Source organism: Ceratotherium simum, chromosome 18 (assembly GCF_057802395.1).
Source record: "Ceratotherium simum simum isolate JZ-2026a chromosome 18, ASM5780239v1, whole genome shotgun sequence".
NCBI lineage: Eukaryota > Metazoa > Chordata > Mammalia > Perissodactyla > Rhinocerotidae > Ceratotherium > Ceratotherium simum.
This window is the reverse complement of record NC_141917.1, coordinates 29,427,350-29,535,248: the sequence shown is the minus strand read 5'-3', so window position 1 is coordinate 29,535,248 and position 107,899 is coordinate 29,427,350. Positions and strand designations below refer to the sequence as shown.

The 107,899-nt window shown below is 39.7% G+C and overlaps 2 protein-coding genes and 1 pseudogene across 7 annotated transcripts; all 3 read left to right on the top strand.

Moving 5' to 3' along the window:
- Positions 1-9,649: 9,649 nt before the first annotated feature.
- Positions 9,650-28,119, top strand: LOC101403289 (UDP-glycosyltransferase 3A1-like). 5 transcript variants are annotated; one of them, XM_087443027.1, is made up of 8 exons: positions 9,650-9,743; positions 12,112-12,213; positions 18,981-19,081; positions 20,881-20,900; positions 21,279-21,798; positions 24,184-24,415; positions 25,882-26,101; positions 27,846-28,119. In XM_087443027.1, exons 1-8 carry the CDS (start codon positions 9,650-9,652, stop codon positions 28,117-28,119), a joined length of 1,563 nt encoding a protein of 520 aa, XP_087299153.1. The 5 variants fall into 5 exon arrangements, with proteins under 5 accessions (XP_087299153.1, XP_087299154.1, XP_087299155.1 ...); XM_087443028.1 differs by having other exon boundaries at positions 20,881-20,909; positions 21,288-21,798; XM_087443029.1 differs by lacking the exon at positions 12,112-12,213.
- Positions 28,120-40,256: 12,137 nt separating this feature from the next.
- LOC101403030 (UDP-glycosyltransferase 3A1) lies at positions 40,257-93,234 on the top strand. 2 transcript variants are annotated; one of them, XM_087443184.1, is made up of 9 exons: positions 40,257-40,412; positions 45,920-46,021; positions 58,483-58,588; positions 61,066-61,597; positions 63,991-64,222; positions 65,707-65,926; positions 70,873-71,016; positions 82,880-82,981; positions 93,175-93,234. In XM_087443184.1, exons 1-8 carry the CDS (start codon positions 40,355-40,357, stop codon positions 82,938-82,940), a joined length of 1,455 nt encoding a protein of 484 aa, XP_087299310.1. In that variant the 5' UTR covers positions 40,257-40,354; the 3' UTR covers positions 82,941-82,981; positions 93,175-93,234. The 2 variants fall into 2 exon arrangements, with proteins under 2 accessions (XP_087299310.1, XP_087299309.1); XM_087443183.1 differs by lacking the exons at positions 82,880-82,981; positions 93,175-93,234 and having other exon boundaries at positions 70,873-74,331.
- Positions 93,235-93,989: 755 nt separating this feature from the next.
- On the top strand, positions 93,990-107,677 carry LOC101408012 (UDP-glycosyltransferase 3A1-like; annotated as a pseudogene).
- Positions 107,678-107,899: the final 222 nt, after the last annotated feature.

Below are 107,899 nucleotides of genomic sequence, written 5' to 3'. Positions count from 1 at the left end.
TTACAAAGGAGCAAGTCTACAAAATATAACAGAAAAAGTGCGAGACGGAAAGACTAAACAGTAGTTTATTTCATTTCGCTCCTTCCCCTTGTTATAATTTCTCTCCCAGAATTTTTTGAGCTGGGCTTTTTGTTTCATATTCCTTTAGTGACCATTTATGAACTTCATATTGTCGCAGATGAAAAATATTGTCATTGGGAAATCAGTTAGCCACCAGTAACAGAAAGCCTCAGTAAAGGGACTTAAGTCAGTGGCCTTCAACCTGGACTCTCTGTACCTTAGTGTGTGCATGAAGACTTGTCCAGGGCTGCATGGTACAGACTGTGTGGAGGTTGTAAGTCTCTACCTGTGTGTACTCTGCTTTCCTAACACTGGTCTGCCTAATAATGTACGCTGTTTTGTTGGGGGAGTCTCTTTCCTGCCACACTTTTCAGTTTCCTGACTCTTATTTTACAAAGAAATGCACACCTTTCACCCATGGCTATTCTCACTGTGGTACATTGTCCCAGGGTGGAAAAATAGGGGTACCAAATGGACAGTTTGAAATATAATGACTGGGCAAGAAAACATTTGTCATTAAAATGATTTGCAATTCCTTGTTTTTAAAAAATTCAAGAATAAACCGTGATGTTTTAGCTTTAGACCATTCAAAGTAACTTTGATGATGGATTGCTGTGAGGTTTTTTCCCATAGTATTCTGAAGGTGTTCAAAGAAGTGAGACACATCATTTTCAAGATGGTCATAACACAACTCCCACTTCTCGTGCTACTCATTGATGTGAATAAGTTTTTCAATGTTTACATAACTAAGGGATATTAATATAAACCTGTTCCATTCCACAAGTAGGTAATTTTTATCTACAAACACATGATTTTAAAAGAATTGAAAACAGGCCCCTTATCTCACTGTGAGATGTGTATTTTGTGTTTGGTAATTAATCAAATTGGAAATATTTTTATGTTTCTTTGGCTAATTAAATGCAATTATTAAAACTTAGAATGATAACTTGGTAAAAATATTAAGCTCTTAGAGCCTTATTTTATAAGAAATATAAAGATTAATTTTAATTTGAATACCTATTTTTGATGCTTAAGGTGAGAATATTCAATACAATTCTTTCAAGCATAAATATACATAGAATAAAATTAAATTCTCTGGGGAAAGTGGAATAGAAATAATAATTCAAGAAGAAAATGGAATGATGTAAAATTTCCAACTGATAATGAGGAAATTATTTATCTATGTCAGAAATGGATGATGGTGAGTATCAAACTGCTGAGACATTTACAAGCTACTTATCAATAGAACAGAGTGATGTAACTGTTCACTTTATTTTTTTATTTTTATTTTTTTTTTAAGATTTTTTATTTATTTATTTTTTTCCCCCCAAAGCCCCAGTAGATTGTTGTATGTCATAGCTGCACATCCTTCCAGTTGCTGTGTGTGGGATGCGGCCTCAGCGTGGCCGGAGAAGTGGTGCGTCCGTGCGTGCCCAGGATCCGAACCCCGGGCCACCAGCAGTGGAGTGCGCGCACTTAATCGCTAAGCCACGGGCCGGCCCAACTGTTCACTTTAAAACACAACACTTACAATGAAGTGGAAATGACAGCATACTCAATTATTTAACTTATAACAAGAAATTTTGATGTCAATTTAAAAATGTATTCTTCCAAAATATTGTTAGATATAGTCGAGAAAAAAAACTGAAAATCACAGTTTTTTTGGTCATTGGCTTACACAAAAAGAGGGTTATTTTTCCTATATAAAATTAGATGGGAAGTAGGCAACATCTGGCATTGTTTCCATAGCTCTACAATGTCAAGAAGAATGTGTTTACAATTCTTGCCCATTAATTCATGGTTGCAAGATGGTTGCCGAGCTCCAGATATCTAGTTCCAAGGAGGACAAAAAATGAGATGGGGCAGTATGAGCTACATACATCCCTTTGATCAAGAGAGTACAAGTTTTCACAGAATTACATTCCCACGGCCTCCCAGCCAAGCGATTTCTGTCCTCTTTGTCCACAATTCTGTCACCTGGCTACTCAAGTCTGTAAGGGAAGCTGGGAAAATCTCCGCACTGGCAGTTGGGGAGGACAAACAAGAGCTGGAAGTGGGTTTTGAGTTAACCAAGCTGTAGTGTCTGAGGCAGATGGCAGATGGCCAAAAACACCCTCCACAATGCTTGACCCATCAAAGCAGAATTTTCTGGGTGCTGTTACTTTGTCCTGGTCTATATTTATACACGAAGGCAGCCAGCAATCTTGGATATGATGGAAAATAAAATCTTTTTTCTGTTGGTTACAGTCTCTGGCTGGGCCTGAGGAAACACCTGGCCCAGTTTGGTCTCAATGACATTCTCAGTAGTTGGGGACCACAGGCAGAGAGACGGAGGGTATGGTCTGTATCATGGAACCCCAAACCTTGATTCCCATGCAGATGAGAAGGAGTTGTGGCTGTTGATTCCAAGGACAGCATAGAGAGGGGCTGGGTGCTGTCCCTCAAGGATTACTGCCACAAACCAGTGGGCACTAAGCCTTAAGTGGTCTAAGAAGGTGAAAGGCACCCAGTTGGGTGTTCTACAGAAAATGTGATTTGCAAATGGATTCTCTTTCCAATGAGTATGGCTCTGAAATCTTCTCTGCAGAAGACTTTGTACTACTGACCAGGGGTAAGTATTAACATAGAAATGTCCCCACGTGTGTGAGAGAATGGGGACTTTAGACTTATTAATAGGTGCCAGAATCAACCTGAGCACTCATGCATATGGTCCCCTTATTAAGCCTACCCCACTCTTTGCCAACCTCCTCCTCTTTGTCTGGCATTAAGGTTTATAAAATGCTGAAGTAGGTGTCAGGATGGAGGAAATGGAGCATGCCGCAGGGACTTTTCTCCTTGCCTAGCCCTCAAAAATACATGTAAATCGATGCCATACACACCATAAAGATCAACAAAAAGAGCAAACAGAGCCCACATTTTCCCATTAGTAGAAAACTCAACATCAGATTTTACTAGAGCTATCTCCTGAACTCCTGCTGCGAAGCTTTGTGGAGAGCTAGTGAGTCCAGAAAAATAGTCCAGAAAAGAGAAAAGGGCCACAGAGGACCCAAAAATGAGCTAAGACATTGCCCAGAAAGAGAAAAATCTACGTTACTTAAGAAAATTCTGAAAAAGAGTCCTGGTAGGTTGAAGCTTTGGCAACTGGAAAGGCTCCTGAAAGCACGAGTGACCGAAGGTAACAGACTTGGAAAGGCTTCGTTTCTGAGGGAGAGCAGGGTAAAAGGGAAGGAGGGAGTCACTCTTTGGATATTGGTGATGGAAAAAAAAAAGCAACCAGGGAAAGTAGGGTTTTTTAGGAAAACAGCAAACTAGAAAGTTGGACAATGCAAACCTCTAAGCCCATTGCCAAACACAAAAGACAGAGATTATGGAGACTGTCGTTGCAGATTATTTTTATGGAATTCTACCTAGCTGTAGATATCTACATCTGTCTATCACTGGATAGTTATATCATTCATTATGTTATAAACGGGACCATGAATGAAATAGTGACTCTTTTTCCACAATTAAAAATATATGTACAGTGTATGTACTGACTCATGTGTCTGACATATTTCATACCTATCAAAACAACAAATTTAGAACATTTTGCCTGACCCACAATTTATTTTTGATCAAATATGAAATGATATATTGAAGTTGTGGGAAATGACTTCCCAATTAGTCTCAAATTGTATTGGTATTATGGAAACTAAGATATTATAGAAATTATGGAAATTGAGCCTTAAGGAAAAGAATGGACCAAATATCTCTTTTTTTCTTAATAACCTTATCTATTTATTGGTTGAATGGATAGTTGATCCTTATCTAGTTCAATAGATTTTATTTATTTATTCATTTTTAAATTTTTTTGTGAAGAATATTGTCCCTGAGCTAACATCTGTGCCCATGTTCCTTTGTTTTGTATATGGGATGCTGCCACAGTGTGGCTTGATGAGCAGTGTTTAGGTCCATGCCCGGTATCCAAACTCGCAAACTCGGGGCCAAAGACGCAGAGTGTGTGAACTTAACCACTATGCCCCCAGGCCTTTAAATAAAATATATTTATTTTTTTACTGAGAAAACATGGGTTTATATCATTATATAAAATCAGGTGTACACCATTATATTTCAATTTCTGTGTAGATTATATCATGTTCACCACCCAAAGACATATTACCATCAATAGACTTGAGTAAAAACATCAAGTTGTTGGCTGTTTCAAGAGACACATCTAAAACATGAGGATACAGGAAGGTGGACTATACAAGGATGGGAAAAGACTGCTCATGCAATACTAATGGAAAATAATACCTGAGTAATTAGGAATAATATCAGACAAAATAGACTTTAGGTGAATAGCATTACTAGAGAAAAAATTGGAACTTTCATAGCGAAGATTAATTGTTTCATTGGGAAGGGATGGTACCTGAAACTGTAATTGTACATGTGTGTGCATCTACTGATGTGGCCTCAAAGTGTATAGAGCAAAAATTGAAATAACAACAGGAAAAATAACAATTATAGTGGGAGAGTTTAAAAAACTTTTGAATGAAATATTTCTAACATTCATAAAGGTAGAACTTCCATGCTCATCACTTAGTTTTGATGATTAACAACTCCTGACAGATTTTCTTTCTTTTATATTCCCACCCACTTTCAACCTTGCCTCCGTCCTCGCCCCCAATATTTTGAAACCAATCCCAGACATCATAACACTTCATCTATAAATGTTTCAGGATGTATCTTAAGAGACAAGGAATCTCTTCTTAAATAACCAAAATAACATTGTAACACTCTCCAAATTGACAGTAGCTACTAAATATCATCACATACTGTGTTCCTATTTCTCTGATATTCATAAATTTTTAGAGTTCGTTTGAATCATGCCATCTAAGATTTTAATATTTCTAATACCTGACCCTTCACATCTCCTTCCCTGTTGGATTTTTCTTAGTAGCATTTGCCACGAACAAAATATATTTTATATTTGTTATTGTGTTTAGCATCTGTCTGCCCAGCAGAACAGTACCTAGAATATAATTAGCTATCAATATAATTATTGAATAAATGCATAAGTTTGGAGTTAGATTAAAAAAAAATCCCTTATTTTGCTAGTACATTAGGAGAGGTACGAGAATAATATATGAGCTGGAGCCTTGTGATGCCTGGTAAAGCCCGTCTTCTCTCTCTCTCACCACAATGGGCATGACTATGTGAAGGATGCACACGTGGATAATAATGTAATGCTTTAAAATCAGATGGAAAAATAAGACCTGTAGACAGAAGACGGTAATAGTACAAACAGAATTCAATGACCCACTTCATTCTGTAGCCAAGGAATCCATTGAAGGCCTTTCTCAGCCTTTTCTTTTTATTTTTAACTTAAAATTTTCATTATTGAGGTGTAATTGAAATATAGCATTGTTTTACTTTCAGCTATACAACATAATGATTTGATATTTGTGTGTATTGTGAAATGACCCTCACATTACATCTAGTTAACATCAGTTACTATAAATAGTTACAATTTTTTTCTTGGGATGAGACCTTTTAAGATCTACTCTTTTAGTATTTTTCAAATATGCAATACAGTATTATTAATGATAGTCATCATGCTGTTCATTACATCCCCATGACTTATGTATTTTATACCTGTAAGATTTTACCATTTGACTCCCTTCGCTCATTTTACCCACCCACCATCTCTGATCCTTTGCACCACCAGTCTGTTCACCATATGTATGAGCTCGGTTTGTTTGTTTTTGTTTTAACATTCCACATATAAGTGAGATCATGCCATAGTTTTCTTTTTCTCTCTGAATTATCACACTTAGCATGCTGCCCTCAAGATCCATCTGTATGTTTGCAAATGGCAAGATTTTATTCTTTTTATGGCTGAATAATATTCCACGGTATATATATACCACAATTTCTCTATCCATTCATCCACCAATGGACACTTAGATTGTTTCCATATCTTGGAGATTGTAAATAATGCTGTACAAACATAGGGGTGCATATATCTTTTCTAGTTAGTGTTTTCATTTTCTTCAGATAAACACCCAGAAGTGAAATTGCTGGATCATATGGTAGTTATTTTTATTTTTTTGAGGAAATTCCACACAGTTTTCCATAGTGGCTGCATCATTTTACTCCCACCAACAGTGCACAAGTGTTCCCTTTTCCCCACATCCTCACCAACACTTGTTATCTGTGGTCTTTTTGATGATAGCTATTCTAGCAGGTGGGAGGTGATATCTCATTGCGGTTTTGATTTACATTTCCCTGATGATTAGTGATGTTGAGCACATTTTCATGTTTCTGTTGGACATCTGCATGTCTTCTTTGGAAAAATATCTATTCATATCCTCTGCCCATTTTTTAAATTGGATTGTTTGTTTTTTGCTATTGAGTTGTATGAGTTCTTTTAATATTTTGGATATTACCCCCTTAACAGATATATGATTTGCAACTATTTTCTCCCATTTGGTAGAAATACTTTTATTTTGTTGATGGTTTCTTTTACTGTGCAGAAGCCTTTTAGTTGATGCAGTCCCACTTGTTTATTTTTGTTTTGTTGCCTTTGCTTTTCTTGTCAAGTCCAAAAAATCATCGCCAAGACTGATTTCAAGGAGCTTACCACTTAGATTTTCTTCTAGGAGTTTTAGGGTTTCACTTCTTTTTTTGTTTTTTTTTAGGTTTTATTTATTTGTTTTTTCCCCCCAAAGCTCCAGTAGATAGTTGCATGTCACAGCTGCTCATCCTTCTAGTTGCTGTATGTGGGACGCGGCATCAGCATGGCCAGAGAAGCGGTGCGTTGGTGCGCGCCCGGGATCCGAACCTGGGCCGCCAGCAGTGGAGTGTGCGCACTTAACCGCCAAGCCACGGGGCTGGCCTGGGTTTCACATCTTAAGTCCAAGTATTTTCTCTACCTTTTTTAGAGTTGCACTGAAAATGTTTACTAAAGCCAGTCTTGTGTTGAGGACAGAAAATGCGAAGATGATTTCTTTGCATGCCATGTCCTTCCCAGTGCTGACGTTACAAGGGGGGAGAATTATAAGGTGTTCTCACCTTGTGCCTAAGAAGACTGTGGAAGATCCCAATCCCATTTTATGAGGATCTTTCAGGGTTATAGTCTCAGCTTCAGAAGTTCAGTCCTCTAGGTAAAGATCTGGACTTCCAGAGTTGGGATTCTAGCACACCTTCATGAATAAATTATCTCCTTAGGTGGCCCTCAGCTTTTGTATCCTGCAACTTTACTGTATTTGTTAACTATTTCGAATAGTTTTTTGGTGAACTCTTAAAGATTTTCTATATAGAGAACTATGCCATCTGCAAATAGTGACAGTTTTACTTCTTCCTTTCCTATTTGGATCCTTTTATTTCTTTTTCTTGCCTAATTGCTCTGGCTAGGACTTCCAATGTTGAATAAGAGTGGTGAGAGTAGGCATCCTTGCCTTGTTCCTGTTTTTAGAGGAATAGCTTTCAGCTTTCCACTGTTGAGTATGATATTGGAGGCGGGTTTGTCATATATGGCCTTTACTACATTGAGGTACTTTGCTTCTATACCCATTTTATTGAGAGTTTTGATCACAAGTGGATGTCAAATGCTTTCAAGTTCTTTCTCTGCATCTGTTGAGATGATCATGTGATTTTTATTCTTCATTTTGTTAATGTGGTATATCACATTGATTTATTTGCAGATGTTGAACCATCCTTGCATCCCTGGAATAAATCCCACTTGATCATGGAGTATTATCATTTTAATGCATTGTTATATTTGATTTGCTCATAATTTGTTGAGGATTTTTGTATCTATGTTCATCAATAATATAGGCCTATATTTTCCTTTTGTGGGTTGCCCTTGTCTGGTTTTGGTATCAGGGTAATGTTTGTCTTGTAAAATGAGTTAGGAAGAATCTCATCTTCTTCAATTGTGTGAAATAAAGGAAAAAATAAACAAATGGGACTCCATCAAACTAAAATGCTTCTGCATGGCAAAGGAAACCATTAACAAAACAAAAGACAACCTGCCAACTGGGAGAAAATACTTGCAAATCATATATCCAACAGAGAGTTAATTTCCAAAATATATAAAGAACTCATATAATACAAAAACAAAAAAATGAACAACCAATCAAAAAATGGCAGAAGATATAAACAGACAGTTTTCCAAAGAAGATATACACATGGCAAACAAACACATGAAAAGATGTTTAAAAATCACTAATTATTAGGGAATTGCAAATCAAAACTACAATGAGATGTCACTTCATACCAGTTAGTATGGCTGTAATTAACAAGACAAGAAATACCAACTGTTGGAGAGGATGTGGAGCAAAGGGAATCCTCATTATGCTGGTGGGAATGCAAACGAATGTAGCAACTATAGAAAACAGCATGGAGATTTCTCAAAAAATTAAACTAGAAATACCATATGTTCCAGCTATTTCACTTCTGGGTATTTATGCAAAGAACAGAAAACACTAATTGGAAAAGATATGTGCACCCCTATGTTCATTGCAGCATTGATTCACAATAGCCAAGACTTGGAAGCAACCCAAGTGCCCATCAATGGATGAATGGATAAAGAAGATGTGGTATATTTATATAATGGAATACAACTCAGCCATAAAAAATACAAAATTGTGCCATTTGGGACAACATGGATGGACCCTAAGGGTATTATGCTAAGCAAAATATTCAGACAGTGAAATTTTGACAAATACTGTATGATTTCACTAGTATGTGAAAGATAAACAAATAAACAAACATACAGATAAGGATAACAGATTGGTGGTTTCCAGGGGTGGGATGAGGGCAGAAGGGGTAAAGGGACACATATGTATGGTGACAGATGGAAACTAGACTTTTGGTGGTGAACACGATGCAGTCAATACAGGAGTCAAAATACAATGAAATTTATGTAATGTTATAAACCAATGTGACCTCAATAAAATAATAAAAACTAAAAAAAAAAAAAATGGAGCCCTCAGAGATATAATCCAGGAATGGTAGGTCGATTTCCCTTGGGGATTTGCTTCCTGAGAGTAGAAACAAACTAGTAGTATCTACTCCCAGGGAGTAGTATCCCTTGAGCTTGGGACACTAGAAGAGATTTTAAGCAGGTCCCTGGGCAAAAGGGGTGTGAGGATGGCAGAGATAAGTAGATCAGTTAGACTGGAGATGGAGTACTGTAAATTCTAAAAGACTCCGTACAATGGAGATAGGTTCTATCAGTTTGAGGTGAAGCTGTCATCAACATGATTTCCTAAGGTCTCTACCTTTCTTGGTTCAGAGTATTTTCTATGCGGAGTGTGTGGTGATTACCTGGAGAGAGAGGGGTTAAGGGTCAGCTCACTAACCCCTCCGTCCCACTGCCTGTGGGTAGGAGGGTGAGGGAAAAATGTCCAATGGAGCAGGAACCTAGGCAGGAGGGGCGGAGGGCAAGTGGGGACAAAGAGAGGAAAGACAGGCAGGATCCATCTCCTACCACCTCCCAAGCTCCCAGCAAGCGCCAATCCTTCATTGCCCGGCACCACATGTTTGGGGCACACAGTTCCCTTTGTGTGGAGTAGGGCACTGGGCTCCCAGCACAGGAGCCAGCATGTCGAGATCACGGGCACTGCTTCTCATCTGCTTCATTCTGCCCGGGCTTCTGCTCTCAGAGGCCACCAAAATCCTAACTCTGTCCTTGGTGGGTGAGTGCTTGGCCAAAGAATCCAGAGACAGGAGCTTCCCAGGCACCAGAGGCCTGGATCAGGCAAACAGTCCTAGGTCAGAGGGTCATTCCATGTGGTTCTTCAGGCTGAGCAGGTTTGTTTGCCTGGCTGGGGGATGAAGGGGTGGGTGCTGTTTTTGGAGGCAGAGAGAGGCCTCTACTGCAGCTGAGGTGGAGAAGATAGTTCTGGAGAAAACAGAAATACTGTTTCCTCTCCCTTCTTGCTCAGGATCTCCTCCCTATAACATGAGGCCAAGGCCAGACGGCTAACAGCCAGCCCAGTACAAGAGACCTACGACAACTCCTCCAGGGCACAGGCAGGACATTCAGAGGCTCCTCTTAAACTTCTAGGAGATGTGCAGAAGTTGCCAGTACAGACTGTGGCTAGTGTCTGCAGGCTCTCGGAGGCTGTGGGGGAAAGGTGCTCCTCGGGCAGCAGCACTAATTTTCTGAGGCTGCATGGGAGCCAGGGTGGAGCAGGGAGGACATGTCAATGAGAGTTAGGAGGGTGGAGTGTTTTCATCCAGGGGAAACTGGGAGAACTGACTAGGGCTGAAGAGTGTACCTTGCACACTGATGTCTCTCTGTGTCACTCTTTCTTAAGCCTGTGCTGGTGGAAGTGTTTGAAGGACTCAGGGAACTGTTAATTCTGCATTGTGTGGCCTCAGTTTTATTTCCTTTACTTTTGCATCAAAGGGGATAGAAGCTGAGACAAAAAATACGTCACGATGAAGGGGTCATAAGGGGAAGGAGGTTCCCAATACTTTCTTTCAACCCAGAGTGAGTTCTCTTAGATCACTTTTAGGTCACTGAGAATCAGGGATCCTAGAGCTGGAAGGAACCATAAATCCTCTAATTCAGCCCCCACTATGTTTTCCTCAGCAGGAACCTAAGGGTCAGGGAAGGGAGGTGCCTTTTGCAAGATCACACCAGAGCTCCCTCATGGCCAACACCATGAATTTACTCAGCGTCTCTTACCCCAAGACCATCCTCTCCACAGCTCCCATTCTTCACCAATTTTCAGTGGGAAGTTTTTATAATCACTCATATCACTCACTAAAACCCTGTAACACCATTTGAAAGCTTTTTTTTTTTCTTTTTATTTGTTAGCAATGATAAAGCAAAAGAGCTTCCTCACCTCTTAAAAGTACCCTGTTCTCCTGTCTTAGACTGAGAGGGAGTTGGTGTGGTTTGTGAGGTGCTGGAAGCTCTTTCTCTGCCCCAGGATGCACTGGGGCTCACCAAGACCCTCCATGATTGGATGCCTGTGTGGTCACCCCTTCTTCCTGGCTCCCAGGTCTGATATGGATTAAAATGTGGCTATGAGATGCAGGACATTTGTACTTTATATCCTCCCTGTTACTTCAGACTGTGCAAGTCTGGGTACAAAAAACCTGAGAAATAGTTACACACCATTTCTCTAGCACTACACACCTCTCACCCCCATGTCCAAACTCTTGGTACTTCCCATGAACTTCTCTCCTGATCTGACTTTGTCTGCTGCTGAGACCCTTAGATTCAGGCAAAGTTCCCATGTTGGAGCAGGGTCTAAGAGAAGACATTAGTGTGTGGGAACTCGTACCTCCCCTGACTATCAGTCTTCTCATTCCTTAGGATCCCAGGATTGTCGTAGCATGGGTGATGTCTCAGTCCTCACGCATATAGGATCCTGCAGGCCCACGCCATGGCCCCCATAATGAACCTGAATGTCTTAATTTCATGTTCTGCACAATTCAGGCCCAGCTGAGAAAAGTCCTGCCAGATACACTTGAATCTCAAGGATTTGGGCTCTAAGTGGTGACTCCATGTCCTTCTGTTCCAATGACTGTTTCTTGGACTCACATTTAAGCTCCCACATTTCTGGCTCCTATGCTAGCAGAAATTTCCAAAGAAGAGGATTCCAAAAATAGCACTGATTGATTGTGCATTAGGACCCTTCACATTCACATGCACAGCACTGTGCCAAAATTTCCTCCAGTGCAGTTATTTCTCTAGCACACTGTGTCTCCATAGGGCCCCAGCTAAAACACAGCATGCACATTAGGATCAGGAACTCCTTAAGGCCTAAGCACCAAGAAGCTCCTCACATTGACATGGAGACCAGAGTCACAAGAGGGGATCTATGATGGAGGTTTGATGCAAGTCACGGGTTTGGGCCAGCAGGCTCTGGGTAAGTGGGCTAGGGCATACCCAGGTGGATAGGGAGAGAGTGACTGATGAAGTTCATCTTTCTCTACTCGCCATTAACTTTCTGTTTCCCTACCTCTCCTTTTATGGATTTATCATGCTTTTGACCTCTGAACCTCTGTTCTCATCATCACAAAAGTAAAGTTGTACATTGTTCCTAGGTGGAAGCCATCATCTACTAATGGACCAAGTGACTCAGATTCTTCAAGATCATGCTCATAATGTCACCATGCTTCTCCAGATAGCAAATTTATTGATAACAGGCATCTGTTCTCACTATTTTTTGATTTGTTCTACTCCAGGCACAGAGCAACAATGCCTTTTGCACAGAAAGGTTTTTCAAATAGTAGCAAATGTCTGTTTGGATTGAAAGAATGAAAAAGATGTGTCCCTGAGTGTGTATGTGTTTATCTAAAGTGCTGGAACACTTCTGGGTTCTGTCAAACAAGAACTCCACACTCTATCGTCCCATATTTTCCTCCTTTACCTAGACTTCTACTCTGTCCCAAGTAATCCTCCACACTTTATTACAGATTATTTTGTAAATGTTTCTTTGTAACTTGGCTTGAAAATATGTTCAGCAGAAGTGTTCAGCCATGATAAAGTTTCTAACAGATAAGGATCACTTTTCTATTTCTGTAACATAGATTAAGTTCTCCTCTTATGATATCTGAAATTTAAGGAAGCTTTCTCAGGGAGTTCTTTATTTATGCAGCTAAGATGAGAATTTATCATTGAGATGATCTTGTTTTCTTGAAAAATGAATGACTGTCCATGAGTTTGCGCACAGTGATTTGGAAGTTCCTGACCGAGTCATTGAATCCTAAATTTATGAGCTAAAATGGGCTCTTACATTTTATCAACTCTTCTCTGCTAACAGACGAGGGAAAGGCAGGTCAGAGACCTGAAATGATTTGCTCAAGGTCACATGGCAGGCTGGTAACAGTGTTGGGTGGATTTAGGACTTTAAGCTCTGGATTGCCCAATCTGAATTGTCTCTCAGGTTTTGACTTAAAAAAAAAACATCCAACATTAAGCTGCATTATTGGGAAACCAAATTTTGAGAAATTATAAAACTTGACGTTGGCTTCAGGCTTTGTTATTGTTCAGTTTGTTTTAAAACAATTTTTTTCCGTTAAAAAGTCTTTTAAGTTTTTTATTGTGGTAAAACATACATGACATAAAATTGACGATTTTGATCATTTTTGTGTTCCACTTAGTGACTTTAAGTACACTCACATTGTTGTGCAACCATCACCAATGTCCATCTCCAGAACTTTGTCGTCATCACTAACTGGAACTCTGTACCCTATAAACAATACCTGCCCATTACCTCTTGCCCCCAGCACCTGATAACCACTATTCTACTTTATTTCTCTAATTATTTGACTGGTCTCAAAACCTCATGTAAGTGGAATCAACCAATATTTTCCTTTTATGTCTGACTTATTTCACTTAGCATAATGTCTTCAGGCTCATCCAGGTTGTAGATGTGTCAGAATTTGTTTCCTTTTTAAGACTGAATAACATTCTATTTTATGTATATACCACATTATTTAGCCCATTCATCTATCACTGAAAATTTGGGTGTTTCCACCTTTTGCTTACTGTGAATAATGCTGCTATGAACACTGGTGTACAAAATTCTGTCTGAGTCCCTACTTAAAACAACTATAACCACCTTCTAGATTAGGTTCTCTATTCTTCACTGAACATCATTTCTATACATATCCTTTAGAATCTCCCTTGACCTCAGAACTGATTAAATAGCTGTAGTGTATTAATTTTTTTTTGTGTGTGAGGAAGATCAGCCCTGTGCTAACATCTGTCAATCCTCCTCTTTTTTTCCTGAGGAAGACTGGCCCTGGGCTAACATCTGTGCCCATCTTCCTCCACTTTATATGGGACGCCGCCACAGCATGGCTTGCCAGGCGGTACGTCGGTACGCGCCTGGGATCTGAACTGGCGAACCCCGGACCGCCACAGCGGAGCGTGTGCACTTAACCGCTTGTGCCACCAGGCCAGCCCCTGTAGTATATTAATTTTAATGTAATTATTTTTAATTAAAAAAATAGTAATTCAATTTAATTAAAATATTAAATTAAATCAAGTTAAATTAAAATTTTATATTAAAACATAACTTTGGCAGTTCCCATGTACTTTGAGAAGCTACTGAAAGTTATAGACTTTCTACCCCTTTAACAAATATATGTACAGCAAAATCTATAAACAATTCAGGGAGTTCATGGACCCCTTCAGTTTTATCCTTAGGTTCCAGGCTAAGTGTCTAGAGTTTCTTTCATATTCCCCTTTCTTGGCCATTTTTGAGGCTTTGAAACAGCAAATTCATCTTTCACTTCAATGGTACAGCCTGGCTAAATGTCTGCAAATAAGGAAAACACAGATTCGGTTATGATTTCTGACCTGATGCTCCTTTCAGTGTGTTGAAATATTTGAACCATTCACTAACTCCTTATTTGGACACACTTCCCCACCTTGTTTATTCGTTTACAACTTTAATAAATAAATGACGTCAGTGGCACTGAAGTAGCAAAGATCTCAATGCTCACGTGTACTACTGCTCCAACAATATCTGGCGTCGCAATTGGGTTATAGGTAGAGGCTGATAGGACATTGAGGAGCAGGATAGAAAAACCTAGATTGCCTTGTACAGACTGTTAGTAGAAATGCAAATGGTAAAACTCTGCTAATGAGGACTCAGAAGCAGTGAGGAGCATAGTAGAGAAAATCTATATCATCTTAGACAACAGGTAAATCATCCTAACCAGAGTTTTGGTAGAAATATAGATGTTAAAATCTTCTTACTGCTTATTTTAGAATGTGATAGGAAAGAGATAAATTGAAGTAGCAACTATTAAACGTAACAAAAACAGGACTTCATGATTTTGGAAATTTTCAGCCTATTCAGATTGCAACAGATTCTAAAATTAGGAAATTCACTATGAAGAAAGCAATGAATTCTTTTCTCTTATAGAGGAAACCAGTGGTGTGGCTTGACAACATTTGCTATTGCCTCTGAACGATTAAAAGGTCAGAATATTCAGTCTCACAGAGAGCTCTTTGAAGATTAGGCTTGTGACTCATGGATCCCTTCAATCATATTGGCGGGTGACAAAAATAGAGATGAAATTATTTTGTAAAAATCTGTGGAGCAGCCTGTTGTCCAGTGGATGGAATTTCCATGATATACCCAGGAGACCCACAAGGTACTTGAGAATTTTATACCAGAAGAAACACTGCCAGTTTGGACTGAAGGAGGCAGAAGATGACATAAAGAAGGCTGTTAGACTCCCAAAAGTAAGAAACAGGCTCTAAACTATTCATCTGCAAACACATGATACTTTTAATAAAGAACAAAAAGAAGTTGAGGGTGAAGCAGTGAACCCAGAGGGTAGATCTTCAAGCTTACAGGGCTAAGTTTCAAATCACAGAGGATTATTTCCTGTCCTGAAAACCTAATATTGTTTGCCCAGTGGGATATCAAAATTTCATAGGACAGGCAACTCATTTTTTTGCTTTCATTTTATTCCATTTGGAGTGATAATGTCAGTTACCGGTATTTTATACCTGTCCCATTATTGTTTCTTGGGAGCAGATAACCTGTTTCCTAATTTCATAGGTTTACAAATGGAGAAAAATTTTGCCTCCTGGATGGATCATCCCTATACTCTCACCCATATTTGAAAAATTCTTTGGATAACATAATTTGGGACTTTTGAGCTGATGATATTAGATGAGATTTTGAATTATGAGTTGATAATGTAATGGTTTGGGACTTTTGGGGACGTTGGGATGGAGTGAATGACTTTTCCATGTGCAATGTACATGAGTGTTTCAGGTACAGAGAGTAGAACGTAGTAGTAAAATAATGTCTCCTCAAAGTTATCCACGTCTTAATCCTTGGAACCAGTGAATATGCTACTGTAAATTGCAAAGGGATTTTGCTGATGTGATTAAAATAAGGATCTTGAGATTAGGAGGTTACCTGGATTATCCAGGTAGGCCTGGTATAATTACAAGAGTCTTTCTATTGGAAAGAAGAGGACAAGAGAGTAAGAGAAGGAAATGTGATGATGGAAAGAAAAGTCGGAGTCATGTGATTGCCAGTTGAAAGGAGGCCGTGAGCCAAGGAATGCAGACAGCCACTAGAACCTGGAAAAGGCAAGAAAACAGACTGTCTTCTAGGGCTTCCAGAGGGAATGCAGTGCTGCCCACACCTTGCTTTTATCCCAGTGAGACTCTTTTTCGACTTTTGATCTTCAGATTTATAAGATAAGTTTGTGTTGTTTTAAGCCATTACGTTTATAATAATTTTTTTTTTTTGCAGGGGAAGATTCGACCTAAAGTAACATCTGTTGTCAATCTTCCTCCTTTTTTTCCTTCTTTTTTACCCTGCAAAGCCCCAGTACATAGTTATATATAGTTGTAAGTTCTCCTGGTTCTTTTATGTGAGCCACTGCCACAGCATGGCTACTGACAGAGGAGTGGTGTGGTTCTGCACCCAGTAACCGAACTCACGCTGCTGAAGCAGAGCACAATGAACTCCAACTGCTGGGCCATCAGGGCTGGCTCAAGTTTATAGCAATTTTTTATAGCAGCAATAAGAAACTAATACAGTCATCATAGGTGATCAGAAGAATTCCAAGAGGCACAAGAGGAGGTTGTTAAGGCCTCCACAGTAAAGGCAACTTTGAGTGGCACTCATGACAGTGCCCATTGTGTTGCAAATCGGACAGATTCTAGAGCTTTTGGTTATTTGGGGCCCTATTCAAAGTGGGCTGATTTTCAAATAATATGCATAAATAGGCTTAAGTAAAACATGTAAACAAGAACTTTGTTGTCTCCAGAATGCAAAAAGCCCTATAGATGTTGGACTTGTTGAAATATTGTGGTGTTGTGAGTGAACAGTTGTTTCTTGACAGTGTCATGGATAGAGAGGCCTTAGACTGACCACACAGTTCCCAGGAATATAACAAAGTACTGTCCTTGAGCTCTGTGTGGGGGCAATGGCACATTCCAGGTGTGAGCTCCTTTGTGAATGTTTCCATGTCTTGAATGAGTGAGGCAAATGAATCCCCTTGGAGGAGGATGTCCTCAATGTAATGTCACACTTGTGCTCCTGGAGACAGTTGGATGTGGTTAAGATCTTGCTGACAGAGTTTGTGACCAATGGTAGGGCAGTTGAAGTACCTCAAGGGTCACCACTTAAAGGTGTATTCTGTCCCCTCCAAGATAAAAGCAAACTACCGGTGAGAGCCTGTTGAAATAGTTACTGAACAGATCATATTAGCCAAATCTATGATGTAAAGTGTTTGCTGGTAAATACTTGGATAGAGTCAGTAAATTCACTAAGATTGGGTATGGGAGCTTTCATGTGTGGGACCATGCACTAATCTCTCCCCAGTCCGTACACACAGTTAGGTTAGATGCCATGATTGATGAAGGCACACACGCATGAAGAGAGTATGAAAGGCTTATTACTCAAATAATAAGGCTTTTTTTTTGGAGAATGGGACAGGTTCTCAAGCAAATGTGAAAAATGGCTTTGTAGAACCAAGAGGGATGTCTAGTGTCTATATAAATATTCCATAATCAATCTATAAATCAAAACTGGGGTGAGTTTATTATGAGCTGATTTTTTTTTTTTTTTTTTTTTTTAAAGATTTATTTATTTATTTTCGCCCCAAAGCCCCAGTAGATAGTTGTATGTCATAGTTGCACAATATGAGCTGATTTTTGAGGACCATAGCCCAGGGCCTTCCTTCTCTAAGGAAGGAAGGACACTAAAGAAGTGGGGTGTACAGAGTGGTTATATACCGTCAAAGAGCATGTATCACATATGATTGCAATGTCCCTTTTACAATAGCCACAAGATCACCCTGCCAGATTGCCCTGCCAGAATAGCTATTGATGGACACAGTGGGTAGCAGGTCTGCTGTCTCGATGGCCATGGTTGGTGGCAGGTCTGTTGTCTCGAGCTGGGTGGTCACAGGATGAGTGCAGCAATCAAATCCTAGCCTAGGGAGAAATGCTTATCCTTAAGGAAATACTAATGTGGAGGAAGTTGTATCCTTATCTTAAGGGCTTTTACTCTTCTCTTTGGAACGTGGTAAAGCAGATACACAATACATGCTTAAAGGCAACAGGCCCTTTTGGAAAAAGAAGCTCAGGCTGAATTTTACACCAAATGGCTTCCTCATATGCTCCAATATATCCTATTTCTTGCCATTTATTTATCACTAGCTTGAGTTTTTCCTGTGGGTAAGGGGATGGGGTAAGTGTTCCCCCTCATTGGCGTGACTTTTTCTCCCTAATGGGAGAAACTCTCATTAGGGCCAAAGGAGGGAGCACAGGGACTTTCTTAACAGCTTGTCCAGATGAGGCACAGAAGAGGGAGTGGGAGACAGGGCTTGAAATCTGTCAGCAGTCAAACATCAAAAACAGACTCAGACTTTTGGTTAGACACAGGTGATGGGGGAGAAGCCAAGTAGGTAAGTAGAGGTGCAGAGGACTACGATTTCCATCAAGCCATTGAGTACATTTTACTGAATCAAAGATGACTTGGATGTATAGCTTTAAAAAATGCAAATGAATTTTTCTAAAAGAAAAAATGTAGAGACTCTGGAATTAAAGAGACCTGTATTTAAATAGAAACTCTACAAATTCTTATGTGTGCAATCTTCACAAACTATCTTAAACTTAATTACCTTTGTTTCTCACCTGTAAAGTGAGACGAATCGGTATACCTTTAGTGAAAGCTTTAAATAGAAGTTTCTGTAACTTTAAATGGAAAAGCATTCCTGAAAATTTGTAAGGTTCTAAATCCATGTTTTCAGTTAATAAGATTGAATGAATGAGAAAGCCACCAAACCAGAGTAGAATAGTTCAAAAGGCAAACATTCAAGTAAATATAAAATTATTGGAACACACAAATGTTGCTATCATCATGCTAATGTTATCCATGCTGTGTGACATATTTAACATTTTTAATCCATTGATGTTTTCTTAGGTTTTAAAGAGGAAGAAAAATCATACCAAGTTCTCACTTGGCTTCCACCTGAAGATTATAACAAAGAATTTAAGAACTATTTTGATTTCTTTATGGAAGAAGTTTTGGCTGACAGATAATTTCTTTTTATTATTTGAACCAAAAAGTAACTATTTCAGTGATACGAATGAATGTATGTATGTATGTATGCTTGGTCTGAGGACAGGAGAAAGGGGTGGCAGGATGGATGGATGGCTGGATGGTTGGCTGGCTCGATGAATAGATGGATGGATAGTGGGATAGATGATGAATAGATATTTGGGTAAACAAATATTTCTCACCAAATCATCCAGTCCAGTCATTAGAGATTCTTTCATACTCGCTACTGTCCCTCTTCCACCGTAAGCATGAATATATTTCCGAAGACAGTTGGGCTTGTTCTTTGTGGAATCTCCTCACAATATTTCAATTACAATCTTTTTCCATAATCTCCCTAACACAGAAGGATAGGCACCTCAACATCTCACTGTTGATGGGGAAATGAGAAGCACCTTTCCCCACTTACTTTTCCTCCTTTTTTTCACATTTATTCATTAATGAGGGGGAGACATGGACATTGATTTTGTAGTATTTGAACATCTGGCAATTTAAAGTCCTCTTAAAAAGCAATCAACATGGTGCAAAATAAGACATGAAGCAATTCCTTTTGCTTCATCTTAAGTGGAAAGGAACAAACAATTTCTTAAATGTAGACATAAAAGTGGAAAGACAGAAATTCATGTGTATCTTGGTTAATCACAATGGCGTTACCCATTTTTTTACCTTGAGTATTCTAATTACTAGTCAAGGTCCTCCTCGGATATGACTTCTTCCATAAAGACTTCTTTCCTCATTCAAATTGGAAGAGCTCAGTCCCTCCTGTACATGTCAGATCTAACCTAATTATTTGACACTTACTGTTAGTGTATTTCATCTTTCATTGCTCGTTATATATTTTAAGTAGGTACTTTGTCTCTTCTCCCCCAATTTAATATTTTTGAGGACAGGTATACGTAACTGTACATTCTTGAAAATTTTTCTATTTATTAGCTAAATTTTAAATGTGACTAAAGAACTATATTCTAGGAATTTTACAACATTATTGAAAGTATATAAAATACTTGGCAACCACTCCTTTGTCAGGTGAAATCTTTAAAAATACGCAGCAGAGGATGATTTCAGGCGCCACTTCCCTTGTGTGATTTGAAGTTGATTCTAAAGATCAGGCAGAGATCTGCGTATTACTAATGAGTTCTCAGCCTCTGGGCCTTCCGATGCGATGTTGCAGTGGTGTACAATTACAGGTGTGCCAGGGTGTTGATTCTCTTGGTCCTCCATGCAGATAGCAGGCCCCTGATGTCTTGAGGCCTTGCACCTGTTAACCTCTGGTACCTTAAAGTGCAGATGGACATCCTCATCCATTTCCCCATATGTTGTACAAGCAGGAAACAGGATCATGTTTTATACAAGCAGTGATGGGAGGACATCGCAAGAGGATAGGTACCTGGAATGATACCATAAACAAGGTCTTAATTCCATGTCAGTAAGCTTGGCCATTAGCTTTTCAGGATACCACAGCCTTCATAATTGGAAAGGCTAATAATATGTTGCAAAACCAGGAGTTTTTTTCACTGCTTAACCCGTGGACATAGAAAGGTAGAATTCCTATTTTTAGCTGAGATTTTGAGTTCTAATACAGTCAAGGAATCCCTTGGGTAAGGTGATCTGTCATATGCAGAATACACAGTGATTTTAAAAAGTAGTCTATACGTCAATATGTTTGGGACAGTATCATCAAGCAACTTCCACAGTTTGCCTGAATAACAAGATAATCACTCATAAAGAGTCAGGATGTAAATGAAGGTTAAGGAAAACATCCCAGAATTTATCTGGTAGAAAGAGATCTGTGAGGTTGGCTATGGTCATAGAAGACTCCCAGAGCAGAAGGCCCAACAGTGGCGATTCGATTTCAGTTAATGTAATTCAACCACGCCCATGAATTTCAAGAACTGTGAGTTCCAAGATAAATTTTCTAATGAACTGGCTTAGGGAGTGCTTGAAATGTGGATCAGAGAGGAGAGGGGAGGGGAGGAAGGAAACACTCTCAAGAGCAGAACACCTGCGAGCACAAGTGAGAAGAGACTATTAACAGACATGGTTGAACAGGATGCTGCTTCTAGGTGCGGTCCTGCTTACCCAGGAGCCCAAGACTATTTATGTATTGTGAAATTAACACTTGCAATGAATATTTATCATTGATTTTCTTTCTCTCAGAGACACATTTGAAAGCTTTTTAAAGTTGATGGAACTGCTGGGACTTCAGTGCAGTCATTTGCTAAGGAGAAGTGATATCATGCATTCCTTAAAGAATGAGAACTTCGACCTGGTGATAGTTGAAAGTTTTGACTTCTGTCCTTTCCTAGTTGCTGAGAAGCTTGGGAAACCATATGTGGCCGTTCTCCCCTCCTCATTTGGTGGTGTGGACTTTGGACCACCGAGACCCCTGTCTTATGTGCCAATGTTACATTCCTTCCTGACTGACCGTATGGACTTCTGGGGCCGACTAAAGAATTTTCTGATGTTCTTTGGTTTCTCCATGAAGCAATGGCAAATCCACTCTATGTTTGACAACACCATCAAGGAGCATTTCCCCGAAGGCTCTAGGCCAATTTTGTCTCATCTTCTGAAGAAGGCAGAGTTGTGGTTTGTTAACTTTGCCTTTGATTTTGCTCGGCCTCTTCTTCCCAACACTGTGTATGTTGGAGGCTTGATGGCCAAACCTGTTAAAGCAGTACCACAAGTAAGTAAAACCTTAGCTCTCAATATGGACTTCATGCAGAGGTCTTCAGTGCAGAGCTGGTGGCTGCCCCTGCCAGCGCCATCCTGGGAGTGAAGTAGAGTGAGGCAAGTAGGCACCTAGGGCACGCTTGTTAAGGAAGTACTCATTTTCAGGGTCATGCAAGTAGAGTGGTAGCACTTGCACAACCCTGAAATGGAGGACTTCCTTAAATGTTACACCCAGAGTCCTCTCTTGCCTCGCCCTAGTCCTGACCCTGGCAGGATAAGCCTTTTAGTAAGTTGATAATTTTCATTGGCATTTTATGAGCATGTGTACAGTAAGTATGCAGTAAGCATCTGTCACATGGAAGAACTGGTAAGGAGACTCACAATGAAACACACAACACTCAGACAGGGTGTAACCAAGGTGGGACTGCATGGGACTGACTACAGGCATTTTCTCCAGCATCCCCAGCCTGTAGGGCCCTGATTCCTAACTCCACCTAGTCCTCCTGATTCACTTGATCTGGGATCAGGCCTGGGCATTGTAAGCTGTAAAACCTGTTGAGTCGTTTTTGAATTCATAGACTCAACCACTGCCAGAAGTTTTCAAAATGGAGAGGAGCTGAGAATAGCTGGGTGTCTGATGCCTATCAACACTGGGTTGCCATTTTATGGAGTTTATCTCATATATATATTGCCACCTAGAGGGAATTATGATGATCTCCGTTTTCATAAATGAGAGACAGAGGCTCAGGTGGTGTGCGTGATTTTCCCACCATCATTCATTTCACAGCCAGGGAGATCTCTGATTTGGCCTGGTCCTTCCAGACACCGATGTGTCTACCCTTCCTCTACAGACCTTGCATTGAGTGAGCAGGGAGAGTCGAGGAATGATCCATGAGCTAGATGGGCTCTGAATTGTTGGCAGGATTTTTTAGGAATGGAGCTGGGAGGAAAGGCATTTCAGGTGGAGAGAACAGGGAACCATGAATGTGGAGGTAGAAGTGAGATGGCCATGATTCTGAGTCCCCTGGGTGACTCTGTCTAGACTGCCGAGCAGGGAATTCAATTGCACAAATATAAAGCAGGCCAGATTGCAGAAAGTCTTACTCAGGAGGGTGACTCAGGCATTGGCCATAAAGAAGGGGGATAAAATTGTTAAGCAGTAGCATAATGGGAGTAAGGGTTGCAGTGGCTGTGAGATAACAGAGGCTTTTTTCAATACATTTTCTTCTCTGTATTTCCAATTTCTATATAATGGCCTTATGTTGCTTTTGTAATTATAAAAGCCTGTTTTAAAGTAGCCCTTGTGAGCCGACCCAGTGGCTTAGTGGTGAAGTGCACGTGCTCCGCTACTGGTCGCCTGGTTTGGATCCCGGGCACGCACCGATGCAGTGCTTCTCCAGCCATGCTGAGGCCGTGTCCCACACACAGCAACTAGAAGGATGTGCAACTATGACATACAACTATCTACTGGGGCTTTGGGGAAAAAAAGGGAGGAGGATTGGCAATAGATGTTAGCTCAGGGCTGATCTTCCTCACAAAAAAAAAAAAATAAATAAAAAAGGAAAGGATAAAATGGTCCTTGAGACAGTAAAACAGGCATTGTTATGCTGGATGGAATCAACCCAATAGGTTAAGGGTCTAGGAGTTGGGAAGGAGGCACAGAAGCCCAGAGAGAGTCAGAGTCCTAAGAAATATTTGGAAGCAAGAATTGACAAAACCGGTGTTAAAGCCAAGATTGCAACATTAGGTCACAACCCTCCTTAAGAACTGCCTGGGGAAGTTGAAAAAGTATGGTGCCCAGGTCTGGGGTTGGGACTGGGCATCGCCATTTTTAAGAGCCTTCCCATGTGGGTATAATTTGCAGTCATGTGGGTGAACCACTGAGGTAGGAGATAGACTACAAAGATCAGTGACTGAGAATATCATGGAATGTTAGAGCAATTCACACTCTATGGGTGGCCAAGTGTCTTCCCTATTCTGTCTTCACTTCTTCTTATGCCAGAGTCCTTCTCCCAGTTTCTCCTCTCTAACCTCCAGAAGTCCCACCTCCTCTGCTGGACCCTGGACAATACTGGAATTCTTCCTTATACTACCACCTCTGTTCTGGGTTCGGAAAACTCCCATCTGTCTGTGGACCAAAAATGAGTAGAGGGTCTAGGATAGCTCTGATACTAGGGTCAGGTTTTCAAAGAAGAAAAATGTTCCCACCAACACAATGGGCATGAGCGTAATGCAGAGGATGCTGAGCTGTCCCAGGGACTAAGATAATAGTTTCAGGACAGTTAGCTCTAGGAGTGACAGGAAGGTGTGTTCAGTAAATAGCTGACTTTCATTTCATGGCTACCCTGGCTTTTGTGACAACTTTGTTCACCTCCTTGCCTTTCTTACTTCTCTCCAGCAATTTGAGAATTTCATTGCCAAGTATGGAGACTCTGGCTTTGTTCTTGTGGCGCTGAGCTCCAAGGTGAGCAGATCATCATCCCAGGAAGTTCTCAAAGAGATGAATAGTGCCTTTGCTCATCTCCCTCAAGGGGTGATATGGAAGTGTAAGACTTCTCATTGGCCCAAAGACATCAAATTGGCAGCAAATGTGAAAATTGTGGACTGGCTTTCTCAGAGTGACCTCCTGGGTAAGGACTACCCAGATCTGCTTCTCTCATGACATGTACATGTCTTTAGGGCTCATCAGGGCTCTGACCTCTAGTTGGGAAATCCCATGAACATGAGGAGGAGCTTCTGCTAGTTAAAAGTAAGTCTCCAGAGGGCAGGAATGGAGCAGGCAGCAACAGGTCTTGGGGAATCAGGCTATACTTCCAGTGAGATCAGATGTCAAAACAGGCATCTCCCCTTCATTCTTTTCTATCCCATGCTGGTGCAACAGCCATTAAAGTCACAACGACCTACTGTATTTGGTCTTGAACAAGGTCACCCAAACACATCCAAAATAACCTATGAATTCTGAGAACACATACCAGGGGCACATTGTCACTGTATATAGTGTCTCATGAGCACCTGTTCACCCATGTCTCCTTACACACTCACACACACACACACACACACACAGATACATCCTCCCTAGCTGCTAAGGTGTGAGTGACTCATACCTTCACAACATTTATGCCCACAGTGTCTTTAGGATGTGCCAAAATACCTGAGTGCCTTGCTGAGCAACCTCATAGCAGGTTATTTGGTCCATTGAGTCTCTGGTACCAGAGAGTCCCCTCATTCCCCAACAGGTTTGCTCTGTGCCCACTGATGCTTCTTAGAGACTCCTCACTGCCATAGCTGCTGGCTGGATCAGAGAATCTTAACCAAGATGATGACTCAAAATCATCTGGGGAATTTAAGAAACATATTCCTGGTGCCATTTCTGCCAATATATATCTCTAAGTCTGGGGCATGGCACATGATTCTCATCTCAAGGAGACATAAGGACATTCTGATGCACATCCCAGTTGAGGGGCACAGGCTGAGATGAGCTCTTCATTATCAACAATCATTTTAGTTACCTCTAAATAAGGGTGGGATAGAAACTCTGAAACTGGAAATACTGAGGTGGAGGTTCTGGTCTCTGCTTTCAAGGGTCTTCTCATGTATTTGAGGAGACACATACATAGTGTAAGTTTTGATGAGTGCTACATACGTTGTGATGCCAGTGAATGTGTCAGGAATTCAGAGAAGAGGGAAATTAGTTGACAGGTGAGAAAAGACTGCTCAAAAGAAAGAAACAGAGAGATACACAAAGAGAAAACAGAGATGAGAGAAGCAAAGAAAGGCAGTGGGATGATAGAGAGAAGGGTGGATGAACAGATGGATGGAGATATATGCCTTGCTTAGCACTATTCTCTACGGAATTCCTTGAGTTCTCAGTCTTAGCTGGGTTCTGTCTGTGGCTACAATTGTCTATACAAGCGAAGGCTTGGAATCCTGTGTGTCGGAAGATGCACCTTGAATGTGTTCCAACCAAAATCATCTTTACCTTGGTTCGAACACACTTTGAGAATCTATTGTTGTTTTGTTCTGCTCTTTCTTCTTTACCTGGTATTCAGAAACTTTTCATCCCGAAATGTTCTGCTCTTTTTCTTATTTACAACAGCTCACCCTCACACCCGTCTCTTTGTCACCCATGGTGGGATGAACAGCATCATTGACGCCATCCAACACGGCGTTCCCATGGTGGGGATTCCCCTTTTTGGAGACCAGCTTGAAAACCTGTTACAAGTAGAAGCCAAAAATGTTGGTGTCTTTATCCACTTAAAGCAGATCAATGCTGAGACGCTGGCTGTGAAGATGAAGCAAGTCATAGAAGACAAGAGGTATGCGGGTCTCTGGGCTTGTGGTCACACAGGCTGAATGAAGACATCAAACGTGAAGGGCACCATGTGGGTCTTTTTGCAATAAAAACTGAAACTTCAAGGACATAGAATAATACGTGTGTGGTGCTAACAGCTGAACTATTTCCTCTGTGAGCAAGAGTAGGCAATTTAGGTTAGATGCTGATAATAATTTTTACGTTATTGGTTGTGAGGAGACCAAACTACTTACACAGGGTCTCTTTGAGAGGTCTTATATTTTGGGGTGCTTATAGTAGAATTCCACTGAGTTGAAGTTGCCTTTCTGTACCTAACAGGTCACACTGTTCCCTACCTCAGGACCTTTGTCTGAGCTGCTGCTTAGAACACTCCTTCCCTTCTCTTCACAGGGCTGGCTCCTTCTTTCCATTTGGGTCTCATCTCCAGCATTGCCTCTTCATAGAGGCCGTCTTTGTCTGATAGTCCTAAGTAGAATCCTCTCCCACCCACTCCAATCATCATTCATTGTTTCCTTCTAAACACTTCTCAGGATCTGTATAACTCCATTTCTTTAGGTTTTAATTCATTGTCTGTCCTCCACAGTAGAAAGTAGAGAGTAAGCCTTCCCAGGACAGCAGCATGCGTCTGTTGTTTTCCATAATGTTCCCGGGGCCCAGCACAGGGCCTGCCACAAAGTAAGTATGAAGGAATTTGTATTAAGTGAGTCAATAAAAAGGCCCATTGATCTGTTAGGTTCATTCCCATCGGCACAATGATCTCCTGTGAAAAGAAAAATATGTATATTTTTTCTTATAACTAAGAAGGACTGAATAAATTGAAATTTCAAGGGCACAAACCTGAATGAGACCTCAAGACCTAACATACTACCTTGCACATAGGAGCCCCGCAAGCAGTTCTTGTTAGATGAGTATAAAACAGACAAATAGCCTGTGGTTCTCAGTCCTAGAAAAGGCGTTAAGCTCCAGGATTCAGAAAACTCAGAAATTTTATATATATTTAGTATCTTAAGTATTGCAAAGTTCATTTTCTCCAGAATGGGTTTCTAACATTTTTGGATTTTCGAAGACCTAGACCCAAATGTCCAAGAACCACTGGCCCCTATGAAGGAGTCATTGGGGCTGGGATGGTCCCCAGACATCGTGCATCAGGGCTGGCTGCAAAGCTTGTGGGGCCCGATGTAACATGGAAGGTAGAGCCTCTTGTTATAAAGTTGAAATGTTTCAAGAAGGTGACAGAAGAGAATTAAATCAATCACAGATCCCGTCTAAGTGGGGCCCTGTGCAAATACGCAGACTGTAGCCCATAGAGCCAGTGCTGGTCAACACGATGCTCTGAAGGGCAGGAAGGTGCAGGTGTCCTCCTGGGTGCAGTTTCCAGAGTCATACGTGTGATGTAGCCCAGACACCAGCACAAAGTAGGTGTGCACTCTCTCTCTCCCTTCCTCTCTCCAAATTACATACATATAATTTTCTATAGTATATTATAAGCCTCCTGGTGGCAGAGACCAGTTCTTACCGACATTCAATTTTTAAGTTTACCACTTTTTGTACTAAGCATGGATGGTTGCTTGTAGGCAGCAGTTGGAACTTCTCAAGGGGACCCAGCTTGACAGTGGCAAGGCCAGGCCAACAACATTTCCTTGAAGTGGAAGCTTTTGTGCATATAGTGGAAAGTGTCTGTGTGATATAAGGTCTCTAAGGCTTCTGAGACCACGTGAGAAATGCCTCGCCTTTGTCTCTGCCAACAGGTACAAATCTGCAGCAGTGGCTGCCAGCATCATCAGGGGCTCCCACCCTGTGATCCCTGCCCAGCGGCTGGTGGGTTGGGTCAACCACATCCTCCAGACAGGGGGCGCTGCACACCTCAAGCACCGTTCCTTCCAGCAGCAGTGGCATGAGCAGTATCTGCTCAATGTCCGCTTATTCATGGTGGTCACCATGGGCACCGCGTGGCTCTGTGGGAAGCTGCAGGGTGTGGTGGCCAGGTGGCTGTGTGGGGCCAGGAAGCTGAAGAAGGCCTGATGCCAAGTGCAGACTTGCAGGATTGTATTCGATATGGCTCAGCATTTCTTGGGTGCCTCCCACCAGTTCTGACAATCCCTGTTCTCCACATCATATCCACTTGCTAATTTTGCTACAAATTCCTTCTCACTGGCTTCTTCCTATGATCAGATTTCTTTACTCAGCACTTGTGGCCTTCTTTATTTGCCAGTCAGCAAGGGCTGTTCTGTGATTCTGTCACTGGGTCATTTGGACCAGTGACCCTCAGGCTTCAAGCCTTGAAGCCCACTTTCCTTAACACGCCCCTCTTCCAGGCACTGAGACTGAACCATTCCAGCCTCCATGGCCAGTATCTTCTGGGCCTCTTTCCCTCACTTCTGCCTCCACCACTTGTCATGGAATAACACCTAAGATGCGCGCTTTCCTAATTCTTTCATTTCCCATTTGCTTCTCCTAGAAACTCTCATCAAAGCTCAGGAAGCCTGTCCTGCGCACGTGCCTTCAGGGCCAGAACCCTCCTACAGGACCATGTTTGGCCCCTGCATTGGGGTCCTACAGAGAGCTCCTTCTTTGCTCATCAGGCATGGAAGCTCTAGGTTGGTCATGGGCAGAAGTGTCCTTGGTCTCCACCTTTCATACCAGTGAGCTATCTTTCAATTTTCCCGTAAAAAAGTAGAGTCATGAGAAAGAAGTTCACTTCTTTTTAAACTGAGGGTGTTTTTGTGCCTCTTGAGAGTTGAGCCTTTCTCTCTGTGACATACTGTCGAGAATTGCATCCACTTGATAGCAAGAGAAACCAGAAAAACAGTGGCTGCAACAGCTCTTGGTTTTCTTCTCTTTTCTAGTTTTATTTTTCCTCATGTAAAAAAGATCTGCTGCTAGGCCAGCCGTCCAGGGCTAGCGTGGTCGCTCAATGATGTATTCTATAGTGCAGATTTCTCGTATGGTTATTCTGCATTCTTCAGCAGGTGGGTTTCATCCTCGAGGTCACCCTGGATTTTCAAGATGGTCTTTTTGTATCCAATCAGCACACGGAAATTTGGGCAAGACAAGGGAAAAATGGGAAAAAAGAATAAAGCATGTCCCTGCTAGCTGAATCAGCCCTCATTAAAGAGATTTCCCAGACTCTCCAGCTACCCAAAGACTCCACGTAAATCCCATTGACCAGACCTGAGTCACATGAGCGTTCTTAGCTGCACGTGAAGTCTAAGAAATGTCCCCCACCCCTGGCTGCTGGGGTGGGGTTCTTAGAAAGAAAAACGAAGGACAGTGGATAGTGGGAGGAAACTAGAGCCTGGGCCACATGTGGAGAGCAGGCAGGGAGGGGCTGGATTGGATGTTTTGTTCCACCTGTGACCCTGTGACTCAGTGACCTCAGGGACAGTCTTACACCCACTGTAACCCCCTGTGGGTGGAAAGCAGACCAGTCAGAGTGGTGAACATGCAAAATAGGAGCAGCAGTCCCATACCATGATGACATGTGTTATGCTTTCCTAGTTCTTTCATCTCATTTCTGTCATTTAATGGGGTAGATGTGTCTAATCAGCCCAACCCAAAGAAGCAGGCAGCAGCAGGGACAACCACAGATGCAGAGGAAGCCCTTGTGCAAATGGAGACAACAGCAACAAAACCTGCTGCCTGGGCACAGGGCTTGGGGAGTGGAGATGGGCTGGTTTTAGTCCCCAGTTTTCCCTCTTGTGGGCACCTCCTTGCAAGAATAACCTGCCCTAGCACATGGTGGTCCTGGCTGCTGGACCCTCCCACCCAGGGTGATTCCATGCCCACGCATGCAGAGGGTGGTTTGATCTGCTAGGGAATTCTCTTGGAATGTTTTGTTTTAGGAGCACTTTTTGCCCCTAAGATCTAGGGATGCTCCTTTATCCATGCTAGTCTTTAAATTATTTAATCATTTACTTTTTGTAAGTATTCAGATGAAATATTTAGAGCTTTAGAGACACATATCTGCCAGAGTGGATTTTCTGAAAATTTCTTCAAAATTCGTCTCAAGGTAACAGTAATTAATAATCAGATAACACTTGCACTAGTGATTCAGTCCTCTGAGTTTTCTTTTTCCTGATTAAAAATTCAAGATCAATTTTGAGAGCTCTTCTTGTGTTAGGACCAATGCAAAGAAGAGCAGTTTCCACAAAGAAGGTCTGTTGACACCTCCAGGTGATGGGCAGCCCTCCATCGTCTCTAGGTGACATCCTTGAGAGGGATGGCACCCAGTGACCACTTTTCCTTTCTCGTTTGTGGTATTGAGAGGTGAGCTTTGTCTGTCCCCTATAGAGATTTTACAAATGAGCAAGCCTACAAAATATGACAGAGAAGAGTGCCAGATGGAAAGACCAAATAATAGTTTACTTGATTTCACTCTTTCCCTTGTTATATTTTCTCTCCTGGAAATTTTTTAGCAAGGCTTTTTGTTCCATATTTCTTTAGTGACCATTTATGAACTTCATATTGTCTCAGATGAAAGATATTCTCATTGGGAAATCAATTAGCCACCAGTTACAGAAAGCCTCAGTAGAGGTGCTTAAGTCACAGGCCTTCAACCTGGGCTCTCTGCACCTTACTTTGTGCATGAAGACTTTTCCAGAGCTGCGTGGTACAGAGCATTTGGAGGCAATAAGTTCCACCTGTGTGTACTCTACTTTCCTAACCCTGGTCTGCCCAACAATGTGCTGTGTTTGGTTGGTGGAGTCTCTTTCCTGCCACACTTTTCACAATTTCCTGAAGGCTATTTTATAAAAGAAATGCACACCTTTCACCCATCCCTATTCTCACTATGGTGCATTGTCCCAGGGTAGAAAAACACAGGTACCAAACGGCCAGTTTGAGATCTAATGACTGAGCAAGAAACTCTTTGTCATTAAAATGACTTGCAATTCTTTGTTTTTAACAAAATTCAAGAATAAACTGTGATTTTTCAGCTGTTAGGCCTTTAAAGTAACTGATAATGGATTGCTATGAGATTTTTGGCATAGTATTCTGAAGGCATTCAAAGAATTAAAGCACATCATTTTCAAGATGGTCATAACAAATCTCCTACTTGTGCTACTTATAGATGTGAATAATTTTTTCAGTGTTTACAGAAATAAGAGTTTTAGATATAAACCTGTCTCATTCCTGAAGTAGATAGTATTTATCTACAGACACATGAGGTAATTTTAAAAGAATTGAAAAACAGCCTCTTATCTCATTGTGAGATGTGTATTTTGTGTTTGGTAATTATTAATCAAATTGGAAATATGTTGATGTTCTTTGGCTAATTTAATGCAATTATTAAAACTTAGAAGGATAACTTGGTGAAACTATTCAACTCTTAGAGCCTTACTGTTACAGGATATAGAAATATCAATTTTATTTTAAATACATATTTTCAATGCTTAATGTTAGAATACACAATATAATTCTTTCAAGCATAAACATATATAGAGTAGAATTAAATTCTCTGGAGAAAGTGGAATAGAAATAATTCAAGAAAAATTGGAATGATGTAAAATTTCTAACTGATAAAGGAGAGCTTATTTATCTATGTCAGGAATGGATGATGGTGAGTCTCAAACTGCTGAGACCTTTACATCCCATGGCATCAGCTGAACAGAGTGACATAACTGTTTATTTTATATCACAACATTTACATTCACTGGAAGTGACATCCTACTCAATTATTTAACTTATGATGAGAAATTTTAGCAGTCAATTTAAAAATGTATCCTTACAGAAATATTGTTACATATAGTGGAGAAAAAAATTGAAAATCACAGTTTTTTGGTCATTGGTTTACACAAAAAGGGTTTTTTTTCCCAACATAAAAGTAGATGGCAAGTGGGCCACTGCTGGCATTGTTTCAATAGCTGTACAATGTCAAGAAGGGTGTGTTTACAATTCTTGCCTGTTAACTCATGGTTGCAAGATGGCTGCCCAGCTCCAGATATGATGTCCATGTTCCAACGAGGACCAAAAAGGAGGAGGGGCAGTATGAGCTACATATCTCACTTTGATGAGGGGAAAACTTTTCACAGAATTACATTCTCCCTTCTTCCCAGCCAAGAGACTTCTGTCCTCATTGCCCAGAATTCTGTCACCTGGCTACTCAAGGCTGTAAGAGAAGCTGGGAAAATCTCTGCACTGGCAGTTGGGGAGGACAAACAGAGCTGGACGAGGGTTTCGATTAACCAACCTGTAGTGTCAGAAGCAGATGGCAGATGGCCAATAAAACCCTCCAGAATGCTTGTCCCGTCACAGCAGAATTATCTGGGTTCTGTTACTTTGTCCTGGTCTATATGTATACATGAAAGCAGCCAGCAATCTTGGACATGACGGAAAATAAAACCTTCTGTCTCTTGGTTACTGTCTCTGGCGGGTCCTGTAGAAGCACTTGGCCCAGAGTTGGCCTCAATGACTTTCTAAGTGCGATGGGGACCACAGGCAGAGAGAGGGAGGGGATGATCTCCATCATGGAGCCCCAGCCCTCGATTTCTGTGCAGATGAGAAGGGGGAATGGAATTGTGGCTGTTGATTCCAAGGACAGCACAGAGAGGACTGGGTGCTGTCTCTCAAGGAACTATTGCCACAAACCAGTGGGCGCTAAGCCTTAAGTGGTATAGGAAGGTCATGCAATTGGATGCTCTGTTGAAAATGTGATTTGCAATTGGATTCTCTTTTTAATTAGCATGGCGCTGAAATCTTTTGTGCAAAAACTTTGTATTAGTGACCAGGGGTAAGTATCAACATCAGAATGTCCCCACGTGTATGGGAGAATGGGGAATTTAGACTTATTAATGGGTGCTAGAAGCAACCTGAGCATTCATGCATATGGTGCCCTTATTAAGCCTATCTCACTCTTTGCCAACCTCTTCCCATTTGTCTGTCATTAAAGTTTATAAAATGCTGGAGTAGGTGTCAGGATGGAGGAAACGGAGCATGCCACAGTGACTTTTCTCCTTGCTTGGCCCTCAAAAAAATACATGTCAATCGATGCCATACACATTATAAAGACAATATGAAGAGCAAACAAAGCCCACATCTTCCCATTAGTAGAAAACTCAACATCAGATTTTATTAGAGCTATCTCTTGAACTCCTGCTACAAGGCTTTGTGGAGAGCTAGTGAGTCCAGAAAAATAGTCCAGAAAAGAGAAATGGGTCACAGAGGGCCCAAAAATGAACTAAGATTTTGTTCAGACAGAGATAATCTAGATTACTTAAGAAAATTTTGAAAAAGAGTCCTGGTAGATCAAAGCTTTGACAACAGGAAAGGTACAGGAAAGCATGATGGACCGAAGGTAACAGACTTGGAAATGCTTCATTTCTGAGGGATAGGAGGGTAGAAGGGAAGGACGGAGGCACTCTTTGGATAGCAATGATAAAAAAAAAAAAAAAAAGGGGGAAAAAGTAGGGTTCTGCAGGACTACAGGAAACTAGAAAGTCAGATAATGCAAACCTATTAGCACATCGTCAAGCACAAAAGGCAGACATGAACGAGTCAGTTTTTTAGAGGAATTACACATATCAGTAGGTATCTACATCTGTCTGTCACTGGATATCTATATCATTCACTATGTTATGAATGGAAACGTGAAGAAATGTTACTCTTTTTCCACAATTAAATATATATGTACAGTATATGTACAGACTCATTTGTCTGACATGTTTCATATCAACCAAAGCTCAGCAAATTTAGAATATTTTGCCTGACTCACAATTCATTTTTGATCAAATGTGAAATGGCATATTGAAGTTGTGGGAAATGAATTCATTAATTAGTCCAAAAATTAATTGGAATTATGGAAACTAAGAAATTATGGAAATTCACCCTTTAGGAAAGGAATGGACCAAATATCTCTTTTTTTCTTAATAACCTTATCTATTCATTAGTTGAAAAGAGTAGTTGAACCTTATCTAGTCCAGTAGACTTAATTAAAAACATCAAGTTTTTGCTGTTTCAAGAGATACATCTAAGGATGTATGGATACAGGAGAGTGGAATGTAAAAGGTAGAAAAAGACAGGTCTTACAGGGGCTTGCCCAGTGTCCTAGTGGTTAAGTTCGCACACTCTGCTTTGACAGCCCAGGGTTTGCAGGTTCGGATCCTGGGTGTGGACCTACAAACTGCTCATCAAGCCATGATATGGTAGCATCCCACATACAAAATGGAGGAAGACTGGCATGGATCTTAACTAAGTGACAATCTTTCTCAAGCAAAAAGAGGAAGATTGGCAACAGATGTTAGCTCAGGGTCAATCTTCCTCACAAAAAAACAAAACAAAACAAAAGGCAGGTCATGCAATACTAACAGAAAAGCAAACCAAAATAGTTAGGAATAATGTTAGACAAAATTCATTTTAGGCGAAAAGCATTACTAGAGACAAAATTGGTGATTTCATAGAGAAGATTAATTGTTTCACTGGGAAGGGATGGTACCTGAAACTGTAATTGTAAGTGTGTGTGCATCTACTGATGTGGCCTCAAAGTGTATAGACCAAAAATTGAAATAACAACAGGAAAAGTTAGAATCATAGTGTTTTACAAGTTTTAAAAACTTGTGAATGAAACATTTCTAACATTCATAAGTAGAACTTCCCATGCCCAACACTTAGTTTCAATGAACACTAACTGCTGACAGATTTTCATTCTTTTATATTCCCACCCACTTTCACCTCGCCACTCCCCCCAAACCCCAATATTTTGAAACCAGCCCCAGACATCCTAACACTTCATCTGTAAATGTTTCAGAATGTCTCTTAAAAGACAAGGAATCTCTTTTTAAGTAACCAAAATAACATTGTAACACTTCTCCAGATTGATAGTAACTAGTAAATATCATCACATGTTGTGTTCCTATTTCTCTGATATTCATAAATTTTTAGAGTTTGTTTGAACCATGTCATCTAAAATTTTAGTATTCCTGATACCTGACCATTCGCCTCTCCTTTCCTGTTGGATTTTTCTTAGTAGTATTTGCCATTAGCATACTATATTTTCTATTTCTTATTGAGATTAGCATCAGTCTGCACAGCAGAACAGTACCTGGAATATAATTAGCTATCAATATAATCATTCAATAATTAGTTTGGTGTTAGATATAAAAATCCCTTATTTTGCTAGTACATTATGAGAGGTACAAGAATAATATATGGGCTGGAGCCTTGTGATGCCTGGTAAAGCCCCTCCTCTCTCTCTCTTTCACCACAATGGGCATGGCTATGTGAGGGTTGCACACATGGATAAGAATGTAATGCTTTAAATTCAGATGTAAAATAAGACCTGTAGACAGAAGACAGTAATAGTACAAACAGAATTCAAGGACTCACTTCATCCTGTAGATAAGGAATCCATGAAGGCCTTCCTCTGCCTGTTATTTTTTTTTAATTTTTAATTTAAAATATTTGTTACTAAGGTATAATTGAAATATAACATTACGTTACTTTCAGGTGTAAAACATAATGATTTGATATTTGTATGTACTGTGAAATGATCACCACATGACGTGTAGTTAACATCCATTTCCATAAATAGTTACAAATTTTTTTTGGGGTGAGACCTTTTTAAGATCTACTCTCTTAGTAACTTTAGAATATGCAATACAGTATTACTAATGATAATCATCATGCTGTACGTTACATCCCCATGACGTATTTATTTTATACCTGTAAGATTTTACCTTTTAACTCTCTTCCCCTATTTTATCCACCCCTCATCCCCCGCCTCTGGCAACTACTAATCTATTCTCTGTATGTAAGCGCTCGGTTTGTTTGCCTTTGTTTCAAGATTCCACATATAGGTGAGGTCATGTGGTATTTGTCTTTTTCTGTCTGACTTATTACACTTAGCATGATGCCCTCCAGATCATTCATGTATTTGCAAATAGCAAGATTTCATTCCTGTTACGGCTAAATAGTATTTCATTATATATATATGTGGTGTGTATATATATATATATATATATATATATATATACACACCACAATTTCTTTATCCACTCATCCACTGATGGACACTTAGGTTATTTTCACATCTTTGCTGTTGTAAGGAACATGGAGGTTCATATATCTTTTCAAGTTAGTGTTTACATTTTTTCAGATAAATACTCAGAAGTGGAATTGCTGGATGATATGGTAGCTCTATTTTTAATTTTTTGAAGAACCTCCATACCATTTTCCATGGTGGCTGCACCACTTTATTCCCACCAACAATGCATAAAGGTTCCCTTTTCTCCAAATCCTCACCAGCAATTCTTATTTGTTGTCTTTTTGATGGTAGGCATTCCAGTAGGTGTGAGGCGATATCTTACTGTGGTTTTGATTTACATTTCTGTGATGATTAGTGATGTTGAGTACCTTTTTCTGTATCTATAGGCCATCTGTATGTCTTCTTTGGTAAAATGTCTATTCATATCCTCTGCCCATTTTTTAATTAGATTGTTTGGTTTTTGCTATTGAATTGTATGAGTTCTTCATATATTTTTGACATTCACGCCTTAACAGGTACATGATTTGCAACTATTTTCTCCCATTTGGTAGGTTGCCTTTTGATTTTGTTGATGTTTTATTTCTACGAGCAGAAACTTTTTAGTTGATGTCTCGTTTATTTTTACTTTTGTTGCCTTTTGTTTTGCTGTCAAGTCTGAAAAATCATCACCAAGACCAATTTGAAGGAGCTTACCACTTATATTTTCTTCTAGGAGTTTTATGGTTTCAGGTCTTAAATTCAAGTCTTTTCTCTGCCTGTTTTAGAGTTTCACTGAAAACCTTTACTACAGCCAGTCTTGTGCTGGGAATAGAAAACGCCAAGATGATTTTTGGGGTTTGCATGCCATGTGCTTTGCAGCGCTGACATTACAAGGGGGCAGAATTGTAATGTGTTCTCACCTTGTGCCTAAGGAAACTGTCAAAAGATCCCCAGTCCTATGTTATGATGCTCATTTAGAATTACAGACTTGGCTTTAGACATTCAGTCCTCTGGGTAAAGACATGAACTTCCATAGTTAGGATCCTGGCACCTCTATATGAACAAATTACCTTCTTAATTGGCCTTCAGCTTTTGTACACTGCAACTTTACTGTATTTGTTAATTATTTTTAATAGCTTTTGGTAGATTCTTGAGAGTTTTCTATATAGAATTCTGCCGTCAGCAAATAGTGACAGTTTTACTTCTTTTCCTATTTGGATCCCTTTTATTTCTTTTTCATGCCGAATTTCTCTGGCTAGGACTTCCAATAGTATGCTGAATAAGAGGGATGAGAGTGGGCATCCTTGTCTTGCTCTTGTTTTCAGTAGAATAGCTTTCAGTTTTTCACCATTGAATATGATGTTGGCTGTGCGTTTGTCATATATGGCCTTTATTATGTTGAGGTACTTTGCTTCTATACCCACTCTAGTGAGAGTTTTTAACATAAATGGATGTTGAATCTTGTCTAATTCTTTCCCTGCATCTATTGAGATGATCACATGATTTTTATTCTTCATATTTTCAATTCGGTGTATCACATTGATTGATTTGTGGATATTGAACCATCCTTGCATCCCTGGAATAAATCCCACTTGATCATGGTGTATAATACTTTTAATGTATTGTTGTATTGATTTGCTAATAATTTGTTGAGGACTTTTGCAACTACGTTCATCAGCGATATTAGCCTGTAATTTTCCTTTTTGGGTTTTCATTGTCTGGTTTTGGTATCAGGATAATATTGGCCTTCTAAAATGACTTAGGAAGTATCTCGTGGTCTCCAATTTTTTCAAGAGTTTGAGAGGATAGGTATTAAATCTTCTTTGAAGTTTGGTAGAATTCACCAGAGAAGCTGTCTGGTCTTGAACTTTTGTTTTGGGGGAGGTTTTGATTACTGTTTCAATCTCCTTACTTGTGATTAGTACAATCAGATTTTCTATCTTCTTGACTCAGTTTTGTGAGGTTGTGTGATTCTAACAATTTATCCACTTCTAGGTTATCCAATTTGTTGGCATTGAGCTTTTCATAGTATTCTGTTATAATCCTTTGTATTTCTGTGCTATTTGTTGTAATTTCTCCTCTTTGGTTTCTGATTTTATTTATTTGAGCCTTCTCTCTTTTTTTTGTTAGTAATTCTGGCTAAGGGTTTGTCAATTTGGTTTATCTTTTCTAAGAACCAGCTCTTAGATTCATTGATCCTTTCTATGGTTTTTTTAGTCGCTATTTCATTTATTTCTGCTCTGATTTTTATTTTATTTTTTATTTATTTTTTTTAAATTTTTTGTTTATTGCAGTAACATTGGTTTATAACATTGTAAAAATTTCAGGTGTACATCATTATACTTCTATTTCTGCATAGATTAGATCATGTTCACCACCAAAATACTAATTACAACCCATCACCACACACATGTACCGAATTATCCCTTTCACCCTCCTACCTCCCCCCTTCCCCTCTGGTAACCACCAATCCAATCTCTGTCCCTATGTGTTTGTTTATTGTTGTTATTATCTACTACTTAATGAAGGAAATCATACGGTATTTGACCTTCTCCCTCTGACTTATTTCACTTTGCATTATACCCTCAATGTCCATCCATGTTGTCACAAATGGCTGTATTTCATCGTTTCTTATGGCTGAGTAGTATTCCATTGTGTATATATACCACATCTTCTTTAACCATGCGTCCCTTGATGGGCACTTAGGTTGCTTTCAAGTCTTGGCTATTGTGAATAACGCTGCAATGAACACAGGAGTGCATGTACCTTTACAAATTGGTGTTTTCAAGTTCTTTGGATAAATACCCAACAGTGGAATAGCTGGATCATATGGTAGTTCTATCCTTGATTTTTTGAGGAATCGCCATACCGTTTTCCATAGTGGCTGCACCAGTATGCACTCCCACCAGCAGTGTATGAGAGTTCCCTTCTCTCCACATCCTCTCCAACACATGTTGTTTCCTGTCTTGTTAATTATAGCCATTCTGACGGGCGTGAGGTGATATCTCATTGTAGTTTTGATTTGCATTTCCCTGATAGTTAATGATTTTTCTTCTGTATCCTCTGCTCTGCTTTTGAGTCCCTGTAGTGAATTTTTAATTTCCAGTATTGTATTCTTCATTTCTCATTGGTTCCTTTTTATATCTTCCATTTCTTTGTTGACGTTCTCACTGAGTTCATCTATTCTTCACCCCAGATCAGTGAGCATCCTTAACACTCTTAGTTTGAACTCTCTGTTGGGTAGGTTGCTCATTTCTGTTTCACTTAGTTCCTTTTCTGGGGTTTTGTCCTGTTCCCTTACTTGGAATGTATTCTTTTGCCTCCTCATTTTGCCTCTTTCCCTGTGCTTGTGTCTACGTATTAGGTAGGTCAGCTACATCTCCTGCTCTTGGATAGGTGACGTTATGTAAGTGATGCCTTAGGAGGCTTCCAGTGTGTTTCCCTCAGTTCTCAATGTTCCAGGGGTGACCCCTATGTGGGCTACGTGTGTCCTTCCATTGTGGCCTGTTTGCTCTCCCTGTATGCACCCAGGGAGGCCGAGTTATGCTCCTGGCCAGCTGTTGTAATGCTCAGCTGCTTGTAGTTGTTGTGGGCCCTTCAGTCTCTTTATCAGGTGTGGGGAGCCCCAGCAGTGCTGGCTGCAAGTTCTAATACCACATTTGTGTTGCAGTATTTCTTTTAAGTGAGTTGGCCCCCAGTGTGGCAGGTTGTTAGGCTCAGGGCCTTACAATTGCTGTAAGCCTCTAGCCTATTAGGTCTCTTGTCAGCTCTCTGAGGATTGCAGCTGGGTGGGGCTGGCCTCAGGCACAGGAGCACCCAATTTTTTCAGGCTTTGGAAGGTGGGGCAAACCCCCATGTGGGTCTTTGAGAAGCACAAGTCTTCTGCAGCTGACAAGCCCTGCTGCCCACAGGTCCACACACACAGTCAACACAGTCCTGCCCCCTGTGCGTGCCCAGACCTCCCCAAGCAGACCCAGTCTCTCCACGGGGCGGGAGCCCCACACACTCGGCCACTGCCCCACACTCTCCACCCGCTCCTTGTGCACACCCTGCCCCACTGAAGTCGGCTCAGTTGCCAGGCTGCAGAGAATCCAGTCTCCAATCTATGCAGGCTCACAAGTTGCCTGAGGGCTTGTTGTTGGGTGGGGCCAGTCTCTAGGGTGTGCTGCCTGCCCTGGCTGAGCTGGATTAAATCGGTGCTCTAGCGGGTGGGGCAGACCCTGGGCTAGCAGGCCTCAGGGAGAACTCCAATGGCATCTGTGTCAGCACGCTCACACCAGGCCACAACAATGGCCGCCGCCAATGTGCCAGTCCCTGGAGAGGTCTCACCCCTCACCGAGATGCACTCAGGGCCTATTAGGTGAGTTTCTTTTCACCACAGCACTGTGCACCCTTCTTTCTGGTGATTTTAGGATGCTTTCTGAAACGGGTGAGTTTGCGCGCGGGCCCTGTAAGAGCCGGTTTTAGTTTCTTTGTGAACCGGGTTTTCTGGGGGTGCTCCCCAATGCTTTAGTAGCAGGCAAAGTCAGATATTATGCTGCTGGTCTCGATTGTGCTGAGTCCACAAAATGCCCACAGCGGGGGCGCTCCCCGGCTCAGGGCCCCGCGCCTCCAGGGAGGGCTGCGTACCTGTGGGCTGCTGCCGGCGGCTGTGAAGCTGGCGGCTTGTGAAGGCGGCGTTTTTCCTCTCCAGAAGGGAGTTTCTGCCTCTTCTACCTCAGTTAGGATTGTCCGTTGTTACAGGAGTTCCTCTTATCCAGTTTTCAGTTCTGTCTCAGGGGTAATTTTTCCACGAGTAGTTGTAAATTGGCTGTGTCCACGGGAGGAGGTGAGTTCCGAGTCTGCCTATGCCGCCATCTTGACTCGAGATCTCTCTGATTTTTATTATTATTTCCTTCCTTCTACTGCCTTTGGGCATTGTTCTTCTTTTTCTAGTTTTTTAGGCATATTCAGTTGCATTTCTATACACTTACAAGGAACTAGCAGAAAGCAAAATAAGGAAAACAGTCCCATTTACAATCACAACAATAAGAATAAAATACCTAGGATTAAATTTAACCAAGGAGTTGATAGACCTATACACTGAAAACTGTAAGACATTATTGAAAGAATTTGTATAATACATAAAGAAATGGAAAGACATTCCACGTGCATGGATTGGAAGAATAAACATAGTTAAAATGTTCATACTAACTAAAGGAATCTACAGATTTAATGCAATCTCAATCAGAATTCCAAAGATATTTTTCACAGAAACAGAACAAAGAATTCTGAAATTTACATGGAACAACAAAATACCCCAAATAGCTAAAGCAATGCTGAGAAAAAAGAACAAAGCTGGAGTTATTGCACTCCCTGATTTCAAAATATGCTACAAAGATATAGTAACCAAAACAGCATGGTGCAGGCAGAAAAACAGACACATAGGTAAATGGAATAGAATTGAGAGGCCAGAAATATACTCACACATCTATGGATAGCTAATCTTCAGCTATGGACCCAAGAACATATAATGGAGAAAGGAAGTCTCTTCAGTAAATGGTGTTGGGAAGTCTGGACAGCCACTTGCAAAAGAATGAAAATAGATCATTATCTTACCCTACACAAAAATGAACTCAAAATGGATTAAAGAATTTAGGACCTGAAACCATGAAACGCCTAGAAGAAAACATAGGCAGCACCTCTTTGACATGGGTCTTAGCAGTATCATTTTGAATACCAGGTATCTTCAGGCAAGGGAGAGAAAGGAAAAATAAACAAATGGGACTACAGAAGACTAAAAATCTTCTGTACAGCAAAGGAAACCATCAACAAAACAAAAGGACCACCCACTAGCTGGGAGAAAATACTTGCAAATCATATATCTGACAAGCAATTAATTTCCAAAATTATGTAAAGAACTCATACAACTGAACAACAAAAAAATGGACAACTCACTCAAAAAATGGCAGAGGATATAAACAAATATTTTTCCAAAGAAGATATACAGATGGCCAACAGACACACGAAAAGAGGTTTAAAAATCACTAATAATTAGGGAAACGCAAATCAAAACTACAAGAAGATATCACTTCATGCCCAACAGAATTGCTGTAAGTAACAAGACCAGAAATACCAAGTATTGGAGAGGATGTGGAGAAAAGGGAATCCTCATACACTGCTGGTAGGAGTGCAAACTGGTGTAGCAACTATAGAAAGCAGTATGGAGATTTCTCAAAAAATTAATTTAGATATACCATATGATCCAGCTGTTCCAATTCTGGATATTTATGCAAAGCACAAGAAAACCCTAAGTAGAGAAGATATATGCACCTCTCTGTTCATTGCAGCATTAATTCGCAATAGCCAAGACTTGGAAGCAACCCAAGTGCCCACCACTGTATGAATGGGTAAAGAAGATGTGGTATATTTATACAACAGAATACTACTCAGCCTTAAAAAAGACAAAATCCTGCCATTTATGACAAGATGGGTGGAGCTTCAGGGTATTATGCTCAGTGAAATTAGTCAGAGAGGGAGAGACAAATACTGTATGAGTTCAGTTATATATGGAAGATAAACACAAAGAAAAGGAGAGCGGATTGGCAATTACAAAAGGGGAAGGGGTGGGATGAGGACAGAATGGGTAGGGGGCTTCATATGTATGGTGACAGATGGAACCTAGACTTTTGGTGGTGAACATGATGCAGTCTATACAGATGTCAAAATACAATGAAATTATGTAATGTTATAAACCAATGTAACCTCAATAAAATGATAAAAAGTTAAAAAAATAAAACAAAAGAGGCCCTCAGAGATATAATCCAGGAATGGTAGATCGATTTGACTTGGGGATTTGCTCCCTGAGGGTAGAGACAAACTACTCCCTAGGAGTAGACACTACTTCCAGGGAGTAGTGTCCCTTGAGATTGGGACACTAGAAGAGATTATAAGCAGGTCCCTGGGGAAATGGGGCGTGAGGATGGTGGTATGAGGTAATTAGAGCAGTTTGACTGGGGGTGGAGTGCTGTAAGTTTGGAAAGGGTCAATGAAACTGAGATAGTTTGAGTCACTTTGAGGTGGAGCTGTCATCGACGTGATTTCCTAAGGTTTCTATCACTCCTGGTTCAGAGTATTTTCTATGTGGGGAATGTGGTGATTACCTGGACAGAGAGGGGTTAAGGTTCAGCTCACAAACCCCTCCTTCCCACTGCCCATGGATAGGAGGGTGGGGGCAGAATATCCAATGGAGCAGGAACCTAGGGAGGAGGGGGCAGAGGGCAAGTGGGGACAGGGAGAAGAGAGACAGGCAGGATCCATCTCTTACCACCTCCCAAGCTCCCAGTAAGCACCAATCCTTCAGTGCCTGCCTGCCACGTGTTTGGGGTGCACACAGTCCCTTTTCGTGGAGTAGGGCACACGGCTCCCAGCACAGGAGCAAGCATGGCAAGGCCATGGGCACTCCTTCTTATCTGCTTCCTTCTGCCTGGAATCCTGCTCTCAGAGGCTGCCAAAATCCTAACTCTGTCTTTGGTGGGTGAGTGCTTGGCCAAAGAATGCAGAGACAGGAGTGTCCTAGGCACGGGAGCCAGCGCTTAGGCAAATAACCCTAGATCAGAGGGTCATTCCATGTGGTTTTCAGACTGGGCATGTTTGTTTCCCTGGCTGGAGGATGAAGGGGTGGGTGCTGATTTGTGGAGGCAGAGAGGGGCCTCTACCACCACCGAGGTGAAGATAGTTGTGGAGAATACAGAAATACTCTTTCCTCTCTCTTCTTATCCAGGACCAGCTACCTATAACACAGGGCTGGGGCCAGAAGTTTAAGATCCAGCCCAGTGCAGGAGACCCAGGCCGCTTCCTCATGGCTGCTGGTTGGACATTCAGAGGCTCCCCCTAAACACTGGGGGGTGCTCAGCAGTTGGCAGTAGAGGCTGTGGCTCCTGTTTGCAGACTCATGGAGGCCCAGAGAAAGGTGCTCCTGGGGGCAGCAGCACTAATTTTCTCAGCTGCATGGGAGCCCAAGGTGGAGCAGGGAAGATATTTCAATGACGATTAGGACATTGGCATGTTCTCCTCCAGGGGAAACCTGGAGAACTGACTGGAGTGAGGAGTGGACTCTGCACATTCCAGTCTCTCTGGGCCCCTCTTCCTTTCAACCCTGTTGCTGAAAGTGTTTGAAGGACTTGTGCAACTGTTAACTGTGCACGTTGTGGCCTTTGTTTTATTTCCTTTACTTTTGCACTGCTGGGAATAGAAGATGGAAGGGTAAAATACATCACAATGAAGTGGTTTTGATAGGAAGCAGTTTCCCAAAACTTTATTTCAATCCACAGTGGGCTCTCTTAGATCACTTTCAGATCACCGAGAATCAGGGGATCTTAGAGCTGGAAGGAACCATAAATCATCTAATTCAGCCTCCACTGTGTTTTCCTCAGCAGGAAACTTAGGGTCAGGGAAGGGAGGCGCCTTTTACAAGAGCACACCAGACCTCCATAATGGCGGACACCATGAATTTACTCAGCGTTTTTTACAGCAAGACCATCCTCTCCACAGCTCCCACTCTCACCCTTCTCTGTGGGGAGTTTTTATAATCACTCTTTAAGAAACCTGGTAACACCATTAGAAAGACTTTTCTTTTTTTCCTTTCTGATTGTTAGCAGTGATGAAGCAAAACAGCTTCTTCATCTCTTGAAAGTACTTTGTTCTCCAGCCTCAGGCTGAGAGGGAGCTGGTGTGGTTTGTGAGCTGCTGGAAGACCTTCTCTGCCATTCTCTGCACTGGGGCTTATCAACACCCTCCGTGATTGGATGCTTGTATGGTCACCCCTTCTTTCTGGCTCCCAGGTCTAATATGGACTAAAATGTGGGTATGAGATGTAGGACATTTGTACTTTATACTTCCCTTGTTGCTTCAGACTGTGCAAGCCTGGTTGTAAAAAACTGAGAAACAGCTACACACCTTTTCTTTAGCACTACAGCCCTCTAACGCCCGTCTCCACACTCATGGAATTCCCCTTTCACTTCTCTCCTGTTCTGGATTTTTCTGCTCCTGAGACCCTTAGATTCAAGCAAAGGTCCCATGTTGGAGCAGGGTCTAAGAGAAGACATTAGTGTGATGGAACTGGTACCTCCCCAAGATCAAGCTTCTCTCTCTTTAAGATCCCAGTATTGTCCTAGGATAAGTGATGTCTCAGTCTTCATGCATATAGGATTCTGCTGACCCATTCCACAGGCCCCAGAATTATCCTGAATGTGCTAGTTTGATGTTCTGCAGAATTCAGGACACAAGTAGGAAAGTTCTGCCAAACACGTTTGCATCTCAAGGATTGGGGTCTAAGTGGTGGCTCCATGTCCTTATGCTTCAATGGCTGTTTCTTAGACTCATAGTTAAGCTTCTGTATTTCTGGATCCTAGAGTAGCATAAATTTCCAAAGTGAACGATTCCAGAAATGGCTGTGATTGATTGTCCATTAGGACCCTTCACACTCACATGTACAGCACTGTGCCAAAATTTCCTCCAGTGCATTTCTGTCTCTAGTACACCATGTCTCCATATGGCCCCAGCTAAAATGCAGCATGCAACTTAGGATCAGGAACTCTTTAAGGCCTAAGTGCCAAGAAGCTCATCACATTGACATAGAGACCAGTGTCACAAGAAGGGATCTTTGATGGGGGTTTGCCACAGGAAACGGATTTGGGCCAGCAGGCTCTGGGTGAGTGGGCTAGGGTATAGCCAGATGCATATGGAGAGAGAGACTGATGAAGTCCATCTTTCTCTACTCACAATCAGCTTTCTGCTTCCTTATCCCTCCTCTTCTGGATTTATCACCCCATTGACCTCAGAATCTGTTCTCATCATTACAAAAATGAAGTTGTGCCTTGTTCCTAGGTGGAAGCCATCATCTCCTAATGGACCGAGTGACTCAGATACTTCAAGATCATGGTCATAACGTCACCATGCTTCTCCACAGAGCAAATTTATTGACATCAGGTATCTATTCTCACTAATTCTTGGTTTCTTCTACTCCAGGCAAAGAGCAATGTCTTTTGCATAGAGAGGTTTTTAAAATAGTTTAAAAAATCTATTTGGATTGAAAGAGTGAAAAAGGTGAGTGTGTGTGTGTGTGTGTGTGTGTGTGTGTGTGTGTGTAAGTTGTTGGAAACCTTCTGGGCTCTGTCCACTAGGACTCCACACTCTGTCGTCCCGTATTCTCCTCCCTTACATGGACTTATACTCCATCCCAAGCAATCCTCCTCCCTTTAGTATGATTATTTTGTAAAAGCTTCTTCATAACGTGGCTTGAAAATATGTTGAAAAGAAACGTCCAGCTATAAATAAGGTTTCCAGTGGGTAAGATTCACTATTCCTCTTTTATAGCACTGATTAAGTTCTCCTCTTATGATATCTGAAATTTAAGGAAGCTTTCTCAGGCAGTTCTTTATTAATGCAGCTAAGATCAGGATCTATCTTTGAGATGATCTGCTTTTCTTGAAATATTGGTGACTTCCCATGTGTTTGTGCACAGTGATTCGAAGGTTCTTGAGTCATAGAATCCAAAGAAGTTTAGTTAAATGAGCTCATAAATGCTATCAACTCTTTTCTGCTGACGGACAAGGGAATGGAGGGTCAGAGAACTGAAATGGTTTGCTCAGTGTCACATGAAGGCTAATAATAGTGTTGGGTGGACTTAGGACTTTAAGCTCTGGATTGCTCAATGTGAAGTATTGCTCAGGCTTTGATTTTTCAAAAAATAAAATCCAATATTAAGCTGCATTTTTGGGAAACAAAATTTTGAGAAATTATAAAACTTGCAGGTGACTTCAGCCCTTGTTTTTTTTCAGATTTTGTTTTTATTGCCATAACATTGGTTTAAAACATTGTATAAATTTCAGGTGTACATCATTATACTTCTATTTCTGCATAGATTACACCATGTTCACTACCCAAATACTAATTACAATCCATCCCCCCACACACATGCCTAATCATTCCTTTCACCCTCCTCCCTCCCTCCTTCCCCTCTGGTTACCACCAATCCAATCTCTGTCTCTATGTATTTGTTTTTCTTGTTGTTTTTATCTTCTACTTATGAGTGAGATCATATGATATTTCACCTTCTCACTCTGACTTATTTCACTTAGCATAACACCCTCAAGATCCATTCATGTTGTCACAAATGGCTGAATTTCATCGTTTCTTATGGCTAAGTAGTATTCCATTGTGCATATATGTCACATCTTCTTCATCCATTCGTCCCTTGATGGGCCCTTGGGTTGCTTCCAAGTCTCGGTTATTGTGAATAATGCTGCAATGAACACAGGGATGCATGTATCTTTAAGCATTGGTGTTTTCATGTTCTTTGGATAAATACCCAGCAGTGGAATAGCTGGATCGTATGGTAGTTCTAGCCTTAACTTTTTAAGGAATCTCCATACTGTTTTCCATAGTGGCTGCACCAGTTTGCACTCCCACCAGCAGTGTATGAGAGTTCCCTTCTCTCCACATCCTCTCCAACACATGTTGTTTCCTGTCTTGTTAATTATAGCCATTCTCACGGGTGTGAGGTGCTATCTCATTGTAGTTTTGATTTGCATTTCCCTGGTAGTTAATGATGTTGAACATCTTTTTATGTGCCTGTTGGCTGTCTATATGTCTTCTTTGTAGAAATGTCTGTTCAGGTCTTTTGTCCATTTTTTAATTGGGTTGTTAGTTTTTTTGTTATTGAGCTGTATGAGTTCTTTATATATATTGGAGATTAACCCCTTATCAGATGTATGGTTTGCAAATATCTTCTCTCAATTGTTAGGTTGTCTTGTCATTTTGTTGATGGTTTCCTTTGCTGTGCAGAAGTTTTTTAGTTTGATGTAGTCCCACTTGTTTATTTTTTCTATTGTTTCTCTTGCCCAGTCAGACATGGTGCTTGAAAATATGTTGCTAAGACTGATGTCGAAGAGCGTACTTCCTATGTTTTCTTCTAGAAGTTTCATGGTTTCAGGTCTTACATTCAAGTCTTTAATCCATTTTGAGTTAATTTTTGCGTATGGTGTAAGATAATGTTTTACTTTCATTCTTTTGCGTGTGGCTGTCCAGTTTTCCCAACACTATTTGTTGAAGAGACTTTCATTTCTCCATCGTATGTTCTGGGCTCCTTTGTCAAAAATTAGCTGTCCATACATGTGTGGGTTTATTTATGGGCTTTTGATTCTATTCCATTGATCTGTGTGTCTTTTTTTGTGCCAGTTCCATGTTGTTTTAGTTACTATAGCTTTGCAGTATATTTTGAAATCAGGGAGTATGATACGTCCAGCTCTGTTCTCTTTTCTCAGGATTTCTTTAGATATTTGGGGTCTTTTCTTGTTCCATACAAATTTTAGGAGTCTTTCTTCTATTTCTGTGAAAAATGTTGTTGGAACTTTGATAGGGATTGTATTGAATCTATAGATTGCTTTAGGAAGCATGGTCATCTTAACTTTGGTAATTCTTCCAATCCAGGATCACGGAAAGTCTTTCCGTTTCTTTGTGTCTTCTTCAATTACTTTCAGCAATGTTTTATAGTTTTCAGTCTACAGATCTTTCACCTCTTTGGTTCAGTTTATTCCTAGGTATTTTATTCTTTTTATTACAACTGTAAATGGGATTGTATTCTTAATTTCTCTTTCTGCTGCCTCGTTGTTAGTGTATAGAAATGCAACTGATTTTTGTATGTTGATTTTGTATCCTGCAACTTTACTGTACTCATTTATTGCTTCCCAAAGGTTTTTGGTGGAGTCTTTAGGGTTTTCTATACATAATATCACGTCATCTGCAAATAGTGACAGTTTCACTTCTTCCTTTCCAATTTGGATCCCTTTTATTTCTTTTTCTTGCCTGATTGTTCTTGCTAGGACTTCCAATACTATGTTAAATAGGAGTGGTGAGAGTGGGCATCCTTGTCTGTTGCCTGTTCTTAGAGGATAGCTTTCAGTTTTTCACCATTAAGGATGATATTAGCTGTGAGTTTGTCATATATGGCCTTTATTATGTTGAGGTACTTTCCTTCTATACCCATTGTATTCAGAGTTTTTATCATAAATGGATGCTGTATCTTGTCAAATGCTCTCTCTGCATCTATTGAGATGATCATGTGGTTTTTATTCTTCATTTTATTAATGTGGTGTATCACGTTGATTGATTTGTGGATGTTGAACCATCCCTGCATCCCTGGAATGAATCCCACCTGATCATGGTGTATAATCTTTTTAATGTATTGTTGTATGCGATTTGCTAGTATTTTGTTGAGGATTTTTGGATCAATGTCCATCAGTGATACTGGACGGAATTTTCTTTTTCTGTGTTGTCCTTGTCTGGTTTTGGTATCAGGGTAATGTTGGCTTCATAGAATGAGTTAGGGAGCTTCCCCTCCTCATCAATATTTTGGAAGATTTTGAGAAGGATAGGTATTAAGTCTTCTTTGAATGTTGGGTAGAATTCACCAGGGAAGCCGTCTGGTCCTGGACTTTTACTTTTGGGGAGGTTTTTGATTACTGTTTCGATCTCCTTACTCATGATTGGTCTATTCAAATTCTCTATTTCTTCTTGATTCAGTTTTGGAAGGTTGTATGATTCTAAGAATTTATCCATTTTTTCTAGATTATCCAATTTGTTGGCAGATAGCTTTTCGTAGTATTCTCTTATAATCTTTTGTATTTCTGAGGTTTCCATTGTTATTTCTCCACTTTCATTTCCGATTTTACTCATTTGAGCCTTCTCTCTTTTTTCTTGATGAGTCTAGCTAACGGTTTGTCAATTTTTCTTATCTTTTCAAAGACCCAGCTATTGGTTTTATTAATTTTTTCTATAATTTTTTTTAGTCTCTATTTCATTTATTTCTGCTCTGATTTTTATTATTTCCCTTCTTCTACTCATTTTGGGCTTTGTTTGTTCTTCCTTTTCCAGTTCCTCTAGGTGCACTGTTAGATTGTTGCTTTGAGATTTTTCTTATTTGTTGAGATAGGCCTGCATTGCTATAAACTTCCCTCTTAGAACCGCTTTTGCCGTATCCCATAAATTCTGGCATGTCATATTTTCATTTTCAATTGTCTCTGGTATTTTTTGACGCCTCCTTTGATTTCTTCCTTGACCCAATTGTTGTTCAGTGGCATTTTGTTTAATCTCCACGTATTTGAGGCTATTCTGATTTTCTTCCTATAGTTGATTTCTAGTTTCATACTGTTTTGGTCAGAAAAGATGCTTGGTATTATTTCAATCTTCTTAAATATATGGAGACTTGTTTTGTGGCCTAATATGTGATCAATCCTGGAGAATGTCCATTTGCATTTGAAAAGAATGTGTATTTTTTGGTTTTTGGATGGAACGTTCTGCATATATCTACTAGGTTCATCTGTTCTAGTGTTCTGTTCGTTTAAGGCCAATGTTTCCTTATTGATCTTTTGTTTGGATGATCTATCCGTTGGTGTAAGTGGAGTGTTAAAGTCCCCTACTATTACTGTATTACTGTCTATTTCTCCTTTTATGTCTTTTAATACTTGCCTTATATATTTAGGTGCTCCTATGTTGGGTGCATAGATATTTACAAGTGGTATATTCTGTTGTTGGATTGTTCCCTTGATCATTATGTAGTGCCCTTCTGTGTCTCTTTTTACAGTTTTTGTTTTAAAGCCTATTTCATCTGATATGAGTATTGCTACCCCAGCTTTCTTTTCACTGCCATTTGAGTGGAGCATCTTTTTCCATCCTTTCACTTTCAGTTTGTGAGTGTCTTTAGGTCTGAAATGTGTTTCTTGTACGCAGCATATATATGGGTCTTGTTTTTTTATCCAATCAGCCACCCTATGTCCTTTAATTGGAGCATTTAGTCCATTGATGTTTAAAATAGCTGTTGATAAGTATATACTGACTGCAATTTTTTAACTTTTTTTCCTCAATGTTTTAGTAGTTCTTCTCTGTTCCTTTCTTCTTCTCTTGCTCTCTTCCCTTGTGGTTTGATGGCTTTCTTTAGCATTCTGTTTGGATTCCTTTCTCTTAGTTTTTTGTGTATTTATTATAGGTTTCTGGTTTGTGATTACCATGGGGTTCATATATAGTAACCTATGTATATAGCAATCTCTAGTAAGTTGATCATATCTTTAGTTTGACCTCTATCTGAAAGCTCTAGTCTTTAACTCCCTCCTCCCACATTTTCTGTTTTTGATATCATATCTAACCTCTTTTTTGTGCATTTGTATCCGTTACCCTCTTATCATGGAAATAGATAGTTTTTCCTAATTGTGATCGTCTCTTTCCCCCTTAAGTAACCCCTTTAGCATTTCTTGTAGGACTTGTTTCTTGGTGACAAACTCCTTTAATTTTTGCTTGTCTGGGAAACTCTTTATTTCTCTTTCCATTCTGAATGATAACCTTGCCTGTAGAGTATTCTTGGCTGTAGGTTTTTTCCTTTTAGCACTTTAAATATCATGCTACTCTCTTCTAGCCTGTAAGGTTTCTGCTCAGAAGTCAGCTGATAGCCTTATGGGGTTTCCCTTGTATGTAACTTGTTGTCTTTCTCTTGTGGCTTTTAGGATTCTCTCTTTATCTTTAATTCTGGGCATTTTAATTATGCTGTGTCTTGGTGTGGGTCTCTTTTGTTTTATCTTGTTTGGTGCTCTCTGTGATTCCTGTACCTGGATGTTTGTTTCCTTCCTTAGGTTAGGGAAGTTTTCAGCTATTATTTCTTCAAATAGATTCTCTGCCCCTTTGTCTCACTCTTCTCCTTCCGGGACACCTATAACAGGGATGTTAGTGCGCTTGATGTTGTCCCCAGAGGTCCCTTAGACTGTCCTCACTCTTCTTCTTTTTTCTTTTAACTGTTCAACTTGGGTGATTTTTTCTAGTCTTTCGTCCAGCTCGCTGATCCCTTCTTCTGTATCCTCTACTCTGCTTTTGAGTCCCTGTAGTGAATTTTTCATTTCCAGTATTGTATTCTTCATTTCTGATTGGTTCTTTTTTATATCTTCCATTTCTTTGTTGATGTTCTCACTGAGTTCATCCATTCTTCTCCCAACATCAGTGAGCATCCTTAACACTCTTTGTTTGAACTCTCTGTCAGGTAGGTTGCTCATTTCTGTTTCATTTAGTTCCTTTTCTGGAGTTTTGTCCTGTTCTCTTACTTGGAATGTATTCCTTTGCCTCCTCATTTTGCCTCTTTCCCTGTGCTTATGTCTAAGTATTAGGTAGGTCAGCTATGTCTTCTGATCTTGGAGAGTTGAACTTATATAAGTGACGCTGCATGATGCTGGGGAGTGTGCTCCCCTCTCATCACCAGTTTCAAATGTTCCAGGAGTGACCCCAGTGTGGGCTAGGTGTGTCCTGTTGTGGTGGGGTTGCTTTTGCCATAGGTGCCCAGAGAGGCTGAGCTATCCCTCTGGCAGCTGGTTGTAATGTTCAGCTGCATGTAGTTGTTGTGGGCCCTTCAGTGTCTTTATTGGGTGTGGGGAGCCCCAGCACAGTTGGCTGCAAGGTCTAATATCACATTCCTATTTCAGTTTTTCTAGAAAGTGAGTAGGCCCCCAGTGTGGCTCATTGTTAGGCTCAAGGGCTTATAATTGCTATAAGCCTCTGGGCTAGAAGGTTCTTGTCAGCTTTCTGAGGATTGCAGCTGCGTGGGGCTGGCTTCAGGCATGGGAGCACCCAATTGTTTCAGGCTTTGGAAGGTGGGGCCAATCTCCTATGTGGCTCTTGGAGAAGCACAAATGTTCTGCAGCTGACAAGTCCCACTGCGCACAGGCCCACACACATAGTCAACACAGTCCTGCCCGTGCATGTGCCTTAACCCCCTGAAGTGCACCCAGTCTCTCCAAGGCAGGAGCCCCACACACTACACCAACACCCCACACTCTCCATCTGCTCCTTACACACACCCTACCCCACAGAGGTGGACCCACTCACCAGGCTGCAGAGAATCCAGGCAGCTCACTTAGCAGGCCCACAAGTTGCCTAAGGGCTTGTTGTTGGGTGGGGCCAGTCCCTAGGGTGGGCTGCCTGCTCTGGCTGAACTGGATTAAATCCATGCTCTAGTAGGTGGGGCAGGCCCTGTGCTAGCAGGCCACAGGGAGAACTCCAATGGTGTCTGCCAGCATCTGTGTCGGCATGCCCATACCAGGTCACAACAATGGCCACTGCTAATGTCCCAGTCCCTGGACAGTGTGAGAGGTCTCACCTCTCACCAAGATGCACTCAGAACCTTTGAGGTGAGTCTGTTTCACCAAAGGACTGTGTGTATTTCTTTCTGGGGATTTTAGGTTGCTTTCCAAGACGGGTGAACTTGTACATGGGCCCTTTAAGAGCTGGCTTTAATTTCTTTGTGAACCAGCTTTTCCGGGGGTATTCCCTGTTGTTGTTAGTGGCCAGCAAAACCAGATATTATGTCACTCATCTTGGTTGTGCTGGGTCTAAAAAGTGCACATAGCAGGTGCACTCTCCGGCTCAGGGCCCCTCTCCTCCAGGGAGGGCTGCTTACCTTTGGGTTTCTCCTGGGTGACTGTGAAGCACTGTGGCTTGTGAAAGTGGCATTTTTTCTCTCCAGAAGAGAGTTTCTACATGTTCCACCTCAATTAGGATTGTCATTTTTTGCAAGGGTTCCTCTTATCTAGTTTTCAGTTCTCTCTCAGGGGTAATTTTTCCCAGAGTAGATGTAAATCGGCTGTGTTCGTGGGAGGAGGTGAGTTCAGAGTCTGCTTATGCTACCATCTTGACTTCTCTCCCAGATTTGTTTTGAAACAATTTTTTTCAGTGAAAATTTCTTTTACTTTTTTTACTGCGGTAAAATATACATAACATAAAATTGACTATTTTGATCATTTTTGCATGCAGTTTAGTGACTTTAGGTACATCCACATTGTTGTGCAACCATCAGGACCATTTTCTCCAGAACTTTTTCATCATCACAAACTGGAACTCTGTGCACTTTAAACAATAACAGTCCTTTATCCCTTTCCCCCAACCCCTGATAACCACTATCTTCTTTATTTCTCTTATTATTTGACTAGTCTGGATACCTCCCCTAAGTGGAATTGTACAATATTTGTCCTTTTATGTGTGGCTTATTTCACTTTGCATAATGTCTTCAGGCTCATCCAGGTTGTAACATGTATTTTCCTTTTTAAGGCTGAATAGTATAAATATACATATGTACCACATTTTGTTAATCCATTCATCTGTCACTGGGCATTTGGGGTTTCCACCTTTTGGATATTGTGAATAATGTTGCTATGAACACTGGTGTGCAAATATCTGCCTGATTCCCTACTTAAAACAATTTTAATCACCTTCTAGATTAGGTTTTCTATTCTACACTGAGCATCATTTATATACATATTCTTTAGCATCTGCCTTGACTGCAGATCTGATTAAATAGATGTAGTGTATTAATTTTTAATGTAATTATTTTAATTTAAACAATTATAATAAAATCTAAATAAAATATTAAATTACATTAAGTTAAATTACAATTTTAGGTTAAAAAATAATTTTGGCAGTTCCCATGTACTTTCACAAACTACTGAAAACTACAGACCTTCTATCCCTTTAACAAATATGTGTATACCAAAATCTATAAACAATTCAAGGTGTTCATGGATCCCTTCAGTTTTATCCTCAGGTTCCAGGCTTGAGTGTCTACAGTTTCTTTCACTATTCCCCATTCGTGGGCATTTTTGAGACTTTGAAACAGCATGTTCACCCTTCACATCTGTAGTACAGCCTGGCTAAATGTCTGCAAATAAGGAAAACACAAGATTGGGTTAAGATTCCTGACTTGATACCTGTTTCAGTGTGTTGAAATATTTGAACCATTCACTAACTCCTTGTTTGGACACATTTCCCCATCTTGTTTATTCATTTACAACTTTAATAAATGAATGACCAGTAGCTCTGAAATAGCAAAAATCTCTAATGCTCACATGTAGTAATGTTTCAACCAATATCTGGAATCACAATTTGGTTATAGGTAGAGGCTGATAGGAGATTGAGGAGCATGACAGAAGAAGCCTAGATTGCCTTGTACAGACTTAGTAGAAATATGAATATTAAGAACTGTGCTAATGAGGACTCAGAAGGAAGGGAGGAACGTGGTAGAGAAAATATATCTTGTCTTGGACAGTATATGCATCTTCCTAAACAGAATTCTGGTAGAAATATAGATGTTAAAGGCTTCTTGCTGCTGATAGTAAAATGTGAGATGAAAGACATAAATTGATGGAGGAACATAAACATAATGAAACCAGGACTTCATGATTTTGGACATTCTCAGTCTATCGAGATTGCAACAGATTTTAAAATTAGGGCATTCGTTGTGAGGAGAGCAATGAATTCTTTTCTCTTATGGAGAAAACGAGAGTTGTGGCTGGATAAGCTTTTGCTACTGCCTCTGAAGGATTAAAAGGTCAGAATGTTCAGTCTCACAGAGAGCTCTTTGAAGATTAGGTTTGTGACTCATGGATCCCTCCAGCCATATTGGCAGATGCCAAAAATAGAGATGAAATTACTTTGTAAAAATCTGTGGAGCAGCCTGTTGTCCAGTGGATTGAATTCCCATGACATACCCAAGAGACCCACAAGGTACTTGAGAATTTTATACCAGAAGAAACACAGCCATTTAGGACTGAAAAGACAGAAGATGACATGAAAGAAGGCTGTTCGACTCCCAAGAGTAGAAAGAGACTGACAAACTGTTCAACTGCAAATACATGATACTTTTTAATAAAAAACAAAGAAGAAATTGAGGGTGAAGCAGCGCACCCAGAGGGTAGATCTTCAAGCTCATGGTGCTGACTTTCAAATCACAGAGGATTATTTCCTGTCCTGAAAACCTAATATTGTTTGCCCAGTAGGATATCAAAATTTCACAGGACAGGCAACTCATTTTTTGCTTTCAATTTGTTCAATTTAGAGTGATAACATCAGTAACTTGTGTTTTATACCTGTCCCACTATTGTTTCTTGGGAGCAGATAACTTGTTTCTTAGTTTCATAGGTTCACAGATGGGGAGAAATTTTGTCCCTTGATGGATAATACCCAGACTTTTGCTGATACTTGAATAATTCTTTGGATGATATAATTTGGGGCTTTTCAGCTGATGATATTTAGATGAGCTTTTGAACTAAGAGTTGATAGTGTACTGGTTTGAGACTCTTGGGGATGTTGGGATGGAGTGAATGCATTTTCCACGTGCAACGTACATGAGTGTTTCAGGTGCAGAGAGCAGAACATAGTAGGATGATAATTTCCCCTCAATGATATCCATGTCTTAATCCTTGGAACCAGTGAATATGCTACCTTAAGTTGCAAAGGGATTTTGCCAATGTGATTAATGTAAGGATCTTGAGATGGGGAGATTATCTAGATTATGCATGTGGGCCTAATATAATTTCAAGAGTCCTTCTATCAGAAAGAAGAGGACAGAAGAGTAAGAGAAGGAAACATGATTATGGAAGGAAAAGTCAGAGTGATGTGATTGCCAGTTGGAAGGAGGTCGTGAACATAGGAATGTAGGCAGCCACTAGAAGGTGGAAAAGACAAGGAAACAGATTGTCTTCTAGGGCTTGCAGAAGGAACACAGAGATGCCTGTACCTTGCTTTTATCTCAGTGAGACTCCTTTTGGATTTCTGATCTGTAGAACTATAAGATAATAAATTTGTGTTGTTTTAAGCCCACGAGTCTATAGTAATTTTTCACAGCAGCAATAAGAAACTACACAATTATCATAGGTGGTCAGGAGAACTCCAGGAGGCACACGATGAGGTTGTTATGGTTTCTACAGTAAAGGCAACATTGGGGGCACTCGTGCCAGTGACTATTTTATTGCAAATTGGACAGACTCTAGAGTCTCTTGTTATGGAGGCCCTACTCAAATTAGGCTGATTTTTAATTAACTAGCATGAATGGACTTAAATAAAACCTACAAATGAGAAATATGCTGTCTCCAGAATGCAAAAATGCTGAAAGCTGTTGGCCTTGTTGAAATATTGTGATATCGTGAGTGGATAGTTTCTTCACAGTGTCATGGATAGAGAGGCGTTAGACTGACCACATAATTCCCAGGAATATAGCTGAAGTACTAGTCTTGGGCTGTGTGTGGGGGCAATCGCATATCCCTTTGTGTGAGCTCCTTTGTGAATGTTTCCATGTCTTGAATGAGTGTGGCAAATGAATCTCTTCGAGGAGGATGTCCTCAATGTAATGCCACACCTGTGCTCCTGGAGAAAGTTGGATGTGGTTACAATCTTGCTGACAAAGATTGTGACCAATGGTAGGGCAGTTGAAGTACCCCATGGGTAACCATTTAAAGGTATATTCTTTCCCTTCCAAGGTAAAGGCAAACTTCAGTTAAAAGCCTGTTGAAATAGTTACTGAACAGAACATATTAGCCCAATCTATTTTGTAAAGTATTTGCCAGTAAATACTCGGGCAGAGTCAGTGGTTTCCCTAAGATTGGTATTCGAGCTTTCATGTGTAGGACCGTGAATTAATCTCTTCCCAATCCCTACACACGGTTAGGTTAGATGTCACATGATGAGGGCACACATGCATGAAGAGAGTATGAAAGGTTTCTTACTCAAATAATAAGGCTTTTTTAGGAAAAGCAGGACAGGCTCCCAAGGAAATCTGAAAAATGGCTTTCCGGAGCAGCTAGGAATGTCTAGCTTGAGTGTTTCTTGTGGGTAGGGGCTTGGATGTGGTGAGGGTTCCTCCTGATTGGTCTGACTTTCATGGTTTGAAACTCCCATTAGGGTCAAAAGAGGGAGCATGGGGACTTTCTTAACAGTTTGTCCAGATGATGCACAGAAGAGGGAGTAGGAGACAGGGCTTGAAACCTGTCAGCAGTCAAACATCAAAAACAGACTCAGACTTTGTATTACACATGGGTGATGGGGGCGAAGCCAAGTAGGTAAGTAGAGGTGCAGAAGACTACTATTTCAATTAAGTCGTTGAGTACGTTTTACTGAATTAAAAAACAATTTGGATATATCTCTTTAAATAATGGAAAATGAATTTTTCTAAACCAGAAAGGGCAGAGGCTCTGGAATCAAAGAGACCCGTATTTAAATACAAACTGTACCACTTCCTATGTGTGTAACCTCGACAAATTATCTTAAACTCAATTAATTTTGTTTTCTCACCTATAAAGTGAGACCAACAGCTATGCCTTCAGTGAAAGCTTTAATGGAAGCTTCCATCACTTTAAATTGAAAAGCAATCCTGAAACTTTACAAATTTCTTAATCCATGTTTTCAGTTTTAAGACTGAATGAATGAGAAAGCAACCATCCAAAGAAAAACAGTTCAAAAGACAAACATTCAAATAAATATGAAATTATTGAAATAAACAAATGTTGCTATCATCATGCTAATGTAAATCCATACTGTGTGACATATTTAACATTTTTAACCTATTGGTATTTTCTTCGGTTTCAAAGAGGAGGAAAAATCCTATCAAGTTATCCCTTGGCTTCTACCTGAAGATCATTACAAAGAATTTATGAAGTTTTTTGATTTCTTTATGAAAGAAGCTTTGGCTGGCAGGTAAGTTCTTTTTATTATTGGGACCAAAGAGTCACTATTGTAGTTATACAAATGAATGGATGGATATATGTACGCTTGGACTGAGATTCTGAGAAAGGGATGGATGGACGGATGGATGGATGGATGGAGGATGGATGGATGGATGGATGGATGGAGGATGGATTGATGAAGCGATAGATGACGAGTGGATGGTTGGGTAACCAAGTTTTTCTCTCCAAATCATCCAGTCCCGTCACTGGAGATTCTCTTGCATTCTACTGTCCCTCTTCCACTACAAGTGTGAATATGTTTGTGTAGAAATTGGGGGTTGTTCTTTCTGGGACCTCTTTGCAATTCTTCACTTAACGATCTTTGTCTGTAATCTCCCCAACACGGAGGTATAGGTGCCTCAATCTGTCACTGTTGTTAAGGAAAGGAGAGCCACCTTTTTACACTTATTTTTCCTCCTTCTTGTCACATGTATTGATTAATGAAGGAAAGACTTACGAACATTGATTTTGTAGTACTTGAACACGTGGGCATGTAAAGTCCTTTTAAAGAGCAATCAACCTCGTGCTAAATATGACATCACCTTTTGCTTCATCTTGAATGGAAAGGAACATGTAACTCCTTAACCTTAGACATAAAAGTGGGAAGACGAAATCCATGTTTATCTTGGTTAATTACAATGGCCTTACCCCTTCCTTTTACCTTGAAAATTCTACTTATAGTCAAGGTCCTGCTCAGATATGACTTCTTCCATAAAGCCTTCTTTTCTCACTCAGATTGGAAGATCCCAGTCCCTCCTGTACAGACCTGATCTAACCTACTTATTTGACACTTACTGGTAGTGTATATCATCTTGCATTGCTCATTATATATTTTAAGTATATGCTTTGTCTCTTCTCTGTTAATTTAATATTTTTGAGGACAGGTGTAGATAACTGTACATTCTTGAAAATTTTACTATTTATTAGCTAAATGTTAAATGTGATTAGAGAACTATATTGTATTGGTGCCGGCCCCGTGGCGTAGCGGTTAAGTGTGCTGCACGCTCTTCGGCTGGCTGCCTGGGTTCAGATCCCGGGCACGTACTGACGCACCGCTTGTCAGGCCATGCTGTGGCGGGGTCCCACATAAAGTGGAGGAAGATCGACATGGATGTTAGCTCAAGGCCAGTCTTCCTCAGCAAAAAGAGGAGGATTGACATGGATGTTAGCTCAGGGCTGATCTTCCTCAAAAAGAAAAAAAAAAAAGAAAAAAACATAACTATATTGTAGGAATTTTACAGCATTATTGAAATTTTCTAAAATACTTGGCAACCACTCCTTTGGCAGGTGAAATCTTTAAAAATACACAGCAGAGGATGATTTCAGGCAGTAACTTCCCTTGTGTGCTTCTAAGTTGATCCTAAAGATCAGGCAGAGATCTGCATATTACTAATAAGTTCTCAGCCTCTGGGCCTTCTCTATCTGGGGTGCCGTTTTGCAGTCGTGTACAATTAAATGTGTTCCAGGGTCTCAATTCTTTTGTCCTCCATGCAGCTGGCAGGCAGCACCTGACGTCTTGAGCCCTTGCCCCTGTTGCCTCTGGCACCCTAAAGTACAGATAGACCTCCTCATCTATTTCCCCATATGTTGTACAAACAGGAAACAGGATCATATTCTGTACAGGCACTGACGGGAAAGCATTGCTAGCAGTTGGTCCCTGAAATAATCTCATAGGCAGAGTCTTAATTTTATGTCAATAAGCTTTGCCATTATCTTCTCTGGATACGTCAGCCTTTATTGAAGTGGAAGGGCTAATAATGTGTCTCAAAACCAAGCAGATTTTTTTTTTTTTATTGCTTAACTCATGGGTGCAGAAAGGAGGAATTCCTATTTTTAGCTGAGATTTTGACTGCTAACATGATCAGAGTCCCCAGGTGACAAAGGTGTTCTATCATATGCCAAATACACAGTGATCAAAAAAAATGCCTATATGTCAATGTTTTTGGGACTGTATCATTAAGAAATTTCCACAGTTTGGCAGAGTAAACGAGAAAATCGCTTATGAAAAGTCTGTATGTAAATGAAAGTTAAGGTAACATCCAAGAATTTATCAAGTAGAAAGAGATCTATAAGGTCAGCTATGGTCATAGAAGGCTCCCAGAGCAGAAGGCCTAACAGTGGCAATTTGATTTCAGTTGGGCTAATTCAACTGTGCCCATGGATTTCAATAATTGACAGTTCCAAGATAACTTTTCTAATGAACTGGCTTAGAGAGTTCTTGGGATTTGGATTGGAGAGGAGATGGGATGGGCAGAAGGGAACACTCTCAGGAGCAGAACATCTGCCAGCATGAGTGAGAAGAGGGTATTCATGGACACGGTGAACAGGATGCTGCTGTTACATGTGGTCTTGCCCAGCTGGGAAATTTCTTTTTAGCCCAAGATTCTTTTATGTATTGTGAAATTAATATCTCCAAAGAATATTTACCGTTTATTTTCTTTCTTTCAGAGACAAATTTGAAAACTTTTTAAAAGCGATGGAACTAATGGGACTTCAGTGCAGTCATTTGCTAAAGAGAAATGATATCATAGCTTCCTTAAAGGATGAGAACTTTGACCTGATATTTGTTGATATGTTTGACTTGTGTTCTCTCCTCATTCCTGAGAAGCTTGGGAAGCCATTTGTGTCCATTATTTCCACCTCGTTTGGCTTTATGGACTTTGGACTACCAAGCCCCCTGTCTTATGTGCCAGTATTTGATTCCTTGCTAACCGACCATATGGACTTTTGGGGCAGAGTGAGGAACTTCTTGATGTTTTTTGATTTCTCTATAAGGCAATGGAGAATCCACTCTACATTTGACAACACCATCAAGGAGCATTTTCCCGAAGGCTCTAGACCAGTTTTGTCTCATCTACTAAAGAAAGCAGAACTATCGTTTGTTAACTCTGACTTTGCCTTTGATTTTGCACGGCCTCTCCTTCCCAACACTGTGTATGTTGGAGGCTTAATGGCCAAACCTGTTAAAGCAGTACCACAAGTAAGTAAAACCTTAGCTGTCAATATGGTCTTCATGCAGAGGTCTTCAGTGTAGAACTGGTGGCTGCCCCTGCCAGTGGAACCCTGGGAGAGAAGTAGGGTGAGGCGAGTGAGGCACCTAGGATGCACTTTTTAAGGAAGTACTCACTTCCAGGGTCATGCAAGTAGAGTGATGGGACTTGCACAATCCGAAGACTCGGTACTTCCTTAAGTGGTACACCCAGGGTCCTCTCTTGCCTAGACCTGACCCTAGTGGAATAAGCCATTTAATAAGTTCATATTTTCATTTGCATTTTGTATGATCATTTGTACAGTAAATATGCAATAATCATTTGTCACATGCCACATGCAAGAATTGTAAACGAGGTGAGTTAATGAAACACACAACACTGTGAGACAGGGTGTAACCAAGACAGGACTGCATGGGACTGACTGCAGGCATTTTCTCCAGTATCCCCAGGCTGTAGATCCATGGTACCTAACTCCACCTAGACCTTCTGATTTGGTTAATCTGGTGTCAGGGCTGGGCATTGTAAGTTGTGAACCTGCCTAGTCATTTTGAATGCATAGGCTCAGAACCACTGGTAGAAGTTTTCAAAATGGAGGGGAGCTGAAATTAGTTGGCTGCTTGTTGCCTATCAGCACTGGGTTGCTATTTTATGGAATCTATCATATATATATATAGTATCCCAGAGGGAAGCATGATGGTCTCCATTTTTATAAATGAGAGACAGAGGCTCAGTTGGTGTAAATAATTTTCCCAACACCATTCACTTCAGAGTCAAGAAGAGCCCTGACTTGGCCTGGGCCTTGCAGGAACCAATGTATCTACCCTTTCTCTAGTGACCTTGCATTGAGTGAGCAGGAAGAGTTGAAGAATGATCCATGGGCTAGATGGGCTCTGAGTTGGTGGCAAGATTTTTAGGAATGAGCTGGGAGGGAAGACATTTCAGGTGGGGAGAACAGGGAGCCCCAAGTATGGAGGTGGAAGTCATATGGTCATGACTCTGGGTTCCCTGGGTGACTCTGGCTAGACTAGAAGGTGGAAGATTCAATACACACATATAACCTGGCCAGATTGCAGGAGGTCTTACTTACAAGGGTGACTCAGGCCCTGGCCATAGTGCAGGGGGAGGGAATTGTTAAGCAGGAGCATAATGGGAACCCACAAAGGGTTGCAATGACTGTGAGATAACAGAGGATTTCTTCAAAAAATTTTCTTCTCTGTATTTTCCAATTTGTATGTAATGGACTTATGATGCTTTGGTAATTCTAAAAGGCTGTTTTAAAGTGGTCCTTCGAGATGTTAATTAGGCACTGCTATGCTGGATGGAATCAACCCAACAGGATGAGGGTCTAGGAGTTGAGAAGGAGCCACAGATGTCTAGAGAATGTCAGGATCCTGAGAAATATTGGAATTAAGAATTGACAAAACTGTGTTAAAGCCAAGATTGTAACCTTAGGTCACAACCCTCCTTAAGAATTGCCTGGGGGGGCCGGCCCCGTGGCATAGCGGTTAAGTGCACGCGCTCCGCTGCTGGCGGCCTAGGGTTTGGATCCCACGTGCACAGCGAGGCACTGCTTGTCAGGCCATGCTGTAGCGGCGTCCAATATAAAGTGGAGGAAGATAGACACAGATGTTAGCCCAGGGCCAGTCTTCCTCAGCAAAAAGAGGAGGATTGGCATGGATGTTACCTCAGGGCTGATCTTCCTTACAAAAAAAAAAAAAAAAAAAAAAAGAACTGCCTGGGGAACTTTAAATATAAGGTGCCCAGGAGTGGAGTTTTGACTGGGCATTGCCATGTTTAAGAGTCTTCTCATGTGCATATAATTTGCAGTCATGTGAGTGAACCACTGAGGTAGGAGATGAACTACAAAGAACAGTGACTGAGAATATCATTGAATATTGGAGCAAAGCACACTACATGGTGCATTGGGTGTGGGTGGCCAGGTGCCTTCCCTATTCTGCCTCCACTTCTTCTTATGCCAGAGGCCTTCTCCCAGCTTCTCCTCTCTAGCCTCCAGAAGAACTACCTCCTCTGGTGGACCTTGATCCCCACGGGAATTCTTCCTTATGCTACCACCTCTCTTCTGGCTTTGGAAAACTCCCAAGAGACTATGTCTCCATAAACCCATAATGAGTGGAGAGTCTAGAATGGCTCTGATACTAGGGTCAGGCTTTCAAAGAAGAAAGCTGTTCCCACCAACACAATGGGCATGAGCACAATGCAGAGGATGCTGAGCTGTCCCAGGATCTAAGATAATAGTTTCAGGACAGTGAGCTCTAGGAATGACAGGAAGCTGTGTTCAGTAAATAGCTGACTTCCATTTCATGTCTGTCCTGGCTTTTGTGACAACTTTGTTCACCTCCTTTCCTTTCTTACCTCTCTCCAGGAATTTGAGAATTTCATTGCCAAGTTTGGAGACTCTGGTTTTGTCCTTGTGGCCCTGGGCTCCATGGTGAACATCTTTCAGTCCCCGGAGCTTCTCAAGGAGATGAACAGTGCCTTTGCTCATCTTCCTCAAGGGGTGATATGGAAGTGTAAGCCTTCTCATTGGCCCAAAGATATCAAATTGGCAGCAAATGTTAAAATTGTGGACTGGCTTCCTCAGAGTGACCTCCTGGGTAAGGAATACGCAGATCTTCTTCTCTCATCTTGTTTACATGTCTTTAGGGCTCATCAGATCTCTGACCTCTAGATGGGTAATCAATCCCAGGAACGTGAAAAGGAGCTTCTGCTAGCTAAGAGTAAGTCTCCAGAGGGCAGGAATGGAGCAGGCAGCTGGAGTTCTTGGGGAATCAGGTTATACTTTCAGTGAGATCAGATTCCATAACACCCTTCTCAAGTTTATTATTTGTTATCCCAGGCCAGATGTCAGCAGCCAGCAAAGTCACACTGACATAATACATGTGTCTTGAACAAGGTCACTCAAACACAATCCCAAGTAACCTGTGAATTCTGAGAACACATACCAGGGGCACGTTTCTACTGTATTTAGTATCTTCATGTGCACCTGTTCTTCCATGTATCCTTACACACACTCACACAGACACACAGACACACAGTTACATCCTGCTTAGCTCCTAAGCTGTGAGCATTCAAATCTTCACAACATTGATGCTCACAGCATCTTTAGGATGTGCCAAAATCCTTGAGTGCCAAGCTAAGCAACCTCATAGCCAGTTCTTTGGTCCATTTTGTCTCTGGGTCCAGAGCATCCCCTCACTCCCCAACAAGTTTGCTCTGTGCCCCCTGATGCTTCTTAGAGTCTCCTCACTGCCATAGCTGCTCCCTGGATCAGACAGTCTTAACCAGGATAATGAGTCAACATCATTTGTGGAATTTAAGGATCATATTCCTGGTTCCACTTCTGCAAAAGTGTTCCTCTAAGTTTGGGCTGGGGCGCATAATTCTCATTTCAAACTAGACACAAGGAGATTATGATGCACATCCCAGATGAGTGGCACAGGCTGAGATGAACTCTTTATTGTCAACAATCATTTTAGTTATCTGTAAGTAAGGGAGGGATGGAAACACTGGAACTAGAAATATTGAGGTGTAGGGTCTCATCTCTGCTTTCAATGGTGTTCTCATAAATTTGGGAGACACACATACAGTATAGTTTTATGAGTGCCACATATGCTGTGATGTCAATGAATGTGTCAGGAATTCAGAGAAGAGGGAAATTAGTCGGCAGCTGAGAAAAGATTGCTCAAAACACAGAGAGAGACAGAGACAGAGACACAGGGAGATATAAGAAAAAGCAAATGAGAGAAACAAAGAAAGGCACTGGGAGGATAGACACAAGGATGGCTGGCTGGATGCATGGAGATATATGCCTTGCTAAGCACTATTCTCTACAGAATTTGCTGGATTCTCAGTCTGAGTTGGGTACTGTCTTTGGCAAGGAGTCTATGTATAAAGGCAAGACTTGGAGTCCTGTATGTTGGAACATGCACCTTGAAGGTGTCCCAAGCAAAGTTATCTTTACTATGGTTCCAACACACTTTGAGAATCCATCGTTATTTTCTTCTGCACTTTCTGCTTTGCCTGGTTTTCTGAAACTTTTCATCCTGAAATGTTCTGCTCTCTTTCTTATTTGCAACAGCTCACCCGCACATCCGTCTCTTTGTCACCCATGGTGGGATAAATAGCATCATGGAGGCCATCCAACATGGCGTGCCCATGGTGGGGATTCCCATCTTTGGAGACCAGCCTGAAAACCTGCTCCGAGTAGAAGCCAAAAAGTTTGGTGTCTCTATCCAGGTAAAGCAGATCAAGGCTGAGACACTGGCTCTGAGGATGAAGCAAGTCATAGAAGACAAGAGGTATGCGGGTCTCTGGGCTTGTGGTCACATAGGGTGAATGAAGACTTCAGACATGAAGGACACTGTGTAGTCCTTTTTTGCAATGAAAACGGAAACTTACTGGATATGGAATAATTTGTGTGTGATGCTAACAGCTGCCCTCTTTAACTGAGGGCAATTTTAGGCAATTAAGTTTAGATGCTGAGAATAATTTTCCACTTTATGGGTTGTGAGGAACTCAAACTGCTTACCCAGGGTCTCTGAGAAGTTTTATACTTTGGGCTGCTTATAGTAGAATTCCAAATGAGCAGGAGGTAACCATTGTGTCCCCGGAAGGCCACACTGTTGTCTACCTCAGGACCTTTTTCTGTGCTGCTCTCAGGAACACTCCTTCACTCCTCTTCACAGGCTTGGCTCCTTCATCACATTTGGGTCTCATCTCCAGTGTCACCTCCTCAGAGAGGCCATCTTTTTTTGTCAGTCTTATTTAGACTCCTCTTTTGCTGACTCCAATAGTAGTTCATTATTTCCTTCTTAACACTTCTCAGGATCTGTATAACTCCATTTCTTTATGTTTTAATTTATTCTCTGTCCCCCACACTAGAAAGTAGAGAGTGAGCACTCCGCCTGGGAGAGCAGTGTGTGTCTTTTGTTTTCCACAATGTTCCCAGGGTCTAGCATAGGGCCTGCCACAAGGTAAGTCTGAAGGAATGTCTGTTAAGTGAGTTGATAAAAATTCCCATTGATCTCTTAGGTTACTTCCCATCCAGCACAACGATCTCATGTAAAGAGAAAAATATGTATATATTTTTCTTATAACTAAGACGGACTTAATACTTGGAGTTCAAGGGCCCAAACCCAAATCGGACCTCAAGACCTAACATATTACGTTGCATATAAGAGCCCCGCAAGCAGTTCTTCTCAGATGACTGAAAAACAGCCACATAGGTTGTGATTCTTGATTCTAGAAAATGTGTTAATCTCCAGGGGTCAGAAAACTCAGAAATTTTATATATATTTGGTATCTTATGTGTTGCAAATATTCATTCTCTGAAAAATGGTTTTATAACTTTCATTGGATTTTCAAAGACAGACCCAAAATGGCCATGAACCACTGGCCCCTGTGAAGGAGTCATTGGGGCTGGGATGGACCCCAGACCTCGTGCATCAGGGCCGGTGCATAACTTGTGGGGCCCGATGTTACAAGGAAATGTACAGCCCCTTGTTATAAGGTTTTAATGTTTCAAGAAGGTGATAGCAGAGAACTAAATCATCACAGGACCCGTGTAAGTGGGGCCCTGTGCAAATATGCAGGCCAGAGCCCATGGAGCAGGTGCTGGTGAACATGATACTCTGAAGGGCAGGAAAGTGCAGGTGTCCTCCAGGGCCACAGTCTCCAGAGTCATATCTGTCACCTACCCAGACACCAGCACAAATTAGGTGCTCAATATATATATAATAATTACATCATATTAATTTCCTTTTTCTTTTTTTCTGGATTTTTTTTAATGGTATGGATGGTGATCATTTGTGCCACTTTTTTTTTTCCTTTTTCTATTGAGGTAACATTGGTTTATAACATTATATAAATTTCAGGTGTACATCATTTATATTTCAGTTTCTGTATAAACTGCATGATGTCCACCATCCAAAGACTAATTACCATCCATCACTGCACACATGTGCCCTATCCCTCCTTTTGCCCTTCTCCCTCCCCACTTCCCGTCTGGTAACCACCAAATTAATCCCTGTCTCTATGTGATTGTTTGCTGTTGCTTTTATCTTCTACATATGAGTGAGATCATACGGTATTTGACTTTCTCCCTCTGACTTATTTCACTTAGCATAATACCCTCAAGGTCCATACATGTTGTCACAAACGGCAAGATTTCATTCTTTTTCAGCTCAGAAGTATTCCATTGTGTATGTATACCACACCTTCTTTATCCATTCATCTGTTGATGGGCACTTAAGTTGTTTCCAAGTCTTGGCTATTGTAAATAATGGTTGAATGAGCAGAGCTGTGCGTATATCTTTACGCATTCACGTTTCCATGTTCTTTGGATAAATACCCGGCAGTGAAATAGCTGGGTCATATGGTAGTTTTATTCCTAATTTTTTAAGGAATCTCCATAATTTTTTCCATAGTGGCTGCACGAGTTTGCATTTGCACCAGCAGCACGTGAGGGTTCTCGTCTCTCCACATCCTCTCCAAGACTTATTTCTTGACTTGTTAATTATAGCTATTCTGATGGGTGTGAGGTGATATGTCATTGTAGTTTTGGTTTGCATTTCCTTAAAAATTAGTGATGTTGAACATCTTTTCATGTATCTGTTGCCCATCTGTATATCCTTTTTGGAAAAATGTCTATTCAGGTCCTTTGCCCATTTTTTAATTGGCTTATTTGTTTCTTTGTTGTTGAGTTGCATGAGTTCCTTATATATTTTGGGTATTAACTCTTTTTCAGATATATGGTTTGCAAATATCTTCTCCCAATTGTTAGGTTGTCTTTTTCTCTTGCTGAGGGTATCCTTTGTTGTACAGAAGTTTTTAGTTTGATGTAGTCTCATTTGTTTATTTTTTCTTCTCTTTCTCTTGCCTGGTGAGATATGATCTTTGAAAAGATACTGCTAAGACTGATGTCGAAGAGCGTACTGCCTATGTTTTCTTCTGTGTTATGGTTTCATGTCTTACATTCAAGTCTTTAATCCATTTTGAGTTAATTTTTGTGTATGGTGCAAGATAATGGTCTACTTTCATTCTTTTGCGTGTGGCTATCTGGTTTTCCCAACATCATTTATTGATGAGGCTATAATTTCTCCATTGTATGTTCTTGGCTCTCTTGTCAAAAATTAGCTGTCTATAGATGCATGGGTTTATTTCTGGGATCTTGATTCTGTTCCATTGATCTATTTGTCTGTCTTTCTGCCAGTAGCCTGCTGTTTTGATTACTATAGGTTTGTAGTATATTTTGAAATCAGGGAGTGTGACACCTCCAGCTTTGTTCTTTTTTCTCAAGATTGCTTTGGCCATTTGGGGTCTTTTTTTGTTCCATATAAATTTTAAGATTCTTTGTTCTATATCTGTGAAAAGTGTTGTTGGGACTTTGATAGCAATTGCATTGAATCTGTAGATTGCTTTAGAAAGTATGGACATTTTAACTATGTTAATTCTTCCAATCCATGAGCATGGAATATCTTTCCATTTTTTGTGTCGTCTTCAATTTCTTTCAACAATGATTTACAGTTTTCAGTGTAGAGGTCTTTCACGCTTTTGTTTAAATTTATTCCTGGGTATTTTATTCTTTTTGTTACCATTGAATATGCGATTGTATTCTTAATTTCTCTTTCTGTTACTTCATTGTTAGCGTATAGAAATGCAACTGATTTTTATATGTGTATTTTATATCCTGCAACTTTACTTTATTCATTTGTTATTTCTAATAGTTTTTTGGTATATTCTTTAGGGTTTTCTGTATATAAAATCATATTATCTGCAAATAGTGGCAGTTTTGCTTCTTCCTTTCCAGTTTGGATCCCCCGTACTTCTTTTTCTTGCCTGATTGCTCTGGCTAGGACTTCCAATATTATGTTAAATAAGAGTGTTGCAAGTAGGCATCCTTGTCTAGTTCCTCTTCTTAAAGGGATAGCTTTCAGTTTTTCCCCCTTGAGTATGATATTAGCTGTGGGTTTGTCATATATGGCCGTTATTATGTTGAGGTACTTTCCTTTTATACCTATTTTATTCAGAGTTTTTATCATAAATGGATGCCGTATCTTGTCAAATGTTTTCTCTTCGTCTATTGAGATTATCCTGTGATTTTCATTCTTCATTTTGTTAATGTGGTGTATCACGTCGATTGATTTGTGGATGTTGAACAATCCCTGCATCCCTGGACTAAATCTCACTTGATCATGGTGTATGATCTTTTAAACATATTGTTGTGCTCAATTTGCTAGCATTTTGTTGAGGATTTTTGCATCTGGGTTCATCAGTGATATTGGCCTGCAATTTTCTTTTTTGCGTTCACTTTGTCTGCTTTTCAGATCAGGGTAATTGTCTTCACAGAATGTTTTAGGAAGCTTTCCCTCCTCTTTGACCTTTTGGAAGAGTTTGAGAAGGATAGATATTAAGTCTTCTTTGAATGTTTGGTAGAATTCACTGGGGAAATCTGTCTGGTCCTGGAATTTTGTTTTTTGGGAGGTTTTTGATTACTGTTTCAGTCTCATTACTGGTGATCTGTCTATTCAAATTCTCTATCTCTTCTAGATTCAGTTTTAGAAGTTTGTATGATTCCAAGAATTTATCCATTTCTTCCAGATTATCCAATTTGTTGGCATTTAGCTTTGCATAGTAGTCACGTCTAATCTTTTGTATGTCTCTGCTATCTGTTGTAATTTCTCCTCTTTGGTTTCTGATTTTATTTATTTGAGCCTTCTCTCTTTTTTTCTTAGTCTGGCTAAAGGTTTGTCAATTTTGTTTATCTTTTCATAGCGCTAGCTCTTAATTTCATTGATTTTTTTCTGTTATTTTTGAGTCTCTGTTTCAGTTATTTCTGCTCTGATTTTATTATTTCCTTCCTTGTACTGATTCTGGGCTCTGTTTGCTCTTCTTTTTCTAGTTCCTTTAGGTGTACTGTTAGAAGGTTTATTTGAGATTTTTCTGGCTTTTTTGAATTTCTTATAGTATATCATAAGCCTCTTTGGGGTAGAGACAAGTCCATACAAATGAGTCACTTTTTTATACTTTAGCACTTTTACCACTAAGCATGGAAGGTTGCATGCATGCACCAGTTGTAACTTTTCAAGGGGACCTAGTAAGACAATGGCTAGGCCAGGCCAAAAACTATGCCTTCAAGCAGAGCCTTTTGTGCATATGGTGGAAAGTATATGTGTGGGATAGAAAGTTTTTAAGGCTCCTAAGACCACATGAGTTTTACCCCACCCCCCTGTGTCTCTGCCAACAGGTACAAATCTGCAGCAGTGGCAGCCAGCATCATCACGCGCTCCCACCCCCTGACCCCTGCCCAGAGGCTGGTGGGCTGGACCAACCACATCCTCCAGACAGGGGGTGCTGCACACCTCAAGCCCCACGCCTTCCAGCAGCTGTGGTATGAGCAGTACTTGCTCGACGTCTTCTTGTTCCTGCTGGTGGTCACTGTGGGCACCGTGTGGCTCTGTGGGAAGCTGTTCGGCGTGGCGGCCAGGTGGCTTTGTTGGCCCAGGAAGCTGAAGAAGGCTTGATGCCAAGGGTATCCTGGGGGGCTGTATTTGAGGGAGAGCGACCATTTCATGGGAGCTTCCCACCTGATCTCCACATCATATCCACTTGCTAATTTTGCTACAAATTACTGCTCACTGGCTGCTCCCTATGATCAGATTTCTTTACTCAGCACTTGTGGTCTTCTATATTTGCCAGTCAGTAAGGGCTGTTCTGTGATTCTGTCCCTGAGTCATTTGGACCAGTGACTCTCAGACTTTAAGCCTTGAAGCCCACCTTCCTTATCACACCCCTCTTCCAGACACTGAGCCTGAACCATTCCAGTCTCCATGGCTAGTATCTTCTGAGCCTCTTTCTCTCTCTCCCGCCTCCACCACTTGTCATGGAATAAGACCTAAGATGCGTGCTTTCCTAAATGTTGCATTTTTCATTTGCTACTTCTGCAAACTCTCTTAAATTAAGGAAACCTGTCCTGCACATATGCCTTCAGAGCCAAACCACCCTTGCAGGACAATGTGTATCTCCTGTCTTGGTTCCCACAGAGAGCTCCTTCTTGTCTGGTCAGGCATGGAGCCTGCAGGTTCATCATGGGCTGAAGTGGCCTTGGTCTCCACGTTTCATAGCAGTCAGCTCTCTTTCAATTTTCCTGTTAAGCACTCAAAGTCATGAGAAAAAGGTTATTTATTTTTAATCTAAGGGTGCGTTTGTGCCTCTTGAGGGTTGAGCCTTTCTATATGTGATATATTCTTGGGAATTGCATCCACTTAATAGTAATAGAAACCAGGAAAAAAGGGGATATGACAGCTTTAGAGTTTTCTTCTCTTTTCTTTCTTTCTTTTTTTTTTCTCATGTAAAAGACATCTGCAGGTAGGCAGGCAGTGCATGATTGCCATTGTTGCTCCATGATGTATTCAAGAGTTCAGATTTCCTCTTTGGTTGATCTGTCTTCCTTAATATATGGTTTTCATCCTCAAGGTCACCCTAGATTTTCATGATGGTCTTTTTTTAAGCAGCTGGCACGTGGTAATTTGGGCAAGACAAGTGGAAATTGAGTAAAGTGAATAAAGCAGGTCCCTGCCAGCTGAGTTGCCTTCTTTAAAGAGATTTCCCAGACTCTCCAGCTACCCAAAGACTCCACTTAAACCCCTTTGACCAGACCTGAGTCGTATGAACACTCCCAGCTGCACAAAAAGTCTTAGAAATGGCTCCCACCCCCAGCTGCTGGGGTGGGGTTCTTAGAAAGAAAAACAAAGGACAATGAATGATGGGAGGAAACTAGCGCCTTGACCACATGTGGAGTGCAGGCAGGGAGGGGCTGGATTGGAGGTTTTGTTCCACCTGTGACCCTGTGACTCAGTGACCTCAGGGGTAGTCTTACAACCACTGTAACTGCTTGTGGGTGGAAAGCAGACCTTTCAGAGTGGTGAACATGCAAAATAGGAACAGCAGTCATTTACCATGGTGATGTGTATTACGCTATCCAAGTCCTTTCCTCTCATTTCTGCCGTGTAGTGGGGTAGATATGTCTAATCAGCCCAACCCAAAGAAGCAGGCACCAGCAGGGGCGATCACAGATGGAGAGGGAGCCGTTGTGCAAATGGAGGCAACAGCAACAAAACCTGCTGCCTTCTCCAACCCAGGCACAGGGCTTGGGGAGTGGAGATGGGCTGGTTTTAGCCCCCACTGGTCCTCCCTGTGGGCATGTCCTTGCAAGAAGAACCTGCCCTAGCACATGGTGGTCCTGGCTGTTGGACCCTCCCACCCAGGGTGATTCTATGCCCATGCAGGCAGAGGGGGGTTTGATCGCTAAGGTATTCTCTTGGGATATTTTGTTTTACGGGCATTTTTTCTTGCCCCTAAGACCTAGGGAGGCTCCTTTCTCCATGCCAGCCTTTAAGTTAGTTAATCATTTATTTTTTATAAGTATTCAAATGAAATATTCAGAACTTTAGACACACATATGTCCAGAGTGGATTTTCTACAAATTTCATCTCAAGATAACAGTAAATAATAATCAGATAGCACTTGCGCTAGAGATTTAGGGTTTTTCTTTTTCCTGATTAAAAATTCAAGATGAATTTTGAGAGATCTTTTTGTGTTAGGACAAATGCAAAGAAGAGAAGCTTCCACAAACAAGGGCTGTGGACACCTCCAGGTGATGGGGCCCCCTCCCTCGTCTGTAAATGAGATCCTTGAGAGGGATGGCTCCCAGTGACCACTCTTCCTTTCTCATTTATGGTATTGAGAGGTGAGCTTGGTCCTCTACAGAGATTTTACAAACGAGCAAGCCTACAAAATATAACAGGAAAGGGTGCCAGAAAAGATGGAAAGACCAAATGATAGTTTATTTCACATCACTCTTTCCCCTTGTTATAATTTGTCTCCAGGAATTTTACTGAGCTGGGCTTTATTGTTCCGTATTCCTTTAGTGACGATTTATGAACTTTATATTGTCTTAGAACAAAGATATTGTCATTGGGAAATCAACTAGCGACAAGGAACAGAAAGTCTCAGTGGAGGGACTTAAGTCAGTGGCCTTCCACCTGGGCTCTCTGTACCTTCATGTGTGTGTGAAGACTTCTCCAGAGCTGCATGGTACAGAGCATCTGGAGATGATAAGTCTCTAACTGCGCGTACTCTAGTTTCGTAACAGTGGTCTGCCTAACAATGTATGGTGTTTGGCTGGTGGAGTCTCTTTCCTGCCACACTTTTCACAATTTCCTGACTCTTATTTTACAAAGAAATGTATACCTTTTACCCATCCCTACTCTCACTGTGGTGCATTGCCCCAGGGTGGAAAAACAGGGGTACCAAATGCAGAGTCTGAAATCTAGTGACTGAGCAAGAAACCTTTTGTCATTAAAATGATTTGCAATTCTTTGTTTTTAACAAAATTCAAGAATAAACTGTGATTTTTCAGCTGCTTGTCCGTTAAAAGTAACTTTTGATGATGGATTGCTCTGAGATTTTTGGCATAATATTCAGAAGGTTTTCAAAGAATTGATGCACATCATTTTCAAGATGCTCATAACAAAACTTCTCTATTGTGCTACTTACTGATGTGAATAATTATTTCAATGTTTACATAATGAAGAGATATAGATATAAACTGTCTCATTCCAGAAGTATAGAATATTTGTCTATGAGTTAATTTGCAAAGAATTGAAAAATAGCCCCTTATCTCATTGTGAGATGTGTATTTTGTGTTTGGTAATCATTAATCAAATTAGAAATATGTTTATGTTTCTTTGACTAATTTGATGCAATTATTAAAACTTAGAATGAGAACTTGGTGAACACCTGCAACTCTTAGAGCCTTATTGTTATAGGAAATAAGAATATTAATTTTAATTAGAATATGTATTTTTGATGCTTAAGCGTATAATAGAATACTCACTACAATTCTTTCAAGCATAAACATACATAGAGTAGAATTAAATTCTCTGGGGAAAGTGGAATAGAAACAAATTGAAGAAGAAAATGGAATGATGTATGATTTGCCACTGATAATTTGAAGCTTATTTATCTATGTCAAGAATGGATGATGGTATCAAACTGCTGAGACATTTATGACACTCCATCTATTGAACAGAGTGATGTGTTTACTTTAAAATCACAATATTTCAATGCATCAGAAAACATCCTACTCAGTTATTTAACTTTTGATGAGAAATTTTAAAGTCAATTGAAAAATTTATTCTTACTAAAGTATTGTTAGGTATAGTTGATAAAAAAATTGGAAATCACAATTTTTTTGTCATTGACTTACACAAAAGGAGGGTTATTTTTCCTACATAAAAGTAGATGGGAAGTAAGCGACTGCTGGCATTGTTTTAATAGCTGTATAATGTCAAAAAGAGTGTGTTTACAATTCTTGCCCATTAACTCATGGTTGCAAGATGGCTGCCCAGCTCCAGATGTCATATCCATGTTCCAAGGAGAAGAGGCCATGTGAGCTACATGTACCCCTTTGATCATGAAAGGAAATGTTTTCGCATAATTACATTCCCCCCTCCACCCAGCCACGAGACTTCTGTCCTCATTGCCCAGAATTCTGTCACCTGGCTACTCAAGGCTATAAGAGAAGCTGGGAAAATCTCTGCATTGGCAGGTGGGGAGGACAAACAGAGCAGGAAGGGGGTTTGGGTTAACCAACCTGTAATGTCTGAAGCACAGGAAAATGGCTAAAAACCCTCCACAATGCTTGACAATTCATAGCACAATATTTTGTGTTCTGATGTTTTGTCCTGGTCTATATCTATACACGGAAGCAGCCTGCAATCTTGGACATGATAGAAAGTAAAACCTTCTGTCTCTTGGTTATAGTCTCTGGCAGGGCCTGAGGAAACACCTGGCCCAGAGTTGGCCTCAATGACTTTCTAAGTGCGATGGGGACCACAGGCAGAGAGAGGGAGGGGATGATCTCCATCATGGAGCCCCAGCCCTCGATTCCTGTGCAGATGAGAAGGGGGAACAGAATTGTGGCTGTTGATTCCAAGGACAGCACAGAGAGTGTTGTGTGCTGTCCTTCAGGGACTATTGCCACAATCCAGTGGGCACTAAGCCTTAAGTGGTATAAGAACGGTGAAAGTCACCCAATTTGGTGTTCTGTAGAACATATGATTTGCAAATGGACTCTCTTTTCAATGAGCAGGGCTCTGAAATCTTCTGTGCTAAAGACTTTGTACTAGTGACCAGGGGGTGAGTATCAACATCAAAATGTCCCCACACGTGCAGGAGAATGGGGACTTTAGACTTCTTAATAGGTGCTAGAATCTGAGCATTCATGCATACTGGCCCTTTATTAAACCTACCCCACTCTTTGCCAACCTCCTCCCCTTTGTCTGGCATTAAGGTTTATAAAATACTCGAGTAGATATCAGGATGGAGAAATGGAGCATGCCACAGGACCTTTTCTCCCTGCATGGCCCTTATGAACTACATGTAAATCAATGCCATACACACTATAAAGATCAACAAAAAGAGCAAATAAAGCCCACATCTTCCCACAAGTAGAAAACTCAACATCAGATTTTAGCAGAGCTATCTCCTGAACTCATGCTAGAAGAGGAGAGCTAGGGAGTCCAGAAAAACAGTCCAGAAAAGAGAAAAGGTCCACAGAGGGCCCCAAAATGACCAAAGATGTTGCCCCAAAACAGAAAATCTACATTACTTATGATAATTCTGAAAAAGAGTTCTTGTAGATCAAAGCTTTGAAAACAGGAAAGGGACCCAAAAGCATGAGGGATCCAAGGTAGCTGTCTTGGAAAGACCTCACATGTGAAGGGGATGAGGGTAAAGGGAAGGAGGGAAGCACTCTTTGGATATTGGTGATGAAAAAAAAAAAAAAAACCACTGGGAAAATGTGGGGTCCTGCAGGACAACAGGAAAGTATAAAGTCAGATAATGCAAACCTCTAAGTCCATTGCCAAACACAAAAGCCATACACTACGGAGTCTGCCGTTGCATTTATTAGTATACAATTCTGCATATCTGTAGATATCTACACCTGTCTCTCATTGGATATGTATATCATTCACTATGCTATGAATGGGAGCATGATAGAAAGAGTGACTCTTTTTCTACAATTCTATATACATAGGTACAGTGTACGTACAGACTCATTTGTCTGACATAGTTCATTCTTATCAAAACTTAGCAAATGTAGAATATTTTTCCTTACTCACAATTTATTTTTGATCAAATACAAAATGGCATATTGAAGTTGTGTGAAATGACTTCATTAATTAGTCCCAAAATAGATTGGGATTATGAAAACTAAGATATTATAGAAATTATGGAAATTGACCCTTAAGGAAATGAATGGACCAAATATCTCTTTTTTTCTTTCTTGTTTTTTTTTTCTTTGCTGAGGAAGATTAGCCCTGACCTAACATCTGTGTGAATCTTCCTCTACTTTATATGTGAGTCACCACCACAGTGTGGCTGATGAGTGGTGTAGGTCTGCATCCAGGATCCAAACCAGTGAACCTGGACCACCAAAGCAGCACGCGCTGAATTTAACCACTATGCTAGGGGGCCAGCCCCTCTCTTTTTTTCTTAACAACCATATCTATTCATTAGTTGAGTAGATAGTTGATCCTTATCTAGTGCAATGGACTTGATTAAAAACATCAAGTTGTTTGCTGTTTCAAGAGACTTATCTAAAAAATGAGGATACAGAAAGGTTGAATGTGAAGCGATAGAAAAAGAGGGTCATGCAACACCAATGGAAAATAAAACCTGAGTAGTTAGGAATAATATCAGACAAAATAGACTTTGGGTGAAAGTATTACTAGAGACAAAATTGGAACTTTCATAATGAAGATTAATTGTTTCACTGGGAAGGTATGGTACTTGAAACTGTAATTGTAAATGTGTGTGCATCTACTGATGTGGCCTCAAAGTGTATAGAGCAAAAAGTGAAATAATGAGATGGAAAATTAGAATCATAGTGGGAGAGTTTAAACAATTTTTTTATGAAAAATGTCTAACATTCACAAAAGTGGAACTTCCCACGTACAACACTTAGCTTCTATGATTACTAACTCCTGACATATTTTTTCCTTTACATTCTCACCCACTCTCAACCTCACCTCCATCTCCCACCCCGCAATATTTTGAAACCAACCCCAGACATCATCACAATTCATCTGTAAACGTTTCAGGATGTATCTTAAGAGACAAGCAATCTTGTTAAAAATAACCACAATAACATTGTAACACTCTCCAAATAGACAGTAACTAGTAAATATTATCACATATTGTGCTCCTATTTCTCTGATATTCATAAATTTTTAGAGTTTGTTTGAATAATGCCATCTAAGCTTTTAGTATTCCTGATACCGGACCCTTCACATCTCCTTCTCTGTTGGATTTTACCTAGTAGCTTTTACCATTAACATACTATATATTCTATTTGTTATTGTGTTTAGCATCTGTCTGCCCAGCAGACCAGTACCTGGAATACAATTAGCTATTACTATAATTGTTGAATAAATACATAAATTTGGAGTTAGCTAAAAAATCCTTTTTTTGCTAGTACATTATGAGAGATATAAGAATAATATATGGGCTGGAGCCTTGTGATGCCTGGTAAAGGCCCTCTTCTCTCTCTCTCACCAGAATGGGCATGGCTATGTGAAGGATGGACACATGGATGAGAATGTAATGCCTTAAATTCAGATGGAAATATAAGACCTATAGACAGAAGGCGGTAATAGTACAAACAGAATTCAAGGATATAGTTCATCCTGTAGATAAGGAATACATTGAAAGCCTTTCTCTACCTTTTTAAAAAAAATTTAATTTAAATTTTTTTTAATTGAGGTATAATTGAAATATAACATATTACTTTCAGGTGTACAACATAATGATTTGATATTTGTATACATTGTGAAATGATCACCACAATAAATCTAGTTAACATCAGTTACCAAAATAATTACAAATTTTTTTTCTTGAGATGAGAACTTTTAAGAGCTACTCTCTTAGCAACTTTCAAATATGCAATACAGTGTTATTATGATAGCCATCATGCTGTACATTACATCCCATGACTTATTTATTTTATACCTGTAAGATTCTACCTTTTGACTCCCTTCACCCGTTTTACCCATCTCCTATCCTCCACCTCTGGCAACCACCAATCTCTTCTCTGTATGGATGAGCTCAGTTTGTTTATTTTTGGTTTAGATTTCACATATGAGTGAGATCATGCAGTATTTGTCTTTCTCTGCCTGACTTATTATACTTAACGTGATGCCCTTAAGGTCCATCCATGTTGTCACAATTAGCAAGTTTTCATTTTTTTATGGCTAATATTCCATTCTACATATACCAGAATTTTTTATCTATTCACCCATCAGTGGACACTTAGGTTGTTACCATATCTTGGCTACTGTGAAGAATGCTGCAATGAACATGGGGATGTATATGTCTGTTCAAGTTAATGTATTCATTTTCTTCAGGTAAAGACTCAGAAGTGGAATTGCTGGATCATATGGTAGTTCTAATTTTCATTTTTTAAGGAAACTCCATACCGCTGCGCCAATTTACATTCCCGCCAACAGTGCACAAGGGGCCACTTTTCTCGACATCCTCGCCAACACTTATTTCTTTTCTTTTCGATGATAGCCATTTTAGATATATGATTTGCAACTACTTTCTGCTGTTTTGTATGCCGCTTTTTCATTTTTTTAATGGTTTCCTTTGCTGTGCAGAAGCTTTTTAGGTTGATGTAATCCCACTTGTTTATTTTTGTTTTTGTTGCCTTTGCTTTTAGTGCCAAATCCAAAAAATCATCATTAAAACCAACGTCAAGGAGCTTACCACCTACATTTTCTTCTAGGAGGTTTATGGTTTCAGGTCTTACATTCAAGTCTTTTCTCCGCCTCTTTTAGAGTTGCACTGAAACCTTTACTAAAGCCAGTCATATTTTGAGGATAGAAAACACACAGATGACTTCTGAGGTTTGTCAGCCCTTCCCAAGGCTGACATTACAAGGAAGCAGAATTACAAGATGCCCTCAGCTTGTGCCTGAGGAGACTGTGGAAAGATTCCCAGTCCTATTGTATGACGCTCATGCAATATTACAGTCTCAGCTTTAGAGGTTCAGTCCTCTGGGTACAGACCTGGACTTCCAGAGTTAGGACTCTAGGGCCTCTTCATGAATAAATTCCCTCCTTAAGAGGCCCTTAGAGATATAGTCCAGGACTGGTAGGTCAATTTCCTTTGGGGCTTTGTTTCAAGAGAGTAGAAACAAACTACTCCCCGGGAGTAGACACTGCTTCCAGTGAGTAGCATCCCTTGATCTTGGGACACATTTTAAGCAAGTACATGGGGAAATGGGGCATGGGGATGGCAGTATGAGGTAATTAGAGCAGTTAGACTGGAGGAGGAGTACCATAAATTCTGGAAAGATCTATAAAAGCAGACAGATTCGAATCACTTCGAGGTGGAGCTATCATCCAAATGATTTCCTAATGTCTCTACCATTCCTGGTTCTGAGTATTTTCCAAGGGGAGGAGAGTGGAGATTAGTGGACAGAGCCTGGTTAAGGATTAACTCACTAACCCCTCCTTCCTGCTGCCCATGGTTAGGGAGGGGGAGGACAGAATATCCAAAGGAGCACACACCAAGGGAGGAGGGGCAGAAGGGTGAAAGGGGACAAACAGAAGGTAAGATAGGCAGGACCTGTCTCTTACCTCAGCCCGGGGTCCCAGCCAGCGCCTTTCCTTCGCTGCCTGTGGGCTGCGTGTCCTGAGCTCCACAGGTCGCTTTGCGGGGAGCAGGGCGCAGGGTGAGAAGCACAGGGCTGGGCTCCGCAGCTTCTACAAGAGCAAGCATGGTGGGGCAGCGGGCACTGCTTCTAGTGGGCTTCCTTCTGCCTGAGCTCGGGCTCTCAGATGCCACCCAAATCCTAACACTGTCCTTGGTGCGTGAGTATTTGGGAGGAGAATGCAGAAACCAAAGCACTCAGGTGCGCTGAGGAAGCGCACTGGGACAGAGACTCATTCCCATTGTTTTCTGAGCTGGGCTTGGTCCCTGGCCTCGAAGGAGGAGAAAGGGGCAAGGGCTGCTAGGATAGCATAGAGAGGCTCTCTTCTATCCTGAGTGAAGATGATATTCCCAGAAAAAACTCCCCTCTCGTCTCCTATTCCTGCCCAGAAGGGACTTGCTTGTTCACCGAGCTGGAGCAGAATAGCTGGGAAACCTCTCCATGCTCTGTCCCCCCGGCTTGCAAGAGCTCACTCAAACCTCAGAGTTGTGGGTGGACTCCTGGCGACCCAGGGAAGACGTTCTTGGGGCTGGCCATAGAACTTTTTGAGGGTGCACTCAGACCCAAGACAGAGCAGGAAAGATGGTTTCATGACAATTGGAGGGTAGGGGTTTTCTTTGGTACAAAATCTATAGGCCTGACCAGACTAGAGATATGACCCAAGGAACTACCGACCTCTTCCACCCCTCACTCTCCTTCCACTCAGTGTCGTAGATACTTTTGAAGGATACGAGACTATTAATTCTGCATCTCTTGTCTCCAGCTTTGAGGTACAACTATCTCTTCTTTTGCTTTTGTCTAAAAGAGAATGTGCAGAGGAAAAATTTGTTACCTAAACGATATGTCCTGAGATGGAGTTTCTCATAGGGTTTTATTCAATCCATCTTTGAAAAATAGTTTAGGAATTTTAGATCAACTCCAAGGAAAGATTTAAAGTTTAGAGATACCAGAGCTTAATGGCACAGCCAGGGAATTTGCCCAGATTTTTGGACAGAAAGATTGTTTTCTCACACTCAGTGTTGTTGCTGTTTTTAGTAACTAGAAGAATCCCTGTCACTCAATTAGAAGCTGAACAGCTTGTTTTCTCTTGCTTGGTCCTCAGTATTAATATAATTAGTATAATAGAAAGGAAACAGAAAAGCTTTCACGTCTCTCAAAAAAAATAGTGAATCTGCTTTCCTGGCACAAATTGCAAACTAGTAGCAAGATGACATGATTTGTGTATTTCTGAAAACCCTCGAAGAGGCTCTTGCTCATCTGTACCCACCCTGAATGTCAGTCTCAGGGCGCGTCTTCTTCCTGGAAGTCCATTCTTATGTGGATGAGACAAACAGCAAGAGCAGCTCAACTGACATGTGAGGCAGAGGCAGGGGCACGGAATGACCATGGGCTAAGAGTTGTACATAACTCTCATTTCCCTGAGCCCAAGGCAGATTAGAGGTTAAAATCTGAGTCATTCTACCAGCCTCAAATGATTTCTCTGGCTTTGCCTCCATCCACAATTGTGGACTGCCAGCCCTCAAACTACTCTCTTCTCAGACGTTTGGCATTTGCCATTTCTGTTCTCTCCTGCTCTGGCCCCCTGTTGTCCAGGTACTGCGGATGAAACTTCCTTTTGAAGCAATAGCACTAGGCTTCCCTTTAAAATTTGGACAATGCCTCCTGGCATAAACTGTAGGAAGACCCATGAAACAGGCACTGACGTGAGGAGATTTGCACCTTCACCAACTCATGGCCTCTCTTTTTGGATATCAGTGCCCTCTTCCCAGAAGGCAGCTCAGATCCTAGAGATGCAAATAGGTTCTGGCAGGCTTGCCAATAGGCCAATGTCTGAGTTCTAAATTGAGCAAAACTCCTGCTCAAACTGAGAACTCTCGTGACAAATGTATTTGAGCCTCAAGGAATTTTAGCACTAAGTGGAAGCTCCAACCTTATCTTCCAAAGGCTGTGTCCTGTTGTCATCTATCCATCATGTTTCTGGTTCCTGTGAGGGAGCACAAACTTCCAAAGAGCAGAAACCCAGTGATAGACCTGATTTGTTATTCATTAGGAACACTGCACTTACACGTGCAGCATCATGCCAGAATTTCCCGTGGTCTAGAGATTTCTTTAGCACGCCACGTCTCCACAAGACCTCTGCTAAAATTTAGCGTCTCTCTAGAATGAAGTTCACCTTAAGGACTAACCACAGAGAAGCTCATCAATTGACGTGATGCCATGGCTCACAAGATAAAACTTTTCAGTGGAAGATGGCTATAAGTCAAGGATTTGGACACTCAGCCTCTGTCCTGGGTGCTTTGCTGGGTGTTACTCAGAGTGAGGTGGAGGAACTGACGATGCTTGTCTTCCTCTGCTCCCCATCCAGTTTCCTCTTTCCCTTCTCTTCCTCTCCTGGATTTTCTCCCCACCACCCCATCAACGTCAGACCGTCTATTCTCATCTTCACAAAATTTAAGTTGTGTATTGTTTCTAGGTGGAAGCCATTATCTACTGATGGACCAATTGTCTCAGATTCTTCAAGATCGTGGTCATAATGCCACCACGCTTCATCTGAAAGGACTTACTTTTATGTCAGGTATCTTGTCATTAACTTTTGGATTCCTCTCTCCTAGGCAATGATTACAGTACCATGAATATCATAAAGCGTAATCAACAAGTTTTTGAGTCTAACTGGGTTGAAAAATTAAAACTATGTGTGACATAAAGGCATATCTTAGATCCTAAGTTTAGCAAAACAGAGTGTTGGGACATTTATCAGACTCTGCCTACTTACTTCTACCCTCCATATATCCATATTTCATGCCTTACTTGATTCTTAACTCCAGCCCAGGCAAAACTTCCACTTATGTCCCCGCATGAACTTGCTGAATGGTGCTTTACATAAGGAGTGGAAGACATATTGGATAGATGCATTCTGGCATATTTAAGACTTCTTATATGTCAAGATCAGCTTTCGTCATAGATTCCTTTCTCCTGTTCTTAGTTTTGAAAATGAAGAAGCTCCATATTTCTGTAACTTAGATCATAGCCTGCCATTGAGATGACTTTGCACAGTCTGAGTTCAGAGGACACCACATGAGTTTGGGAACAGTGTTTGCACAAGCTAGCTTACGGAAGCATTGAATCCAAAAAATTCTACCTGAAAAGAACTGCCTTGCCCAGATGTCTAATTTATCAGCCACAGGGCAATGGTTCTTACCTCTTTTCAGAGTCCCAGAGGCCTTTGAGAAACTGCTGAAAGTTATATACCTTCAACTCCCTTAAAATGCATGCATGCAAAATTTTGCAAACAATTCAGGTGTTATTGTCCCCTGTCCCTCACTGTAGTTTATTTACAAGCCCAGATTTAAAACTGCTAGTCTAGACTATTCCATTGGGTTGATTTAGCCATCTCCTTCTAAGTGGGCATTTTTGAAGCTTTGGAAATAGCAAGATCATCCTTCTTTTCAGAGAAAAAGCAAGATAGAGGTCCAAGATAAACACAGAGTTGGATTATTGCTGATATGATTCTTGGCTCAGTGTAGTGAAATATTTAACCATTTATAAACTATATCTTTGGATATATTTTCATATCTCTTAAAATTTATTTACCACATTATTTATTTACCACTTTGCTTCATAATGTCACTTAAATGAATGACAGATGACAGTAAAGTAGCAAAGGTTTTAATCTATACATGTACTATCAGATCAAGTGACATGCAGAAACATAAGGACAAGAACACATCCTAAAAGAGACCTTAGTCAATGGCAGTCTCATCTTGCTTCCTTTTTCTAAACCAACTATCCTCATGTCTCAGTCCACCAGGTAAATGTCACTTCATGCAAATGTTCCTCCTCTTAGAGTGACAGGTACCAAGGTTACACTTTGGGGAATTGTTTTAAGACTCTCAACTGCATATCCTGGCTTAAGAAAATTCTTCAACCAAACAGCCCTTACCTTTCCCAACAGGATCAGGTTCACCTCTTACAGACGAGGTTGGCGAGACAGCCTATTAGCAGCGTTGCTACTGGCCCGTAGCCCATTGTAAATGTAGGGGGACCGCTCTTGGACCCTAGCCAGGGTGAAACCCTGATTACATGTTGTGGTTTAGAGAGCGTAATAAAATATATTTCTAGTTCCTTCTGATTTCAGAATCCATAAGAGTCAGACAAAGAGATCAAAATGCCATCTTTACCACTGATATATCTGGTTGGAGAACATGACGTTTGATCTGAAGCCAAGTATGCTTCTAATATTTCCCCCTCTTTTGGGTTAGATGACTTCTCCACCCGATCTGCAACACTGGGCAACCACAGGACTCTCTCCACATTGGGGCATGTCCTCTTTTCTTTTTTGGAATGGCATGAGTCCAGGAATCCTTTTATCTCACTGTGGGACATCTGTTGGCAAACACATTCGGCCTCTCTTCTTTATTTTCTAGACCCATCAGGTTGTCTAGAGCAGGCTATCTATTCTAGGCTGTCTAGAGCAGGATTTCTCAACCTTGGCACTATTGGCATTTTGGGCTAGATAATTCTTTGTGGTGGGGCCTGTCCTGAGTGTTGTCGATGTCTAGCAGTGTCCCTGGCCTCTATTAGATGCCAGCAGTATTCCCCAGTTGTGACAATAAAATTTTCCCCAGATGTTGCCAAATGGCTCCTAGAGGGCAAAATTATCTCCAATTGACACCACCGGTTTAGGGTAAAGTCAGTGTGTAATATTCTCTGGGTCCAGAAGCTTGGGTCTGTGTCAAGCTATCTTGTGGACCATGGCCCCTGCACGGGAGCACAGGCTCTGCCATGCACCAGGGTACCAGGCTGAGGGTGAGAGTAGGGGCTGAATTCCAGCCAGTACTCCTTTTGCCACTGGGGCTAAATCTACCCAGAGGATGGGATGCCTTTGTCAAATCCCCATAAAAATTGCTGAGATGTTATCTGTGTAGAGGGGGGCAGGCTTTTCCTAATTGGCACAAATATGCTGTATGCAACTCTATTTACAGGCATCCCTAAAGGAACCTGTCAAGTTATGTATGGGTTCCTCCTCCACTTTTTCTGTGACTCCATATCCTGGCTTGATCTGATATTTTATTTACTTGTTCAATCAGCTATTGAGTAATGTGTGTTAAACTCTCCCACAATGGTTACGAGTTTTTCTGTTTTTTCTTTTAGGTCTGTCAGTGTTTGCTTTGTATATTTTAAAGTTATACAGTGTACACACAGATTGAGGATTGTAGACTGATCTCTTTATCGTAATAAATTGTCCTTTTTTATCTCTAGTAATACTGTTTGCTTTAAATTCTACTTTGTCGAATATAGGTATAGCTATAGAAGTTTATTTTCCTTTGATGTTTACGTGAAATATTTTTTACATCTTTTAAATTTCAAACTTTGAAATGTCTGCGTGCTTATATTTAAGTTACGTCTTTTGAAAGGAATAACAAATGTGCAATTTAAAAAAATCTAGTGTGATAATCTTAGTCTTTTACTTTGACTACTTAATCCACTTACATTTCATGTAATTATTGATATAGTTAGAGCTACCATCTTACTATTTGTTTTCTATTTAACCCACCTATTTTATATTTCTTTTCCTCTTATTTTGGAGCATTTTTTTTATTATTTCAATTTCTCCTTCTATTAATTTGTTATTATAGTTTTTTTTCAACGATTATTTTATTCATTACCCTAGAGGTTACAATATGCATCCTTGATTTACTCCTCTCAATAAAAGGTTTTACTATTGCTATTTCCCAATTAGGATAGAGCCTTGGAACCTGTTAACTACACTTCTTCTTCCAACTTTTGCATTATTGTTGCCATACATCCTTATTCAACATATATTTTGAACTCCACATGACATTGCTAATATTTTTAAGATTTTGTTTACTCATTTATGCTTACTTACAAATGAATCTTTTTGTTGTTTTTTATTTCTTCCTAATTTTCTGTGTTTCCACTTGGGATTGTTTTTTTTTCTTTCTATGCCAGGTAGTCTTTTTTCCTGTTTCTTTTAGTGCATGCTTGCTGGATAATACTACTCTAAGCTTTTTGTTATTTTTTTTTTGTGTGTAAATGTCTTCTTAAAAAAATTTCTGTGGGGCCGGTCCCGTGGCTTAGTGGTTAAGTGCGTGAGCTCCACTACTGGCGGCCCTGGGTTTGGATCCCAGGCGCCCACCAACGCACCGCTTCTCCGGCCAAGCTGAGGCCGCGTCCCACATACAGCAACTAGAGGGATGTGCAACTATGACAGGCAACTATCTACTGGGGCTTTGGGGAAAAAAAAAAAAAAGGAGGAGGATTGGCAATAGATGTTAGCTCAGAGCCGTCTTCCTCAGCAAAAAGAGGAGGATTAGCATGGATGTTAGCTCAGGACTGATCTTCCTCACACACACAAAAAAACTCTCTGTTTCATTTTGACACAATATTCCACTATTGCCATCTCCCAGTACACTTAAATGTTACTTTACTCAATCACTTATACAATCAGGCAGCAAATATTATTTGAACACTGACTTTGTATCAAGCACAGTTCTAGGCCCCCTAAATACAGAAGGAAATATGATAGAGTTTCTATCTTATAGAAATTCACAGTCCCATGAAGGAGATGGATATATAATTAAAGCATTATAATATAAAGTGGTAGAGAGTTTACACTTCAGTATCTAATTAAAAATGATATTAAGAGTGAAACCTCTATTTACGGGTTCTCTAGTCTATTCTTTTTTTTTTTTTTTTGTGAGGAAGATCAGCCCTGAGGTAACATCCATGCTAATCCTCCTCTTTTTGCTGAGCAAGACCAGCTCTGAGCTAACATCTATTGCCAATCCTCCTCCTTTTTTTTCTCCAAAGCCCCACTAGATAGTTGTATGTCATAGTTGCACATCCTTCTAGTTGCTGTATGTGGGACGCGGCCTCAGCATGGCCAGAGAAGCGGTGCATCCGTGCGCGCCGTGGGTCTGAACCCAGGCCGCCAGTAGCAGAGCGCACGCACTTAACCGCTAAGCCACGGGGCCGGCCCTCTAGTCTATTCTAATGATCCATTTGTCTATGCATGTGGTAGGAATACACTGTCTTGATTACCATAGCTGTATAGTATGAATCTAGAAATTTGGTAGTATAGGTCCTTCAATTTTGTTCTTCACTTTCAGGATTGTTTTTATTATTCTTGATCCTTTGCATTTTCACATAAATTTCAGAATTAATTTGTAAAATTCTGTGACAAGGCCTACTTGAATATTGTTTGGAATTGCATTGAATCTACAGATCAATAGAGAAGGAATGGTCATCAATAAAAACAACATTGACTCTTACTGTGCATGAACATGCCTTCTCTTCATTTATTGAAATCATCTTTAATTTGTACCATCAATGTTTCCTAATTTTCAGTGAAGAATATTTTCACCTATTTTATCATTTTTATTATTCCTAGGAATTTGTTTTATTTTGATTCTATTGTAATTGATGATTTTTTTTTTTTTTTTGGTGAGGAGATCAGCCCTGTGCTAACATCTGCCAATCCTCCGCTTTTTTTTTTTCTGCTGAGGAAGACTGGCCCTGGGCTAACATCCGTGCCCATCTTCCTCCATTTTATATGGGATGCCGCCACAACATGGCTTGCCAAGCAGTGCGTCAGTGCATGCCCGGCATCCGAACCGGCGAACCCCGGGCCACCACAGTGGAGCACGCGCACTTAACTGCTTGCGCCACAAGGCCGGCCCCCAGTAATTGATTATTTTTTTAAAACTCAGTTTCCCATTGTTTATTACAATGTATATGGTAACACAGTTTATTTTTGTATTATGATCTTGTACCCTGTAACCTTGCTAAATTTACTTAGTAGGTCTTTTAGTTTTATTTTTTAGATTATATAGAATTTTTTTGTACATGCACAATGATCTAATCTGCAAATGGCAACAGTCTTGCTTCTTTCCAATCTTTATGCCTTTTATTTTTTTCTTGCCTTATTGCATTGGATAGACTATCTAATGCAATGTTTAATAGAAGTGGTGAGATTAGACATTCCTGCCTTTTTCCCTGTCATAAAAGAAAAATGTTCCATGTTTCAACATTGAGTATTTTAGTTTTAGTTTTAGCATTGATGTTCTTTATCAGATTGAACAAGTTCCTTCATATTTTTAGTTTAATGAGAGCTTAGAGAGTTGTTTGCATGTTTGCTTTTGATCGTGAATGGATTTTGAATTTTGTCAAATGTTCTCCTATTGAGATGATTTTGTTTTTCTTCCTTAGTTTATTATCTTGGTAATTAATAATGTGATTGTTGAACCTTGCATTCTCATGATAAATCTCATTTGACCATGATTTATTATACTTTTTATATATTATTAGATATAATTTTCTAGTACTTTGTTAATGATTTTTGCATCCATATTCATGGGTCATGTTTGTTTATAGTATGCCTTTTTGGGTAAATTCTTTGGTTTTGTGTCCCTTCATTCTGACTTGATCAAATGAGCTAGAAAGTGTACCTTCCACCTCTATATTCTGAAAGATTTTGTTTGTGATTGGTATGTTTTCTTCATTGGCTATTTGGTAGAATCCACCAATGAAACCACATGGGTCTAAATTATTCTTGAGAGAAAGTTTTAATTATAGATTAAATTTATTTGTTAGATAACAGGCCAGAGATTTTCTGTTTCTCTTTTTTCCTCTCTTTTATTTGTGTGTTTTTCTTCTGTTTCTTTTTTGATCAGTTGTGGTTTTCTGTGTTTTTCAAGGGAATTGGTCTATTTCATCTAAGTTGTTGAATTTATTGTTTAAATATTTTTATAATACCCCTTTATTTTCCAGGTAAGGTCTGTAGGACCTGCAGTGATAGCCTTCTCTCATTCCATCTAATATTAATTTGTGTTTTTTTTCTTTCTCATATTTGCTCAAGCTTATAAATTTTATTAATCCTTTCAGAGAACCAACTTTTTATATATTTGATTTTCTCTGTTGTCTGTTTTATACTTTATTATCTTTCACTTTTATATTTCTCATTTCCCTTTTAAACTTATTTTTAGATTAATTTTCTTTTCCTCTTCTAGTTGATTAATGGGGAAGTTTAGATAATTGATTTTATACTGTTTTTATTTTTTAATATAGACATTCAAAGCCAAAATTTTTTCTATAATCTTTTAGCTGCATCCCATGAATTTTGATATGTTATGCTTTCACCTTGCTTGGTTTAACATTTTCTCTGTCATTTCTTCTTTGAGAGTGGAGTATATAGAATATTATTGCTTAATTTTCAAATAATTTGGAATTTTCAACATATTTTAGTGTTATTCATTTATAAGTTAATATGTTATGATAAAAGAACATTCTCCATACATAATTACTTCATTTGTAAGTCTTTTGAAAATAATTTTGATTTGCTTCATCATCCAGCATATGCTCTATCTTGTAAGTATTCCACATGTAAGAATGTGCATTCTGTATTGGCTGAATGTAGTGCTACATAAACGCCAATTGGAGTAAATTGAGTAATAGTGTTTATTCCCATCATGTATGTTCTTGTGACTTTATCTGTTTATTTCTTTTATCAGTTACTGAGAGAGTATGTTAAAGTTTTCAACTATGATTGTGGATCTGTCTGTTTACTTTAGTTTTATCATTTATTGATTTAGATATTTTGAGGCTACATTACTATTTACATACATGTTTAAGATTGCTATCCCTTCATGAGCAGATTCTTCTATCATTGTGAAATGTCCATCTTAAGTCTGATGATGATCTTTACCTTAGAATCTACTTTCCCTGATACTTATATAGCCATACTAGCTTTCTTTTGTTAAGTGTTTGCACTTAGCAACTTTTTCTACTCTTTTACCTTTAATCTGTCTGTGTCTTTACATTTAATGTTTGTTTCTTGTTAACAACATAATATTGGTTCTTCATTTTTTATTAGTCAGACAATCTTTTTCTTTTAATTTAGGTGTTTATTGCATTTGCATTTTAATGCAATCATTGATACAGTTGGGTTTAGGTATACCAACTTGGTTTTGTTTTTCATTAATCACATCTGTTATGGGTTCTTCAATTCCTCTTACTTTGCCTACTTTGGCTGAATTGGGGATATGTTGTATGTATGCTGCTTTATTTTCTCTGTTGAGATTTATTTATACCTGTTTGCATGTTTGTACGTGTTTAGTGATTTCTCTAGGAATTATAATATGTATTTTTAATTTATTGATCTACATTCAAAACTTTATATCACAATACAGCTAGATATAGAAGGGATTGTCCTCATCTAATAAAGGGTATCTACAAATCCTAAATTAATATACTACTCAATGTTGAAAAAGGAATTCTCTCTTTTACCTAACACCAGGAACATGACAAGAAAGTCTACTCTCACCACTTTTCAGTATTATATTGGAGGTCTCAGCAGTGCAATAAGGCAAGAAAAAGAAATAAAAGACACATGGATTAAAATGGAGGAAGTAAAACCCTTTATTTGAATATGTCATATTTGTATACATAGAAAATCCAAAGGAATCACAAACAGTAATTAATAAATGAACATAACCAGGTCACAGGATACGAGGTCAATATACAAATATAAACTGTATTTCTGTATACCAGAAATAAACAATTGGGAATTAAAATAAAAAGTCACAGTGCTTTTTACAATAATATCAAAAAATAAAAATGCTTTGCAATAAGTTAAATGACCTGTGCATTGAAAACTACAAAACATTGGTGGGAGAAATTAAAAAAGATCTAATTAAGTGGAGATGTTCATAGATTGGAAGAATTAATATCATGAAGGTATAAATTCTGCCAAATTGCTCTCTAAATTCAATTCAATCCTAAGAAAAATACTAGAAATTGACAAATTGATTATAAAAGATATATTGAAATGTGAATGACATAGAAGTAGGACAACTTTGGAAAATTAGAATACCAGAGTTCAAGACTCACTTTAAAGCTTATGTCATGAAGGCAGGCTGGTATTGGAGTAAAGATGTTAAATCGATCAATAGAACAGACTAGAAGCATTCACAAATAACTCCACACATATGGTCTTTTGATATATGACCTAAACAGCAATGCAATTCAATGTAGAAAGAAAGGTTTTTAATTTTTTTTTCAATAAATGTTTGCTGGAGCAATGCATATCTATATGGGAAAAATGAACCCTGACTTCTACTCATCACTGTACACAGACACAATTTGAGGTAAATCATAGACCTAAATATATAGATAAATCAATAAGGCTTCTTGAAGAAAACAAGGACTACCTTTTCAAACTTGGGGTAATCAAAAGTATTTTATATTGGACACTCTAAAAAAGCACTAATATTAAAATAAAAGATGAATAAATTAGACTTAATAAAGAACTTCAATTCATCAAAAGATGTCATTAAGAGAATAAAGGCTCAGGCAAATACTGGGAGAAGACATTCCCCAATGTATACCTGGCAAAGGACTCTGATCCAGAATATATAAATATTCATACAAAAAAATAAGAAAAAACAAATCAACCTAGTTTTAAAGATGGACAAAAGACTTGAACAGGCATTTTACAGACAAGGATATCAAAACTGTCAGCAAACATATGAAAAGATGTGCAACATCACTAGTCAGCAGGGAAATGCAAATTAAAACCACAAGGAAATATCACTTCACACCCATCAGAATGGCTAACATGAAAAAGAATGAGACCAACAATACCAGAGTTGGCAATGTTGTAGAGTAACTGGAACTCTCATACATTTCTTGTAGGAGTGGAAATTGGTGCAACACTTTAGAAGAATTCTTAACCTACTCTGTGATCAAAAAATTCTGCTCCTAGAGGTATACCAAGAGAAATGAATGCATGTTTCCAAAAAAAGATGTGCATAAGACTGTCCATAGTACCTTTATGATAATAAGAACTGGGAACACCCAGATGCCCATTAACAACAGAATGGATTAATTGTGGTTTCATATAAAGGAATATTACACAGCAATAAAAAATGAAATTCTGCTACATTCAACAATATAGTTGACTCTGATAGACATTATGTGAATTAAAGAAGCCAGATCCCCTCCACCTCCAAGAAAAGAGTCCATGATCTGTGAATCCATTTATATGAAGTGCAAGAACAGGCAGAATTAATTTGTGTAATAGAAGGCAAAATCTTTGGGCAGGTAAGTAATGACTGGAAAGTGGTATGAAGGAATTTTCTAGAGTGACAAATATGTTCTATATCTTGGTCTGAGTGGTGGTTACGTGGTAGTATACATAGATTGGAAATCGTTGATCTCTATACATAAAATTTGTGCATTTTATTTTATGCAAATTGTACCTCAGGAAGTATTGGGAAAAAATAAAATTGATGAATCAAGTAATAATGATAGAAGCATAGTATTTAGTAAATGGAGGCAAATATCAGGTAAAACAGCTAAAAATTGTAAAATTGCACATGGGCAATGGGATGGGTGAGTGGTCTAATTTGGTAAATAATGAAGTAGGGGACTGGTTTTTTTTTTTTTTAATTTTAAATTAGCCTTTTAGAATTTTTTGGCCTTTAAAATTATTTGCATATCAATTTGAAAGAGAAAATTTATTTTATAAAATAGAAAGAATGTGGGTTCTGGAATAATTCATATTTTATTAGATTTCAAAAATTTAATTAAGTGCAATAAGCCCACGTTTTCTTGTCAGTACAATGGGAAACAAATATTACCACAAAAAGAAAAGTAGAGAAAAAAGACAAAATTAGATACCACTACATTCCTGCTTATTGAGGCCGTGTGAGATATTTAACTTCCTTTCCCCCTTAATTACTCCCTTAGGTTTCAAAAAGAGAGAAAAAACATACCAAATTATCAATTGGTTTCCACCTGAAGACCATGTAAAAGAAATGCTGGAGTTTTTAAAGATCCATGTGGAAAAATTTGTTCAGGGCAGGTAATGTCATTTTATTCTTTGAACTTAGGAGTTACTGTGATGGAAGGATAGATGAATGGAATAATGGATGGGTAGATGGATGGACGGATGGAATAGTCACACTATATTCTCAGTCATCCAGGCCATTCACTGGAGGCTTAGTAACTGTGTAACATTTCCAGCATGCCCAGCTTCCCCTATAGGCTTGAGGTTATATCTTCACTTGCCTTCCTCTCTGCTAGAAAATTCTACTCGCCTCTCAAAGTCTTGCTCAGATCAAAACTATTCCACAAGTCTTCTTTACTTCCACAAGCTGAGAGACTTCATACCCTTTTCTGAAAAGACGTTAAGAGAGTATTACAGAATTTAGGAAGTACAGAGAGATCTGGGACATCTACTTTGGTTGGAGACTGCTCTCAGAGTAGCAAAGAATTCATCTGGCATTGAAGGATGGCTTGGATATGGATCAATGGCAGAAAGGGAGAAGAATCAGTGTGAACATTCTAGGGAACATAAGCAACCAGACAGGAGTGATGGGGGCAGTGGATACACGTGGGAAGGTAGTGGAATAGGTAAGCTGCTGCTTTCCCCAGACTTTTTGTAAAATGGTGCCAAGATTCTTTGATGTACTCTGAAATGCACACCCCCTATAAATATTTATCATATGTTTTTTCTCTCAGATACGCATTTGAATTTTGTTTAAAGATGATGGACTTCTTTGCTAAGAAGAGATATCATGGACTCCTTAAAGAAAGAAGACTTTGACCCGGTAGTGACTATTTTCATCGGGGCAGTTATTGAGAAGCTTGGGAAGGCTTTTGTGTTCTTTTGTGGCTCATTTTTTGCTGCAAACTTTGAGCTCCCCGGCCCCATGTCTTATGATCCAGCGACCTATTCCTTCCTAACTGACCTCATGGACTTCTGGGGCCAAGTGAAGAATTTTCTGATGTTCTTTGATTCTGTCTGGAAGAAATGGCAAATCTACTCTTGATATGACAACACCATCAGGGAGCACTGCCCAGAAGACAGTAATGAAATCAGAGCTGTGGTTTGTAAACTGACTTTGCCTTTGAATTTGCTCAGCCCCTGCTTCCCAACATGGTGTACGGGGCAGGCTTATTGGCAGAATCTGTCAAACCAGTACCTCAAGTAAGTAAAACATTGGTGCTCTAATCAGACCAGAGGAGACATACTTATGCTGGTGTCTTCTGTGTAGAGAGGACAGCTGACCAGCCACCATTGGAACATATGCACTTTCATGCCAATTCTTGCATTTTTTTTGTGATGGAGAGTTAAGTATGTTTATCTGTTGAACAAGTCTATCGTGAGCACCCACAATATGTCAAGAATTGTTAAAGATACCAGTGAGAGACAACAGTGTGAAATAGTTATAACAAGGGGGAGGGTTGTGTAGGACTAACAGCAAGAGCTGCAGGCTTTAGTTATCTCATATCCCTTTCCTCTAGTGTCTTAGAGTTCAGGGTTTACCTAGATGGTCTGATTTGGTTGGCTTGGGGGTGGCATCCCAAACAGAAAGTTGTAAAGCTGCCCAGGTGAATCTAACACGTAGCCGGGGCTCAGAACTACTGCTAAAGATATTTTCTAATAGGAGAGAGCTAATATTAGTTGGTCTCCTGCAACTTATCATACTGCTAATTAATAGAAGTTATTTTATGTAACCTGGGATCTGGAGGGAGGCCTGATGGTCACCATTTTCACAAAAGAGGATAGAGAGGCTCAGTAGAATAAGGGACTTTCCATTGCTATTCAGCTCAGAGGCAGAGAGAGCCAGGAATCAACCTGGGTCTTCAGGGGCTACAATGATCGTGTACTGCTTTCAAGTTACAAAACAAGCAGACAAAAAAACCAAGACTGTTTTAAAGTGGTCCTTTGGGATATTGTAATTCCAGCAGGAAGGCTGAAAGTAGCCACAAAATGTGGCGCTTTATTCACTTGATTTTGGTACCTGTATCCAGAAATTTGAGAACTTAATCACTAAGTTTGGAGATGCGGGTTTTGTCCTTATGACTCTGGGCTCCATGATGAACATCACTAACTTCCAGGAGATGAATGCTGCCTTTGTCAACCTCCCTCAAGGGGTGATATGGAAGTGTACATGTTCTCATTGGCCCAAAGATGTCAAATTGGCAGCCAATGTGAAAATCGTGGACTGGTTTCCTCAGAGTGACCTCCCGGGTAAACGTTGCCCAGATCTGCTTTCTCCTTTCCATTTATATGTGTTTAGGTTCATCAGGACTCTCATCTCTGGTTGGGCAATCCCATCAGCAGAAGAAGGAGCAACTGACAGTTAATGACAAGTCTCCCAAGGGCAGGAAAGGAGCAGGCAGCTGGAGTTCTTGGGGAATCTGGCTGTACTTCCAATGAGATCAGATGCCCAAACAGCCATTTTCCTTTATTCCTTTCTAACTGCAGCCAAAAGAGCTATTCAGCCAAGTTGTTTTGAGTCTACTGGTCTGGCAAATGACCAGGTCCACTTAAAGACAATTCAAGACACTCTGGGAACTCTGAGACACACTTGGTGTATACAGAATAAAAGATACCACTGTCTACAGTGGCCTCCAGACCGTTAGTTCACCCATGAGGCCTTACTTACAGAAACACATTTTCTTTTTTTACTAAGAATGTGTGGAACTCATACTGTTAGGAAGTTGATACCAAGGTGGTCTTTATGATGTGCCAAAATATCTCAGTGCCTCGTCTGAGAAATCTCGAAGCTGGCATTGGAGCTACAGAGTTCTCTATTACCATAGTGTCTTCAAAGGTTTCCTCTGGGCCCAGCAGCGTTGCTTGTACTTCAGTACTAAGACCGGATCAGAGTTTCATAACAATTATATAAATTACAATCAACTGTGAACCTTGTAATAGATACCTGGTCTCACCCAAGGAAATATATTTCAATAGGTCTGGAGTAGAGCCTAGGAATTTCAGTTTCAAAAAAAGTCACACGGTGCTTGTGATGCATGGTCTAGCTGATGAGTCTGGTCCTGTTAAATTCAACAAATGTGTGAGTGTCCCATGGAAAGAACATATAAGCTTTAAAAAAATAACAATACAGAGTAGTTCATATTGAGGGCTACATAAATTATAAAGAGAGGTATGTCAGAGGAGTAAAGACCAACTGATACAAGGAGGAGAGACAGAGAGAAAGAGCAAGAGAGAGCACAAAAGTAAAAAAATGAGAGAAGCCAAGAGCAAGAAAAAGAGGAGAGAGAAAAGATGGATATCATAGATGGATGATGGAAAATGGTTGGATATATAAAGGAATTGAGGTGAGAGCCTTGTTTATCACTCTTCACTCTTCTGTTCCTGGGTTCTCAGCCTTAACTGGACTGCGGTTGTGGGGAGAGGGCTCTATACAGTGGCAAGGCCCGGAACTTTGCATTTGTGAGGGCAGACACTTGGGTGTCTCCTAAATAAAAGTAATATTTACACTGGTGCCAACACACCTTGGAATTCCCTTGGCATCGATGCCAAGGATCGATGGCTTTAAATGGCTTTACCTGGTATTTTGAAATCCTTTCTCTAGTAATGTTCTGCTATTTTGCTGTTTGTCCTAGCTCATCCCAGTATTTGGCTGTTTGTCACCCACGGTGGGGTATATAGCATAATGGAGGCCATCCAACATGGCGTGCCCATAGTGAAGATTTCCCTTTTTGCAGACAAGTTTGAAAACATGGTTCTAGTAGAAGCCAAAAACTTTGGTGTCTCTATCCAGATAAACTAGCTCAAGGAAAAGACTTTGGCTCTCAAAATGAAATAAGTCATAGAAGACAAGAGGTATGCAGCTCTCAGGGTATGTGGCAACTTAGGCTGAAAGATGCATTGCTTACAATACTAAGGGCACAGTTGTGATCTCCTTTATAATAAGGGTTGAACCTTCGAGGTTATGGAATAATAAGATGTGTGCAATGATAACAGCTTACCTGTTTCTTCTGAGAGCAAGACTAGCACAATTTAGGTTAGATGCTAAGAATAGTTTTCTACCTTAAGGGTTATGAAGATCCAACTATTTATGCAGGGCCTCTTTGAGATCCTTGTAGTAGGATCCTTATAACAGAATTCTAATTGAGGCAGGAGGTTACCTTTCTTTTTTCCAAATGCGCTAAAGTTTTTCCCCCTCTGGACATTTACCCTTGTTCCTCTCTGACATTCTCCTTCTCTTCTCGTCATGTGGGTGGCTCTTTCATGATATTAGCATCTCATCTTCAATGTCATCCTTTTAGAAAGGCCTTCCCTACCCGCCTTAAGTTTTAAGTCATTTCATTCTTCCTTCCCCAAATAATCTACATTATTTCCTTCATAAATCTTATCCCACTCTCTATTCATTCTGTTTATTTATGCTTTTATTGATTGATCACCTGTCTCCAACCACTAAAATGTAAGTTCAATGATGTCAGCAATATGTCTACTTGTTTACATTGTGTTTCTAGTGCCTAGCTCTGGACCATGACACCCAGTAAGTTGTTAAGTATTTATTAGTTGAATAAGTGGAAGTAGGACAGATAACTTCAAAATGTATCTGTATATTGAGAAGATTGTGCTGAGAGAAGAAATTGTGTTGTTTTTTTTTAACACTCAAATAGACTGGATACTGAACCCTAGGATAATGGCGGCTGCTGCCTAAATCTGAATCTCCACCCTTTTCTTTCAAAAAACTATACTTATTCACAAGAAGAGCAAATAATACCACAAAAATACCTTAGCATAGCTAGAAGACAGAAAATACTGCAAATTTTAAGTGACCTGTAAGTGGAGTAAGCACTGAATTCTAGCAGAGCTGTCACTTGAGATCGTGTCCAGAGTCTTGGTGGAGGGTGAGGGGAATCTGGAATAACTGCATGAAGAAGAGAAGAAGGTAGCGGAGGGTCAAAACATGAGCTACAAACACCCCAGACGTAGGAAGTATACCTCTAATGCAAAAATACTGAGAAAGAGACTTTGTTGATCAGAGCACTCACTACTGAAAAGAGACTTGAAAGTGTGTGGGAGCCAAGGGAGAAATATTGGAAAAGCATTGCTCCCAGTGAGAAAAGAGACTAAAAAGGAGTTTGGATACAGCCTTTGGAGACAGAGTAAAATAAATAAGAAGAAAGAGGGGAATATTTAGGGTTTTGCAGGATATCATATAACAGCAATAATAAAAATTCAGGACACGTAACCTCATGTGAAGACACCAAACAAAAAGAAAAGAAGCCATTTATTACACTGACAGAAGAGGGAGCACTTTATTAAGGACTGTTTTTTTTTTTTTTTTTTTGTGAGGAAGATCAGCCCTGTGCTAACATCTGCCAATCCTCCTCTTTTTTTGCTGAGGAAGACTGGCCCTGGGCTAACATCCATGCCCATCTTCCTCCACTTTATGTGGGACGCTGCCACAGCATGGCTTGCCAAGTGGTGTGTCGGTGTGCGCCAGGGTCCAAACCGGCAAAGCCCGGGCCGCCGCAGCAGAGCGCGTGCACTTAACCGCTTGTGCCACCTGGCTAGTCCCTCAAGGACTCTTATAAACAATTCCATATCCCTAACTTTGTTCTCAAAAGTGAGTAAATCAAATTAATCTACATTCATAAAAAGTTACTCCAAAGTGAACGCAATAAATGAGAATCAAAACTTTTCAGCTGATGGAAATTTTCCTGCAGAAGCCAACCATGAAATGGAAGAAGACTACAATAATAAAATTCCAACCTGACTTAAATATCCTTAAAAATGCATAAAGGAGAATAAAAAAAGGGAAGGAGAAATCCAAAAACTAAGAATATTTTTTTAAAAAAGGAAGAAATAAAATGGGTTGATTAAAGTGAAGAAAGAAATAGAAGGAATAGACAAATCTGTCTCAAGAATAAAGAACAAATTACAAAGTATCTAAGGGAGAAGAGAATGAAATGGAAATTTAGCAAGTAACATTGGCAAGAGGTAGTAAGCCAAACAAGAGAATAAAAATAAGAGAAAGTGGCTGAACTGGAAGGCAAGGAAAAAATCACCCATATAATTGGGGTCCCTGGAGAAGACAAACAAAATAATTGAACACAACTAATATGTAGAGCTATTATCCAAGAAAATTTTTAAGAAATAGAGGAAATAGTGAATCTACATGTTGGAAGAGCAAAATTGACCCAGAATTGAAAACTCTGACACATCTGGTGTAGTTACTAGGCTTTAAAGATTGTTTAAAAAGCCATCAGGTCAGCTGGGCAAAAAGAAACAAGTTACTTTTGAGGGAATGATATTTAGGCTTGCGTCAACTCAAGAGAAATGCAATATGAAGCTCATAGAACCAAAGTATGAACCAATGATTGTATAGCCAGCCAAACTGCTCTTCAAGTCTCAGAGCCATAGATAAAAATTTTAAACATTCAAGAACTCAGGGAATACTCTACTTTGGAGCTATTCTTGAAGAATCTCCTAGAAGATGAGGTTCATCCCACCAAGATGATTGGGGATGTTGTAGCAAAAAGCTTGATAGTGAGCACTTAATATTAAATTATAGGTCTGTAACTAAGACAAAGGAGGAGACAAAGGTGGAAAAATGATATGTATTGGTTACGTATGGTGAAAAAATAGAAACAAAGCAAATAAAAGTTGAGAGGAGAAAGGAGAGGGAAAAGGAAAGTAGAATAAGAATTTATTTTTATATAATGACCAAGTGTGAATCAAAGCATATCGTTAAAAACTTATAGAGAGTAAAAGGTTAAATTAGAAAATATGGGACTGTGGACATTATAAAAGGTATTAAGTAGAAAGATGTCTCCAAGAACAAAAATATAAGCCTTTTTAATTACTAAAAATATAAAATAAAATAATAAAGAATATCTCATCGATAAAGAAAAACACGATAATTATAATGTGACAGAGTGAGACCAAAAAATCAGGCATGTAAATAAATGTGAACAGACTTAATTTGACTATTAGAATGAAAGATGTTTTTTAGTTGATCGACAAAGCAAGACACAACTTTATGTTGTATACAGTAGACACACTTAAAGTGATTAAGCTAGACTAAAATTAATGAATGGCCAAAGGTATGTGAGGGAACTGGAAACAACAAAAAAAGAAGCATTGGATGTAAGCTCTGAACCCTTAAATATGGCAAGAAAACATACTCTTTACTTCTCAAAAGCCACAATTTACAATGAATATATAACATTAAGTAATAGAGAATCAAATACATAACACAGAAACTGTCTTTATAATGCAGATACAGGAGATACAAAGAGAAAAGAAGAGTAAGAGGAAACACATTAATAATAGACAACATTAACATACTGTTCTCAGTACAAGACAGGTTAAGTGAATAAAAATAAGATAAAGACCTATATATCAGTATCAACAAGGTAGATCTTATGAATATATATTGAACTATACATCCTGATGCTCGTGAATACACCTTCTCAAATGCACTTAGGCTATTTTTTAAAAACCATCACATCTTAGGTTACAAAGAAAGAGTGAAGTTCCAGAAAGTGGAAGTGTTATAAGCAAGACTATCTTACCACCAGGCAGCAAAGCTAGAAATTAATAATAAAATTGAAGAAATTCCTTCTCACCCAGAAATTTAAATAAAACCTACAAATTTCTATTAAATAATTTCTGGGTGAAGGGGAAATATAACCAAAGGGAAGAATTTCTAAAAATTAATTTCAATGAAACACTATATATCAGAATTTGTAGCATATATATTTTTAAAAACTGATAAAAATTACACCCTTGAACACATATCAATAAAAATGAAAGAATGAAAATAATGGATTACATTCTCAACACATAAAGCTACCAAAAGAACAACAAAGTAAACTGAAAGAAAGCACAAAGATGGAAATAATAAAGACTGAAACAGAAATGAGGAGGAGTATAGAAAAACAGTAGATTTAATTAATAAAGCAAAATTGAAGTTCTATAAAATAGTTGATGTAAGAGACAAACCATTGACTAACCTAATCTAGAAAAAAACATGAGATGCATAAATGTAAAAATAAAAAACTTTAAGGGGTAATAACTATTGAAAAAGAAAAAAAAAAATTACAAGAGATTACATTGTATACCTCTATGGAAATAGATTTGGAAACCTGGAGGAAAGAGATAGTTTCCTAGGGAAAAACAATTTACTAAGAAGAGAAAGAAAGCCTAAAAGATCAATCTCTATTGGGAACATAGAAAAAGTTACCAAGACATTACTTCCCATAACCAGGCCCTGTAGGTTTCACAGGGGGATTCTACCAACCTTCAAAGACCAGACAGTCCCAATGTTGCAATGTTATATAAACTGTACCAGAACATAGGAAATGAAAGAACATTTCCAAGTTCTTTTTATGGACCGAATACGACATTGATATCTAAACCTAATAAAGTTAGCACTAAAAAAGAAAATCAAAAGAAAAAGGAAAAAATAAGAAGAAAGGGGATTGAGTTTCAGCCAAAAGTCTTTAAATGTGAGAAGGAATATTACTTATGCATAGCAAAGAAAAAGTAGTGAATAAAATATTAGCTAAAGAATCCATATTACATTAGAAAAATGGTAGGATTTATCCAAGTTTGTATTTTTCTAAGAAATGCAAGGATGATTCAATATCAGGAAACTGATTGTTATATATCATATAAATAGACGTAAGGAGAAAAATCATATGATTATCTTCACAGATACTGAAAAAGCCTTTGAAAAATTCAACTCTATTCCTACTTAAAAACAAACTCAAGAAAATAGAAATTGGTGGAAACTTCATTACAATGGTAAAATGTATGTGCCTCACCCCTTTAGCTAGACTTTTACTAAGTGGGGAAATACTAGTGGCATTTTCATTAAGATCAGGAAGAGACAAGGATGCCCACTAACACCAATACTATTTAACATTGCCCTGGCAATGTTAGCCAATGCAATTAGATGCAAGGAACAATCATAAGTATAAGAATTAAAGATTTTATGATAGTATACCTGGTACGCCCTAGAGAATAAAGTAGCAAACTAGCACAAATAATAAAAGAATTTAGTCAGGGAAAATGATAAAAAATAACCTACAGAAACTAATAGTCTTCATATATACCAACAGTAACTGGTTAGAAGACATACTGGTAGAGAAAACCCCGTTTAAATAACAACAAAGTATATAAAATGCTTAAGAGTAAACGTAAGAAAAATGTGCAAAATCTATATGAGGAAAACTTTAAAGAGACTTCTGAAAATACCGAAGTAGACTTGAACAAATGGAAAGGTAGTTCTACTTCTTGAATAGGGTGACTCAGCCATAAAAATATTAGTTCTCTGTACAGCTTTCAGACAGAAGTCAAACTAAAGTGACCATCAATTCTGTATAGAAGAAGAAAGGAACAGAGAAGGACTACTAAAACACTGAGAAAAAAAAAAAGTTAAAAAATGGCAGTAAGTACATACTTATCAATAGCTACTTTAAACAAAGACTTGAATGTAAGACCTGAAACTGTGAAACTTCTGGAAGAAAACATAGGCAGTACGCTCTTCGACATCGGTCTTAGCAACATCTTTTCAAACAGCACGTCTGACCGGGCAAGAGAAACAATAGAAAAAAATAAACAAATGGGACTACATCAAACTAAAAAGCTTCTGCACAGCAAAGGAAACCATCAACAAAACGAAAAGACAACCTAACAATTGGGAGAAGATATTTGCAAACTATGCTTCTGATAAGGGCTTAATCTCCAAAATATATAAAGAACTCATGCATCTCAACAACAAAAAAACTACCAACCCAATTAAAAAATGGGCAAAAGACCTGCACAGACATTTCTACAAAGAAGATATACAGATGGCCAACAGACACATGAAAAGATGTTCAAAATCACTAACTATCAGGGAAATGCAAATCAAAACTACAATGAGATATCACCTCACGCCCGTCAGAATGGCTATAATTAACAAGACAGGAAACAACATGTGTTGGAGAGGATGTGGAGAGAAGGGAACTCTCATACACTGCTGGTGGGAGTGCAAACTGGTGCAGCAACTATGGAAAACAGTATGGAGATTCCTCAAAAAATCAAGGATAGAACTACCATATGATCCAGCTATTCCACTGTTGGGTATTTATCCAAAGAACTTGAAAACACCAATTTGTAAAGGTACATGCACCCCTGTTTTCATTGCAGCGTTATTCACAATAGCCAAGACTTGGAAGCAACCTAAGTGCCCATCAAGGGACGAATGGATAAAGAAGATGTGGTATATATACACAATGGAATACTACTCAGCCATAAGAAATGATGAAATCCAACCATTTGTGACAACATGGATGGACATTGAGGGTATAATGCAAAGTGAAATAAGTCAGAGGGAGAAGGTCAAATACCGTATGATTTCCTTCATTAAGTAGTAGATAATAACAACAATAAACAAACACATAGGGACAGAGATTGGATTGGTGGTTACCAGAGGGGAAGGGGGGAGGTAGGAGGGTGAAAGGGATAATTCGGTACATGTGTATGATGATGGGTTGTAATTAGTATTTGGGTGGTGAACATGATATAATATATGCAGAAATAGAAGTACAGTGATGTACACCTGAAATTTTTACAATGTTATAAACCAATGTTACTTCAATAAACAAAAAATTAAAAAAAAAATTAGTTCTCTATAAGATAATTTATAAGTTTAATGCAATTCCAATAAAAATAACAAGTTTTTCTTTTCTGGAACTGAGCAGGTTGATACTAATGTTGATATTGAAAAGGAGACATGCAGGAATGAAATAGGAAAACACTGAAAAGGCAGAGGTGAGTCATTGAGTACAGAGAGGCTTTTAAATATAAATAGTGCTGGGACAACACTACTGCCAGTCATTTAGAAAAAAGATAATGTTAGATCCATACCTCACACCATAATCAAAAATAAACGTGAAATGCATCAGAGATCTAAATATGAAAAATACCATATAATACTAAAGAGAGAGAGAAAGGGAGAGACAGAGAAAGAGAGAGATGGGTGAATTTCTTCATAACCTGGGTGTAGGAAAAGATTTTCTAGCTATGACTCAAAAATTCTGATGCAATAAAATAAAGGTTAATAAATTTGACACATTAAAAAGAACTTTTGCTTAGACAAAATCATCGTAAACAGAGTTAAAATACAAATGAAAGACTGGGAGAAAAATATTTGCAGCATACATAAACTTTAAAGGGCTAATATCCCAAACATGTAAAGAACTGCTAAAATTGAGGATAAAATAATTAGGGAAAAAATGGACAAAAGCAGTGAATTAATAATTATATAGCTAAGTGTGTACACATTTATAAGCAGAACTTAAATATATAAAAAGATTTTTCCTTTCACCTACAAATTGAGAAATGAAAATGAAGACTACATTCAGATACTATTTATTCCCAATGAAAGTTGCACAAATTACAAGGTTTTGCCATGTAATTTGTGGTAAGACTGTGGAAGAAACAATCACTCATACATTGCTATTGGGGAATAAAGTGGTAAAGTGGTACAACCTTTATGGAGGGAATTTGACAATATGTAACAAAAACACATATATGTTTATTAACTCTGTGGCTCAGAATTCCAATTCCAGGAATTTATCCAAAAAATAAACTTCTAATAATTAAAAAATTCATTGGTGCACAGCAAAGGAACAATCAACAAAGTAAAAAGGCAACTTGGAGGAGGGGAGAAAACATTTGCAAACCACATATTTGGCAAGGGTTAGTATCCAGAACACATAAAGAACTCCTACAACTCGAACAAAAAAGCAAATAATCCAATTAAAAAATGGGTAAAGAATATGAATAGACATTTCTTCAAATAAAATATACAAATGGCCAACAAGCATATGAAAAGATGCTCAACATCATTAATCATCAGGGAAATGCAAGTCAAAACCACGATGAGATATCACCCCATAACCGTTAGGATGGCTATTATCAAAAAAGCAAAAAATGACAAGTGTTAGTGATGATGTGAAGAAATTGGAGCCCTAATGCACTGTTGGGGGAAATGTAAAATGGTGCCACCATTATGAAAAACAATATGAAGTTTCTTCAAAAAAATTAAAAATAGAATTACCATTTGATCCATCAATACTTTTTCTGGATATATATCCAAAAGAATTGAAAACAAGATTTTAAAGAAATAGTTGCATATCATTTCCATTGCAGCATTATTCACAGTAACTTAGAGGTGGAGGCAAACTAAATGTCCATCGACAGAAGAATGGATAAAGAAAATGTGGTATACATGTGCAGTGGAATACTATTCAGCCTTAAAAAAAAGAAGGAAACCCCGTCACAAGCTACAACATGGAGGAACCTTAAGGACATTATGCTAAGTGAAACTAGCTAGTCACGAAAAGACAAATACTGCATGATTCCACTTATATGAAGTATCTAGAGTAGTTTCAGAAAAATAAAGTAGAATGATGGTTGCCTGAGGCTGAGGGGAGGGAAAATGAGGAATTGTTCAACAGGTATAGAGTTTCAGTTTTGCAAGATAAAAAGTTCTAGAGATGTCCTGCACAACAATGTGCATATACTTAACACTACTGTAATGTACATGTAAAAGTTTGTCAAACAGGTAGATTTCATGTCATATGTTTTTCACCACAAAAATTCACTTGCACACAATTATTCATTGTAGCATTGTTTGCAATCACAAAATATTAGAAAGGCCGTACATAAGAACTTGGTTGAATAAATTATGGTACATCAACACTTTGGAGTAATATGCAGCTATAAATAAGAATGAGGAGGAGTGCTATAAAATAATATGGAATAACTTTCAATAGTAAGTAAGAATGAGCAAAGTAAAGAGTAAATCTAGTTGCTCCTTTATTGGTAAGAAAAAAGAAAGTGGGAGGGTGATAAACACTGACATGTATCTGCATTGTTTTGCAAAAAGAAGCACGGGAAGGGACCAGCCTGGTGGCGTAAGTGGTTAAGTGCGTGTGCTCTGCTGCGGTGGCCCGGGGTTCGCCGGTTCGGATCCCGGGCGTGCACCAATGCACTGCTTGGCAAGCCATGCTGTGGCGGCATCCCATATAAAGTGGAGGAAGATGGGCACGGATGTTAGCCCATGGCCAGTCTTCCTCAGCAAAAAGAGGAGGATTGGCAGATGTTAGCTCAGGGCCGATCTTCCTCACACACACACACACAAAATAAGCAGGGGAAGAATAAACCAGAGAATAATGTGATAGGTTATCTATGAGAGTGTTGTTGGAATAGGGTAGAAGGGATAGGAAGGGGTGACAGGTCCATGGGTTTACCTTTCTATATAGTCGGCTTTTGGAAGCATGGTGGTGTTTTATATACCAATATATATACCTAAATCAAAAACAATGGGAGGGATCTTGAAAATGGAATGCAAACAGAAACAAATGAACTCAAAACGCTTTTTCAAATGAATAGCATAACCACACTGTAGTGGAAAAAAAGAAAAAGAATTAACACAATTAACTGTTGAACATAGTCCTTTGACCATATATATCCACAGTCTAAAGACAAAAGGAACTGCAAACAAAACTTGTTGTCTATGGAGTGGGTTTGTTTCTCACAGTCGTGTGGGTTAGGGGATCTGAACCTACTTTCTGTGCGTTGTAGGACTGAGCAAATGAGAAAATGTATTGATATTAAAAACCAGATGTCTTACTTTTGGAAAAGAGAATTACAAATGTGGGAAGGGGGAGATCAGAACAGCTCCTGTGATGTATTGAATTGAAGATATCAGTAAAAATTCATAATTTTTTATAACTAAATAATAGAAATAGCTATAGTGTCTACAGGTAGAGAAATAGATATGGAATCTTGACATCCACATCTATAACTATATATTTTCTAGCTTTATCCACTGAGGGGATTACAAACAGTGGTGCTTTGTTAGCAATGAGCACTCCTAGCAACCATATGGGTATCTTTCGGTCTAGTAGATCATAAACTCCATGAAGGCAGGGATTGACTTAGGCACATCTTTACATTTTAGCACTAACTCAGATTCTGTAACACAAGAATCTTTATAAAATTTAATGGTGTATAGGCACCCAGCTGGTAAATTTCAGAGCCAGATTATAATTGCCTGGAAACCAACCTTCTGTGTCTAGCCTAAGATGCTGAGAACCTACCTTCTAATGTTGCCCCCACCCCTCAGTCTTTGCCAACAGGTACAAATCCACAGCGATAGCCACCAGCATCATCAGGCGCTCCCACCCTCTCACCCCCACCCATTGCCTAGTGGGCTGGACCAACCATATCCTCCAGACAGGGAGTGCGGGGCACCTTAAGCCCCACGCCTTCCAGCAGCTGTGGCATGAACTGTACCTTCTTGAAGTCTTCTTGCTCCTGCTGGGGATCACCGTCGGCACCGTGTGGCTCTGTGGGAAGCTGCTGGGTGTGGTGGCCAGGTGGCTGTGTGGGACCAGAAAGCTGAAGAAGGCCTGATGCCAAGTGCAGCACTGGGGGGCTGTATCTGGGGGATCACCATTTCCTGGGAACCTCTCACCAGTTCTAGGACCCATGTTCTCCATATCATATCCACTTGCTAATTTTGCTACAAATTCCTACTCCTTGGCTTCTTTCTATGATCATATTTCTTTACTCAGCACTTGTGGCCTTCATCATTTGCCAGTCAGCATGGGCTATTCTACCCTGGGTCATTTGGAC

Coding starts and splice junctions, on each gene's coding strand:
- LOC101403289 (XM_087443026.1), top strand. CDS start 9,650: ATGTCGAGATCACGGGCACTGCTTCTCATCTGCTTCATTCTGCCCGGG. Junction 12,220..18,980: donor TTTATTGATAACAGGCATCT/GTTCTCACTATT, acceptor ATGTTTTCTTAG/GTTTTAAAGAGGAAGAAAAA. Junction 26,102..27,845: donor CAAGTCATAGAAGACAAGAG/GTATGCGGGTCT, acceptor CTCTGCCAACAG/GTACAAATCTGCAGCAGTGG.
- LOC101403030 (XM_087443183.1), top strand. CDS start 40,355: ATGTGCCAGTCCCTGGAGAGGTCTCACCCCTCACCGAGATGCACTCAG. Junction 46,022..58,482: donor AGCAAATTTATTGACATCAG/GTATCTATTCTC, acceptor TCGGTTTCAAAG/AGGAGGAAAAATCCTATCAA. Junction 61,598..63,990: donor CTGTTAAAGCAGTACCACAA/GTAAGTAAAACC, acceptor ACCTCTCTCCAG/GAATTTGAGAATTTCATTGC.